Below are 143188 nucleotides of genomic sequence, written 5' to 3' on the forward strand. Positions count from 1 at the left end.
AACGGAAAAATAAACATTACTTACTTACAAACTTTCGTTTGGTGTTCCGCAATTGTTTTAATGATGGATGTGTTTCGTAGCTCAAAAAAGTTTAAAAGCACTGCCTGTTCTAATAGTTAGCAAATTTTGTAAAATTCTGTAATTTGAAAGCTCTGCGAACGAAAATCCTAAATCTGTTTGGCTAGAAAGCTTGTGGCGTACTTGGTTTAGGCACGCTTGGGCTGGGGCCTATCTTCAAACTGTTTTCTGCTATTTAGAATGGTACGCTGTTCACGCATTTGTTCTTGTTATAAAAGTTTTAAGACAAATCAAAGTTTTCCCAATAGAATTGCCTTCTTAAGGTGTTTACTGGTCACCATTAGCTGTACAATCTGCCAATATTTATTACACTATTGTTTATATTTTTGTTGTCTGTTTGATGTTTTTATTATTTTTAAGAATAGGCCTTCGACAGTTTAAGTTTGGAGTGAAATAAGTATTCCATATATTGGATCGTTCTCGCCTTGATTGATTTTTCTTCTCGTCAATGGATTACGTACATACATTCCAAATCCAATGACATTCTATTTTGATTGTTCTTTGCAATCCAAATTGGATTAAAGAATTTATATCGATTCATATAATTATCGATTGAATTGAAGATCTCGGGCATGCCGTATTTATATTTTCCTATAAATCCATCAAGACTATACTCACTGCATTTAAAAAAAATATGGTCAACACTAACTTTTGTCCGATTTTTGTTAACTGGTTTCCTCATACAGTTATTGTAGGCTTTTCAGAAACTGAACAAGTATTTGTCAAAAAGTCAATCCGAAAGTTAACAAACGATTTTAATTTTTTAAATAATCCAACCCTAACCTGTTAAACGTTATGTTCAAGTTATGTTGCGTTTTTGAAATGTTTGTTGGTCAATATGGTATAACCATAGTGCAGGATAGCTCACATCAGGGGTCGGCAACCCCTGGCACGCGTGCCAAAAGTGGCACGCGAGATGAATTTTCAGGGCACGCCAAATGATTTAACGCGCACGTTACACATTGAAAAATGCAGCCATTACACCACCACTATCGCAACACTAACACTTGCGCGAAATAAATGGTTGCACACAATTCCAGTTTGATCTGCAGCGTTCCTGTCACAATTTAGCGTCTTAACTGTTGTATTTAACTTATTCTGTGGGCGTTAAACTTGTTGTTAACGACTAACCGTTCGTATTACGTCACAATGCCCTAAAAATTGCGTGATGTTTACTGCGTTAAGCCAGGGCATTCTTAAAAGTAAGCACGTGTGTTTTTGTGCGACTAAGAAACCAAGCGAAAAGCGAAACTAACAGTTAACACCTCTAGGTATCGACTGAAAAGCATCGTAGTATATTCCAAAGTAGCGGGCACAGTTATGTGTTCGTGACAGTTCGTTTTATTTTCATCAGAGTTAGGGTATCTTTACAGAATTTAACTTCTGAAATTAGGTTTATTGGCGTCTCCTAAGATGCGTAAAATAGATGTCAGATTACAGCAGCGCTGAGGAGTCGGATGGGTCTCGAGCAGGGGCGCCCGCAGAAAATTTTCCAGGGGGGGGCATTCAGGGGCGTAAGAAAATCAAAAAGGGGGTCCTGAATTTTCAACTTAGGGAATTTCCCTAATTTTCGTCTGACGTTAATGAATAATGACGTCATAAAACAGTGACAGTATGACTTCATAGAATGGTGATTGCAAGACGTGATAAAAAAACTCAGAAAAAGTCAAATACGTCCTGCAAAAGCGAGCATGTGCGTCGTCGACAATCCTGCAAGGCGCCAGCTGCCAAACCACAGTGTGCAATCGTTAACTTCAGGCGAAAAAATAAACCAAGACCGTGAAATATGTGTGATTATTGTGGTAGAATCATACATAATTCGACTATCAGCAGCGCAGTTTTTCCATGAACGGAACTAGCGCTAAATTACAAGCACGCCTTTCACCACATGCAATACTAAACGAAGATCGTTTTTTTCCGGGTGTTATTATGCCACGATTAGCGCAACATCTGCGTCGAGCTGTGTGCCAAGTCAGCTGATTTACAAGCTGCGGTTGATGGGAAATAAATTGTGTCCATTGCACACTTAGCTTGTGGTCTTAGAGTATGCTTAAAAAGCCTAATTTTGCGTTAACTATCATTACTTAAAAATGGTAACTTTGAAACGTGCATGACAGTCACCATTATACCTCCTTTTAAGAATCTGCTTCAGTTAAACAAATGTCGATGTTACACCAACATCGGATATTAGCGCAGAGACCGAACAGCGAGGAACATACTGCGTATAACTCGTTTGACTTAGCGTTGTCAATTGTCGAATACACACTTGCTAATCAGTCAACCTAAACAAATGACGAAAGAGAAAAACTATTCAGCGTTTACGGTCGACACAACTGAAGGCGAAAAACAGCGTTTTGCGCTCGATTTTGATTTCGCATTAGCTTAAGACGCGTGGCCCAATTATTTAAAAAGCACGCCGCTTCCAACAGTTTGTTAAACCATGACAAAAACGAACAAAAAACGATAACATCACTTACAAAAAGGGGGTTAAGAACTCCCGCCCCCCCTCCTGGATACGCTACTGGGGGCAATGGATGGTGTATAAGTAATACATATTACACTTACAAATAATACTAATAATCGCATTTTGAAATTCCAGGGGGGCAAGTGCCCCCTTGCCCCTCCGTGGGGGCGCCCATGGGCTCGAGTAAGACTAGGTAAAACTACCCGAGTCCGACGTGTGCGCATGCGCAGTACTAAATTTCGAAACTAATAAGGCAGCAAACAGTTATAAATTTTGAAGGTGGAATAGCATGTGGTGGCATATTTTCTATGAACCTTATGAGTGGATTGCTGAAAATCCATCTTATTTAAGTTACGTAAATCGGTGAAATAAGGCTGTAGCCTAGAGTCTGATCCGGACTCGGGACTCAATGAAATTGCACATTTGGCCGGACCGACTCCGCCAGTGCAAAACTAAACATAGAAAAATGTTTGGCACGCGAGTTGTTAATATTTTGAAATTATTTCTAAATTGGCACACTGTATAGCAGCCTTTCTTAACCTGGGGTAAATTTACCCCTGAGGGTAAATTTCCTCGTTTTAGGGGGTAAATTAGCTATCAATCAAAATATCTATTTTATGCTGACGGGATATTAAAATTGTGCCAGTAGTAGGTAATGGTAGCCTACTTTCCTACTTCAGATTAACCGCTTATTCTAGCCTAGCCTAATAGCCTACTGATTCTTTATGTTATGCTTCGCTAATTTATACTTTATTGAAAGACCTGAATCTGTCGGAAATTTCGCTAATTGACAATTAATTGAAGACCTAAATCTGTAGGAATAAGGCCTAAATTAATCAGAATTAGGCCTTAATCGGAATTGGTCCTAAATTTATCGGAATAAGGCCTAGATTCATCGGAATAAGGCCTAGACTAGATTCATCGGAATACGTCCTAAATTCATCGGATTAAGTCCTAAATTCACCGAAAGAAGGCCTAAATGGCCAAAATAACACCCGGACCTGCGGGTTGAGGGTATCTGACGATCGGGGGCCAGGTCTGGGCATCGGCCTTTTTCGGTGACTACGTTTGGACACCCTAGTCTGACCGGCGCCGACAGGGCGCCGCTGTTTTGACACCGGATTTTGGGTTATTGATGGGTAATGGGTGGGGTTAGAAAATGGGTTAGTATTAACATTATTAGGGGAGTTAGTGATGTAGGCTACTTTGGGTAGGGATTTGGGGTTAGTTAAACTGTTGTTTAGGCCTGATTCTGACCTTTTAGGCCTTATTCCGACGGATTTAGGACTTATTCTGACTTAGACGGTAGTAATGCCATTAGGTATTAGTCCTATTCGGCCTTATTCCGAATTGTGTTTTATTCTGACGTTGGTGTTGTTCTTATCTCGGTCATAAGCTGCAGTCCAACAACTAGTTGCCAAAAAGCAATGGCAGCCGTCGCATTGATTACACTGGTTTACAAATTTTGGCTTGTTAAAAGCTCCACGCACCCTATTAGGCGTTTCCCCCTATTTCGAGGTCACTGATTCCGAAAATGGCAGTAGTTTTTCTCTATCACGTCAGGTTTTTTCTGTACAGAATTTCGAAATTTTATGAAAAAGCAGCAATTTATGTTTTTTTGATGTAAGTCTGCCATGTTTGTGACAACATATTTTAACATGTTACGACACTATTATGTAGTCTGAAAATGACTTAGTGAAATTCTAAAAAAATGGCTTGTTTAGAATCAGTATATTTTTGCAATGCGGTTAATACAGCCTGTCTTCCAGAATAGTTGGAAGCATATATAGTAGGGGGGGTCGCGAAATCACTTTTTTTTCAAATCCACCTGACTCGTATGGATTTTGATAGATAGACACCTAAAACCATTGTATACCAAATTTAAGCTCATTTGAACATGTATTGGTGTGAGGAAATAGAGTTGAATTTTTGCGGAAATTCGCAAAATCGGGTAAAAATGCGAAATTTTAGGTTATAATCCACCTATATTTTTGGAGTGAAATTCATCTGCTGTGACCTAATACTTGTTTTTTTAGACATTTATGGAATAACTGAAGCAAGTAAGATCTGCAGAGTTTGCAATTTTATAAAAAAGGCAAAATTTTGGATTTGCCTTTAATATGTACTTTTCAAGTTAAACATGACTTCAAATTAATGTATATGGAAGATAAAACTCACTACAAATAGGCAGTGTTGTAATGACTTGAGTCATTGACTTGACTTAAGTGCACTTAAGTCACTGTTTTCAAATGACTTGACTTGACTTAAGTCATTTGACCAAAATGACTTGGCTTGACTTAAGTCTTTTGGACAAATGACTTGACTTGGACTTAAGTCATTTTGTCAAATAACTTGGGAGTAAATTAAGTGTTTTTCATTTGAATTTATCTCAAGTTTTGCACATTAAATACTCTTATTGCTTTATATTGCCTTTGTGTGTTGTTTTAGTTAAATTGTTGCTTGTAATCGGACGAGTTTACCAATTTTAATAGTTTAACAATTTACTTTTATGTTAATGACATGACTTGAAATTGACTTGCTCTCATAATGACTGGACTGGGACTTGACTTGGGCAACCGATGACTTGGACTGGGACTTGACTTGTTATTTTTGCAAAAGACTTGACTTGGACTTAAGTTATTTTTCAAATGACTTGACTTGGACTTAAGTTATTTCAAAATGACTTGTTTACAACACTGCAAATAGGTATAGCGGCAGGAGACTGTGTTTTAATGCTAATTGGGCCAGTATTAAAAATTGAATTTCTGCCGAAAATGTCAAAACAATAAAATTTGTCCAGTGTTGCCTGTCACTGCAAATGACATAAAGTTCTGCTTTGATATAGAATTTTAGATGATGCATGGAGTTTTCTGGAGTTCAACTTGGAAAGAATAATTTCCTTTCTTATTTTAAATTTACAAACAATTTTACTTGTTGCTATTAGATTCTATTAGATCCTTCTATTGACTGGGAATGATGCGCAATTTTACTAAACATTGTTACAAGTTTTGGAGCACAATGGTTGGAGGTTGTAATCAGACGTAGTAAGAATATGAAAGCCCATACAGAAGTATAAGGTGGCATTTTAAACGTTTCGAATAACTCTTTATTCATTTTCATCATGTATTATATAACCTTTCTGATTTTTCCAACTGATGTGGGCCTCCTTTAGTAAACTGGTTCTGTTGGATATTTCCAGTGTGTCATTTCGTTATAATCCTCCGATTTAAATTTAGTGTTTTGGTATATTGAACTGTTTCACACTGTCATCTCCAAATTAATTTTGGCCATGTATCTTTTTTAGATTATGGACCGCTTTTCCTCGTAATATTGGATCATTGTCAGCCCCTTACCAATTGTTACAATTTTTTTTAGTTATTTTGGGGGGTTTATGCAAAACTCATGAAAATGCTTAGTTGATATTTTTGTCATTTAATCAAGACAAACAACTATACAAATGCCAAAGAAAAACAAGACGCTGTTTATATTTTAGAATGTTGTTTAAAGAGTTGAAATACAGCGTAAAAAAATTGACCTTGTTATCAGAAATAGGAAATGGAATAATTGCAAATCACAAGCAAAAAAGACAGCAAATACTATTCAATGCATTTGTCCAACTCTTAGATAAAAACTATATAATGCAAATACGAAGTTCCAGTTTAAACTAACGCGATGTTAGTGGTTTTAGTAGCTACCGTACTTTTACTGCAACTGAACAGAACTCCACAGAGACAAAAACACAAAAACGTAACTCAGAGCTAAACATTAACTGTCAAACGGTTCAACTCCCTTTTTATAGGTAATTTCTTAACTAACTTAAGCTAATAGAAACATCGTGATTTTGTCTATTTTCGCTCAGAAATGTGGTAAGCGGCTTTGTTTGAAAATTAAAAAAATATTTTGCGTTGCCAGGCAATGCGGTACGCCGTGATTTGTTGCCTTTTTCGTAGTCTTTCTCTCGGCGAATAAAAAGGAAAATAGTAAAGTAAAGCAACCGTCTCGTCGTCGCCATAAAGCTGCCAACGTCACCCGCGGCGTGTGAAAACGCTGATGGAGCAAAACAGTCATATTTGAAACTGCTATCTGCGCTGAGGCAATATGATATCTTCCATGATCAACAATCGTACGGAACACGCCGACTGGATTTGCCCATCGGATCGGCACCTGTCTCTACGGGCAAAACTCAAGTAAGCTTTGCATGCTGCGTAACTTTCGTGGAATCTGTGAGCATGTCGGTTTGGGATGAACGTAAAACGATGATAACAAACAACACGGTTTTCTGCTTTGCACTTGCACCAGAAATGTTGTTGTCCTGAGACAAAAACCACTTTCTGTTGTAATACTATAACATGTTACTTTGTATTACATTACAACTGGATACCGGTACATCTCTTTTTTTAAATGCACATATGTTTTCAAACCTAACGCGTTGTTAAGTTCCCCCAAAAAATTGTTTCCCTAAATATGCTGTTGCTACCAGGCATAGTATATTTAAAATAAGTTCATATTTCAGAAATACATGCCAGAAGAACTTATTTTAAATAAAAGTGTTTCCCTGTTTGTACCATTCAGGAAATAATTATACACTTATAGAGGAAATTATTAAAAGGTCAACAAAAATATGTGAATATTTTTTTTAAATTTCATCCTGCCACAAGTTTTTTTGCAAGGTTGCCTACAGTTAAAATCGGCTGGCCAGCCTTTGGTGCTAGCTAGCACTGGCTAGGCCAAGTCAAAAACATGGTTATTTATGTAGTCACAGATCACACAATTTAAAAAAAACTATGTTAATGTTTTGCTACTGTTATGCATATACCACCTAACTTATAAGTTAGTATATTGTTTTAAAGGCCACTTGTATTTTGAAAATAAACTCACTAGGATTATTTTTAGACATTATTTTACTAAAACTGTATTAGCCTTAATGTGTAAAATAATTTTCATTTATTTATCCAAATTACATTGCAATCAGAAATTAATTTTCTTAAAACCAGACATATAGGACATGATATATTTATGGTAATATAATTTACCAATATTCTTCTCTGTCTCACAGAACAGGCTGGTCAGTGCGGACATTAAAGCCAACTGGAAAATGCAAAAATGAACTTTTGACCAGAGATGAACTTGATCAAATTCGTAATGTTATAAAGCGGGCTGAAAGACTCGATATAGGGGAGCAAAAAAGAGTTGGGTATGCAATTTTTTTAATAATTTTGTTCTAAATAAGAGAAATAATGTATAGCTTGTCATGTAAAGTCAAATAATTTTAATTTTTTGTGTAAGCTTTCGTCAACTTAAATATATATGTTTGTAAAATGTTTAAAGATCCATTTTTGTTAATTTAGCCCTATATAGTTCTAATTCAGTTTTTACACTTCTTATACAGATATTACCATGTTTGTGTTTTTTACAGCCCTTATTTGATTTTTGAATATCCAAAATAAATGGAAAAATTTTTTTGCCCTGCCTGTAAACTTATTAATTATTAACGCACAACATATATTGTTTTTGGATTAAAGTTTTAAATTAACGCCAGTTTGTTTTTCCTTTATAGAAACATGGTTGACAGTTTGGAGAATATGAAGAATAAAGCAATGGGCGATGGCAGATCACGCTGCATTTTGTGTGCAGAACAATTTGGAAAAATCGTCGGGGCTTCACATGTTGTGTGTGCTGAATGCAAAAAGGTTTCCACCAGGGTTTTAGAGTTTGTAAAATTTTGGTCGGAAATGAATATATTTAACAAAAAAGTAATTTTATTGTATGCAAATGGGATGATTTCTCCTTCCATTGCCCAAACAGCAAAGACTGCCATTATTGTAATATAGTAACTTTTTTAATATTGTTTTGTTTCAAAATTCTGTTGATTTATTTCATCTGAGAGTCAAAATATTTAAAGAAAAATGTTTTTCAATTACGTCTAACTAAGCAGTCACACTGCATCCAGCAATAGGCACTTAAACAGCAGCCAGACGCTAACTGATTGCCTTGCTATTGCAGAGAGTGTGCAACAAATGCAGCGTGCCGCATGTCGCCCTGAACAACCGAGTCGGAATCACCAGACACCAACAGAAATCGCGGCAGAGGTGGATTTGCAAGATTTGCGACGAGAGCCGCGAACTCTGGAAGAAGTCGGGAGCGTGGTTTTTCCAAGCCATACCAAAGTGGGTCTTTAGTTTATCTTTAAGGGATGGGTTGCAAATAAAAGAGATACTGTACTTGCCGTTTCTACATTAAGGCATCTGTTTCTTGTATGTAAGAAATCAAAAACTGGAATAATAATCATCCAAACAATGTTCATCCAAACTTGTCGTCAATTCACTCAATGATGACATATGATTAAACGACAAAAAGTTTTACTAGTTATCTCAAGTTGATTACGTGAACCAGTTATCTCGGTGATATGAACATAACAGTCAATTTCACGGCTGGTAAATGAGAACCCAGTTTTTTTTTTGTCAAACAGGTTTAGGTTCGCGTCTGCGTTAGGCCACTTGACATATTTCTCAAATTTGCGGTTAACTGTTTGTGGAATATACTGCTTCTGTTTGTTATTGTGTAACACTGGGATTATCTATAACTGTGAAACTGGTCTCGTCACCTTGTCAGTCATGTTTATTGGAAGTGGTTGATTTTCGGATTATTTTCTCAAATACAGTACAAAGCGCAAAACATCTACTACACGCAAACCATCACTAACGAAGTCCTAAAAGAAGCTAATTTTGAAGCAGTTATGCAAATATCCGTAGCTTCGTGAATTGGCCTTGAGCAAAACGCCACTTGAGTTATCGTTCACGTGCCATGACACACAACGGCTCTTTTGTCCCGTTCCGACGAAATCACAGGTTTGACCAGCAAGGTTGTTGTATTAAGGAAAATCTCGTTGGTCTGAGGTTCTGCGTTAAAAACACACCTGTCGTTTGTTGTCGTTTTAAGTGTTATGTCACGAGATTGTCTTGCTAGCGAAAGTTAGAATAATTTGGGAAATATTTTGTCCTAAACACCAACTTCGTTTTAACTGCATGTATAGTATTTAGCTTAAATGATCTTTATGTGTCTTACTCTGGCCTGAAGGAACACGGTTATGCAAAAGCTCGTGAACAGTGAAAAATCAAATTGTTTACAGTGCCACTTTTTTAATTTTTGTAGGTATTATATAAATTCATTTTATTTAAGTTTGATTTAAATTGCATCACGTTTGTCCAACAAACTGTTTATGTTTTAGAATAACATGTAATTTATATAATTTTTGTAATCACTTAACAACTTTTTAGATTTTTTAAGCATTGTTATACTTATATGTGAATTTTAAATTTTTTTTTTAGATGCGCGGTACATTTTGTATTTAATTAGGCTTCATTCGATAAACTCCACATCTTTACGCATACAAGCTTGCTTAAGTTAAGTCTACAATGTAGTCTTCACAGGCTTTACAACAATTCCATAGTTAATTTCATGTGCTGGTCCTAACTTTCGCAGACGCCGTGACCCCATTTAAAGCCACCTATTCGTAACCTAAATATAGCACTTTCAGTTCACCAGTCAATAGCAAAAGTGTTCACCATTCCACCAATTTTGTTTCCATGTTTTGCTCTTTGTTGTATTGTGTGACCAGGAACGATCAAGTTTCTAGATGGTGTAAGCGGCTAAAGGCCATAGCCAGCTAGGTGTCAAATTTCCCGCCGAAAATCCACCCGGAATTAGTATTTTCGTGTTCGCCCTAACACCGATCAATAATGGATGCCCGCGTCTGTCGAATTAAAGGCAAGAGTGACGATACGACGTAACGGAATTAATATTTGATGTGCCCAGGGTAGGATTTCATGCGCGTTTTTGCCGCTTTGTCGTCCCTATTACCGGGTCGCGGTCGCATTAAAGTTTAATCCCAAGGCGACTGAAAGTTTTTTTTGCGTGCTTGCCGCCCAAAGTGGCTAGGCCTCGTGCCTTTTCTGTTAAAGCAGATATACTTGCCGTCAAACCGATGTCAATTTCGACATATATACATATATATGCGCACGAAAATATACTGGTCTTCTCTAAAATAACAATCAACGCGTCCAAATATTTAGAAATTATCGTAAACCTGTCTTGCCAGTTTACAACGCGTGCCATGACCCTTAAAATTTCAATCTTGTGCACACCGCAGCACCCCTTCTGAGTTATTAAATGAACCGTAACGCACGCAGAAATTTCCCTCAAATCTTTTGTGCCCTTTGTGGCTTATACCACGTCAATGGAAGGAATTACCCTGGGAGGTTTTGAGTTTCTATTGGCTTTTACTTTAATTTTGCATCGAGACAGAAAAAATACAAACCATTATAATCATACAGTCCCGAATTTTCAGCGGTGCGACAATATTTCGCTTACTATATACGTGATCCCTCGTTTTTAATTTTCCTTATTATCCAGGTGCGTGAAAGAAGAAAAAATCGACCCTTCGCTGTAAGTTTTATATCTTGTGTAGTGTTTTACAATAAGTCGTATTGCCATTAAACGACTCGACACGTCGAATAGAAAAAAAACGGACTGAAAGGTATTACAAAAAACTCCTAACTATGCTTTAGTTAGATGTTTAATTTGCACAAACGTCGTGTTGCATGATTTTTCTAATTTAGTGTCTTACGATTGTAGTAGTGGAGTACGTTTGCGTTTTTATCGAATATTTTAAAGCAAAAATGTGTCTTTAAAATGTTGTGGCGATATCGGAATGTTGTTTAAGATATTCACTGTTATGTGGTCTAGCCATATCAGCTTGTCATATATTGTCACTTGGCCCAAAAAAGGGTTCAACAATTTGTAAAGTGGTTTCCAGTGGTCAAGCAAGGAATTCCCCCTGTTTTCGGTCTGGCGCCAAAGACGAGAATGTTCTATCGTTTGCTTGTGCCTTACTCCAAAATGGACACTTATGGGAAAATTGAAGATGTTTGAGTTCTTCTTTGACAAGCGCTATACTAAATCGAAATCTGTAAACAACAAAATCGAAAACTGTAAATATTTTTACGAATTACGACTTAAAAGGGCATCTCCTGGCTCAATGCATTATGCAGCCGATTCGTAAACTCCGCCTGTTTGGGAAATACATCATGTCTTTTTGTGTAGATCACTCAATAAAATCTATACTTTTACTTGTCTAGTTACGCGGTAAACTAATAAGCGATACCTTTAGCCGTGGTCGATACACTAAACATTGTTGCTAATCCCCGTATCCACTCCTACAATAAAGTCTTTATTAGAATAAACTTCCTAATAAATATTGATTTTGTCCCGGTGACCTTGGAAATAGAATATGTCCGTGGGGTCGTAGGGTCATACAAAATATTGCCGCTGAAACAGAATCGGCTTTTTCGTGGCTTTATTTACCGGAATTATACGAACACGTAACCGACGGGGTAATTTCCAAACACACGAGGGTCTAAAGGTGTGTTAATGTATTGCCAATAATATAGCCACAATTTTGACAAACCTTTGTTTTACATTAAAACAAAGTTTCAGGCCAAAATACCGACAGGCTGAGCTCCGGTCACTCAATATACCGGTATCATTTGTACTAGATGTTTGCGTCTGGTTGACATTTCGAAGCCTACGCTTCTTGACGTTGGGCCAATCTATGTGATTTGGTGTGACCAAATTTTTGTTCCACATAACGAAAAACATTCCCAGTAAAATGAGCCTGCTTAAAATAAAATATTGTTAAACGTTCGCCGCGAAATAAACGTTTCGTGAATTTCACCCATGACGATGTCTTTTCCTCGATTAATTCTAAAGCGCCATTCTTTAAAACAGGGTCTCTTAATAACTGGCTGCAGGCCAAATGTGGCCCACAGGGTTAATTTGTTTTACCCGCTACTTATTTCCTAAATAAAGATCAAATACAGTTTAAATGGTTTCCGATGCAATTTACCACAATATTTAGACGCAGCATTAAACCGAACAACAATTTCATAACGTTGACTGTAATTTTTTGTTCATAACGTTGGCTGTAGTTTTTTGTTAACACTTATTTATTTTTTCTTCGTTTAACGAGAATCCAATTACTAAATTTCGACGTAAAAGTTTAAATCCGGCCCGCGATCGTCAGGCATTAACGTTATCCGGCCCTAAGTTTTTGGTGATCCCTGGTCTAAAACTTTACGATACTTACCCACAGGTTAAAAACCACCTGGCTAAAATCTATTCGTCCAGATACATCCTGCCTTCGTCGCCACCCCCCGTCGTTGCCCACTCGGTGCAGAGCGCCCGATTCCATTCTTCTCGACTCTCCAACAAGAAGCGCCTCTCTTCTCGATCATCGGACGTCTTCCCCTCCAACGTTGCCTACACCCATCGCTCTGTGTGTGAGTTTAGCCTGATTTTGGCCGAAAACTAGTTATTGCTTATCATATTATATCGAATCCGGTTAGAGTACATTTTTAAATGTTTCACCCATAGCTATGTGTGTGAGTTTAGTCTGATTGTGACCAAAAACTGTTTATATCTCCCCATCTTATCTCATCCAGTTAGAGTTCATTTTTAAATGTTTCACCCATAGCTATGTGTGTGAGTTTAGTCTGATTTTGGCCCAAAACTATTTATAGCTCTTCATTATATCGAATCCAGTTAGAGTAGATTTATAAATTTTGCCACATATCTTCGTGCTTGCACGTTGAACACCGTTCGGCCATGCACGCTTGTTTGGCCGCCCACCAAGCACTATATGATGTGGTCCATGGTTTGGTCATGCCCACAGCTACATGCAGTGTCAGGGTTTTATCTAGCCCCACTGCCCCCACTTATACATATTGGCCTTGAAGCGGCCAACACCAGTTCGTAGCCTTTTCGGAGTTTTCTACTGCTTAATTAAGTAGCCGAGGCTTGTAGTTTTTATAATTTCTTGACTTGATTGCAGTTCTCTGCCTTTACGTATTCAGGATGCAGTATTACGTGTTAAAACCCCACAATAATGCTACATTGCGCAGTCGGCAATAACAACCCAGACCAAAATATTACTGGCCTGGCAATCGACAATGGTAAGCAGCGTACCATTGTTGAAGGACTCGAAGCAAAGTAAAGCTGTCTTAAAAAAATCCGTGAGGGTGACAGAGAAACGCGTGAATAAAAGGTGGATTCCTTTGGCGTTAGATCGCCGCCACAATTAACACGTTAAGGGGACAGGTCCCTTACAATCCCCGGGGTTAAATCGATTTCGATCGCGATAGCTCGGCAAGTCGCCGATGTTCTCTGTCTTTTCTGGCACAAAATCGATTCTAATTGGCTCCGCCCGCGTTTCTAGTTTCGATGAACATTGATTCGATCCGCTACCAGGGCTTCCGGATTTTGTTGATTGCGCGGTGATTAAGATCTCACGTCCGGCTGTCCAATTTCAAGGCTACGCCTCGTCTACGAATACGGCAGCGCAGAAAATTGCAGTTGAAACGACCAGAGCATGCTATTTTTGCCAGGCTTCCGCTTGTTACGCCTGTTTTATTTGTTCCGACTAGTCTGGGCTTTAAGATTTTTATGTCTGCTTTCTAAATTTTTAGTATTTTTCTCCAGCAATTTTGAACAGCTATGTAACATGCTTTAGTGTTGGGCGGTAATGTCGGATGAGTTACTAGACTTTTAATGCTTTTTTTTATGAGTTGTGAGAATGACTTGAAAAATCTATCGTGGCCCCAATGGCCCGGCCATCAAAGCGGCAGCAAAAAGCGACTTGGACAACAAAGGCTTAATAATTATATTCCCTCGATCGACCCATAGAGGCTTCCGCAAAACTGACAGTGATCCAATACGCAATATATCACGCGTATTGTCGGACAACAGAAGCAGAACAGCCCGTATGTTGCCCGACACAGTTTTTGTGTAAATCCCGTGTAAAGGGGGCAAGCCCGCGCTCCATATGTCTCTGCTGTTTATAATAGAGCAATAGACAGCAAGGGCGTGATTATTTATTTACCTCGCTATATTTTGACGAACCGCAGCCATCCGCTTTGTAAGGGTGAGCCTCGGTTGGTTAGTGTAGTTGTCGAAGCTTTTGACGTAATCGGTCGTCCTTAGCTTAGATTTTTGCTTTTTCATAACGACCGATTGTGTGCAAAAGCACAAAAACGAGCAGAACCTAATTGAAAATCAATTGTCTAGTTTGGTTGTATTTTGGCGACACTTGACAGTATACAAGAAAAATTATTCACTCAAATCGTTGCCAACTCAGTCCATTTATGATCATTAAAACAAACTTTTGTTTAGTTTGAAAATTGCCTAGAAAGAAAACACGGCTTACATGCAAAGCATATCCTTATCAAATAGTTCGATAGCTTTTTGCATTCACTTTTTGCTGAACATAACAACCTCATAGATGTATTACGGGAAATTTTCGGAAAAATATTTGCCCCACGTTTTCCGAGGCTCTGTCAAATTACTCGATTTCGTGAACAACGCACAATTCCAACCACTTGAGTGGCTTTTTTAGGTCAAAACCGAAACGGTTCTGGTTTAAAAAACGTGATTTTCTGTCGCATCACGCCATTATCGCGCTATCTGGCGAAACTAAACGCGACCTCTTCATCGCGTTCATTCGGCCGTGAAAAGCGTTTGTTCTTGACAAATTCCTGGTATGAAGCCACTTCAATCGCTGAGATTCGCATTTATAAACCGTTTTAATGATGACCGAAATATCAGTGTTTTCACGGAGTGTTTATCTCCGGAAAACACCACTTAGCCTAAATTGTCATGGGAAATTGACGATTAAATAGCAAATGTCATTTGCGTGTTTTCAAGTCAGGACCACGGCAGTAAATATAACAAATACAAGGGGATCTCATTAGATTTTTTAAATAGTTAACTTGTATTTTTTTTCCTTTGCTTAACACTATAGTTCGCCAATGTAAACCGAGTTTTTAAACTTTGTTCTGATACGAAAGACTTTAAAAACAACCCTTTTGTTTGTCCAGATCGACGAAGGTCAAACAGCAGCCAATCATCGGACGATGACGTCACGATTCCGCCCCACCGACGCAGTAAGTTTGAAAACACATCGTTCTATTCGCCGTCCTGTTCTTTTTCGGTTATTCCTTACTTTTTTGGCTTCTTTAACTTATTTATTGGGAAAATTGTACGTTGATTTGAATAACATCACGATTACCACCAGGTTCGAAAACCCTTATTTATCGTTCCGGCCTTTTATGATTATTTTGCATTTTTTGTTTGCCTTGTTAAATATCGCAAACTTTCCGTTTTCTTTGCTTTTTAACCCGCCTTTTGATGACGTCACAACAGGGCGCGGTGACGTCAGCACGGTGTCAAGCGTGTCGAGTTCGTCGCGTCGGAAAGACAGCAGTCGCTCGTCGGTAACGACGCCCACGTCGGCGAAGAGCTACAGTGAAGAGTCGCCCGGTTAGTAAGCCTTAAAATGCCTTAACTCGCCATTCGCCTTACTTTAATATTTCCGCCTCGCCGTAGTTTTAGGCTCGTTGCCCTTAAGGCTGTCTGCTGTTTTAGGCCTTGTGCCGTTTTATTTCGCGAAATGTACGTTTGTTAAACTAATATAAATTTGGGTACACTATGCACGGATCTGTAATGTAGCTTGATAAGGAATTGTAAAGCCCAAAAGGTCGAACAGATCCACACCATCTTGATTAAGACGTTTCTTTACGCGGCCGTCCCACCTTTTTATAAGTGATGCTTTTATGTACTTCTCATTCACTTCAACTGAAGATGATAAGTTCGTATGGAAACGTTTCAATCAAAATGATGTCCATCTACACGACCGTTTGGCTTTGCAATTCGTTATCAAGCAAAATAAATTTGGTTTTAATTACTTGCCTGTCAAGTTTTGATAACCCTAACTATCCGATAATATCTGATCGGGGCCGACAGCCGACGCCAATTGTCCGTTACAAAGGTTGTAACGTATAGTGCCGATCCGATAGTGCATTTCATCCATGTTTTGCAGTCTAACTTGGATTTTTTTGCCTTGAAAAATATAACTTTAGAAAAATGGTAAAATGACAATCAAAGTCAAAGCCTCTTAACGCCAAAGAAAATTTAAACTTGCAAAATAATGCAGTACGTTTTGAAATTTTAATTCCATTGGTTTCGTTTATTCTTTATACAGTAATGACGTAATTTTGTGTAGTATTGTGCGGGCGTACCTTTTGTCCAAAATCAGGTCATAAGTATCAGTCTAAAACTTAAGGCAGGGACATCCATATTTACAATCAGGCACATTTTAAGAAACTGGCCCTGCTTTAACTATAAGCCACCAACCCGACAAAATACAGGAAACTAAGTCGAATATCTGCTGCCCAGCAAGAAGTGGAAAATCTGCCCGCCTTGTATTGCATTCTATCTTGTTGTTTGCTAAGTGGGTTTACAATGGTATAGTTCCGCTCACAAAACCAACATGGACATTTACGACCCAGTTCAACGTCGTTATTTGTTAGGTTTTGGATTTACAATGGCGCCGTTTACAGGTCCCCTAATTGCCTTCCAGCTTCTGTTTTTCCCGCCTTTTTTTTATGCGGCGGGTAAAAAATTTTTTTTTTAATACGGCGGGTAACTTACTAAATGAGTGTTCCAAATCAGGGATCCTAATACCGCGTGGGTGTGTCAAGAGGTTGCACGAGGGCCGCGGGTGCACTGGCAATTTACAGATTTTTTTGTAAATAATAGGCAAATTTTTAAAACGTAACTTTTGATAATTTTTTTTTTGTTTTAGTTAAACTTTAATATTATATTTGAAGTGTCCCAGTATTTGTAAATGTTGGCGTAGTTGGTAAGGATCAGTGTTAAAAAATTCAGGCCCTTACAACTGAAAATCTTTCGAAGGGGGTTCTGTGGCTATGAAAAACTGCTGAGAACCACTGTGCTAAATAATACAATTGTACGTTAAGATCCGTTATAAAAAACGTTGTTATTCGCATGTTTTCTGAAACGTTCCTTGACTACATTTAAATGTTTCACTTGCAGTAAAAAAATGTGGTAAATTAATGATAGAACAACGTGGTTGAACAATTTGTTCCTTGTAGTTTAAATATGTGTTTCAATGGGTTCGCTTAAAGTCTGACGTCTAATAAGCGCCTTTGTAAGTAACTGCCCGCTAATTTGAGGCTATATGGTTGTCTTCCGTAATCACGTGGACCACCCTAGTTCACCGTAGTTACAAAAAGTGTTTTTGCCTTGTTAGACTGATTACCAATTGTACACAACCTATAGAGAAATAAACCATTTAATTTTAATTTAACGCTTTCAAAACAAACAATTAACACAAATAGGGCATTTCACTTAAATTTAACTCTTTAACTTTGGTAAAAGTTTTTATCGATTGGACATTTACGCTTAAAGGCAATGTCGGTTTCGAATCGTAGGATTGCAGTTTTAACTGCGTTCGAAATGCAACGATTTTTTCTACTTGCTTTAACAAAACTTATATTTAACCTATTAAAAAGGTGAAGAATTCCACTTTTGTACTCGTCAACTTTCGACACAACATCAGGCTCGAATAGTACACTGTAAATCTGACCTTTAATTGAACACTCCGTTTTGATCTCGGTGTTTTAAAGCTGTAAGGTTAAATTTTTCTGCGATAATACCTTCTAATTATGCCTCCGACAACCCCAGACATCCCTAACCATTTCCCACATGTTGAAACAACCACTGGCTTATATTGAAGCGTCAACTTCAACGTGGCGTTGTTTCGTTACCAGCAGGGGCTCACCGCTCTGGCCCACGGGGCCGACTTGCCCTCACCCCCCGACGTTCTCCGTCCTCGGCTGGCAACACCTTGCCTAGCTGTAAGTCCATCATAGAAGGTGACGTCATTAACGGAATCGGTGACGTCACGCACCGGCATCGCCACCCATTGCCAGGTGACCACCCCAGGAGGTGTTCGATTGCTGCCTGCTCGCTAATACAGCGTAGAAAACGCCTTTCTTCTACTACTTTTTCGTTTTTTGGAGTATTTTTTTCGCTTCCAGTGTTTTTCCGAAAGAGCTTTTCGAAATGGGTGCGCAGAGATAGGTCAGTGTGTTGCACGAAGGTCTGTTGAAAAACAAGGCCTGGTGGTTCTAGGTGTGGCTGTCTAGTGTGCTTTGCTTTCATACTAATCGACCTTCATAACGTAAATTTAAACATTCCGGGTTCCGGGCGTAACATGCTTTTAAAGGAGTATTTTTTTCGTGCAGTAGATCAGTCCCCGCGCACAAAACTGGTTTCAATGTTGGTATTTTTTGTTCGGTAATTAAAAAGAAACATGTAGTAGTTTTCAATTATAATAAGTAGAATAATAGTACAGAAAACTTAAATCAGCGTATTTCCAATAAGGAATTTAAAAATAAAATTTAAAAGGCTTTTTTGGCCGAATCCTCAACAACTGAATATCGTGTGTCACTTACAACTGCGGCGAAAAACCATGCGTGTTATGTTGTTCAAACTCCGCTTTCTTCGGATCAGATTAAGATGCATTTCGCTGAACTCAAGAATATATGCAGGAGATAAACACACGGGCCGAATTTCTCGACCGCACCGCAGGCCGCAGCCTTTCCGGCCAAATTCCAGCGCCTGCGATGCTGCAATGAGTACGCAAAAATGAAATTGGTTGTTATCTGATATTATTTTCGCGCTGTTAAAGCTGGTACTCTATATCGGGTTATATTTAGTATCGTGCAACAAAGGCTATAGTTTACACAACTGTCTTTTTGTCCAAACTATTTCGCTTCCCAAGTGGGTAAAAACAAATGTCCGTAAAGAAGGACCCCTACTTTTTAAAGCAGCCTTTTAAATAAGCCCCGGGGTGGACAAAAATACTCGGCTTTATTTTCTATTCCACTATTCAAAGTAACTTGGTGAAGTTTTATGTTTGGCTGATTCTGCCTGTGCAATTCAGGAAAGACATTTTTAAATCGAATGTGCTAGTGAAGGAAAATGTTTATTTGTTTTGAACATTTATCCCAAATCACTGAGAGAAAAATGTTTTACCGTATAAAATCGGTCGCAGTATTTGATACGTTCTTTGTTTTGTGTATACATTATGCATAAAGAAGCCACAAAAGTGTTACTGCTGGTTTTTGATGTTACCTAAATTGAAAAACCCTCGAATACCTGCCTTAAAAAACTTTACATACGCCCTTGTTTAACATGACTTATTTCAAGATAAAATAGATCTTAAAAATGCATGGGTGTCGCTTATGGTAACTTTACTTGGAAAATCCTGTTTTGCTGATCGTTATTTCCGGCCACAGAATAAGATACGCATGTACTAACAATAACCGACCGATTTCAAAATAATTTCGACCTCTGTAATGATTTTGTGACGTTTGACTTTGCCATCGGATCATTGTATGCCAGGAGTTCGTGGATTGTGTTTAAAGCAGAAAAAATTGGCTAAGATTTTAGGTATTCAATAAGGTTTTTCGGACCCCCTAAAACTAGTCAACATACCCACAGATAAGTGCTTTATGCTTTTAATTTGTACAAAAACGCTCAATCGCAAGACCGTCGTGCGCCAAAGCCAATACGTTCACCCTTCATGCTCTAATGGGGCATTATTGATAATACACCCATCTAGCGTCCTTAGCCTCCACAACGGTATGTTAAAAAACTAAAGTGCCGAGCGCCTTTCGATCGCTGAAGCGAGGGCCATTAGAAATCCACTCGCGCTCGTGTTTGTTGTGTTTTGATCAATTTTTAATGTTGATGTGGCTCGCCTATCCGCCGTTTTGCCGCGCCGTCGTATCGACACCTGTCCGTCTGTTTGACAAGGGAGTCCGCGAAATGGATAATTGGATACGTAGCCCCTCGCTAGAAAAAAAAATACAGAAAAAATACTTTTTTTTGGTCATAGTGGAAAACAATATTATTTTTGGGTCGTAGATGGGCTTTGGTGCCCCTCGAACTAAGTAACATTTTTAACACAGCGAAAAAGCACTGATTGTATGCGTATATACTGCTAAGACAGACTGCAGAAAATATGAAACCAGCGAGAAATTCGTTATTTAAACCGGGGTAGTTAGTACGGCGATAATAATGAAGGTCGTCAAAAACAGATATGGCCAAACCACGTTACTCAGATGTTAAAATTAATAGTGGTATGCTGTGCATTTGTCTCGAGATTGTGAAGAACTGTTTTCTTCTAATAATAACCAACTCCAACCTTCACTTGTCGCAAATATCTGCATTATGCTCCATGGTTCTTTTTGGATTTTGATACCAAAAGATGGTAACTCAAGTCTAGACTTGACGTGTATTTGATTTACTTGTCCAAAAAAAGTCTATAACATTTAGTGTCTTATCGATGCATATTTACCTCTCAAGACAACATGCCAATTTTTTTACCAAAATTTTGTCTCTGAAAATAGTCCTGTTTGCCCGGCCACTTATTGCAATTAAAAATGTAAGCCTATCACTTCTCTAAAGTGTTCACTGGTTAGGCTTTGCCCCCAAAACACGAAACATGCCAATAAGGGACCGTGTTGCTCGTTACTACGTAAAAACAGCTTCGCCTGCGTTCCGACGAGTTTCTGTCCTCGTTGTTTCAGCCTCGCTGGTCCAAACCAGCCCGGACCTGAGCACTCTGCACTCGAGCGGCGTCAGCCAACTGCCGGAGGTGGTCGAGTCGCACAAAAGGGACGTCCCCGTCGTCGTTCCCGCCGATAGAAGCGGCGCTCAGCCGATCGTCGGTAAGTATTTACACATGGTAGGGTTTGGGGTAAAGAAAAAAACAAAACGTGAAGATCAAGTCGTTTATTTATGGCGACTTTTGAGGTTGAAATGTACAAGCAAGCGTCGAACAATTCTAACACAACGCCTTTTTTATAAGCCCGTATAGAATGTAGACTGAGATGAGTTCACCGATCGATCATATTGCAGATAAAAAGTTAAAACATCAAATAACTTACATGTTTCTTTTTATATAACATATATGAAAAAAGTGGCCACTTGCGCCAAAAAGTTTTGGTCGAACCGAGTTGCAGCACGTGATAAGAAACATTTTTAATTTTGTTGGATTTATGAAATAGATTTGCAATCGTTAGTGCTACTTTTTTTTATTTATTTGCATTATTTTTATTTAGATTGTTATTTAAAGTGTGTTTTTTTTAAAAGCTGGTATATCGAAACCACTACTTGTTGATTTTTTGCAAATAAAACCTTCTGTAGGTGCACGAATGCTTGAGGCTGCGGGTGACCATATTAGCGCATTTTGAACCGCATGTTGTGGGGTTATTTACAAATATTTTTTGCATAACAATATTATTGTTTTTTATCATTTTTTGGTGGACATTTGGTGTAAAAATGCAATTTTAAAAGTGCATTTTTGCAAGCCTTGCGAATTCTAACAACGTCAAGCATGCGAAGCATGTTTTCCTGGCTTTTTATACAACGTCACAATTCGCCAGCTGTGTGATTTTGGTTCATCTTAAGCAACATATACAATACTTTGTTGAAATACACGACTTTTCTTTCAAAGATGTATGTCGGAATTAAACTGACATGTTCTTTTTTAATATTTGTTTAGAGGTGAATATATTGTCATTACCACCTTGCAATATCTGAATCGTGAAATATTTTATTTTATAGTCACTTTTTGTGGCATATTTGTGAACCGATTAAGTTGAAACTACAAAAAAATTACTTTTACTTTAAAGAAATCGAAAAAAAGATTGAATTTATGTCGTCATGGGAAGTTGTAATTGGTATAAAACTTGGCTTAGGCAAATTACAAAAATAGTCTTTGTCGTAATCTGCAAGAATTCGACAAAGGGATTTCCGTTCCCGAATGTTTTAACGCCTAGATTCGCTATTTGCCGGTCGATGCGGTCTCTACATATGACCATAAGCCTATGCATCGGCATCTATAATGTACGAGCCGAGCCACCTGCAGTCAGCGCGGATATATGCGATATATTTTCGTTTGTTTTTCTCTTTTCAGCTCCTCTCGGTACAATCGAGTTCACTCTGCGCTACGAGCCGCAGAAGTTCGCCCTGCACATCAACATCGTCCGTGCCAGGGTAAGCCTCTTACGCGGGTGTGCGCGAATCTCACTTGGCCAGTTTCCACACGTACACCTACCTCAGTGGTTCTTATTCACTCTTCCACTGGCTTACAACACTTAGTGGCCCCCTTTACTTAAAAAAATGCTTCGCTTATCGCCACAAAAGAGCAGTGTTGTAAAGATTTAAGTTAATGACTAGAATCAAGTGCACTTAGGTCACTATTTTTGAATGACTTGACTTAACTTAAGTTATTTTACATATAGACATGACTGCGACTGGAGTCATTTCAAAATAGCTGTATACAACACTGCAAAAGAGGTCTACAAGTTCATATTGAAAACGACGAATTTTAGTTTAACACGCTAATAATAATTAAAAGAGCCGAGGGCCACGACTGAGAAACGCTGACCGGGCCAAGTTCGCCTTGCATATTTCGCAACTGGTCGCATTTGCACCGGAATCTCGTATTCGACACTGTGCAGGGTAGACGGCAGTGATAGTAAAACAAACCAAAAAATCCACAGAGAAATAGTTTAACATTTCTGCTTACAAAAGGCTTAGTGTGAATTTGGAATGGAATAAGCTATATTTTCCCAGACAACAAAGTAGTTTAAATCGATATATAATCACTAATGGATGTATGCTACCCGAGCGTGCCGGGCAAATACCCAATATACACGTGAAGCGCGAAAATTGATCAGGCCCTAATGTCCTTAGCTTAAGTCAGTGGTTTTCCACCCGTGGGTTGACAAGTATACGCACTTGTGCGGATGAAACAAATTGCAATGCGGATAAAAATGGTGCATATTATTATTATTTTTTATTATGTGTAATGCAGTAATCAAATAAGCTGGTGCGCCCAATTATGCGTTACAGGTACAGTAATTTAGTCTCTCGGTGGTTAATTGCAGCTTAAGCTATCTATTTTATATCGGTCAAGGCACACGATTTTAATACACAAACCCTTTCATTGTGATTTCACAAATAAAACTAAAGGTTGCAAACTTACTGTGCTTGTTTCGTGCGGATGGGAATTTTCCGAAATAAAAGAGTGCGGTTGAAAAAATTTTTTTTTAAGGTTGAAAAGCACTGGCTTAAGTTAAACTTTACGATGACGGAACGCCAACGTTAAGCGCTCCAAACAAAAATGACCGCAAAAATGTATTTATGATTTTACACTGAGTTGTCTTTCGGGATACCAATTATATAGAACAAATGATTTACATGCGATGCTGTGGTGCCAATAATTAATAGGGACAATCAGTATGCGTCTCGAACTAAACTTTCAGGTTAAATAAGTTCCCACTGTCATTTTCAATCAGATACATTATTCCATTGTTTAATGCACCCTATGAATCCCTTCTCCAACCTAGAATGATGCCTGTTTAAATTTTTTAATTTTGTACAATAAAGCTTGGAACCGTATTTGGCCCACGGTTTGAAAATTGGCGCAATTTTAACACAACGGCTATCAAGGCGTGGTACATCTATAACGCGGCAAAATAGGGCAGTTGCATAACGCAGCTATATGGGAATCTGATAAAGTGGATCTGGGTATTACGTAATGGCTGTCCTATGTGCAAAGAGCCACTCTCGCTGTTCTGCACGTCTGAAGAATAAATAGATATAGGAATGGGTTCCAATCTAATCTAAACAATTAAGGTAATCAATACAACGGAACGGAAATAAATAATTTATTCTTTTTGTGTGGCCCAGTAGCGGATGCCTCACAGTGTGGTAACAGGCCTCATTTGTTGGTGCAAAGCACTCACAAAAGTGCCTTAATTTTCAGGGTCTTCGTTCCATGGACGTAAACGGCTATTCCGATCCTTATGTCAAACTGCATATTTTCCCCGGCTCTCGCAAGGTAGGTTTAAAAACTTCACTAAAGCTTTAGCAAAAAGAAAGAAAAGATCATTTATTTGTACAGTTTGGTCAGTTAAATACACAGTGGATTAAATTTACCGCCAAACTTAATTAAAAATAAAAACGATCACATTTGTGTGTTCTTAAACTATATTTTGCTATGTGAAGTTTCCGCATTTTTACCTTCCGTTTCGGCATCTAAAGAAACTACGAATTGCCATATTGACGTTAACAAAATATTCTCTTTGCCTTCTTATTCACAGCTATGCTTAACAATAACAAAGTTTAATTTTCTCTTGCAAAACACAACACAGAACGGCTCGGAGGTAGGTCGCTTGCTTCGCCAATTCTCGTATTTTAGTTTGTTTTGTTTTGTTCACACTTCTTCAACCTACACCCTAACCACATTCGTTCATCACCTTCACCACATTTAAGTTTCGTTTGAACTTGAGTAACCCTCAATCGAACATTCATCGTACCGTTATTCATTACTAGTTATTTAATGTCCGCCTCAAGAGCTTCAAACGTGGAAATTTTTACCTTCTTAAAGTGTATAAAATTTTCTTCTTGTGACAGTTGGAAAAATGATTGTTGACGATAAATTTAAAGCGCCGTGCGCGTTTTAAATATTATACGACTGTTTTATGTTGATGAAACCATTAATTTGACAAGTAAAAATGGTAAATTACGCTGTCTTGCATGCGCCACCTATTTATTGATTTATGTCACCTGTGACACTAAATTCCTGCGTGACAGCGACTTGTCAATACCCCAGCGTTTCGCGCCTTGAGGTTCCTCTATTGTCGAATTTTCACATTTTGTTTGCATTTGTTTATTTTGCACTAACGACATAAACTGTCGAAAAACGACCTATGTTTAAATTTTCGTCATGCATGCAGTGCTACTATCTGTTTGTTTTGGTTGCCGTACTCCTTTAAAACAAGTTGTTTTTGTTTTCGGGGAGCACACCATATGGTACTAGAAAATGATTCCTCCAAAGGTAAACCTTTAAAGTTTAAACCTATTTGGGCTTTTGTCTCAAGCCTGTTTGTTTACCAAATGCATCAAGGATTAACGGAAATAGCCGTCTCAATTTTATGCATCTCATTGCTAATAAAGCCAAAGCGAGGGAAACCACTGGTATACCCTAAGACCAATTTTTCCGTATCGAAATTCGAAAACGACCACCAACTCACCTTAAGCGTTATCGCGGCCTGATATCCGACTAAAAAACGACGTCGAATTTTCAGGCCACCAAGATGCGCACAAAGACCAAAAAGCGAACGCTCAACCCTGATTTTAACGAAACGCTCACCTACTGGGGAATCACCGAAACCGATATCGAGCGCAAGCGCCTTCGCCTGTTGATGCAAGACGAAGACACGTGAGTTTTTGGGCCGATTGGTATCTTTTTTTTTCTATTGTAAGATGTAAGCTTCGCATTAATAGTGTTCAAACCAAATTCAAGGCAATATAAGGGACAAGGGTCCTGCGTGAATCGATAAATCAGGGTTTCTTAACCAGGCGTGCGAGAACTGTTCCAAGGGGGCGCGAGGATCTAATTAAGGGGGCGCGAGGATCTAATCAGACACAGGAAATGAATTACACTAATTTAATTCTTTGCCCAGTTAAATGTAAAACTAGCTCACATTTTGGCATTGTGTGTGTTACTGTTTTATCCGTTTATTGTACAAAAATAAAATTAAAATGGTTTTGTTATTTATGCAATTCTAGAAGGGAGTGCGAGAATTGGTTGATGATTTGAAAGGGATGCGAAAATTGGTTGGTGATATTAAAGGGGTGCAGAAAAAGGTTAAGAACTACTGGTTTAGATTAATGGAGTATAATCCCAATCCCAACAATATATACTTGACATGAATTTCCATTCAATATTTGCCTATTTTTCTCTTTTTTACCCTTTAGGTGGCTTATTCGTGGATCGATAGTTGCGGTGTATTCAATAATCCTAACCAGACTCTTCCTAATTTTCTTCGATTGTGTTAGAAAGCGATTGCGTTCAATTTTTCGTTATATTGTGGCTTTTTTATTGAATCGAAAAGGCGTGTTTGTTAACATTAATCCGCCGCATCCTTCCACGCGCGTGATTTTTACCTGGTTACGTTTCTTCATCGGAGACTCGACATGCATAATTATACACAATGAGGCGCGCGTAAATGTACTATTTTTGCAGTAAAAGAAATGTTATATAGGTGTTTAATTTAGAGCGGAACTTGTATTTGAGTTTAATTCTAGAGATTAGATCGAAGGCAATCCTAAATGGTGTATCTTCTAACCTTTGTTTGCCGTGCAATGCACTTTTTTACCATTCGTATAAAAAACGAGTGCGTAACTCGGTGTAAAATTATTTACGTGACTCTAATGCAATGATGTCAATATTAAATTAGATTCCCTTGTTCGAACTTTACCAAAGTAAACTGGTTAATAAATCCATTAGTTTTTAAATCATTCGGCATTGGCCTTGCAAACTAGAACACACAAGTTGCTGAGCTATATGCTTACAGAGTAACGTGACGGTTGTCAGGACAAGTCCAAAAAAACGTTTTGTGGTTTTCCAAAAATACATCGTAGGTTTGTACCACGCGGCTCATCAAAACGAGTGCTTAATCCTGAATTTAGATATTTCAGGCGTCGGATTGTCGCCCGATACTTAGCCACTAGCTGGTAATTTTCCGCATTAACGGCCTTAGCACTTTTGCCCACGCTTAAGAGATTGCAATTTTGCGATTATCGAGACTCGTGGTTAAGCGTTACTTTCTTTGGTAGGCTTTTTTTAATTCTGTCACCAAAACAGCCACAATTTGTGAAAAAAATTAGCTCGAAACCCAATGACTATAGTCGCTTTCTATCGCCGAGGCCCCAATGGCCTTGACGATCGCGAAAATCAATAAATATACCCGGCAAATCTGTTTATGTAAGCCTTTATTATAAATATTTCAGTTGATGATGGGACAAACGTTTGTCTGGCGCCTAACGATCGTCACATTTTTCCTTTATTGTCTTTCGAAATACATACAACCAGTTAACAGGCCGCTTCTAATGTCGCATATGATGTGCGAAAATACCAGGACAAGTTAAAAACTGACAGCGAAAATGTTGTTTAAGACTGTTTATAGCAAAATTGTCAAATCATAGGGAAAAAAATAATTATAAAGGGGTTCTTCTGACAAATATGTATTCAGCGCCGACGTTTCGATTACCTTCACGGTTAATCTTCCTAAATAAATTTGTCTTTTTTTTTGTCTTTTGACTCGTTACTAGTTTAATGCCCTGAAGAAGATTACCCGTACTATTCATTAATAGGAAAAAAATGTGCAGCAATGTTACAAGTACATTATGTTTTACTAGGTTCGGCCACAACGAGTTTCTTGGCGAGGTGCTGGTGCCGTTACGTCACGTGGAGCCTTATCAGACCAGGGTTTTCAACGTCCCTCTTGAGCAGCACCAACCGGTAGGTACTTCGCGAAACGATGTCCGCTTTTCGCGGTGCGGCACGCAAATTTCGGCTTTTGTCAGTTTATAAACTGCTCACTTTAAAACCATGCGCTTTTTACAACCAGCGTTTGTGCACGCTGTAAATCCACTAAGATCCGGGTAAGACCGTTGTACAAGGTCTGTTAGCGTCCGTGGATGTTAGAAAAGATCGAACCGTTAGGTCAATATGCCGTAGCAATAAATCTACTTATGTAATATTGTATGTAGCGTGTTTAATGATTCTCTTGTGACATCTTAAAGCATCTATTATTCTGTACTGTACTACCTGATATCAGCGAATGAATCGTTCGCATCAGTTAGAAAGTTGTTACATTATAAATAATGGTGACTGCAATACTGTACTACAAGAAGCATCGGTTAACTGACCCTTTACTTTTTATAGGGCCGCGAAATATCAAAATAATTGTTACGGGTCCACCAGGCAAGATTTTTAGAAAACTTGCTTAACCAATATCTGAAAAACAGATCGCGCCACTCGGCATTCTTCGCAGATCAAGGACGACGAAGACAACGAGCGAGGTCGGGTGCTGATCGCTCTCTGCTACGAACAGCGCAACTCCATCCTGGTGGTCACCATACAACGATGCTCCGGACTTTTCTTTGCCGCGCGAGGACATAACATCGATCCCATGATTAAGGCGTGAGTGAAACTCTTCGGACAATCGTGAATATCATGTTCATAGGAGGTGGTCGACCAGTCGGACAATAAGGCCCATATTTCTTATTTATTTGTAAATGTTACACCCCAGCAATAGGCTACTACGTAAACACCAATTGTTATTAACGCATTTGGATTAAAGGAAAACATTTAGTGCCTTCACACTACTAAAGCTTTAAATATATTATGAATGGGTTGCAGAAAATCAGTGATTTGAGCAAATTGGCGACTATTCTAAGATAAAGTCGACGCCGCATAAACTGGCTAATGCGCCGCATGCCACTTGGCCACCCTCGAGACATTTATGTTGTTCTACGACTTGGTGTTTTAAACCAAATTGTAATTATGTTGATCTTGGTTACGTTTATAACATATATATATATATAGTTTAAGGTAGAAAGTAACCTGTTAAACATAAAACCAAATAATTCTGAAACATTTTAAAAGTTCCCTGTCTAACCAACGTATGACGTAGACCTTTCAGCCGCTAAACGCACTACAGTGAAGTGGTCAACTTTTAGTATTCTCCTTAACCATTTTTATCAAACTGCTTTTTCGCCTTAGCTCTGATCAGGGCTTCTTAAACGTTTTACCCATTTTGATTTATGTTTCATTTCATGACTTTCGGACAGGTATTCTAGTCTTTTCTCTATGCGTTAGTTAGATACTGGGCAAATCAGTTGATGATTGTGTATTGTTAGTGACTTTATATACTAAATTGTGCTTTTTATATGTCGAAAGTCGGAACAGTACAATTTAAATAAATGTTCTAAGGTTGTAATTGCGTTAATGAGGGTTTTCGTCGCGCTTACAACCAACATCCTTAGTAGTAATGTTGTTAAATGAACGCACCGCTTTTTTTGGATTTTTTACATAGCAATCTAAATGGGTAAATAATTAATTATTATGAAAGCAAAGTAAAGCTGTGCTCAGTCACAAAGTTTAACCCAAACTTTTAAACATTTCAGTTTAATTTTCAGTTAAAAAAAATATTGCTATAAATGTGCACTCTCAGATGAAACATTCAAATGTTTTGCCAGCTGAAAGCCTTTTTTAAAGTTCCATGTTTAACCTTCTTTTATCATTTTTCCAAAACGTTTTACCCATTTTATATTATTTTTGGTGACTTTGGGGCAGGTATTCCAGTCTTTTCTCTATGCATTTGTTTTGTTAGTGTTTTTACTTTTGCTAAATTGTGTTTTCTACATGTCGAAAGAAGGAACAGTACAATTTAACTAAATGTTCTAAGATTGAAATTAATTTACAATCAAACGCCCTTAGTAGTATTTTTTTACATTACACCAAACGCCCTTAGTAGTAAGTTAGTTAAACGCTTACACCGCTTGTATTCGCCAGATGCCTGCAGGTGGATGGGGCGACACCTAACGAGTCGACGACGCGAAAATCCGACCGCAAGAAGGCGACGCGGAGTCCGAACCCGGTCTACAACGAGGAGATGCGCCTGCCGCTGCCCGGAGGAGTGCGCGAATTGGTCAAATGCCACCTGGACGTGAGCGTGTGGGACCGCGACTCCATGGGCCGGGATCACTTGATCGGTGGGTGCTGGTTGCTTTTTTTCGTTGTTATCTACCTGTCCGACCGATTTTTCGTTGCTGCAGAGCGCTCGTTAAAAAAAATCCCAATAGATTATGCTGGAGACCCTTAGATGTGGGCAGTTCGAGCCCTCTGGGCTACATGCTAAAGCAGTGCTACTTAATATTTTATAACACTTGCCTGTGTTATTTTCAAATTAATTGCTAATTAAGAATCATACGAAAAAAAGTCAATTAAGCATTTGTATGGAAAATGGAATCCTTAGCAAATAGTTTTATTTGATATATTAAAGTACACGATCAGAGTAGATTTAAAGATAATTGTTTTGGCGGGCTCTTTTAAAATTAAGAAAATGCATTACAAAGGTACGTTGTAACGTGGAGTTGTGAAAACAAAAAAAATTGTTAAAAACTACAGAAGTTTCACTTTCGTTAAAATTGCTACTCAACTTCCTTATGAGAACAAAACACTTGTCGAGCGTATCCGGGCTTTTCAAATAATCCAAATTTTTTATCTTAGTACACGATCATAGCGAATCTAAGGATAATTGTTTGGAACTATATAAAACTGAAAAATCGATTACAAAGATGCGTTGTTACGTAGAGTTGTGAAAACAAACATTTGTTAAAAAATGCCAAAATCTGATTTCGTTAAAATTACTATTTAATTTCCTTATGACACCAAAACACTTGTCGAGCGTCTCCACATCAGAGTTCGATTAATTGCAATTGTAATTGTAATTGATGTAATTAATTACAGCTTTTAATGCAATTGTAATGTAATTAAGGCATTTTCGTTCTGTGTAATTCTTAGTTTAATTGTGATTTGCTAAAGTTTTGGCTCAATACATTGATATTGAGAAAATTAAGTTTCAATCCCGTTGTAATTGTAATTCAGGGGTGGGTAACCTTTTTAACACAAGGGCCAGTTAGGAAATGTAATGTTTACAGGAGGGTCGCACATCAAACATACACTAATTCATATTTTCAGCTTTTACTAGAATAACACAAATACAAGCGGATATGAAATATCATAGCAAACACACATGTGCTTGTGAAACTTTTCCCACAATTCCTATTACGCCTTTCTCGTGTGAACTTTATGAATAAAGTTTGTTTTGTAATAGATGTTTCCCAATTGAGTTCATCTGCATTAGTGTGGCGGTGTAGCCTATGGGCTATACCGCACTTCAAACAGGAAACTGAAAGAGCAAAATTTCAAAATGGTGCACACTCAAATAGCCTTATTTAAGGAAAAATAGCTTGAAGAAGGTGAAGGGCCGCACAAAAAATGGAAAATGGAAAAGGGCGGGCCGCACATTGCCCACCCCTGTTGTAATCGATGTAATTAAAACATTTAAAGGAGTAATTGTAATTGTAACTTTAATGTTATTGATCCAACTCTGATGCACATAACCCAAAGATTTTAACTTCGGGCGTCGGGAGTCCACCCCCATATGAAGGGGCAGGGGGCTTCAAGCACGTAACCCATCTCGAGGGTGCAAAGGGGTGCGTAGGTGCACTGCCACTTAAACGGAAAGAGTAGCTGAAATGAATAAAAAGTTTTAGTTGGAGTTTTTAGTTTGGAGAGAAACAGAAATAAACTTTGGAACCCTATATAAGCAGTTATTTAATTAAACCCCAGTCTGATGTTCGATTTCGCAGGTTGCCTGATGTTCGGCATCAACAGCAAGGGCGACAAACTGCAGCACTGGTTCCACTGCGTCAAGAACCCGAGCAAGCAGCGTGAGATGTGGCACAGCCTGACCTACCCGGACGACCCCGGGCGCGTCTCGGCCCTCCTGGCCGCCGGCAAGCGACGCCGAACGCCGCGTCTTACTCGCAAGCTGATGATCAGCTGAAAAAAATGAACCCCGAGCTGGATAATTTCAATGCGATTGGCCGAGACAGGCCTGACAGGGTTGCCACAAAGTCTTTGAATGTCTTTGAATTGATTACGTATAGAAAAGTTTTTCAAAATCCCTATTTTTTCATAAAATTTTTGAATAGTTGAATTTATTTCATGTTTAGCTTAAGTCATGTTTTTTAGAGAATGCCAATAAAATACAATTAAATAACTATTTTTAATTGTGTTGACCGAGGCATTTATACTGTTTTGGTTTCGAATTATACTCAAAAAACGTCGAGCAGTCCAATTTCAGGTCTTTAAAAAGCAATAAATTTTATTTGAAAAGTCTTTGAATTATTTTAAAAGATTTGTGTGGCAACCCCGCCTGGACTTCTGGCAACTTTGAAGCGCCGCCATGTTTATCCTTCTGTTCGGGTTCGGTGTTGATTGTGAATTTTTTTTGCATCGATTATACTGCTTTTAAGCGGGCGCTTATTTAGAAACACCACAGTGTCACATTCTAAATAAAGGTAAATTATCCCTGGTGGCGTGATGTAGTTACTACTGACTTGTTGTTTACTCATCGCTTTTAAGAGCGCCTTTTTGGCAGTGTTCATGTGCAGTTTGCTATTCATGACCTCGCCAGTTTGCTTAGCCCGCCTGTGGTTCAAAACCCACACGATTGACGTTGCCCCAAAAACAAAGGCCCGGTCCTGTTTAAATTGAAAATGGTCACCGGCCTTTTTTAGAGTTTGGATTGTTTTAATCACAAGACTAAGTGCAAATTGGGATGAAACAGACTTGGGATGGTGTAATAATGCTAAACGGGTTGTTTTTTATTGGTTGGTGCTTCTATTGCGGTTGAATTTTGGTTATTTGCAATTGTTTCTTATATTTCCAAGTTCACGTTATGATTTACGCAAAAACTAAGTTTAAAAGAGCTGTTTCTGGCAATAACCGTGACAATATATTTTGTTATTTTAACATGTTTTATTCTCCTAATAAGGAGATTTGCTTAGCAATTAGTTGCGTCTGTTTGTTACTGGTAGATTGTGTTAAAAATCGTTAAACGACATAACTGCGTGTTAAGTGTTTACAAACTTTGTTGTTTAGCTGCAGTATTTCCGATCTCAAAAACGCTTGCTTTTATACTGTAGTATTTGCTCTATAGTTGTTGTTGTACGCCACGGAATATTGTCGGTGCTTTTTAGAAATACTTTTGTACTTTTGCGGCAGTATCTATCCTCTCATCCGAATACGTTCTATTTTGTTTTCTGTGTGTTATTTACTGAAAGTATTAATTGGTTTTGGTGGGATTAGTTCTCTTATGTGCAACCTTGTTTGCCAAATGACCAGATCGCCTCATCGGAAAAACTAGGAACCGACAGTCACTTTCGATGCCAGAATTGGTAAACCCTATTCTAAAAAAATGATAATCCTTACCAGTCCACACAATTAAGCAATAACAAAGTGAGCGACAATAACTGATTTCGTAAATTTGCAGGAAAACGTCGACAAATTTACTGCTTAATACGTTGTTGCACTGAATATGTAATAATGGAAATCACCTTGACCCTTGCAAGATAAATGTCGACCTTAATTCCTGGTCATTAACAGCAAAATACTCTAGCAAACTTGCAGTTCACGTTCGACACTGTTTAAAGATTTTAAAAAGATATTATATACGTATTTCGCCAGCAAGATTTCATTCGAATTAAGACCCTTTTCTGCCGAAATATGTATATCTCTTTTATGATCTTTTAATAGTGTCTGACCTGAATTGCCAGCTTTGCTAGAGTGTTCTGCTGTGATTAATACGTTGTTTTAATGTGCAAAAACATACCTGTCCGAGTGTTTGTGTCGCTGAACTTAAACTGACGCAAGTCACTTGTAACGTATTTTTGCTCAAAGGTCGCAGTTTGCACACCCCTGTCTCGGTACATCACTTGCATCTGTACCAGTATACCTTGGCACTGGTTTGTTTGTTTTAAATATGCGTTTCTAGTACAGATTGTTGAGTAGCACATAACCGTTGTGTAGGCTATACGTCAGTATATTTTAGTGTGTCAGTATATTTAAGTTGTTTTTTTACCGAGAGTTTGCGCTTGCCGTCCAACATGGTATTAGGTACGAAATGTGTATTGCTTTTTGCCAAGGGACCAGTGGTGAAGTGGGTTAACAATACCACTTTGAGTATTCCTTTGATTGCGATATCCGAAATCATTTCCGAGATTTAGTGAACTTTTAATAGCCTCACATTCACAACATGAAATAATTTACGCGACGCTCCTTTTAGGCCAGTAAACAAGTTGAAAACTAACAAAAAATTGCAACAATTATTTTGTAGTTAATTTGGTGAAAAAAGTGACAGAACCTACAAAAAAATCCCTGCAAAATACCCAGTGTAACATGTTACAACGATATTCCTTTATAGGCTACAAAACATGGTCCATATGAGCTACAAAAATCAAACACACCAATAGACATTCAATATAGCCTTCTATTAAAGAACACACCATATTAAAAAAGTTAATTGTACCAAGTCGATTAATTTAAGTTTAGGCGTCATCAACTCAAATTTGTTACAAATGACGTAAAGTTTGCAATTTTAGAATATACCTTTAAAAAAATATTATAGCTAGGAGTCCTACACAATTTTTTTTGTGAATGAGGATGCTCATATTCGCAATTCGTGGAAGACAACCAGGTTTTATTGAAAATTAACGCACTACATTCAAGCTAAACTCCTCTGCAAAACCAGAGACGTCTCACCTTATATGTTAACTGAATTTCTTGCGCTGTTTTTTTTTGGTGTTGGCAGTTACATTTTGTGATTTTTATACAAATAAGTGAATGAAAAATGAGTTTTTATTGCTGTGTGCGTCGCAATATTTGCAAACTTTTACAAGGGCTTTGCAAGGAGAAACGTTAACCACTAATTTATATAATTCAAATCTTTGACGTCATAGGGACCTTGTTTTATCGAGGAACAAGTTTACTGTTTTGTTCTTGTGGGCTTTAGCTTCCTTATTTGTCCAATCATAAGTGTTTACGTAAAATTGCAAAAATTGATGTCATAAATAGCACTTTTTGTTAACAATGCTTGATTCATGACCTTATCAATTCGTTTTATCGTTTTGATCAAGGCGACTTTTCTGTGCAAAAACAAGCTCTTTGTTCTCTTGAACTAAATATACTGAACATTTTATGGAGGCCGGTCTACTTTCAGTCTTAAATCAATGCGCAGTGCAAAATAAGTTGCCGACCTCTGTCAAAAATTACTAATACTTTCGCATTATAATTCCGAAAATATATTTTACAAAATTGGTCGAACAAAATAACGCTAGCCCAAAAGTGCCGTACCCTCTCCCCGTGATGTGTAATAACCCCAACCTATTACTTTCCAAAATATGTTTAATTTTTACACCACTTTTCAAATATACATCATTTAAAACTTGTCAACAATTTATATTTGTTTACAAATTATTGTGTTTGCAAATCGCAAAATATTGACAGGCTGGAAAGAATTTCATTAAACATCATCAATAACACTATTTGCCAAGAGCCCCTTGTATAGAAGAAAACATAAGGCGTTTGTATTGAAAAACACTTTACAACTATTTGCTAAATTTTATTTGCCGAACGGAGAAAAATATTGACATTTGTTTGTGTAGCAAACCTTACGTAACAAACAGTTTGATCTGTCAACCAGGTCGTATTTGCTAACACGCAAACCTCAAATATATTTGTTCAAATGCGTACGTAACTAAAGAAGGAGTAATGCGGATAGGGTGAAAACGCCAGTTCATGTTAAAAGTATACCTTGAAGTAGAAATTGCTGCAAATGGTGAAATGGCTGAAGGTGTCAACAGGTCATAAAACACTCCCGACAAGGAATATCCTGTACCCGGTAAATTGGCTTACGGCTTTCGTTCGTATTTCGTACGAACTAGTGCCGTTTTCGGCCTGCTGGTGCAATCGCGATAATCCAGACTGGTTATTTTATAGGGCATAAGCCGCAGCAGGCCGTTCACTCTGTGAACTACCCGTCTAGTTATCAGCGGTTGGCGACTTGTTTGTACAAAGCCGCGTCGCTTCGCCAAAGGTCGACTGAACTCAGTATGTCGATCACGCACTGGTGTTGGGTCGATATCCACCCCACTGCTAAAGTTCGTATACACGTAGTGTGGCGACGGGTGAGTTTGTTTTGGTGGATTTCCTTGAAACGAAACTGCTGCGTCTTTCATGATACGGCAAAACATGTTGTGGTGGCCTGTCAACGACAATAATGACCTACATTATTTGTGGCGCCACAAAAGACATTCGAAGGCGCGCACTTCCAACCGCGATTTTTTAAATGTCAGGTTTCAGAAAATTCTCTAACAAAAAGGGGATACATATTAGTTTATTGTAATGACCTAGAACCCACCCAGGGAATAACAACATCGCTTTACATTCACAAAAGGAAGGCCTACTCAGTTTGTTATTTACCAGCCAGTATATTGCTATAAACTGGCGTTTTACGACGAACTAGGTTATGTTTTTCTAAGACGGCATAGTTGTTTCCGTTTGGGTTTAGCTCAAGGTTGTATTGTTATATATTTTAAGCGCGCCCAAATGACGCACATTGTCAAACCAGAGCTGTGAATGTCACATTGAACTACTGTTTTATTCTCTCGACGCCCGACGGTCGCTTAGGCCTGTGGAATTTAGAGGAAAATCATTTTTACGCACACAACTGTCACCGATCTCTACAAGTGGACTGTATGACGTGTATAGTGATATTATCCCCTTTCATTCTTTCGCCACAAATATTTATAGGTTTCGGGACAGGATGATGCAATTCAGCGTTAGATGAAGTTCAGGAGCTTTAATGAACGCCTGAGGTGTTTTCAGGGAAAAGGTAGGGTAAATTATAAAGATAACCTACGCAATTTCTGTCGATAGTGTTTACTCAGCTCTGTTACGTTGGTCAGTTCCAAAATAAGTGATATTTCCCTAATTGTTTTGCACAGCGACTGAAAAAGTTTGAAGTAGAAGGGCAGCGTAGTTTACGAGATAGTAAAACCAGATATATTTTAAGCAGCAAAGTGAAAATATACATACCCAAATGTTTGGCAAACCATTTTCAAAGTTGAAGTGAAATATTTCATAGTCATTTTTAACCAAAAATTTATCTCGAAGATGCACGATTTCCGTATGTATTTAAACGAAATCGTCGGCCCGTGACCACGCTCCAATCAGCTGTGATGAGCGTGATTTCTTTGTTTTGCTCAAGCGCAGCAGAGCGTGGCGAAGGTTATATATGGTTAATGGCCAAAAGCGATAGGGCAGTTTTGCGTCACTTCAATCTCAATGCGTCAGTCGCTTCGGCAGTACATGTACTAAAATTGTACTTGTTACGTAATTCGGCAATTTTCCAAAATTGTTCCAGTGTCGCATGTTTTCTCCTGATAAGATGTAGGAATCGGTATGGTACGTAAGCATATGGGAAAGGAAATGTTTGGGCTTCCCTTATTGTCATTCGCAGCTGTCTTGTCTATCGTGACCGCTTTTCGACTAGTTTCCGTTTAGGCGTTTAGTGAGATCATAACTCGATCCACAGAGGGCCATCGATGTATGTAAGCTGTTACAAAAACATAGGGACATTCAGACGTCTAAACGCATTTAACCTTATTGAATAGTGTAACGTTGTTGTAGCCTACTATTATTTTTTGTTTGCCAATGACTGAGAGGAAAGTTAAGCATTACAAATAAAATAGATGGGAAACCATGCGACCTTATTATATTAGGTTTAACTTTAAACAGTACAAAAAAGTATAAATCATCTATAACCAATGTTATAAAACATCCTGTGCTCTTTTGGTACCGTAGTTATAAGTTGAACAATATAATCATGAAAAAATTATTTAAATATAGCAGTCTAGCAGTGTGGTTCACAGGCCTTACAAACTTTATAAGATCTATATAATTTAATTTTAGCAATTAAGTAACTAGCTTTTACTCAATTTTAAACCTAACACAAATACTAATTCTGATGGTATAACTATATATGTATAAGTGTATAATCTTCACACCAACCTTAATTTTAAGGTAAACTTATATATTTATATATACTTAAATACAATGCCTGGTATGCATTAGGCAAACTAAAATAAATGATAATTTGAGACTCAACACACCGCTGAAAAAGCTGAGTCCAGCTCACTGCTAAAAGGTCACAATGGAATCTGTTGGCGATTATGAGTTCAACAAGTCCGACCTTATCGGCCATGGTGCTTTTGCACTTGTCTACAAAGGCCGCCATAAAAAGGTAAGCATTTTTTTTTCTATTGGTGTTTATTTTAGTGTAATGTTTTTGTAAGACGTCTTTTATATGCTTTGATTTAAATCTTTTGTTAAAATTATTATAAATTAAGGTACTACAAATTTTTAACCATTTCCACTGTTCTTATCTGAATCTCTTGTTATGTAAAGATTTACTAATATATATATTAAGGTATGATTAATTAAGCGCTGGTCTAGAATCCTACCACATTTCCGTGAGGTTGTGGATGTCGCTAACATTATTTGGGTTATGGTGCGAGTTAGTGTCTTGGTGGGTCAAGTATTATTATTATTTTTTCCCATATTGATTTCTCCATTGCAATTTAAGATTTATTTTTTTTTGGTTTTGGTTACTATAAAAAAGGGTGAGAATTGTAGACCAACATTATGATTTATCAAATTGTTTTTTAGTTGATATTAAATATTTCTAAAAAGTAAATTTTACTTTGATGTTTTGCTTTGTAACAGAGAAAAGAAAAAGTGGTTGCTATAAAATGCATAAACAAGAAAAAAGTTGGAAGAGCCCAAACAGTTTTGGATAAGGAGATACAAATCTTAAAGGTTCATTTGAATGAGTCAGTTCATAAGCTACATTAATTTTATAAAGATAATTATAGACTGATCATACTATCATGTGGGACTATTAAAATATATATTTAAGTGTAATACATGAATATGTGATATTATAATTGTTGCATGTAAATTTAATATATCCCTTATAATTTTTTATCAGGAATTGTTTTATTTAAAAGTTCTGCATATTGGCGTTTTAAACAAGGATAGTATATTTTAATTTGGATTTTTTATAGAAGTTTATTTTGTATTGTCTACATGTATTTTTATTGTGTTTGACAATATTAATTTTGATTTATTCTATTTTAGGGTTTGCAACATGACAACATTGTCCAGCTATATGAGTGCAAGGTAATTAAATTGAGCATTATATATGTCACATTTTGCATTATATATTAAAAACTAACCTCTCTGTTAAATTTCCACATTTGTAAACTGAGTTTAAGACATTAGATTCCATTAATGAAACAATATATCACCGGAAGTGAAATTTAAGGGCATCAAGACAAAGTTATTTTAATCATTCATTTGCATTCATACACACAAATTTGCTGCCATAATATGTCACAAGTAATCATCTTCAGGCTCCATATATAGACATGTTTTAATTAGGGATGTTCAAAGTAGAATATCGAATCCAATTCTGCCGTTTATTTCGGGTAATTGGAACCGATATAATTTAATGTTTTACCGCCGATTGTTGCGCCTAATTGTACAAACGCGTGTGGTAAGTTGGCCTGTCGCTGCGGCTTGCTTTAAATGTAACCTGGTAGTGCAGTGTCAGCGTTTTTTTCGGGCGACCAATTACCGCGTCTCGCGATAACGTTCGTCTAATAATTAAGTGTCAATCAAGCATTATTGGGCGAGCGACTAACGTGTGATGTCTGGTGTGGAGTTCGCAATTGCCCTAAATGCGTTAAGTTGCAAAAGTAATATTACGTTGTAAAACGTGCTGGCCGTCTACAAAATGCGCTATAGGGTCACTTAAGGTCAACTTTAGGCTAATATTCAGCGAGGTTATGCAGTTATGAACAGCGTAATTGTCAAGAATTCGTTATGTCAATAGTAACTTTGTATTCTTTGCAGTACATTATTTGACTGCATAACATATCATGTTAGTCAAAAAAGAAGCACTAAAACCCAACAATGCTTTAAAAAACAGGACCGAATTGCTTAAGACTTCTGTGTGCAATGTTTCATTGTACTCACTATTGGCAAAAATATAAGTTTTGGCAACAACCTGGACAGTTGATATAATACAGTTTATAGAACTGCTTCAAATGACAGTTGTTAAGAATGTTAAACATATGGAAGATTTTTTTATTATAATGTACACATGTTAGCAAATTGTTTGGGCGATTTATTGCTGTGATTGTGGGCCCTGTGGGGTAGATTAAGATTAATCCCTTCCCCCAAACAAAACCAAGGTTAGATAATTCAATAAAAATATACTAGGATTCGATATTCTGGATTCGTTATTCTAGATTCGAAACCTATTATTCTAGAATACCTTGGGATTCTACTTTGAACATCCCTAGTTTTAATACAAATTTGGCATTACACTGTTATGAAACTTCATAGTCCCACATAAAGTTAGCATTTATTTATTTTTTATTGAGTTACTTCAGTTTGTAAGTACTTGTCCAACAACATTTATTCACATAGTGTTTTAATTAAATATATACATTCTGTGTTGTCTAAATTTTATTTTAATGTCTGTTACAGGAATCTTCTCTCATCGTTTACTTGGTTATGGAGGTTTGTAAATGCACCCTTTGATCCTCTGTTCACTTTTTTGACTTTGTCTAGAAAACAGTTGGTTATGTTCTCGTAATTTTCCGCTCAGTTGTTTTGCTTTGTGTCAATGAGGCCATCTGCTAAGCTTGTTGTTATTATTTATTGATAAAGCCAGCTTAATCACCGGTCTGAGCATATGCTCTGCTCTGACTTCTGTATTATGAACACTGTCAAATAAAATTAAATATTTATATTCATATTCATATCTGTATTTGTAAATACTATATCACCAATGCTTGAAAATTTTACAAAAAAAATAATAAATAGAAGTAACCAAAATCTACTGTTGACTTTTAGTTTGTACACTTTTTCATGTTTAGTTGTTTTTAACTGAGAACTGTTTTCTATTTTAAAAAAAATAATAAACCTTTTTTTGCAGTACTGCAATGGAGGCGATCTAGCTGACTACTTGCAAGGTAAAGTTCTGAACCATTTTAATTAAACCAAAAAATATTCACCTTAAGCCAAAGTGCCCTTGAACCTGTCTGACCTCTTCAGCAAAGTTTTATTGCTTTACAGCCAAAGGCACTTTGAGCGAAGATACAATCAGGATCTTTTTGCGCCAAATCATGGCGGCCATGGCTGCGCTGCAGTCCAAGGGAATTCTGCACCGCGACCTTAAACCACAGAACTTGTTGCTCAACTACAAAAACCCAAAGCCAGCACCACATGAAATCACAATCAAAATAGGTAAATCCTTGAAAAAAAGAAAACTTATGAAAATATATATTTTTCAGTTTATCTAAATTGTGTATATTTCAACATGGCAACCTTTTATTGCTATATATCAGAAGTTTATATCTTATAGCTTGAGTGTGAATCTATTAAAATAACTTTGTTAGTTTATGAATAAAATAAAGAATTGTTTATTTACTGATTACTTAAACCGTTTATAGTCAAGAAATAGCACAAAGGAATGTTTCGGAGTAATGGGTTACAGGATGTTGTTAGTTACTACGTTTGCCATAGTACAACAAACCCTAGTAGCCCATACAGCATGAATGTGGCGTGATTAGAAGCGATTTGTTTTGATCTGACATCATGCACACATATGACACATTGCTGAACGTAGGGCTTCAGTATTTCAAACATGCCATTTGGGTTTTGTCATTTTTGCTATGTCATCTGAAAATATATTTTGCTTGGTGTCTCGGCAGCTCAAAGTGCTTAAACCACTACCTGTTTTTGTAGTCTAGGTTATGCTCTCTTATTTTCAACTTAAATTTGACACGATTGCTTTATAAAATTCAGCTAAATACATTGTGACATGTGTTTATGTAAATTTTAGCTAAACAACTTTTTTTATTAAATCAAAGCTCTTTTTATTGTCTTTTAGCTGACTTTGGCTTTGCAAGATACCTTCAAAATAACATGATGGCAGCTACTTTATGTGGTTCACCAATGTACATGGTAGGAATTTATAATTCTACTTATTTTATTGTTACCCAATTTCTATTGATGCATTACTGTACACATAATTAGGTCACCAGCCAGTTTTGGATATTGCAAAAGATTAATTTTACTTTGGATATTGCATTAATGTAAATGTAGCTGTAAATGTAAGACACTTAATTTAATATTGTGTGATATTTTTAAAAAACATTTAAAGGCTTCTTTTGCCTAAAAAGGTAATTCACAAAGTGCCAATTTCTATATCAGCTGATCAAGTTATCTATCTTTGATTTGCTGACCTTTGGCTGACAATTTCTGTCAAATGTTTAAACATGTTCTTTAACATTGCCCCAGGCAAAACCTTAAACTTTTTCTATGGTGCAATCAAATTGTCTTTGCAGGCTTTGTTGCAGTATACCTGCAAAGTCATGCCACTGTTGCCAAAATAATAGCATAAATATTTGTTTTACCCATAAACAATACATTGCACATGCAGTCTTAATTGCAACTTGATACTTTATTGACAGATATTTTCGCCTGCATATAATTCAGTCATGAATCACTTTTAATTTAATTTAATATCAAAGCCATCTTTTAGAAGTCGAAATGCAAGTTTTAGGAATAAACAACAGATTAACACTCATCACAATTTGATTATAAAATTAATTTAAATAATTTTTTAAACAAGGGTGATTAATTTTGTTCTTCAATAGAGACATTTATATTTGGGGATTCTATTTTCATATTGTCACTCTCACAGATAAACACAAACATTTAGCTCTATAAGCCAACCTTTTATTTGCAATTAACTATTAGAAATCTAATTGGTTCTTCCAGATGATTTTAATATACTGTCACATACACTTTCTAAAAGCTAATCAAGCAACTAATACAACCTGGTACTAATATGATATATTTTGTTAGTTAAGGTTAGTTAAATGACATCATTATAGTATAGTTTAGTTAAATTAACACACCTTGGTTTCAGGCTCCTGAGGTTATTACTTCGCAACATTATGATGCCAAAGCAGACCTGTGGAGCATTGGCACGATTGTCTACCAGTGCCTTGTTGGTAGAGCCCCATTTCAGGTAACAAAACTCATCCATTATATCTGTGTGTTCACTATGTTAAGTGCTTGTGAGTTTAAGATAAACTTCCTTTTTTCTAAGACGATTTCTGTATTAGTAAAACTTGGTTAATTTGGTTTATCCAAGAGGTGCGGAAACTGCAACTCAGTTACAATATAGTACAAATTGACAGACAGTTTATATTTTTTTATTAGATCCATTCCATATAAACTTAATTGTGGCAAAATATTGTTTTTATGGCTTTAAGTCAACGTAATGCAGCTCTTAAATCACCCAACTTCAACTGCAGCTTGCATGCTCTTGGTTTATACCAGATATACTTTTAAACAGGAATAACTATTTCACTTTGTGTTTTACTTTAATGCTTATTTACCAAGTCATACCGATTACAGGCAAGCACTCCACAGGAACTTAGAAACATCTATGAAAGAAGTCAGCGAGTTGTTCCAAGGTAAACCATATATTCTGCATGTCTGTTTTACTTGTTTATTGCTGCATATTTACTGATGGCACTCATAATAATACTAAATCACTTTTCAATTATAAATTTCTTCACTCTGTTTGTTTTAACTTCCAAGCACTTATTAATCTTGTTGCCTGTAAATCTTTTATCTGCTCTTAAACCGCCAGCGTTTTGTAAGATTAGTTATGTCATAGTTATGACATGTGAGAATTATGTCCTGCTGTATTGAAAACACCCACATGGTAATGTAATTAGCCATTAGTAGTTAGGTAATGTTGCAATGTCAAACCAGTTACCGTTTTATTTTTCATGTCACAGGTTATATTAATTTCTATGTTCTATTCTGTGTGCCGATTTTTCAGCTGTATTTCAGTTTAGGATTTTTTTCATTTATCTTGAAAAATAATTTCTATTAACTTTAGATTGTTTGTATGACAGATATGCTAATAATTGTCTGTCATATGTTTACCACTGTATATGCTGGTTTTAAGGTGTTATTAACAGTATAAGTCCCAGCCAAACTTCCCCTTGCAGTGGTAGTTTCAGTTTTTTGTTTCGGGAAGTTTCTCATTTAACAAGCAATGCAATCAATTTAGAATGACTTTCAGAATTACACCATGTATGTTGCAACATTGTATGCATAAATAGGTGCAAGCCAACATTTTATGAGTAGTTGTTTAGTAAAACCTGTTTTAACTGAATAGAAAGGGTGTCTTAATTTATTGGTATATATTTATTGAAATTAAGTAAGGAAATATAAGTTAAATAGATATATTTATGAGGTTTAAGGTACCACCTAAAGGGTTTTAAGGAACCAAAAATAGTATTTTAGTTATTCTTTGTTCTACTGTGTTTCATAGTGCAGAATAGATTTTATATATCAATCAACCTGCAGAGATATTGATTTGTTTACCAACAGCCTTGTTTAAAACAGAATACCCCCTGGAACGTCACCCGAGCTAAAAGACCTCCTCTTAAAGTTACTGAGAAAAAATATCAAAGAGCGGATTGGGTTTCAAGAATTTTTCGACCACCCCTTTGTAGCTATGCAATCAAGCCAAAGCAAACAATGTGAGCTATTAATATCTATCATAAAGTGTAAACAAAGTGGATAATGTTATTGTTTAATTTAGTATAAAACTACAAAGGCTAATAAAGACTAATCCTAAAAAATATGTTTTGAATTTTTAAGAACATTAATTAACATTTAGATCTATTACTATTTCATTTGTTGAAACAAGACCTTTCTGTTAAATAAGTAATAATTGGATATTGTTTAATTGTAGCTTCTCCTGTGCCAGTCCCTGTACGATTTACAGCATCTGAATCAAGTCCCTTGTCAAGCAACAACTCTGACCCTCGATCAGTAATTCCTGTATCGCCTAAAGAAGTATGTGGATACCTTGAAAAAGATTTACGAAATTCTTTATTTTTTAAACACAAAATTCATCTACATTTTTCTCTCATAAATGGATTTTCAGTGCTTTTAAAATATCTATAGGCTGATAAATGGTTTTGTGTTATTTTTAGTGTTGACTGGTAGATAATAATTTTTGTTAGTGGAGGGATTAATAAATTATTTTATTTCCTTGTATATATATGGCTATATTCTACTTGAAATGCCATTACTCTTTGACCAGTTTCACTTTTGTTTTCACATTATAGTTTTTTTAGAATTGCTTAGATGATAAAGGTCTACCAATTGCAGTCTTAGTAATGACAGCTTTTTAAGATTACTTTTTGTTTTTATTTTATTTTATTCATTTTCTTTCAGTTGGAAATACCTGATGAGTCTGGTCTTACAATGTCTTTGATTAGCAACTCAAGTAAAGAGTCCGAGGACTTTGTTATCGTTTCACATCCTTTGGATGGTTCCTGTAAGTACCTAAAGATTCAAATGTTTAGTTTTGTGAAAACCCTTGTCCCTTATTTATAAAACAAATATATTAATTTAGAGGTTTTTTTATTTTTAGTTTAGCCTTTACTGAAAGATTCAGCCCGTGTCTTGCAAGCCAGATGTGGCTTTTTTAATCATGGTATCTGGTTTACGAATAAATCTAAGTTGATTTTTCGCAGCACAATTCTAACAAAATGGATACTCAAGTCATTTCTCCCACTCCCACCAAGCTATATACTTTTTTTTCCCATTTGAACTATGTTGGTCGAAAACATTTTAATTTTTTTCCAACCATACTTATTTTAGCCCGTTTGAAGGAAATCTTTGTTGCATAAAGGCTTGTTCGGTTTGTGTAACATGGCACTCCATATAACAATTTTTTTGTCTTGCCTCCTGCATATCTCTTCGTTTTTTCCAATATATACAGAACATTAAGAGTACTGCAGCTCAGTTCTTCATTTTTTGCCAACCTAACCTAGGTGTTAACAAATGTATAAGTGTATATGCCTTCCAAGAAAATACAGTTAAAAATATGTAGCTTCAATAGCTTTCTAAGTTCCCTCATATAAGGTATGAGACTTATTTTCTCTTAACCATATACTTTGGTAGACCTATAAAGGTTTTAATTATATGCCAATTAGGCAACTAAAGTGTTATTGATTTATTTTACTACTGCCATGTTCACTATAATTCATTTTTGGATGTTGTTATTGATTTACTGCCAAGGTTACAGCGTAATATAAGCCCTCGTAGCACATTGTTGTTCCTTTAAAAGCGGAACTGGATTTCTACATAAACTGAATTAGGCTTCACTCTAATGAGCCCCGTTTGCTTCATATTAGATGGTATTCTTCACTTTAATTGCATGTATAAAACAAATAAAGTCACACTTTACTGCTATCTTCTGCTCTTAAACTGGTTAGACTTATGAAAAAGAAACTTTTTTTTCTGTATTATACATTTAGAGTAGTGAGTGACTGGGTGGGGCAACATCTTGCAACAAGTTGGAGCTATAATATAAAAACAATTAAATCCTATGAAAAAAGTCTAGTTTAAAAAAACGTACAATTTTAGTCATTTTTAAAAATTCAATTTATCCCAACTTTAAACTCGTGCTTATTTTAGATCACTTGATAAATGTATGTTTTAAATGTCCCTGATCCCTTTGTTTACTCTGCGATTAACCAAACAGAGGAATTTCCTAGTGCTCTTGTCATCAGCTGTTGAGTATATTGCCACTACATCGAGTACTGTTCCCCTACATCACTTGGTACTTGAGATTTCTGTAGTTTTTGTTAAATTCCCATGTGAAGTGGATGTTTGTGTTTCTGTCTGAATCTTTTTCGGAGCTGTTAGTTTTAACAATGTTAGTTGCTGCAAATGTGCGACTTACTCCTTTGGAAATGTTGAATTAGTTTGATTTTCTTTATCACGATTATCCCTGTCAGATAGCTATTTTTAGTAATATTTAAATGTCTCATAACCTTCCTAATTTATTAAAAAAACATGCTCAAACATGCTTTATAATACCAAATTGCACTAACTCCTTTAAATGTAAACCAGTTAGGTTTGCAAACTGATTTAACCAATCTTCTACTTTTGTTTGTACAGCTGAAACCAACGAGCAGAACAACAACACCGCTAACAAGTCGCACAGAAGAAGGCCTCGCACTTCCAGCAACACCGGCAGAAACAGTCCGCTCTCCTATATATCCTCCTCTCCCAAGCTGTCCTACGGAGGCCGCAGAAGATCCCTGGCGACCCCGCCCCCTTCGACCCCGCCCACCTCTCGCAGGAGCAGCCAGGTGGCGCTCTTGAGCGCTCGAAAGGGCTCCCTTCCCTCCGTGCGTTACTCTTCGTCTCCGACGGAAGTAATTCGAAAATCGAGCAAGTCGGACTTGGTCCAGCATCCATCGCCCACTCCTATTCCTGTACCCACTCAGGTAAGTTTATATCGATTTTGGAGTACTTTAATAGGCACAAATGCACATAAGCGCGAATTTTTTTTTTTCAATTTTATTAACTTTGAGATATGGCTTTAACATACCACAATAAAAGAGCGTAAAATAAAGCGGCCAACGACTAAAATCGGTCGTAAACGAAGGCGATATAAATTAGTTGTAATCCCAGCCTTGCCCTTATTAAAAAATGTTTTTAATTTGCACTTTTTGTAGGAATGTGACATTTCGTTTAAATAAAAGAGGTCATACATTTTAAAATATTTTCAAGCATGCGCTCTACGTAAGAAATCGTTTCAAAATCTAAACAGTAACACTGTTTTACCAATCCGCTTTTACAGGTGGAAAACTTCGAGAAAATGGAGAGGCGCCACTCGCAGTCCTCCAGTATTGGCACCCCCTCACCCCGGGGGGTAACAGGTACCCCAGAGGCCCCTGTCGGTGGTAAACAGGCGTCGCCCGACGAGGGAAGCCAGAATGTGTTTTCCAGTAGGAGACAGAGGCTATCGGGAGTCAGCAAGCCTGGAGAGTGCTCGACCATAATGGAGAACCCAACCGACGGTGGGTATATTGTTTATTTGTTATCAAAGCGTAAATTAGAATTGTTTAAGAGTGTGTTGCCTGACGTTTCTACTGCACCCAGATCGTTTATTGCACCCAGGTCGTTTATGTTGTACACTTAAATATCTCAATTGCTTTTTGTGTTGATATTACGCATGGGGACGTAATCAGCGGTAAAAAAACTTTATAAACGGCGCGAATAGTGAAGATAAATAATAACCCCCGAAAACTATATAAAAATCTTCCGCAACTGAACAAATTTCCTGAAAAAGATTATTTCGTTTTTTTAAGTCAGATTTCCTGTGCCATCTTACGAAATTAAATTTCTACACGCTTTGCAAAAGTTTTGCTCAATTAAATGATTATCTGCCTTCTATTAAACAGAAATCTCGTTTTATTTTTGTAGAAAACAGCAACCCGACATCTTCGCCCGCCTCCCGCCGAAAGCACGACACTTCAGGAAATCACGCTACCATGAGCAAAGCGCAGACGGTTCCCGACCTAATACAGTACGGCAAGATGCAACAAGTCGGCCCTTTAATGAGGTAGGCCGCAATATTCCGCCGCGCTTCATGAATATTAGATACGTGCAATAACGCCATAAAGATTTGCGGCCGTGTCAAAGGCAGAGGGTGAACAATGAGTTGGTTTATATGTCAGACAGGTTTTGTTGCGTTTCTGATGTTTGAGGATGTTGTTGACACAAATTCTATGGGAACTACACAGTTGGGCCGCTCAATGCTCAATATGTTTCGTCTTTTTTAATCTGCCGATTGAGTAAATGTTCAAAAAGATGTATGAATTTAGTAAATGCAAAACATCCCCAAGGGATTTGAAATATTAACCTAACATTTATGTAATTACTGCTTTATTCAAAGTTAAACCTTATGTGTTTTTTTGCAAATTGACTAATCTCATTTAACCTACTTAGGTGCCACAGTTCGAACCGGTTGTCTGACCAAGTTATGCGAATGCTGTTCAACTCGAAACAAAACGTGCTGATGGCTGGCTCACCTAACGCCGTTTCCGCCGGGTAAGGTCTTAAAATTATTTAAATTAACCGAAGGCTAGCCTAGAGTTGTAAACACTTTTTCTATCCAATAGTTATATGTTTGTGCTCATTAGTATCAAATACTAATTTTAAACCGGAATAGACTTACCTGTGAAACATTTCACGGCGCTGGTCTAATATCCTTCCACAAATATTAAATCAACGCACAATATTTGGGTTAGGTTTGCGAGTTAGCGTTTGGGTGTGGGTGGGTCAAGTATTATTATATTCATTGTTTAATAATAATACTTGACCCACCCTAACCCAAAACGCTAACGCGCACCCCAACCCAAATAGTGTGCGTTGTGAGAGTTGTGTTAGGATTCTAGACCAGCGTCCATTTCACTCATTGGAAACAAAGAATAATTCAAACGGGGCTTCAAATCAAAAATAAATTCGTGCTGTTTTGTTTTTCCAGAATGGCGCTTGGTCTGTCGCGAAAGGAAATCGAAAAGTTACAAGCGAACGCAGGTAAGACGTTGTCAAATAGCGGTTTTTCTCTTAACTAAAAGTACTGTTGGTATATAATTAGGTACATGCGGAGTCAATTAAACCGAACAGAGTTTAAATCCCTAGTCCGATTATGGCCAAATGTGCCGATTTTGTTGAGTACCGAGTCCGGCTCCAACTCAAATCTGTGTTTAACCCATTTAAAGCCTGTGTTTAATCCACTTAGGTAACTAAAATAAGGTAGATGTTCAACCGCAGAATTTACTTAAAGGGATTAGGGGTGTCATATAATTCATCCACCTACAAATACGTGGTTGGCAAATATTCTACCAATGCCACTTTCACGATTTTCGGCCTTACACTTATGAGTTTGGTGCGCACGTCGGACTCGGGACTCGGGTAGTTTTACGTAAAATGGGCTAAAAAAAACAAAGTCCGCGATTAAAACCTATTCAAACGAATACTCACTTTTAGGCCGCAATCTCACGGCTAGCATTACCCCACCCAACTCACCCCCCGACGCCACCGCCCTGGCCAGGTACAACAACAAGATGAACATCTGGCCAGTGTGCGGGACACCCGGTGCCGCCAAGCTGTCCGACCAGGTCAAGCAGTTTATGCCGGCCTCTTCGCCAGGTACTTTGACCTATTTGCACCTGTTTAAGAATCTGCTTTAATGTTTGATACGTGTGGCCACCACTGCGCAAAGAAAAACAAAACACGTTGGTCCCTGAGTTGGAGCATTTGTGCTGACACTGTATTTTTTATTCACTTTTTTATTAATTTTACTTAGTTTATTATTGTGTTTTTTAGTTATTTTTTTTTAATTAAAATACCCTACTGACGTTTTTTACATAGTTGATAATACTGTTTTGGAATAAAATCTTGCAATTTTTTGCCGAGTTTCTCGCTGTTGCAGTCATCATTTTTTTCCTTTTTTCGGGGCTAATAAGTTAGCGACATTTTGCACTAATTATTTTGTACGATGCTGTAACGTTTTAAATTTGCCTTTCTAGTCGATGCAGTAGATTCTGCTGTCAGGCAAAAGGACCCCAACCGAAACTCGCAAAGTCCACCGGACCAGCAAGATATCCCAACTTCTGGCAACGTGAGTAAAATTTCCGGCGTTCGTTGTTTGCATTTAAAAACATATCCGCTCGAGTTGCACATAATTTTAGTCGGTTAGCTCTGTATAATTTAAAGGTTAGTCGTATATGCACAAACCTTAAATTAAAAAGTCCGTGACGACATGTAGAAAATTAATGTCTTATCGACCTTACGCGTCGTTTATCGGATATCCCGAGGATGTTTTCACGTTGCAGCTCAGTTTTGTTACCGAGTCGTGTGACCTAATTAGCGGCCTTCAGTTGCAAATCTCGAGGCCGCAATTGTTCTTTTTCGACTGTAAAGTTCTTTAAAAATGTGCAATCCAAAAGCATCAAAGTAAGCCTTCAATTTTATAGAAGGCGTTCAAAAAAGAAGTTGAACCAAAAGCTTGTGAAGATTTACCCTAAATTGTCAAGCCTTTTATTTTATTAAAGTATTGATTGTGTTCCCTTCGAAATAAAACATGAAAAAAGTCCCGCGTACTCTAAAACAAAAAATTGTGCGCGTAAACTCCGTACAGCCGCCGAGTCAAATTGACAAAAACGCCCAATTGTGCTTCCAACAGCAGCAGCGCTCGCACCTTACCGCCAGCCTTGTTTCGCCGCCGAACGAAGTCACCGAGTCGTCACTGCTCTTCTTCCGGCAGCTGGCCGAAGCAATCGAGGACGTGGCAGAACACCACGCGCTTCCCCTGGACAGCCAGCTCATCGCCGGCGGTTTCCTCAGCCGATCCACCGTCAAGCGACAGCACGAAGCCTTCACCGGTGACCAGCTGCACAGCGCCACGCAAGAACAGAGGTCAGTTCTGGTCGAGTTTGGTCGTTTTTACAGCATATACCGCGGCTTGAATGCCAAGAATGTGAAATGTCTATTAACTTACGTGCTATTTTTAAAATAGCTGAAGCTCTTTTTCCCGTTAGATTTTGCTTCTTCTTTTACGACTCACAACGTTTGACACCCTCATTTTGCCGTCTCCCAAAGTTAGTTTGAAGTTAATTGTTTTTGCCAATTTTCTCGCTTTTTTAAATTGTTCGTTTTTCAAGAAAGGTTGGAAAGTACCCAAGCCCTTTACTTTTATAATATTATTACTTCACGCTCGCCTAAAGGCCATGAAAGTGTCTTCCAACTTCCAACTAAACGTTTAAATTGAAAAAACACTCCATCCTAAGTTAGTAAACTGATTATTGTTACATAAAGATTGTCCATTTTCTTAAAATTAGGGATAGCGGTTGGCAAGATGCAAGTGAATTTCAAATTTTCGCTAACATTTATTACCAGTACCACCAAATTTCCTTTTGTTCAGGCAAGCGGAACAGGTCCTCCTCTACCTTCGTTCGCTTCAAGTGCTTGCCACCGCCCTGCACACCATACGTAACAAGGTCAAATCCGGTCAGCTTGTCCTGGACGCCAAGATGAAGCAGAGTGAGTTGTTTACGTTGCGATCAAACACTAGTACCGGTTCTACGTCGAAAGAGTGCTAAACGCTTGTGGCTTTTGTTATATTGTTCTTTTTGGTGAGATAAGAAGGTTTAAAATTAGTTGTTCGTGCTCCTTCACAATCTTCTTCAAACAAATTCTTAGTGTCACTTGACAATCGCTTTGTCTGTTTCTATACATATCGCATTTGAGCCAATATATAAAATAGGGTTTTTCGAAGTTTTAAAGCAAAGATGATTTACAGATTATGTTTCCTTTATTATTACAGCAAAAATAGAGTACATTTAATCACATTAAACTATCTTCCAAATAAATAAGCAACTTTTAAATCGGCAAGTACTCATTGTAGTTTTTTTGTCTGTTTTTCTCAGTTGCCATAGAAATCAACCAAAAGTACAAGTCAAGTTGCCGCAAGTGCCAAGAAGCGAAAGCCCGCTGCGACATTGGCGCACTCAAGCAGAAAAGCTTCAAGTCCGCCGACCGACTACTTTACCACTACGCAGTACACGACGTAAGTAACAAGTCTACTTTCAAATTTGGCATTTGCATCTTTTGCAAAAAACTTAATCTTGTTTTGGCCTGGGAATCTCATAGTTTAATCGAACCCTATTTTCCGCCTCCCTGATTTTCACGTGTGGTTGCTAACCCCGTGTTTTTTAGCCTAAATGAGCATACAAGCGTATGCGAATACCATCGTGCTATATTTCGTTCGCGGTTGGTACGATTGCTACCTGTATATTTTAATTTTATAAACTTTGACTTAATTTGCCTAAGTTTGTGAAACTGTTATGTTCTCTTCGTTTACCTACAGTTAGTTTAGAAACGTTCTAAATATAGTTTAAAACTAGTAACTTTATAATGATGTTACATTACAAGTCCAGCGCTTCTTAACCGCGGTGCGCCGCGCCGCCGGATAAAACATATATTTTGAGTTTCTTTTTAGGCTTAGCTCTTTAAACTCACAAGACTTGTAATGTAACATAAGGCTTATGTACACAAACTTGCAAGCAATTTAAAAGAAATATAAATATACCCGTAAAACTTGGGCTGGGTTTGCTCTCCATGTCAACAAGTGCGTCCTGACGTAAAAAAGTTTGCAAACCCTGCTTTAGTCAATCCCTTCCATATCATATCAACAATTTTCCTGCCCGCGACGTTTTTTTCAACCAAACTGTCTAATTTTGCGATTTCGTCCATTCTGTAAACGTTGTTATGTATTGTGGCTTTACAGTGCAGGACAGCTGCCCTGGACGAAATATTCGAAGGAAGCGCGCAGAAGTGTATGACCAAGTACAGACGCGCCCTCGTGCTTTTTAAGGGAATTTCCCTTGGTGCTACGGAAAACTACGACAAACAGAAGCTCGAGAAATGTAAGTTTTTTGCCTAATGTGTTAAACAATTTTGTCTCTGGTCAGTTTTGCGGAATTTAAATCAGTTACTGAATAAAGAGCAGATATTTTTTATGTGAAACCTTTAAAATAAAAACAAACCATATACTGCTGATCAATACTCTGAACAAGTTTTTTTTCAATTTTGTTCCATCTAAAACAAAAAAGTTTTACAATAGCGTTTTCTTGAAAATAGTCTATTAGATAAGTAGATAATATGATAATTTTATTGAAATTGAATAGGAACTAAAACATTTATACACAAGTGTGTACAACTGCTATCTAGCAATTTAGAATTCGTACTGACCTACTATAACGGAACACATTTAATAGAACTCCGGGAACCTTCGGAGGGGATACTCGAAATTATTTGATAAATTAAGAATCTCGTGCAAGCAAGGTCAGGGTAGAAAAACAGCTAGACTGCAGTGAGGTTCAAACTCATGTTTCTTCTTTCTCTCCTCTGAGCCTGTGCAGGGTGTAACTCAGTTGGTAAAGCATATATTTTTTTGTTAAATTTGTTTGTTTTCCCTTTTTAGACAAATCAAACGTCGAACATCGCTTGCGCCATCTTGATCGAATGTGGTCAACGCCAGTCCACTGACCCCTTGTAACCCCGCAGCACAGACACTAACCCAGAGTTACACCAAACAGTTTTGGAAAAAGAGATTTTTCTCCTCCAAGTATTTTCACGATTGTAAATTTAGTTATTTTGCTCGAATAACACAAAATGTGCTAGCACACGAAATTTACTGGTGCATATAATTTATTTAAGTTATTTCCTAACTTTTTTACAATTAGCTGAGAGATCCTTAATTTGGTAATTTTTACGAGCACGTTGCTGCGCAGTCGTTGTTGTTGTTTTGTGGTATTTTTTGCTTAACAGAGACCTACAGTGTACTATCCCTTCTAATTTTATCTTGCTTCTACGTTTAGCTCGAAAAATTACTCTCGAAAATTACTAAAAAAAAAGAAATTTCGAAAATTACTAAAAAATGCGTATTGTTGCTAAAGTAACGCTACGCAGCTTGCACTTGTAAACTGCTGCGTTGTATAAAGCTCGCATCAACCTTATTAAATACCACCACTAATTGTTTAAAACATCGACTAAACAAAAAAATAGTGTTCCATTTTATATCCAGAAAGCTGGTGTTTCTTCTTATGTCGTATACTGTGTTTCTGCGTGTGTAAGTAGTTTGTAAACCTCAATTAGATGTTGCGTTTTCTGTTTTACCATTTCCACGTTTCCGCACAGTTTTATTTGAAAGCTCCAGTGCCTGGCGTTTACCTTAAATACCTTTGTTTTTGTTTGCTCTTTCTGCTGAACTTCACACAATTTATGGGCATTTTTTGCAAAATTTTATCAGACAGCAAGCTGATCCGATGGTGTCAAATAGTATTTAGCGCAAATTGTGTTTTCTTCACTGCCATATTCACAGACAGAAAACAAACCTTTTCCTTTCCGACAACCGTTTTTGTTCGTTTGATTCGATTTTTTTGTTTACAAAACACGTTATACCTTGTTTTGTATTTTTATTGTGTCTTGTCTTGTCTCTGAAAATGTGCAATTTTAGTATGGCTTATAGGAATCCCGTTTCACCAGTGAACCTGGCCATCTTTATAACTGATCTTGATGTTTTGTTTCATGAAAATATAATTGCTATTCGACAGCCAAATTCCAACTTGTAGAAAAATCGCTTTGTGAATAATCTGTTTGTCTTGTCATCGACGTCATTTGTTGCCTTCTCTTTTAGTTTTCGCTGCACTTTGCCACAAACAAGCGTTACAAATAGAAAAGTATCTTAGACTTTCTTTTCTGCTAAAACGGTGGCTTGTTGGTAAAACTCCACGTTTTCTTTGACCGTAGTTTTTGCCGGTTTCTTCATATCAGAGCACTGTCGCTGTTGTATATTGTGTACTTTTGCGAATAATACAAATAAAACCACCCGAGATAAACAATTGCGGATGACTGCAAGCACGATTTATGGCGTTGGAATCTTGTGACAATATTCATACTAATTCTGTGTATCACATTTTATGTGAGATTTAGTTGTGCTATATTATCGAAGTGGCTGCAAAATATTATAAAAAAAACTTGAGAAAGACAGCTTGGGTGAGCGTTTGCTTGGCAAAAATAGGCTGTCTATTTTTACAGGCATGACGCACCTTTGTGTAACTTGCTTAAACGCCACTAATAACAACGTAAGTTTATAACGCTCGCTAAATCACTATTGTTTTTATACTTCTTATAGTCATAGAACAGTTTTTTGGAATTTTAGTTTTGCTCAAAAGCTCGTTTTTAGTATAGCTTATATACTTAGGCCTAACGACTGGTTATATATTGGCAAAACCTGAATAATCAACATTGGATATTTATTTTTGAGAGTTGAGTTAAGAATTGCAGCTTTCAGAACAACTAATAGATCCTTCTGTGGAGACATTAATTAAACCACTGGTAATGATTCGCTTCTCGAGGATCAACAAATAAACGATCTTGGATTGTAACACAGTAGGCAGCTTATCGCATATGGAGAGAAGGAAACTTACAACTTCTGATGGTCCGTAAAAACGTGGCACTTCTTGTTACTGTAAGACAATGTTGTTGCACATTAAAAAAAAATTATTAACTTAGGTTGTTTATTGCTTTAACGTCTGTTTTTCTGATTGATATAATTTTAACGTTTCGTTTTGTATATATCCATACGACAAGGAAGAAGCAGTTCTCAAACCATTTTGGCTTGCGTTACACCAACATACTCGATAAAATACTACTACAACTACAAAACAGTAATATCTTAACTTAACTATCACCCTTATTATAAGGCAAGGCAAAATGTGTTGCTTGAAATGCCTATTAGTAACATAAAACAATTATTTTACACGCAAAGTTTTCTGCCACCACAGAAACTGTTATTTGTCAAATCTTAAAAACCCTGTAAAAAACACTTTTTTGATTTATTAAGTAGCGTGATTCGTCATAGTTAATCTGCAGCAAATTATATCTCAATAAGGTCATGTATATATTGGGAAATCGTTTTGACAAAAATTGATATCCAAGCTCTTAAAATTATTTTTATTTTTGGTTGACATAAATATAAACCGTTGTAGATCATGTGTTCAAGTGAAACCCCAAATATGTAATTTTGGGAAACAATGCGCGATCTTATTTGGGAAAATATAATATTTATATGTCTGAAAAAGTAAATTGCAAAATTAGAACGGCTTGTATAAGAGCTGCACAAAGGTCGTGAAGGAGAAGTATAAGCAAAGGTAAAAATAGAATAATTTTCTTACCGAACGATGAGAAACTGTTTATAATTAAAAAAACAAATAACCTTAGGAATAGGATACTTACGGTTATTATTCGAAGTCGTGCAAAGAGTATTGAACTCAAATCTTAGTTTAAATACAGTAAAGAGATACCAGGATAGCCTGGTGAGAACGGAAAATTGCCTCGTAAAATAAAAACACTTTTTAACCGGTATGGCGTACCTGCGAAAATTATGTAACTGGAACGCTGTTCCGGACCGTTCAGGCTTTATTTTTGACTTACGATTAATGTCGCGCCAACTTATTTACTTTGTTGCTAGAAGAATATGAAAATCTAATCGTTTATACATATTTCAGGCGGCGTATTAATGTTTCGGTGGACGTTTGAGCCGAATCCTTGGAACACCTTCGTCGACCCTGGTTAAGAACCACTTGTCTGGGGTTTGCTAAATTCCAGGAATCGAAGATTCGGCTGCGACACTTAGGCTGATAAACATAACATTTCACGTTGTCTTTAATTCGTGTTTAAACACTTGCGTGAAGCATATATATAATTTAATCAGCGAACTGGAAAATTGAAAATGTTGATATAAAACTGCATCATACGCTATGGTTTTACTAATAGCATTACGGCAATTTATGCAAATAGTTTTAATCACTAAGATTGTGGAATGCCCAGAGCAGTTTTAATGCCCAAACAGGGTTTTTTAACCGGGGTGCTCGCATCCCCCAAGGGGTTCGAGAACTGTTCCAAGGGGGTGCTGGGATGCGGATTCAGACACAGAAAATGTATCACTGTAATTTATTTGTTTGCTTAGCTAAATCTAGCTCCATTTCGGTATTTTGTTACTGTGTTATCAAACAGTTATTCGTATAAAAATAAAATTACAATGATTTTGTTATTTAAGCAATACAAGAAGGGGTGCGAGAATCGGTTTGTGATTTGAAAGTGGCGCAGCAAGGAAAAAAGTTAAGAACCACTGCCTAGAGACAAATGTAGGGCACCTTTTCTAAAATAACGAACAACGATTAGCCTACTAAAAAAGGAAAAAGCAGCAGTCGGTCGGCAAAAATGTTTTTGTTGTAATTTTTCGACAGTTACACAAACACACGCAAATGCACACACGGGGGCGATCAAACCGCAAGCTAACACAAGGCAAAGATCCCACAAAAATAATAAATAACTCACAGATCACTAGCAGCAGCAGGTGTACCAGGCATTTTGAACCTTTGGCGGCAAGACTGATTAGCTTTTTACAGAATTAAGGCTTTTTCACAGGATTTGGCGAACTAGAACTGAATGCGAATTGGCGTTAAGGTAAAAAAAGCTGTTTATTTCATTGTTGTTCCAACTTTCTTTTTATTTACATGCCATCGGTTTTAGAGGACGAAATAATAATACATGTATCTTCTCCAAAAAAGAAAATGACGCAAAATGGCACAAGTGGGGAGAAAGTATTCACAGAAAAGCAAAATGTGGTTATTAGTTTACCATGCATAAAATGGAAAGAACGATACAACTGGTTGTTATCAGAAATCAACTTCTCGAGTTTATTCCCATTATCGAACCCTAAAATACATCACGCCGGAACTTCAAGCGAGTGCTGACAAGGCTTTGTTAAATGCATAATATATATATATATCGACTAAGGTGAAGCATAGGTGTGTTCGAAAGGACCTAGTTAAACGCGACAATACAAAACCGAATAAGTGTGACCAAGTCGCTAGTAATCACACGTACAATTCGTGTAGTTTAGCGTGGTCGACTTACGGAACTACCGACAAATAAGAAAAAAATCTAGTTTTTACCGCCAGGTTTATAATTCAAGCCGAAATTACGCGTGTGCAAAATTTAACAGCTAAAGCGTTGTATTAGTAGAGTGACGTAATGTGAACAATTTGCAACATAAACAGTAGGGTTGTTCAAAAAAACACTTTTTTGTCAAATTTCAGTGGGGACCCCCTGGAATTGTTAGGTTGCGTCTAAAAACCCCCTGTTTTGTACGAAAAATGGCTTTTTAGCACATTTTTTTGAACTTTAAATAAGTAATTGATATAATCGTGTGAAGACTAAATGCACTATTTTATTAATTTGATGTCATGTGTGCTGCATCTACTTTATTTAAAAATGTTAAACTCTTTTTACATACAAAACAGCCTATCAAATGTTGTTGAAATATGACATTTGTACCATGACTACCCACTTTTTTACTGCAAAACATGTTTATTTATATGGCTATTCAATTGCAAAGTAATGCAAAAAACGAAGAAAAAATTTTTTTTAGGGGGAGGACAAGTTTATTTTTTTCAAAAATTTTAGCCCAAATCTGAATTTTCAAATTGACGTAGCACGGTCAATACTGAACCAAACGTGCTCAGATTTGGTTTTTGGGGTTTTTAGACGCAACCTAACAATTCCAGGGGGTACCCACTGAAATTTGACAAAAAAGTGTTTTTTTGAACAACCCTAATAAACAGCTTTGCGGACTCTAAATGCAACCGACGTCAGAACAAATTTCTTCAAATAAAGGTTTCAACTTTTGGAGAACTTTTTCTGTTATAAATCAATTGAAAAATACTGGTTCACCAAATGTACAACGTAAAGAATTCCCGAACAGTATTTAGACTTAAGACTAGAGCAACCAATCTTCGAAAAGCAGTAGTTTTCACTTTTCGAAGTTTTCAATGTAGAAAATTTAGTAAAACAGTATTGTAGAGCAACCTTTTTAAGTGAGAAAAATGCAGTTGAAATTTAACACCAAAAATGTGGCACAACTTTCTTTAAATTTAAGATAGAAAAATTCAGGTTTAAGTACTCAAATTTCACAACGCAGACAGGTTTACTTCGACAATAATTTAAAGCAAACTATTTCTTTTTAAAAATAAGTTTAGAAAATGGTACCTTTGAAGCAATCGGATTTTGAAGCATACAAATAAATGTTCAGAAACCTATTTCCTCTGTGTGTCAAATACATACTGAAAAAAGCGCAACACATTTAGGGGGTCGGGAACTTTTTGAGATAGAATTTGCAGCCAAACACCCTGAACAAATATTTCTTTTACAGTGTCCTATAGTCAGAGACGGTTTCACAGTGCCTCAATCACGTTTATCGAATTCAAAGCGCTGGGGTTTTTTACGACTATCCCGATAGAATCTCCTGTTTTCTCTGTTTTAAAGTAAATGTAATGTACTTCGTTTTTAAGTAACGCTTTTTGATGTCGTGCTTTCTGCGTTGTAGTAAAATACGGGTAGAAGAACGCAAGAAAATTAGGAATACTTACCAGAGGAAATAGTGAACAACCGAATAAGCCAGGGTTAACGACTGGCCAAGGCTAAACAAAAAAAAAAACTACACTGCGAAGTTTTTGTTTCCTCAGTTTTTAACATGTGCAATTTTCGACGTAAAACAAGAACCAATGCTCAAAACTACGTATTCAAAGGACCCGGTCAATAATTCAGCCGTAAACAATTAACACTTTCAAAGAGATTTAAGAGATTTAACAACATGCTTGATGTAGCACGACAAGTCGTTCGCAAAATGATTATGTCAAAATCAAACAGTTAGATTTTCCTGGAAAACCGTCATTTTTTTCAACGCCTTCTCGTACCAACAAGCTACCAAACTACTCAACGTAATAAACACAAACAGGAAAATAAACGAGAAAAGAACTTGGTGAATGGCGATAGCCTGTTCGTTTTTCAGGTCAATTTAAATGGGTCCAAATCGCGTGTACCGCCCGTATGACTCCAATGGTAATTTTTAGTGCGGTGGTGAATAAACTGTAGGTAACTACCCCAAATGGTTAATTTGAATATTTTATGGGGTGTAATCACTAGGTAACTGCTATTTTTGCCGCTGAATGTCATAAAGTAATATTCAATCCTTAAACCTTAGAAAGCATAGTATTAGGTCGGTTAAGTTTGTTTATGTACATCAAAACCTTGTGAATTTTAAAAGGGGCAGTTGAAACGTGTATTTAATTATTTTATAGGTAACGATGCTAGTTGTTAAGAATCACTGATCTAGAGTTCTGCGCGTGGACCACGCGATGTGGACCGGAGATAGCGTGCGTCAAATCGACTCAAACAACAGGTGGTAGAAAAATCATACTGAAACTTTTCCTCCATAGATTGTCTTGTGTCTTTCCTGCAAAGCACCTTGCAGTTACGTATGATGTTTACGCTGCCAGTCCTTGTCGAGATTTCTAACTGCACACGAACGGTGCCGGCTCCATCCACGTCGCCAGACCCTTGGTGGCCATCTCCTTGTTTATGAGGATCACCTGGGAACCAAGGTTAAACAAATCGTTAAACAACTGTCGATTCGCCGCCATTGCAATGTACTGTACACGTTTGTACATGTTTGTGTTTTGTAGTGTCGGCTTGGGCCACACACGACACTTGTAAATGAGGTTTTTTTTAATTCAAAATATTAGCCGAACTATTCTTAACACTAAAGGTACCAGATAAAAACATTTAGTTGAAGAAGAAGAATCTAAAATGGTAACACCCATAAGAAAAGCAGTCATAAATTTATGCAAATAAGTTGTATAAATTGATTTTACAAAGGAAAAAAACATTTACGAAACTCAACGAAAAAGCGACTAACCACACCCTCCTCCTCAAAATGACTAAAATCCCTAAAAACATTGTCTAAAATAGGCAAGCATATTGTTCTTGAAACATCCTATTCAAATAGGCATGAGCAACAGAGCAACGCCAAATTGTTGCAATTCCAAAAACACAGTCCATTCGATAAAAAAGTCTCACTACCGGGTATTTTTAAATTATTTCAATCACGTTACGGTTACAAGACATGCCTCGTTCCTGTGACATTTGAACAGGTGAATTCTCGGGTGCCCGTCGGCCCGGTATCCGGTCACACGGGCCTGGAACCTTCCGTGCTGCAGCATCTCTTGCAGCTTGTTGACCGCGTCCTCACAAAACTTCTCGTCTGCAATAAAGTTCCTTTTGTTAGTGCATTTCGAATTTTCGACGGTTCTACAAACCATTAAAACACCACTTGTAATACGCTACCGTTGCTGGTTTGGAACTGTGTTGTTTAATTACAGGCCTTGGGGCATGTTTTTCAGTTTCAGGGCGAATTAACCCAATAATAGTTTAGTATGTTTTAATAATCCACCATTTTGAGAAACATAATATATATTTCAAAAGCATTGCATCTCCCGACCGAAAGGAATTCATTTAGACATCCCTGTGATTTAAAGAACACCTATCTTACCATTGTACTCGCGAATTGGTTAAGAAAGGCGATGTTTGTCTTTTGAAATCTCGCGCTTCCTTTATAATAATGCTAAGTGGCTTTACATTGGGGAGACAAGACAAGGCGGAATGTTATAACTCTTGCACAAGGTGGCAACAATATACATCACTGATATTTTAGGAAGTAGATTTACCAACAGGTGGAGCAATGCTGTCGATGTAACACTCGGTTGCTTGGAATGGAAGTGTCACAAAGTCGGCCCTGTTGACAGTAAAAATTATTTAAAAAATTTCGTATTTAAAAAGACAGTACAACATAAACATTGATCTAGATTACTGTTGCAAAAGCGAATGTGTAGTAATCAAAATACTATGTACAAAGTATATCTTTCAAGCTATAAAAACAATTTGTTTCACGAATTTGATAGATCAACTAAACTTAACTGTAAATCACCAATATTTCCAATACCTGATTTGTTTTAGCGATTTTTCTGGAACAGTCGCATATCCGCCATAGTCCATAAATTTAATGGTGACCTCTTCGGTCTCTTCAAAGAAGCGTACTATCTGGACCCGGTACCACAATCCTTGCTGGTGAACAGCACAAATCAGACCAACTGAAAAAGTAAACGTAATAGCTGCTTGGAGCATAATGGCTGGAGGTTGTAGCAAGACCTAGCGAGAAAATCCAAGCCCATACAGAAGTAGGTATCATTTTGAATGTTTTGAATACCTTTTATTATTTTCAACATCATGGTTAAAGAGTTGTTCAAAACGTTCAAAATGCTACCTAGTTCTGTATGGGCTTTAATATTCTTACTGCGTAATAGCTCTTGTTTGTAAAGAAAACATTACTAAAATCCATGCGGAGTAGTTTGCGCTAAAAAATAAACACAGTTAGCTTTATTGTTTTCAAGAAAAAAAAGGGTTTATGGTAATAAAATATTTAAATAGTTTCCACCATCAAAAGTTCACCACACAGATCATGTTGAGGTGATTAACAAACAAAGCCTTTGTTGAAGATCTGACGAGAATTTTGTGATGGTAATGACTAATGAATAATAATATATGCAAATTTTTAGACAACAGTAACCTTCATTGTGTTAGCCAGTATGAAGTATTTAAAAAAACAGAACAATGTGTGAGGTTTCCAACAAAATGACAGAATGGTTAACATAAAATTTTAAATGTGAGTGAAATTTATAGCAATACTAGAAAGGGATCGTTGCAACATAACCTGATGTTGGGCCAATAGTTTGAGTATAATGCCCAGTTTTGTTTATGCTAACATATATAAAAATACAGTTAGGGCAAATACCTTGAACAGGATGGGGTACATCAGGGGTTGAAGGTTCGGCATAACAAACTGACATTGCCCGTTCAAGATTGGCAAGAGCATGAAATGTTGGATGTGTGTACTGCTGAATGAACACGCAGTCAACGTTGGCGATTGCAGAGACAAACACCTCCACTGTGATGCCATCGGGAAGTCGAAGCTGTGTGTTGAAGAGCACAAATCTTGTTTAACTGAAGCAAACTTGTTCGCCCCAAACACACATTTAGGAAATTTATGAGGTTTAGAAGAAATCTATGAAGTGCAGCCAATTTTTTAACTTAATCAGGTAGTCCTTTAAAAGTGCATTTTACAATATTGCAAGCTTATATTTCATAAACTGGGAACATCAACATTTTGTTTGATTTTTTTTAGAGGTGATTTAACAGATAATGGTTATGTATTTATTATTCCTAAACATTGTTTTTTTTTCTTTTCGGCACATCCAAAAAAAAGTTTAGCTCTGTATTCAGCAAAAAATTACTTTGAGTTTATGCAAAGTGAAGTACAAAAATGCCACATGGCAGGCTTACTGGGATGAAGACAAATGTGCTAATAAGCAATCTATTGCTTACTTGACAAATTGAAACAAGAGAACAACAGGGCCACTACATACATGGGTTCCATCACAAGGGAATCATTAATCTAATCAAGGGGTAAGGGAAGTATCAGGATTGCATCCTGTGCTCAGCTAAAAAGCAGGTTGAAAACGGTAATAACTTGCAGTATTAGTGCATTGGGTCTAAAATTTAACTTTATTTCATAAAATATAAATATTTTGTCCATTTTTTAAATCATTGTGCCAATTTTTTATTGCTAATATTAATTCTAACATTTTTCTTTTTGGTGAAAAGCAGCTCCCTGTTTATACAGAATTTACAATTCACCAAGATCAATTATCTGTTTACCGGTTCTAAGTTGCATTTAGACGAAGTAAGATGTTTAATTAGCTAACACTGGATAATTGCTTCAATTAGAGGGGAGCTAAAATACTTTAAGATATTTTACTGTTGTAATACCAGCTATAAGAGTTTGTGATATTTCAAAACCTAAGACCTAAAGCCTTATTTCCAAGCACAATAAACAACAAATCTAAAAGACACACAACCGTCACTGTTTCAATTCAACTTTCTCAAAAGAAAAAAAAAACTTATTAGGTGGACAGGTTTATGATGTTTTTTGAAAATAAAAAAGGTTGATTATTGGAAAAAAATATTAACTCGGAAACACGCTCCTGCTTAACTTATTTTCATTTTTTATTCCAAGACATAATAATGGACCACAACTGGAATATTGCAAATTTAAATCATTTACCATGTATATATATATTTAGGATTTGGGTTTTACAATTACATTTTCAGACCATTAGCACAATTAGAAAAATAGAAAACCAAGATATCTTAACAAACCTGTGATATGTTGGTCACAGGGTATGCCGGAGGTGGGGTGTTCATTGGCGAAGACATAGAGTTGGGTGACGATACCGCCAAAGTGTCGCCGTCAAAGTGATTCAAGGAGATGTCATTAAACCTTCGCTTGATCCTGCTCACACAGCTTTCCACCTCTGTTTGTGTTCCTAAGAAAAGAGCAAACTTTTTTACCAAAAAATGCTTGTATTTTAAGAAAAAACACTGAGCTACCAACATGCGTAAAACTTGTGTATTTTAATTTGATTATTTGGTTTGATACCAAATGAAAAACCTAGGAATTACGGTCAACAGTTGAATACATATTTCATGTCTTTAAGCTTCTTACCACATATTTGCAGCACTTGAATATCTTCTCTCATTGGTGCCTCGTGGACGTAAACATCAGCGCCAGAATCCAGCTTCAGTTGCTTAATATTCCTACCTTGCTTTCCAATAAGCAAACCAACACGCTCCTGCAAGCAATTTAACACTTACATTGGTGCAGTGTTGTAAACAATTTTGAAATAACTAAATTTCCTGTCAAGTAAGTAAGTACAATAACTTAATTACAAGTTAAGTCCTATTGAATAAATAACATGTAAAGTACCAGTCAAGTCATTACTAGAGTCAAGTTCTTGCAATAAAAATTAAATCTTAAACTATTAAAATTGGGTAAACTTTGTACAAATCATTGACATAAGTCATTAGAACACTGCATTGGCTTAACAACAAGCAAAATGTAATTAAAAAGACAACTGTTAGAAAGAGAGATTTTGATGGTTTTTAATTAGCTTTAGATAAATACTATCTTTTCGCTATTTTTTTACCGATGGAAATTCGACGAAGACCTCTATATTTCCATTTATTTCAACACCGTTGGTTTCAAGGTTTGATAAAACATTTGGTCTTTGAAAGGTTCGCTTGCGTTTAGTGGTGATTTCCTCATTGGTGTCCTCACTGGACTCACACTGTAAAAATATATGCATTGCCATTTAACATTTGAATTTTATTTTTTTAAATGCTTTATTTTTAGATTTCCAGTTATGCAAGCTTTCACACCTTTAATGAAGCTTTTCATAGAAGCATACACTGACATTAGAGTATATCACATAAAAATAACTTTAACAACCTTTTCTCATAACAAACTATTAAATACTTTTTAAAAAAAAATGTTTTGGTTGAAAACTATATTGAACTAATCCAGTTTTACAATACAAATGAATCAAAATAGCCGATAAAGCTATCATGGGAAAACCTACGTTGTTACAACCATTGGTGCATAGTACTTTTTGATCTCCCTTGCAACATTCACATCCACTGTCTTCCGAGCCGTTGATGTCCATTTTCTCTACAACAGCCATCTCTAGCTTCTTTTTGTCAGCTTGCTGCAATCCAGGATCAATGTTGTTATTGTTGTTTGCGTTTACATCTATATCTTTTTCACAGGAACTGTCATCATCATCCAGACACAGGGTATTGTCAGTGGTTTGCGACTGATCTTCTGTACTCATTGGTGATTCTGAGCTTGTCAACTCATGCTGTTCACTGTGATTGAATGATCCATTGGTGAGAGAAGAATCAATTTCAGATGCCTGGTCATTTACTCTGCTGCTTTGGTCTTCCGCATTTGAAGTTATATCACACTTGGCCTTGTCAGACATGTTCACTGCATCTGAGATGTCTTCCTTTGAACAAGTTTTGTCATGTGTAGAGTCAGCATCCTGAGAAGTAGGGCAGCTGTTGCCTTCCACAGGTACCGTGAATCCATTGTTTGTCTCTGACACACATAGTTTTGTATTTGGCATTAGCGGCAGTTTGAGTGTTTGCTCGTCTAAGTGTCCCCTTATTAAAGTAGATTTTTTATCGCCAGTGCTTTTTTCTGTATCTGATGTGTTGCCATTTGTGATGACAAAATCTTCTGCAGATGTGAGGTTAAGTGATGTGTTTAATATATTATCGGATTGTTTTTCATTTTGCATTTCCGCAAGCAAAGCACTTTCAGGTAATACCTTGGCTTCACACAAATCTTCCAAAACAGATTTGGCTGAAAATTGTTCATCTTCATTTACATTAAAAATGTCATCAGATTTGTCTTCATTCCCAACAGGTGACTGAGGGGTGGCAGACCTCTTTGAAGATGATGCCTTTTTGTAGATCCACCAGCACACTAGCAGAGCCACCGGAAGAGTGGTTGCTGTGATGATGAGATGTGACTGTTGCCACTGTTTCATTCTTCAAAGCTTCTTCTCAAGTTTATATAGAAGCTTTATCATAAAAACTGGGGATCCTGCATACTCCCGGAAATTCAGAATTTTCAGCTATTTCTAGAAAGATTTTTTCACATGCAGTAATATCTGAAATGTTTTACAAACTTTTGAAATTAATTGAATTCAGTTGGTGTGTTTAAGTTTCATTAATTTGATTACTTTAACAATCAACAAGATCTTTTAATTGTGACACTCATTAATTATCAATGAACCAGTTTTAATCAGTATTTAAAAAAGTATTAATTCATAAAATTCATTTATTTGTTTTTTGTTCTGCAATTTATTGCTTTTATATCTGGGAATAACTGCAAAATAAATTATAAAAATAACTATAAATTTTTAGATATACACTAAAAAATCTCTTAACAAAATTAAAAACAAAAATATAAAAAATACTCAAAGCCATACTGTCCTCATTATTGAAAAAATATTGTAGAGCAAAATGTAACAACATATAAAAAAATATATTGGGATTTTCTCAAGCCAAAGAGAGTAGATTGACATTATCTTTGTTTCAATACAAACTTGTGTCCTCTTCGGTTAATGTGACTGAGAAGTAAAGCAAAACATCACTTATAAAAGATAGGATGTCGTTCTACTCAACCTTTTTGTCTTTAAAAATCATTATCAAGCTACATTACAGATCTGTGCATATAGTGTATATGTAAAGTATTTAAAAAAACCCTAAACATGAGCTCATGCAATTTGTTTTATTGATTCTACGGCAATTAATAACTGTACATTTCATGGCGATGGTCTAGAATCCTACCACATTTATTTTAACACTAACAAACGAGTTGTCAAAGTTAAAATTCTAATTACCGCATAAATATGTAAGAATACCCACCCAACCCCAAACTCACACCCTAAGCCAAATATTGTTAGCAATATAAACGAAAATGGGGTTTGATTTTTGACCAGCGCCCATTATTAAACATTATATACAATATAACATGCTTATCACAAGAAACCTAGTAAATTAAATACAATATTACATTTATTACAAGACTTACAACATTTGATAAAAAAGTATAAACACCTAAATGCCTACTTAAGAACCTAGTGGTTAAACAAGCAAGATGCCTTATTGCACTAAAACTACAAATCAAAATAACTGTTTAATTTAAATCAAATTAGTAAATTGTAATATAATGTTTAATTAGATTTTGAAAAACTGCAAACAATGCCTAAATTATAACAATAAATAAAAACATTACTAAACTATATATATACATTAATTGTGTTACAAGCACATGTCATCGATTTTTATTCAAAATTAACTAGCACTTAAAAACGACCGAAAAAAAGTCTTATTTTTCAGCGAAACTAATCATTTACGAATTTTACGCTTTACTGCGCTAAACGTAAGGTAGGCCTGGATATGGTAGTTAAATTTGTCACGTTCGCCGCATGTTTGGGTCGGCAAGGTCACACATATCGTACCATGTGCGTCCCTTGCAAACACGAAAAAATGGAGGCACCAGACCGAAACATCGTTGAGCAGGTTTCTTCGAAAAACGCGCACCATAGAAACAAACATGGCGAGACGAGATATTGGTTTCTATGGTTGTTTTCTTGGCAAGAAACTTTAAAATCAAAAAGCACTATTATGGACTACTGAATAATTTTTTTTGTTAGGTTAAATTTAAAGGTTTTGCTTAATCCGTTTACTACGTTAAAATAAAACGTATATTGTTCCACCAACGCCTATAGGATATTATTTATAGGCGTTGGTTCCACTACATATATCGATTTTTATATTAATTTTTGTACTTTGGTAAAATTCCATATCATTTTACCTTTATAATTATTTTATTTAGTGCTTTAATATTTGTAAACACAATAAAATAAAATCGTCAAATGATATAACGCAAAATATTCAACTGCTAACTGCATTGCTGATTTAAAGTAAATTGTTTTTAAACAATGCCAACCATTATGATCAAACAAATTCTGTTTGGTATCATTAAAAATACGTAAAATGTGACACTAAAAAAAACAATTTTACATATTTTCGAAAAATTTGACACGACTTAACAACAGAAACCACAGCAAAGAATCATGGAAGGGAAAGAAGATTTTAAGCAGCGTCTTTCCGAGAACGCCGAAAAGTTGGTGAGCGAGTTCTTTCCGCGCAAAATTACCGAGTTCGAACAAATGCTGTTAAAGGACGATTTCAACCTCGGCAACATATACAAGCTAAAGGAATCGACCGACAAATCTCTGCAAAACATTCACCCAGTTCCCGAATCGGGAGAAACCCCGTCGTCAAAGGCTGACTTCGATTGCAACGGCTATATTATAGGACTGGTCGAACAAATCAAGCCGGAGATTATCGGTCTCCTCGAAGCAGTTAACACAGTCAAAGTGTGGATCACCCTGCAAATCCCGAAAATCGAGGACGGCAACAATTTTGGCGTCGAGGTAAGTTGCCTCAATACATTTCTTACGTGTTAAAACCGCATTTTTTAAAATCAAATTTTTTCTCGCGAGACGTTCTGTGGGCTTTTTTTTCTGTGGGCTTAGTGTCATTCTATGATTTATTTTTGTAAAAAAATATAGTTTGACAATTAATTTGCATATTCATAAAGGTCGAGTAGGTCGTCACCATCTTGATTAAGACGTTTTGGTGTTAATTTTCTCGACCTTTTAGGCTTTTAAATTCAAAAATGTTGGTCTTGAAAGGTTTTATTAAAAAAACAAGTTTGCTGGTCGACTAAAAGTGAGCTAATACATAAGCTCGAAAACATGGTTTATATTTCTAAATAAAAGCGCGATATATCTTCCTAAAAACAAAAGCATATAGTGACAGTTGAAATGAAAGTCTATTTCTATTTATTAATGACAAACTGTAACTTAACGACCCTTGTTTCGTTGTTAGCTAAGTCGAATTTCCCATAATTGTTGTCTAAGTCCCTTGGCTCGATTGCATCTACATATGTGCTTACAGCTCGCATTGTTTTTTTAACTATCATACAGGTCCAAGAGGAGACGTTGGGCGAGCTGAAATCGGTTGAACAGGATCTGCTCTCGAATCAAGAGGAGATCGCTGGATACTTTCTGTCCCGCGCCAAGGTGGTGGTTCAGCTGCTGAAAAAGCCGGGAGTCAAGGACTACGCCCGGTTCGTAGAGGAAGAAGACGAAAAACAGTTCGTCAGCCTCCGATTGATGGTGGCCGAGCTTAGGAACTGCTGTTCGTCCATTTACGACCTGATCAGCAAAAATCTCGACAAGATCAAGGCGCCGCGGAGCTCGAACGCGATGTCGAGCATATATTAGAAAATAAAAAAATATGAAAACAATTGTTGCCTGTGGAAATTTGCAGATAGGCAATGGTTACTCTGTGCGCAGTAGCATTATTTGTATAACGTGGGAATTGTTGAAAGGCGAAGTGGAAAACGAAAAACGTGATTTAAAAATTTATTATTTTTTTCCTTGTAATTCAGCCACCAAAATAAAAAAATAATTTGTTCGGATTTATGGTCACATTGTAAACTTTTGTAAAATACATTTTTATAAGGTAGGGCCATTATTACGGAAAATGATGCTTTATTATGGCTAATAAAGCACGATATAACAAGGCTGAAATTTTTTATAAGCAAAAAAAAACAAAATCAGGCATTAAAATTATTTGAATTATTAGTTGAATAGATTTACGGCTACTGTAAAATTCATATAAGAAACATGATGTTATGTAAACCTAAACTCCATGCTTCGCGAATTAGATTTATTTTGCACGCCGGTTATATCAAGAATCTTCCTTTTACTATTCGAGAACCGTCGACAAAACCAATGTACTTTTACACGAATACGACTAAAATGAAAAAGGATTGCTGGCTTGTTCAGGATTGTATCACATATTACGATAAATCAGACCATCTAAGACACTGATAGGCTTGCACACAATTAATTCTGCTGTTTTATTCCGAATTTATTGAACATAGAGATTAAACAAGTTCATTTGAAGTATCCGCTAAAAGCCGCTGTGACGTCACACAAAACACAAAATAGTAATGGAGATCCGTAAATTGCGAGAGTCGATTACTGCTAAAACAGGCGCTGAACTAATTTAAATCGCAATTCGCAGCTGGTTTGATCGAAAGGGATATTATTTGTTTTCGTTACAAACCCCGGTACAAAACAAATATGATTATGGCGACACTACGGGTACAACAATATACGCAAAGTGACGTAACACTGGACGAGGGAAGAAGGCATTTCATTTGCCCCCAAAAAGAGGGCTTTGGCGGCAAGGCGAAACAGACCTGTGTTTTAATCTCAATAGCGAAGAATTCATGTCGAACAAATAGAATAGGAAAATTTTGGCATCGTACAAAAGGGTCATCAAATAAGGGAGAAAAGATAGTTTGTTCGTTTTTACCTGCAGCCAAGAGTACTACTATACGCGCCTTCTCGCAACTAGATTCCAGAAATTATCGATTTGTTTTACTTTTTTAAATAATTCATTGCAACAAAGCTAGGCGAAAGCTGCCAAAGGGATTCGTAAAAACGCGAGTTTTTTTACACACACATGCAAGCAAAGCAGTGACTTTTACAGACACAAAAATGGGAGGCGAAAAACCTGTCCAGCGAGTCCGCGAACAGCAACAGCGTAGATAAAACACGTTACGCACAGCAACTGGTATAATACAGGGGATTATGCGACGACGTAAGCTACGTAAGACGCGCAGATCACAAAAACACGATTGTAGAACGAACGGCCGATGACTGACCGCCGGCTGGTACCACACAACACGACATAAATACATACAAACAAACAAACAAACAAACAGCGACAGGCTTCTGCACAAAAAAAGTATCCTGTTTATTTACAAGCGCCCGCTGAATGAGCTGACCCCTTCAGGTTACGGGCGTAAACGGGGGTATTGAAACGAGGCGTCCAGGAAAAGACGACTCCCGTTCAGTTATGTACAACACAGCGACTTGCTACCCTTCTTCCTCGTCTTCGTCTTCTGTATCTGCCTCCTCCAGCCAGGTCAGCCAAGCGTTTACCTGTGACACGAAGGGTGTGGTGTGGTCATGGTAAAGTGTAATAAAGTGCCTAACCAGTGGAAATTGTGGGAGTCACATTACAAACAATTTTTTGAATATTTTAAAGACAAAAATAAAAAGAGCAGGCAACAGAACACATATTTGTTAAAAAAGCGCAAGTGGAGAAATTGGCTCTGGGATAGAATCCTAGAACTAAGTTTTTACAGTAACGAAACGAGTTGTCAAAATTGAAATTGCAAGAAAGAAATAAATGTGGGAGAATAAATATAATAATAATACTCAACACACCCGAACCCAAACGCCAAATCGCACCCTGACCCAAACAATGTTAGCAAATAACCCCCCTCCCAGGCTAAAAATCTGGTAGGATTCTATAACAGCCCCGAGAAACTAAATGAAAGAACGCTGCGTACCTGAAAGAGGGACTTTCCCTTGCCCGGAAAGTCGTCGTTGACGTCTTCCTTCCAACGGAGGAACACCTCCTCGTCAATCACGTCCTCGTGGTACAACAGATCGAACATGCGAAGCATCAGACCTGAAGTTAGACGCCCCGTTACTTTACTAAACATTGATATTTAAGGTTAAAGCTGAAGGTGCCATTTTTCGTTTTTTTAAGTTGACCGTTTCAACACAGGGTTATCCTAAACCGGAAATCATGCACAGAACAATGGCAGGTTAATATTTTTGGAGTTGGGATTCCAGAAGTAGACGATTGTTTTTAGCATAATCAGTAAATGAAAGGGTGAACAGATAATCAAGGACAATGTTATCCTATCCAATTTTGATAATAATTCGCGAAAAACGCCCAGAAAGAATTATGTTAACTTTATACCCTGGGTTTCGATTTATAGCTTTTATTAATACCTTTGTTTCCTTTCATTAATAGAAAAATATTGTTTAACTTGCCTTTTAGTAAATTTGCACAAATGTAATAATAATCACCAACATCGAAAAATCAACCAATTGTCTTACCCTTGGGGAACTTAACGCCGTGGCAAAAGACCTGGACTGCGTAGAGCGCGCGCAGCTGCAGGTCCGGCTTGTCGTGAACGAACTTCTGCAGCACGAGCTTGATTCCTTGCAGCAGCTGCTTCTCACGCTCTTGCGCCACCCCGGGGCCTGTAGTCTGAGCGTCGTCGGCCGCCGTAGGCGCCAGGGTGCTGTTCTTGGTGACGTGCTGGAGACAGCTGAACGGCAGGAAATAACCAAGTCACGGCTTGTTTTATGACGTAAAGAAAAGCTTTAACGATTTGGCAGCACGATAATCGTGTAGTTTGTCTTCACTGCGCATTTACATAAAATCAAATCACTATAAACGTTTGTTTTCAAATTAAAATTAAGGTTCATTTATTACAAAGTGTTTAACATGTTATTGATAGTTAAGAGCTCAAAGTTTTGACAGTCCCTTAATTTTTTTGAGTGACATATGGTAAAAAATGTTACGTGTCACCCATAACATGTTGCTAACTCTGACAAATATAACACGGCTTGATTAAGACATAATTCACATATAATAGTAACTTTAATATTTCTGTAAGCATCCATTTTAGCTAGAGTGACAAATAGAAAACAATACATTTGGCCAACTCACATGAATACACATATTATATTAGGCTTTTAATAGTAAAAAAATATTTTTATCATTTTATAAATCTTGCAACAATACTCACCGATTCTAAAAATTCTAAAAATCAACAAACAAGACACCTAAAAATGTGTGTTCAGAAACCAAAAGATCTACCTGGTGACAAGAACACCGATGAAGTCTGGGTCGGTGTACATCTCAAGCGTCACATTGTCCTTGATCCAGCGATAGACCACTTGCGGTGTCGGGTCTTTATCAAGTTGCACCCCGAGTTTTGCCTCCATGTTGAGCAGTGGGAAGAGAAAGGAAAGGTTCTTCGTTTCCAGGATCTCCAGCATGCTAGCTTTGTTTTGAGACACCTCTGAAAAATGGGGACGGAACAAGTTTAAAAAAATATGGTGAACTGTGGTTTATTTAACATAAAGCAACAATACAGAGAATTTCACATAAATATAAAATGTTAAGAATGTGTTTGGAATTTAAAAAGATATACTCTGCGATTCATACTAAATCCAATATGATAAAAGAACTGCCCGCCCACTGAATAAGCTATGCCAGGTCACATGTAGTTTTCCATGCTCAAATAGCATTTAGGGCAGGGATGGGCAACATTTTTCAAGTCGTGGGCCAAAACAAACTTTGGAAGGTCTTTGCTGGCCGTTAAATTTTTACTGTGTAGACTTGGTGCATTTTATAACAATCGCATTGACTGTTTTTGATGCTTTTCTTAGGAAGAAGTGTTTTAAAGAGCAGTATTTCTACAGGATATATAAGACAGCTGAATATTTGTATTTGGGCCACCACATAACCTGTCATTCATACTTAAAAACGACTTTTACTAGTTGTGCAAACCGAATATTTGAAAAAGAAGATATCTCCTCGCCCTAATGCACATTAGTGACGACAATGACTTCGAATGGTAGCAAAACAGTATAGACTTTCTTGTCTCAGTCAAAAACAGTCACTATAGGTGGGTTATTTTGTATTCGTTTTTTAGAGACTGATGATGCCGTGATTGGCGAAATATATTTCTCTTTTATAAACTAGAACCTATAGTGACTGATTTTGACTGAGACAAGAAAGTCTATACTGTTTTACTAGTTGTGTTGATACAAATTAGAGCTGTTACACAGTGTTGCAAAACAGAAAAAATGACAAAACAATCTACCAATCACTGAAATGTTATGCAGACCCAGAAACAAAATTACCATACCTGGCATCATCTCGATCATTTCCAACTTGCTTTCCTTAACAATCTTGGCCAGAAACTCCCGATCTCGAATCTTGGCGATTTGTTGCAATGTAAGCAAAAACAATGGAAAGTGATATCCTCCACGAAGCCTTGAAGCCACGTCGGACAGACTGACCAGATCAGCGACAACTATCCTTCCAAGCATAGAAGCCATCAGCGACTTGATCCTGGGCGTTTCTTCTTCCATGAACGAAAGCTTTTCAAAAACGGTGGAGAGTGCCTGATGTATAATAAAATCATCAAATAATTTGAATAAAAGCAACCTGATAAAACATTAATGACTCTTTTAGCAATATGGTACTTTTTTTCAATGAAAATATTAACTACATAACACAAATATTGAAATATTTGATACAATCATTGAAAAACTAGAGCACAAGTGGCCTGATAAAACATAAACGACTCTGACTTTGACTTTTAGTAAACAGATATATTTTGTAATGAAAATATGAAATGTATAACACAAATATTGGGGTGGTTGATTATGTTTGCTTTAAACCTAATATATATATATATTCTTTCAAGGGCTTATAAGTTTTTTAAATGTAACAGACAAACATTTTATTGGAAAAAAATGGCACATTAATAAATACCAAAAACATGGGACTTATGCTTTATGCTTTTATAAAACTAAACTAAAATAAAAAATAAATAAAGTGAGAAAAACAATTTAAATTAATGAACCTCTTGTCGATGTTCTTTGGAAATGATTTTTTCTGTACTTAGGTATAGCACGACACTGCACACTTTGTCACGGTCAGCATCTGATCCATTTAGGGAATGCTCATAAAACATAGCGCATATCAATCCTCCATGCCTATAACAAGTTAAAATTTTAGACATAAGCTCTAGTAACAGCATGTAATTTTCCACTGTGAATCAGAGTTAAATTTGAATATATATATATATCATTACATAGCACTGAGTTTAACCGTTTTCATCAAAAACAGGCTAAATGTCTCATACAATATATCCAAGAGAAACATGTAAACTTAATATTTAGCATTCATGACACTTGCTGAGCCAAAACCTACCTTGGGGGAATTTTTGCGTCTTTTATTTTTATTCCCCAACTGTCAACATTTTCTTTGACAGTTTGGTTGATCAGATCAAGCACTTCTTTGTCTGACAAGACGGCTTTTTTCACTTTTGACTTTTCAAAATTTGGGTTAGAGCTGGATTTGCGTAATGGTTGAGTCTACATAGCAATTTAAAATAAGTTGTTTGCAAAGTACATGTAAAAGTTTTAACTTTTTTTTTTGATCAAAAACTCAGAAATTAAAACAAATATAAAGATCATTGAGGGGTACCTCTCACTTTATTATTTCATCATTGTTTTTAGGAAAACCTTATTTAAAGTTTGATAACTTTTAGAAAAAAAAATTATTGTTTGTGGGGGGTACAGTGAGTCAGTGACAAAACACTCTATTAAAACTAAAATTTTATGAAAAGCAAGAAATGTTTATCTTTCGCCCACATGAAAGTTTTTTTTACTTAACATTTTTTAAGTTCAGGTTACAATTAAGTTTTCAAAAGTACTTTTACTTGCTTTTAGAAAACATTTCAACATTGACAATACACAGAAGGTTAAGGATATAACTTACTTGCGCTTTGTCGATAACATGTTGATATGGGGGTTGAAATGTGTCTGCAGTCGCTGAAATCATGGGGGTTGGTTTTACAGCAGGGGGCGATCCCCGGAAAGTTGTCTTGGGTGAGAAGCGACTGGGGCTGTTGTCCTGTATAGCAGCTGAAGTGGAAGGACTGTAGAGAGGCTTGAAAACTGGCCGATCAGGCTTTTCTGTTTTGAGGGTGAGATTTTGAACCACTGTAGGTTGGCCTGCAAAACATCAAGAAGAAAGCATAATATTTGGCAACCAATGCGAATCATATTCTTAATAATAAACAAAAATAAATGTTAATGTGTTTTTATAGCGTTTCACATTTTGTATAAACTGGTGATTTTTTTGTAATTTCAATAAAATTTAATCGATAAAAAATAGAAAAAACTGTTGTACTTTAAAATGTAAACTAAAGAAATGTAACATATTTGTTGTTAACTGTTTGTTGTGTAACTGCTAATTTTATTCAGATATATGCGGTGGTTAATTGAAGTGTTTCTCAAGCTATGTGTCGCGACCTAAAATTGGGCCGTCGCTTATTATTGTAAGGACGCCGACTATAGCAGTTCACCTGATTAGATTTATAACAAAAATTCTTAAAAAAATTAGAAAACTAGGGAAGTAATACAAAAACATGTCTTATATTAATAAATTTCTAATTCATTTATTCTAACTGTCTTATATTGAAAAGTTGAGTGAATAGGGCTGGATAGCGTGACCAAGATTTACTGTTATAGTTATGCTTAGTATGCTGGTCATGGTGGAAGAGAATAAGGGAAACATCGGTTTATTGTATAATTAAAATAAATTTTACCAATATTTGGGTTTGGAGGTGCCTGTTGTTCTGCATTTCTGCTCATTTTGTGCTTCTGAAAACGAGGAGGCAGTTCCCGGCTGGGTTCTAAAATAGGAAAAGTTATTTCAAATTAAAAAGGTTTTTAAATTTAAATCGCCTCATTTACATGCATTTTTAGGCAATACAAATAATCACATTTCACAAACAGCATAATTAAACAACACATTTTAAAATCAACAAGGTAAAAGTATTGTAGTAAAATCAAACCAAACTTACTTGTTTTAACTGCTTTAACTTCACTTTGCGGGGTTGCAGGAGAATTTTGACTATTTGCTGAGTTGTTCATTTGCATGGCCTTGGCAGAAGGGACAGCAGGTTGGGCAAAATTTTGATTGTAGCTAACTGAATAATAAGGGGGAGCCATAAACCCGTTGGAGTTAGGGTTGTACTGAACAGTAGGGGGCAAATGCTGCTGTCCATTGGCATAATTCATGTAGGGTGGTACAAACTGAGCGACTGGGTTTGGCACAGTGCTGGGAACAGGTTTAGCTCCTGGAGAAAGAAAAAAATGATTAGGAGATAGTGATCCAGTAGTTATTGATTTTGCATGTCAAACCTTTAAGTGGGCCTTCATGATTTATACATGAATCTAATAGAATAAAGTGCCAAGGGAGAGTAAAGTGATACCATTATGGATTTGTAAAAGATTTTGTTGCAAAGAATGATCAACATTAACAAAGATTAGGTTTAAGTTGAAAAGTAGAAGGTGAGGTGATAGCCTAATAATACACAATAACAGATTAAAATGTTAAGACTCATATGGACACTGTGAAGGGAACAGCAGCTACTAAAAAACAACAACTTGAAATTAAAATAAAGGTTAAATTTCATAAAATAGTTTCACTTTGCCATATTTTCATCCTATGTTTAGTAGTTGAATAAGGTAATTAAATACGAACGTCATTTTAAATGTTTTTTCTTAAAAAAGTAAGAGTAAGCCCATAATAGGAGAATCTTAAATTTAACTATTCATAATATTGCAGAATTAAACATACCGTTGGTTTTAGGTGGTATTGGACTGAAGAAATCAAACCCTTGGCCTGGACTTACAGGCTCCCCATTGCTCAAGGGTGCAAATGGCGGTGACAATGGGCCGGAGAAGCCATCTAAAAATTAGGACAGTGGAACATATCATACAGATTACACAGATCACGGCAAAAGTTAACAACAGATATTTGCATGAAAACAGGAGTCGTGGTGTTTAAGGTATTGCACATTATACATGCCAAAAACGCTTTGTAAAATCCTTAAAACAGTCAAAGAGGAGAATAATCACGTACCATAATGCTGTTTCTTAGACATAGGAAAAAATCCTAGGCCTGCAGCATTCTGATGAGCTCTTGTGGATCTCGGCTGGTGGTTTTGTCTGCTCGGCTGTGTGTCAAACAATAAGCTTGGGTGTTCTTCGCCTACTTCTGATCGAATCTGGCCCAGAGTCTTGGGGCCTTGACTAACGTGCACACTCCGTGGGACCCACTGCAAAAAAAGTCGGATGTTAAACTTTTATCAATTATATTACAGGTTGAAAAAGTGCTTCTCAAACTTTTTAGTTTTGTTCACCCCTAGCATATGTGCAGATGTTATTCATCCTTGTGTCATGATATGTAAAAACTATCTCATCTATAAATAACAGTACAAAATGACTTCGGTTGTTTCGCAAGCTATCCATTTCTGACAATTCACCCTTATTCACCCCTTTTGGTTGGTTCACTCCTGCAAAAATTTTGATCACCCTGGGGTAAACCATTCCCTTGATTAAGACACTTGGTTAAAACACAGACACCTAAACTACTGGATGGTGTTACCAAATAAACACAAAACAGTTTTGTAATTTTGTTATTGATGTGTAGCACCTACTACCTATCTTAATGTAAATATTTGTTAATTTATTAACCTTATTGTGCTCGGGAGCATAATGCTTTAAAGTTGATAAAAAATACTGGTCCTTTGTTTCAACTAACTTGTACTTTCTTTGTATGAACATTTTGTTTATATTAAAACCAACTATGGGCAATCAGCACCTTATTCACATCAAATATAAAAAACATGAATGATGTAATAGTTTAATTGCAATGTTGATAGATATGGCTACCACATACTTCTGAAGATCTCAACTCGATGACGTCTTGCAACATAAATCGAACCCTGGAAGGCAACTCTGAAGTTCTCTTCTGCAGTTTTGCCATTCGCTCAAAATACTGGTCCATTAAAGACTGGAGAAAGCAGAAACAAAAGATTGGCTACAAATCACTATGTAATAGAAAAAAGTAATCGTTTGTCTTTCAAAGTTACTATATGGACTATTATTGCATTAACTGAAGACAAAAACAATGTTATGTTTTGCGACCTTTTAAGTCAAGAAAAAAGGGGATAAGAGCTGTGTGGAAAGTAATGACTTTAAGCCATTAATCTAGAGATTCTAGAACGCAAAACAAAACGAAGGTATTTCAGAACACAATGTTCATGCCTAAGTGTTGTTATTTCAGCTTTACTCCGAGAAAGATGAGCATGAGTAAGATAAAGTCACCTTGGCTTTGCTGTGGTCAAGCCTCCGTCCACAGGTAGTCATTATCTGACAGAGACATTCAAGGTCCTCGGCAAGGTCATCCACCGACCCTTTCTTTTTCTTATTAATAAGCTGTTTGATGCACTGGTGTACAATGCTCTCATGCAGCAGGTTGAGTCGGTAGAGCTCGCCTGAAGGCAAAAACGCAAGTTTGGTCACTAATTGGACTGAAAATATGCCACCTCTTTGACCACCGAGAGAAAAAGCCTTGTTTTGACACATGCGATTAATATATGTATATAAAAGTTCTGCTTGGTCCAGCCATCTTCAATGCAAAAATATTTGTTGTAGGTTGTTCGGATCTCTATATGAATGGCATCACTTTAGATACAACAAGTTTAGGTTAAAGTGTTCCCTAGGTGTGTGATTTTCATTGAAAAGGTGCGATTGTTAATTCACTTTGACATGCTTTTGAATTTAATTTAAAAAAAAACACAATAACAAATAGTTTAACAAATACACTTGGTAATTTTTTACAGAGCGACTGCATGTAAAATAGACAATAATTGGTCCAAAAACGGGTCATAAATATACATAATATAATTTTTCAATAATAAACAAATGTTTTTTCAAAATTTTAGTAAAATCTTAAACTGAATAATAATTTTGAAAAACCCATTACAGATTTTTTGTTACTTTTGTAATGTTCATTTTGTAAATGAATTAGACCTAAAAAATTATGACTTAATGTGTAAATTTTTACAGAGTCAAAACAATTTTGCCTTAGATATAATTATTTAAACAAAAAAACACGCTTCATTTTAGTTTTGTGATTTACTGAGTTGTAAAGTGAACATTTCCAGTAAAAAATAAGCTAAGAAAATTTACAACAAACCAATTAGCGAAATTTCCAGAATGGGTGCTATATTCTATTTGTGTTTTATGTAGGATGCCACAAACAGAAGAGGTTTGTAACCGAAAATCCAGAATATGAAGTATTTCAAAAAAAAATACTGTTGCCATCAATAATGTAGGCAATTTACAAATTAAGCACACAACAGGTTGCTTACAGATGAATTTAATATTTCCAAGCATATGTTGTTTGGCTCTGCTTCTTTGGTCTTCCTCCTCTGCTGACAACAAATCCTCTTTCGAGTCAAATGATTCAAGCTTTTTGTTTCGATTTTCAAATTCATCTTGAAGCTTGGCAATTAGAAAACGACGAAATGTCTACAACACAAGATTAAGACTGATTGTCACTCTAGTCTAAAGCATACCATTTATCAAAAATAACATTCCTGAACTCTATAAATCCTAGAAAACAGTAGAATTAACTCTTTGACAGGAGCTTGAACTTTACTAACGACATGCTATGTTAATTTAAAATATATAAGCATATTACTTTTAAATAAAGCCAACCTAAAAACATTAATAAGTGGATGTAAAAGTAAATTTACATTAGGTTTTAAATTTGAAGGAGGCCTTCCTTGTGAAGCATTTGTTTGAAGGTCAAAGTTTGGTGCTTCATGGTACAGACGGCGACAGAGATTTGCATAAAGCGAACTGAATCGCAGCTCATCAATTGCTTTTTCATAAATCTGAGCAGAAGGAACAAATTTATATTGAACAATTTTTGTTGATCAGGATTTGTATACAAACAAGCACAACTTACCAAAATTACAATTCCTTTTAAAACAACTTTTGAGTCAATTCCGATGTTTAAAATTTCTTGGCAAAGTTTGTCAAATTTTTCTGGGGTCAATTTGTTTAAAATACTAAACAAAATAAATATATTAAACAACTTGGAAATAGAACTTGGAAATTTAAAATGCAAATAACCTTCTTGTTTTTCTGAATATGGTTTCGTTTCTATCAATGCACAAGACATGTCGCCGGGAATTTGGGGGAACCCATCGCTGCTGTTTCAGGGAGAGGTGTCCAAGTGAAGGACTAAAAGCAAGTAGTAAAATACATGACAATTTGTAATGCGTAATATTTATGTGAAATATAATTGATTGCAAGTTATGCAAAAAATTACTGCATGGACTCCAATGCTGTCACCCAATAAATACACAAAAGTTTGGGTTAAGATAAGCATTTTATTAATGTTGAAAATGAATAGAGTTATTCGAAACGTTCAAGATGATACCTACTTCTGGATGGGCTTTGATATTTTTATTAACGTCTTAAGACAGGTTTTAGTGTAATTCCGTGTTCCACTTTTAAATTTAGTGTTAAGTTTCAAGAGTTTAAGGAGTAGCACTCAAATACCAGTAAATTAAACAAAAGTTTATCAGAATATAAGACAACTTGAAGTAAATGTACGGTAGGGCGATGAAAGAATCTACTAAAAATGTACCTCAAATTTTCAGCAGGCGATTGTGTTTTTTGTCTCCCCTCACGTTGAGTCAGACCCTCGTTTTGTTCTTCCACTTTGTTTCCTTTTGTTTTACACTTTGAAGAAAATCTTTGTTGCGGAATGGTGAACGAAAAAAATTCTAAATAAAACAAATCACATAAATATACAAAACCAGTGATTCTAAACGAAGACTATAAATTAAATGAAGCAAAAGTACAAGATAAAACAGAACAAAAATTCCAAAGAGTGCCCAGCGCAGTGGTCTCCAAAACCTGTGGGTCATGACCCAAAGTGGGGTTTGTAAAATTTTTCTGGGGATGCCAAAGCTCGCCATATTTATTCTGTTTTAGTACGATTTTTGTATTTTGTTTTCTTTACGATAACGCCACACTAATAAATGTGACCATGTACATGGCAAAGATAGGCTTTTATTTCTTCTACAGAGAATAGGTGTTTTTAGCCTTAAGAATATTGAGTTACAATGATTTCAGCAAATAAATATTTAATATTGGACTTCGATGCACTTAACTTAACCACTCTGTCGAATTTTGTTAACCACTTGATCCGTTTTAAACCAAATGGCTTTGTTTACCGAAATTCAGCGCAATGAGCATAATAAAAACGAAACATTGTAAATTGCTTATGCTAAAAAGTAGAACATCAGGGTTATGCTTATAATGCAAAGTGAATAAATGCTGATACAAGGTTGAAAAACTAACACTATGCAGACACAACCAGCACACTAAACGCAATTTAGTGTTGAAAAACAATTGAAAATTTGTGTTCGTTCTTGTGCTAAATTCAAATTTATATATAAACTTCCAAAAAAAAATCATTTTGATGCAAATATATCAAAATAATATGTAGCCACAGTTCTGTGGAAATGTGTATAATTTACACATATTTGTTCGAACTAGTTAATCTGAAAACAAAATGGGGTCGCTATGTCACAATATAAAATTAGATTTTACATATTTAAAATCGGATTTGCTTATTAAAAAGGTTGGAGACATTGTCCTAGTGTAAAGTTAGCTACATTAAAAGTGACAATTAATATTAATGGTTATACTCACACTCTGGCCGCAAAAAAACTTCAGCGTATTTAGTTTCGCAACAAAATCAAAAACAAAAGTTGAACTGCAAGGTTAACGTTTGTTGAACAATTACAGAACAAAAGAAAACTTTCGTCGATTCTGACCAATAGTACGTCAAGTTTACACGAACAATGTTACAGGTATAAATTCTCCTAAAAGTTATTTTTTTGATTTTTTTGGTAACCGTTTTACTGCTTTACATCGTTTTATTAGTTTAAGCGGTTTTAAAGGAGACAATTAGACGTGCTGCATATTACTAGAGTTCAACTGCAAATCTAATTAGGCTTGGCTACCGTCTTTCTAGACGTTAGATGCTAAACTCGCCTTGTAAAAAAAATGCAGTCTATAGAAATCATCAAAGTCAAGATTTCTATAGAGACTTTGGAAATCATAATTTGTAAACCGTTTTCATTTTGTGTGTTTTTGCGTTACTTTTTATAATTCAAACCTTCACCATTGTTTCATACATGCTCTATACTTCTTTAAAACTTGTAATGTGGAAATGTGACGTCAGCGCCAAACCAAACTTCGTTCTAACACTAAGCCAGCCAGTGGTTCTAGGTGTGACCACTGTAGCGGATTAAACTCATCCGCTACAGTCTCTGTATACTTGTTCTTTTTTTTGGACTACTTCTATAATTATTTTTGGTACAACATTCATTAAAATTCGTTGCAAGTCATAAAATATTCATAATAGGACTATTGTACACAATGTTTTGGAATTATAATATAACGATCAAAACCAGGGAGTCGAACCGATTGACTTTTCCGGGTCAGTTTCAGTTCGGGTTGAATGTTTTTTTCGGATTCTGGTTCAGTTCCGGTTTCAAGCAATTTAAAAGATATTGTTATTTTAAAACCATTTCATAAAGTTCCGGTTTGAATACAATAGAGTTGGGTTAAATCTAAAAATGTGGGTCAATAAATGTAGAAAACAATCTTTGAATTGTAAGTCATTTAATCTAAGTTCCGCGACATATTAAAAAAAACCGAATTATTCAAAATATCTGAAAAATAAAAAAAATCCACGTTTTATTTAATCAATACCATTATTCATATTTTTTTAATAAAATTTGGAACATGGCGTAAGTTGACTGTGTAAAGACGTCATGCTAGAATCAACCGCTTTTGTTGACAGGTTCGGTTAAGGGTAAAAAAAATAATGCCGTGATTTGGTTTCGGATTGGAACGCGATGGCCTACTTTTACTTACAATTAAATTATCGTGTTTCGAAATCAAATACCGAGTATCAGACATTACAATACTAGCCTAGCTAGCCGGTATATCGGCGTTGCAAGCATATCGCACGACAATATCAGTCGAACTGTATTTATATTATTACAGTTTATTGCTCGCCAAAATAGCATATTGTGCAGTTTGTAATGCAATTTCTGTTGAATTAGACCAAGGGTAACCTAACTTTTTTATAAAGGACCGAATGAATGTAAGAACAGACAAGTTCACATAATTTCGCTTCTTTCTACTATAGTAGCCACTTCGTCATATTGTGTTTACACAGAGAATTTTTGTTTTTAATCGATGTGTCGTAACGGAAAATTTTCAGTAAAAATCTATGGCCTAAATTCTTTGCAATCCTTTAAATGTTTGCGTTACTCCTTGCAGCCAATGTGCAAACGATAAGCGGAAAGTTTTCGGTAAAATTCCGTTACGTAGATTTCTTGCAACCACATGCTAATGTTTGCGATATCCTTGCAGCGAATTGCAAAAATTCAAATTGCTGACACCAATTTTTATGCGTCAAGGTATTTACATCCGTTTTTTGTATATGTTTCAAAACACCGCGGTCTGAACATTAGTCGGTTTCCCCGGTCGTGCGATTTTCAAACTGTTGACATTTAACTGGAGTCAGAAGCTGTTTCGCAATCGCATTTTGACGTAAAATTTGTATGTTTCGCGTCAGAAATAAGTGTGAAAAAGGTTTAGACCACGCCTTGTTATCATGTGATATTTTGTTAAGTATTATAAGAATTAATGACGTAAATCTTTCTTTGTTCGCAGAAATTTTCTTAACTGATTCTCGTCTATAAATAGCGTGTTCAATCAATATAAAATGAAGAGGCTTTTAAAGCTTTTACTAAGACAGCAAAATTGACTGTTCATGTATCTGAACTAAAGGAAGAATTGGACCTGAATGGCCTCACGAAGACAGGCCATCTCAAATCTTGTAGGAGTGTGGTCGATTCATCTTGGCAATTATATAAATGAAGACTCAGTAATCAGACCCATACCCCCACACTACTTACGAAATTGGTTTAATGTTCTACTACAACATTATGATTTTCGTAAAGCACTTTGTTCAGCAAGAACTTTAAAACAATGTTATAATTCCTGAATATATTAATTGATATTTGTTTAACGACTTTTTACTAGACTACTTTCTTTAACAGTTATCTTTAATAGCTTTTGCATTCCTTTAAACAAAAATCTAGCGCTACGTAAATAACTTAAACCGATGCTTTACAGGACACATAAACTTTTAAATGTTTCCATCTTGACTGAGAAACTTAACTTATAGCATAATAAGTCGAAACACTTCACAATAGAAGTGATCTCCCGCTGACAATCAAATGTGAAAGATTTTTGCTTTTGAAACAGTGAACATTGAGACTGTTTAAAAAAACAGGTATAAAACATGAACCATAATTCATTTCCCAAAATTATACAGAAATTTCCGATTTCCGAATTCGACTTAAACAGAATTAGCTATAAACAGTGATTTGAGTTAATTTAACCTTAACAAAAACCTTAAGAGCTTCGAAAATTAACTGAACCAATGTATTGAAAGACGGAGTTTTAATAATAATACCAGATATAAAGGAGTCTTCTTTATTTTTCACATTTCTTAAAAAATAATTATTAACAAATTGACTTTCGTCTCTTCAGCAGTTATACTTTCAGCAGTTATTCTACACTGTTATGTTTGTGTTTTTTCAAACCTTTATTGCTGCTTTAAAGTAAATTGAACAGACAAAGGCAGAAACCTTAGACTTACAAAATAACCATAATTTAAAAGACAGGTATAAAACAAAATATTTTCTTAAAATATAACCAAAAATGTATTTTCTAATTGTTTTAAAAATGGTTTTGTTAAAGAATTTAGTTTACATTATCGGATCAATGGCATAAATAAATTAATTATTAAATATTATTTACTTGTGGATAATTTAATTTTAATTTAAATTTGAAGCAATAAATTCAACAAGGATTTAGGAACATGAAACCAAATCAAATGTATGCAGCAAGTGATGAAACTGAACAATCCAGAAACCAATGTGACAGCAATGAGTGAAATGTGGAAAATTCGAGATTCTATCAACGGAAAAACTGGACTCTTTCCTCCTGCAACAATAAAATAGTGTAAATAGATTTCAAATTGTGTCGGGGCTGACGGTAAAGTGCTTTGCAGATTGTAAGCTATTAACACAAGTTGAAACAAAATTGTTCTCACGGGTAAGTTGAGTTCCTGTTGTTTCGACTTGAGGATGTTTTTGACTTTGTCAGAAATGTTCCTCCACCATCCACCAATCCACAACAACTCGATATTGTGCAAGCAGTGAGCGAGTGAAGTGGCGATTGTTTCATCGACTTCATTCCATCGCAGATTCAGCAGCTTCATCTAGATACCAAAAAAATTAATTTTTAAATCAGCGAAAATCTGTGTCTCTGTGTTCTGTATGTTCGTCGCAACAGAAACGCGTAGGCTGCCTGGCGTGGCGAACTATTGCTGCTCTTTGTGGGATGAGACGGGGCATAAACGCGTCGCTATACGTTATTGTACCTTAATGAGAAAACACAGATACTAAGTCGAAGGTAATAATCGTGTGGAACAAAGGACGTCGAGCTACGGGCATCGCGATCCTTGCAAATTAAAACCGGACAAATCAAATTTGGAGAAGACGATAGAAAACACAAATATCAGCCTGTTTAGTTTAACGTAAAGCAATAAGTACGTTGTAAAAGTAAACAAAATATTGGTAAAAGACGTAAAATGTTTAGAGAATTTTATTCTAAGAAGTGTTTCTCAAAATTTTTTTTCTTTCGTGGCCCATTAATGCGAAAAAATTCTGTGGCCCAATAGTTTTATGAAAGAAAAAACAGTTAAATGGTTTAGAACAAAACACAGCAGAACATATTCAAAATAGAATATTTATTCAACCGTACATTAGTGAGATACTTGCGGCTGAACAATAAATTTACATTCCTTTTAAATTTCCTCCCCAAGTCATTATTCCTGTAAAATTAAATATAGTGACACAAATGAAACTAAATCTAGCTTTTGTAAATTGGTCTGTGTCCCACCTCAAATGTTCTTTAGCCCACCAGTGAGCCATGGCCCACTGGTTGAGAACCGCTGTTCTAAAGCGACTAAAATATTCGCAAATTAGCTTTTTTTACCAGGAATAGACCCCAGTATTTTAAGGAGTAAAAAGGAAAAATGTGCACAAGGAAGCGTCACAAACCGGTTGTTTAAGTTCCTTGATCGACTCGGCCAACGTTTGCATCGCAGCTTTTAAAAGCTTACAATCATAAAGTTCCAGCTCCGCAATATTGTGAACAGCAGCAGATATTACATGAGCACTCTCGTCATCAACTTTGTTGCGGCTAAGATCGAGTGATGCGATCTGTTGGTGAGATGGTTGAGAAAACTTTGGTTTTAATAAACATTTTATCACAGCGAAATTAACTTACATTTAGTAAAAGGACGGCCCCTGGAGTTTTGCTAAATAAAACACTTCTTTGTATGGCGTAATTACTCGACTAGATAAGTAGATATATTGCAACACAAGTCGAGAAGGTAGTCGGTGCCTGATTTTAAGTGTAGGAGTGCACCATGCTTCAGGCAACACGTCGAAACTTGTTGTGCCCAGGCAAACTTTTACTACTAAGGTTAAGGTTGCAGGGTGGCTGAATCGAGAGATATTTTGTATCTTTAGTTGCTAATTTTAGCATATTGTTAATCTTCTTCATACAAATGTATGTATACGATTGGAATGCAATAACCATCAATTGACTGTTATTAGGCAACAATTACAAATAATCGGCAGGGCAAAATGTAGTTGCCCCTTGTTTTCAAACGCTTTCAGGAATAGACGCAAGTGTTTGAAGTAAATATAAAAAAATATGCTTAAAAGAAAATGTGACACAAACCGGTTGATTTAGTTCCTTGATTGACTTGGCCAACGTTTGCATGGCAGCATTTGAAAGCTTACAATTATAAAGTCTCAGCTTTTCAATATTGCGGATGGCATCAGATATTGCACGAGCACTCTCATCATCAACTTTGTTGTTTTTAAGATCGAGTGATTTAATCTGTGGGTGAGATGAAACTTTGAATTTAATAAACATTTTTACAAAGAAGGTCAGGTTTACGCCACGGTAAGGATGCTCAAAGCACTATACCGGGGTATTATAGGTAAGTAGGTTTTCTAAAATTTTCGGAGACAAAAATGTTTTGAAAACCGCCAGTGGTTTTACAATTCAGCGTTAAAACAAATCCGATGAACACATTTTACAATCTCGTGGCAAACTATGGACGACTCGGTAAAATTCAAATATAAAATGTTGACGCCAATTGGTTTGATAAGAAATAAATTCATTGACAATCCCGTAACAACTAATAAATAGCACGAAATTGCAAAAACAAAATGCTTACACGATTTGCAGCACTATAAATAATAAGCCACATATTGCGCACATAAGAGCCAGTATTCTTTACGTTATTGGCATGGACGAGTCCTTACCGCTTTGCTTTCTTGCGTATTACTTTATGCGGGGATCGTATATAATAGGTATGACGTAATAACAGACAGGGCCAAATATTGTTCCCTCTTGTTTTTAAACTCAGGGGGCGTGACCCTTCGTTCCCCAGGAATAGACCAAAGTGTTTTGAACTAAATATTAAATATACGGTTCAAGGAAATGTCACAAACCGGTTGTTTTAGTTCCTTGATTGACTTTGCCAATGTTTGCAAGGCAGCATTTGAAAGCTCACATCCATCAAGTTCCAGCTTCTTGATATTGTGGATCGCAGCAGATATTGCACGAGCACTTTCATCATCAACTTTGTTGTAGCCAAGATCAAGTGATTTCATCTGTGGGCGAAATGAGAAACTTTGGATTTAATCAGTATTTTTACCAAAAAGGTCAGGGTTGGGATAAGAATATTCATACTACAATACCTAGATATTATAGGTTAGTAGGTCTCCAAGCTAAAATACCAAATCCAAGTATATTTTATTGTTTATTTGTTTAATTTTATTTTATATGGAAAATGATTATAACGTATCCTTTTGTGATATAATCATTTATTCGCAAAAGAGTTCTCTAACGCATTTATATTGTAAAAGTCAAAATCATTGGATGTTTGCAGCAATTTTGCGAAAATTGTAATGGTAAAAATATAAAATATATAGGTACAAAGGAATGTCACAAACCGGTTGTTTTAGTTCCGTGATTAACTTTATCAACGTTTGCATCGCAGTAGTTGAAAACTCGCACTTAAAAAGTTTCAGCTCTTCAATATTGTGGATGGCAGCAGATATTGCACGAGCACTCTCATCATTAACTTTGTTGTAGCCAAGATCGAGTGATTTGATCTGTGGGTGAGATGAAACTTTACATTTAATAAACATTTTAAATATTCACCAGCGCCCACTGGTGGTGGATATACCCCTAACAAATAAAGCAAGAGATTCTTTTTAATGTCGCGCCTATTTTGGGGCTCCCCCGACACACACAGCTATAAACACCATAAAGTGCCAGAAGAGCAAATTGTTACAGTATTTTTTGAAAAACTTCAACCTGGTTTATGGAAAACTTTAACATTCCTGTTCAGGTTCGTATTATATTGCAACTTAAATACGCCAGCGGCTTACCAGGCTACATGTAACTTCACTGTCAATCTCTTTTCAGTTAATCAATAGCACGAAATTGCAAAATATCTGTACGATTTTGCAGCACTATCTATATATTCTTATCACTTTGCATCCTATATGTATTTATTGATTTATGCGCGGAAGTGTATAACACTTGACGTAATAATACCCAGGGTCAAATTGTTGACCCTTGTTTTCAAACGCAGGGGCGCGACTCATTGTTCCCTAGGAATAGATGCCAGCGTTTTAAGGTGAAAATAAAATTTATGGCTAAGGAAATGGAACAAACCGGCTCTTTTAGTTCCTTGATTGACTTGGCCAACGTTTGCTTTGCAGCATTTGAAAGCTTACAATCATAAAGTGTTAGCCTTTTAATATTGTGGATGGCAGCAGATATTGCACGAGCACTCTCATCATCAACTTCATTGTAGGTAAGATCGAGTAATTCCATCTGTGGGTTAGATGAAACTTTGGATGTAATAAACACTTTGACCACAAAAGTCAGCTTTGGATAAGGATGTGCACAGTACAATAACTGGGTGTTATAGGTTAGTAATTTTCCAATCAAAATAACAAATACACGAAGGCCTATATTTTTTTATTTGTTTTTTTTTATTTTACAGAGGAACCTTTATTGATACAAAGAACATATTCTTAAAACACTTTCTAACATACTTGGTTAATGTAAAATATTGTTTTTTGGGTTGGTATTACGTGATCAGATAAACAGTCAAATAGGTTGAAAAAATGAAACATTGCTTTTTCAGTAGAGCGTAATAATTGCATTTCAATTACGCTGGGTGTAACCTTGCTGGATATTAGTTAGGAACCCTATAGCGTATTTTTTCGAGGTGTGGATTAGATATTCTACTTTGAGCACCGCTAGTTGGGCTTGGTGCTTGCTACGGGCTCCATATAGCAACTATTTACAATATACCACAGGTTTTACACCTTTGCGCCAATTTGACAATAACATTTGCGCAAATGAAAAGTATGGGAGCCGATCTACTTGTGACAGGTACCCACAAAGTCGCCATGAGAAGGCGACGGGACTCTGGCTACGGATTTTGGCTTGCCGTTTCTAATGCTTAAGGGTATCGAAAAGATATATTTTGTATTTAAAAAAAGTAAACATAAAATATATGGTTACAAGGAAATGTCACAAACCGGGTTTTTTAGTTCCTTGATTGACTTGGCCAATGTTTGCATCGCAGCTTTAGAAAGCTTACAATTCCAAAGACCAAGTTCCTTAATATTGTGGATGGCAGCAGATATTGCACGAGCACTCTCATCATCAACTCTGTTGTTGTTAAGATCGAGTGATTTGAGCTGTGTGTTAGATAAAACTTTAGATTTATTAAACAATTTAAACAATAATCATTGCCCACTGGTGGCGGGTATCCCCTATTATAAATTAAGCAAGTGATTGTTTAACATGTCCTGCCAATGTCCCTTACGTAAATAAAATAGGACACACTATGGCTACTAACCAGTATAAGAAAATTTTAAGGCATTTCCCAGAAAGAACTAACAAAATCAAGTTTTTTAGTAACATCATTGCCTTACTGGTTTATGAAGTAGAGAAATGGCGTAAGCAAGTTCTTGTAAATCATCACTTGTATTTTTGAATCGACGCAGATCTACTTGATCAAAATGTTGCAAGCAAAGAGACAGGCATGCCGCAACATCAGATGTTGGTAGCTTTGGTTCCAACACAACAAATTTATTAATGTTGAAAGTCCTCGACTAAAACCAAATATAAAATGTTTCAATATACAACTGTAACTCTAGAAATATAGTTGGCATGGTTTGTAACCTGTACTTAAACATAATAGCCTCGGTATTCCGAATAGTAAACGAGTTTTTGATTTCGATTTGGGGGCAAGTATGTGTGTGACAGGCTTCACCAAGTGTAGCGCGGTATAGCGAGTATTTATTGGATCTATTTCATACAACATTAAACATTGCTTTTTGGTTATCCGAACATTTTGGATTATACCTTGCAAACAAAACAGAGAGCTTAAAATTGTTTTAAAAAGTTGACAAAAACAGCGTCAAAAAGCCTTTTGTTGTACAAATAATAACAACTCAGTCATTCAGATAACTGCGATCCTTTTTAAAAAATATTTACGCTGTTGTTACCCAAGACATTTTATATAATTATATTGGCCATTAATCTATTTGTTTGGTTTGAAATGTTTCAGACAGATTTATGTCCGAAGCGTTATAAAAAATAATACATCGTAGAACTTTTTCGGACGTGACGTACAAAAAATTTTCCGACACGACGTCCGAAGAATTTAGGAATTATTCTTTTAGGTCTGGGTCTAATTCAGATGATTTAGATCAGAGATGTCCAACCTGCGGCCCGCTAGTCATTTTCACTCCCAAGTAGATTTTCAAACATTCAATATTAGCCTAATCAAAATGTACCAGTCAGCTTTTAGGGGCGCACTAATAGCATAGTATGGGTAAAAATTTTATATATATAACTCTAAAGGCCCGCTATAACTCTAAAGAGCAATACTTAATCTTGAAACTTAATACGTTCTGCAGCCCATTAAATTATTTCAAGTGTCAATGCGGCCCACTATAATAAAATGTTGGACATCCCTGATTTAGATCTTATTCTGACTGGTTCTTACTTTGTATGGCTTTTTATGTCAGTAGTCTTAATACCATGGTAATATAAACCATACTTATTTACAGTAATCTGCAGGTTAAGTCCGCAAACTGAATCTTACAGGCTTGTGCGGACTTACCCGGTAGGTGCGGACTTAAAGTTTTTAGTTATTTTTTCGGGTACACACAGTACAGTGGATAGCACAAAGAAATTAGGCTACTTCTCAGCACAATAAACTCTTGTTAGTCATAATCATTAGTGCCTGTTTGTACGTCTTAAAATTATAATTCACATTGTTCTAATGGTCATTTTAACACGTCATAGAGATTTATGTCAAACTTAACATTAATTAACTATTTAACTGTGTGATACGTAACGCTGCTTATATGCATACTAAAAAGGCGAGAAAAAGATTAATTACCAAGCGCCATATCACAAAAGCATGGTCCAAACCAAGGCAAAGTATGTGTGCCAAAAATTAAACATTTTTTTTCAACCTTGTTGCTCAGTTAATGTGCTGTTACAATCTCGCTTATTGTAACGTTACAGGTAATCACTCAAAAATACGAGCAAGGCTGTTGAGAACTATAATTTCTGTAGGGTGCCTCAATCCAAAAGGTTGCGAAACACTGGAATCAAAAAAATATAAGTGACCAACGAACAGCAAGCATGTTCAAATTGTTTGGTTATGATTACATTTTACGGCTACACCAAATAAACCACTTTACTAACGCTCATCAAGTTCGGATCCAGGGGGTGGCAAGAAAGACTAATTTTGGTATAGAGAAATCAGGTGGCACTGTATAAAGACAAATTGTATTTGATTCTCGACAAGCTTTCGCACAACCGTGCTTCATCAGGTCAAAGTATAAATGAAAACAATTGAAATGCACGTAAAAGCACAGGCGCAAGTAAAAGGCGATAAGAATGGTGACGTCTAACATATCCACAGGCACACGCTCGCAAAAGCGTGTTACTGACGCAAAAACAATTATGCTACGATGCCTGCGCTTCAAGGTACGATGGGTGTAGTACAGCCTGCTATGAGGTGTAGTGTGACATAAAGCCCAAATCCCGATTGAGCCCCACATTAATGGCATCGAACTTTTTAATTATGTTTTGTTTGACTGTGAGCCTCGCTTGGGTGCCGTTACTTACTTTTTTGATCACCGAAACTCTAAGGTCTTTTACACTGTGTGATCCTTGGTTAAAATGTTCGCCGACCTGCAGCCAATACTGGATAACAATCCTAAAACCGCTTCGATATTTCCTTTAAAGCCACTTATAAGTTATCGGCAACCGCGCAACATGTGCAACATAGTCATCTCCAGCAAATTTAAAGACGAAAAGCAAAACTTTGGTACCATGCCCTGCGGGAAAAGTCGTTGTGAACTGTGCTCACATATCAATAGAAGTCACATCATTGAAGGACCGAACGGCAGCAGCGTTGAAGTCGGCGGCAATTACAACTGCGATACCACCAATGCGGTTTACGCAATCACATGCGTAAAATGTCCCCGAACCATATACATTGGAGAAACTGGACAAACAATCAGAAAGCGCATGAATGGACATAAAAGTGACATAAGGCATGGACATATGGAGAAACCGGTCGGCGAACATTTTAACCAAGGATCACACAGTGTAAAAGACCTTAGAGTTTCGGTGATCAAAAAAGTAAGTAACGGCACCCAAGCGAGGCTCACAGTCGAACAAAACATAATTAAAAAGTTCGATGCCATTAATGTGGGGCTCAATCGGGATTTGGGCTTTATGTCACACTACACCTCATAGCAGGCTGTACTACACCCATCGTACCTTGAAGCGCAGGCATCGTAGCATAATTGTTTTTGCGTCAGTAACACGCTTTTGCGAGCATGTGCCTGTGGATATGTTAGACGTCACCATTCTTATCGCCTTTTACTTGCGCCTGTGCTTTTACGTGCATTTTAATTGTTTTCATTTATACTTTGACCTGATGAAGCACGGTTGTGCGAAAGCTTGTCGAGAATCAAATACAATTTGTCTTTATACAGTGCCACCTGATTTCTCTATTTAGAATTAGGACAAATACGGCCATATACAAAGATTAATTTTGGTATGTGTTAGGCCGATATAAAAGTCGCAGTACGTCCTTTAACATAACTTTTTAAAATGTTTTTTTTGCGAAATTGTAAGTTATATTTGCATTTCGTTTTCCGTGTTTTTAATATGAACATAACATATAAAGTACGACCCTACATAAATGACAATTTTTGCAAATTAAAAGTAATAAATGATAAAATATATCGCGCTTCTGGAAAGTACTGTTTTTTTACAGGATTTCACTGTGACTAAAGACTAACCCCCTTCTCTGATGGAATTTCAGAAAAATTAATCTAGTTAAAAAACATTTCACGCTTATAAACACCTGCGTTTAATTGCGCAAAAGTTCGGCGAGAGCAGCAAGTTTATGCAGCTTAAATGTTTTTCGACAATGCCTTGTGATGTTATCTTTAAACATTTGACCAAACGAAAATCAATTATCCCCACCTAGCACACATGTAGCACTATATGTGTGCCGCGATGCTTTCAAAATTGGAACACCCTGGCTTAAAATAGGCAACAATTAAAACTGTAGTTATTGATTTAGGTTATTTGAAACTTTTGAAGCGAACAGGCGGCAAATTTGTAATAAATTAAAATCAGAGTTGCCCCATTAAATCGTATAACGCGTGATGTTAAGGCCCTACGCTAGTAAATTTAGTGACCCAGGTCATCCTATAGTAAGCGAAGTCTTGCAAATTACGATGTAGATGAAAAATCTATCCAGGATGTTGGGAAAATAGAGAAGCTATTTGAAAACGATCTGCGAAAGCAAACAACTTCGAGAATCTATTGTTTGATTTTCTGAGCTAACACATATGCTGTGTATCTTTGAGTTAATCACATGCGCCAACCCAGTCTTTCGGTTCCATCTTTATTGACGGTTTTAAAAGAAAAGCAAATCGCTGAACAGCTCTCCATATTAGATAATTACTGTACAAAAATTGAAAAAAAATATTTTTGATAAACTTAAATCCCGATTTTTGGAGAATTTTTTGCGGACTTAACTGGGATGCGGACCTAAACGGGTGCGGACTTAAGCGGGAGATTACTGTATATATTGTCATTGTTTAGCACTTATTGTGTTTTTGCGATAAAGTGTTTCATTTTGTTTAACAACATAACTTCAAGTAAATTTTGTCAATTTATCGCGCTTATTGCAGCAGTAGTTACTTAACATCGCTGGTACTTAAAACACTAAACGAACAAAACTCTGTTTACCTGGAGAACTCAGGTATTTCATAATTGTTACCTTAATTTTATTTACAACAAGTTTTTCCATCAGATGGGTTTCATTATTTCCGATCCAGACATCACCATGCTTGAATATTTTGCCCTCATGGATAGCATATGAAGTCAAGACAAGCTCATTAATGTTGCACTTGGACAAAGCGTCTATTCCTGACTTGCCGATAATGTTTCCAGTAAGATTAAGTGTAGAAAACTATAACATAAGAACAAATAAGATGCAGATTTTTAATAAAGTATTTAAATTTCACTGAAACTTATTTGAAATGGTTACAATGTAAAAAATCAGTACAAAAATATTATTGTTAACCCTTTTGTTAAATGTTAAATAAATAAGCACCGGTCGTTTGTCAGATGCCTACAATAAATAAAGATTAGTATAAATAGCTCTCAAATAGACAAATAAAACACTTTTTTATTAGAATATTTATTAATGTCAAACCTTGGTGTTTGATAATCGCTCGGCAATGGACTTGGCTCCCTTTGCAGTTATTCCACAGCTGGATAATTTAAGACTGCCAATATTTGGCAAAACTTCAGCAACTATCGAAGTACCTTTATCTCCAATATTATTATTGGAAAGATCAAGTGTTGAAATCTATAATTTAGATCATGATAATAGGAAATATCAGTGCAAAACCATATTAAACAGCATAACATTAAATTTGCAGCAATATACATGAATAGTTTTAAAGTGACACTGGATACAATTCAACCTTGGTACTTTCCAGTCGAAGTGATTCCATGAAAAAGGAAAATCCTTTTCCTTGAAAGCAATTTATTCCAAAGTTTATTGAATCACTTTCGAATTCTTGTTCTAATAAAAAAAAATGTAAAATTGATAAAAATTTTCAAGTGTGAATGATATTCACAACCATGTAATCTTTATCTGATATGCTAAATTTAAAATTATAATTTCAAATTTAAAACTGCAATGTTACGTTAAAAAATAGAACTATTTTACTAAAATCAACTTAAAAAAAAGTATAAGGGAAAAATAGCAAGAATACCTTGCAATAAATAAAAATATAATTTACTATGACATATAAATCAAGCAGGAAACTGCTAAAACAGATTTAATCTTCACAAGCTTAATTTAGGATGTTATTATCACAACCACAATTGTGGTGTAAGTGCGTTTAAATATTGTTTGAACTCATAACAAAACTTTGGAGTAAACATTTGCCTATTGCTGTTGTAATACATTTATAGTACTTGCGTTAAATGTGGTCTCATTTAAACATTCACTTTTCTGGTGACCAATTACTTAATTGCTATGAACTTAGCCTTATTTATGTCAATTAAAAGTTATTGGGCAAGCGGCCAATATGTAATACCAGATGAAAATTTTTCCCAACTCACTTAAACGCTCTAATTTTCAAAGTAGCATCCCATCATACGCATTGGCCTCTCTCTAAGTGTGCTAAAAGGTGATTTAATATCAAACACAGCTTTACTTTAAATCATGTATTAAAACAGTAGTTGCATTCATTATGTTAACATATGCATATTACCGACTGACAAACAGACCATTGTTGTGACCAAGTTCAACTACATTACAATAATGTTTTTAAAAAATTCAAAGTATGGAAATATTTGCTTTGGGTTCATTTTGTTGTATTCCTCTCATTATATTTTGTGTAGTTATAATATGCATTACAATTCCCAATGGTTTCAGACATCATTGCTTTAAATTTTAGTTATTGAGTAAATATTTTGTAATTTTTACTTTGCAATTCATTGTTGTTTTGTGATAATAGGTGCTGAAGTTTCAATAATCCAGGTTGTTTTCACAAGAACAAAATGCGTGCGAATCACCAAAACGTGAACAGCTTTTAAAAATACACATAAGATTTTGCATATTATCATTGAAAAACTGTGTTGTGTCTTTTGTAATTTTGTCAAACTGTTTTTGACATTTTCGGCAAAAAATCAATTTTTATTACTGGCGCAATTAGTACAGTGTCCGGCGGCTATATTCATCTGCAGTGAGTCAGTATCTTCCATAAACACTAATTTAAAGTCAGGTTTGACTTTAAAATTACAGATTGAAGGCTATACGAAATTTTGCCGTTTTATAAAATTTGGAATTTTCAGCAAAAATTCAATTTTTAATACTACTGCAAATCAATATTAAAATGCAATCTCTAACTTGCTTTAGTTATTCGATAACTGTCTAATAAACAAGTATAAGGTCACCGCAAATGAATTTCACTTAAAAAACATAGATTAAACATAACCTAAAATTTCTCATTTTCACCCGATTTGCGATTTTCGTGGAAAATTCAACTCAATTTCCTCACACCAATACATGTTCAAATGAGTTTAAATTTTGTATATAGCGGTTATAGGTGTCTATCTATCAAAATTGATATGAGGCAGGTGGATTTGAAAAAAAGTGTTTTGGCGACCCGCCCTAATATATATACCTAGTTATTCTTTTCGTATAATAGCATTTTCTTTTATATAATGCAAAAGTAATTGCAGATTTAAAATCCTACTGTAAATCTGCGTCAAACCTATAGGTGCTTGTTATTAGCCTACAATATTTGTGGCTCCTGTATCATTAAACACTCAGGTTATATACCCATGTAGTTTAAAATAGCAAAACAATTAAACAAAATCAAACCTACTGTCACTAAATGCCAAGCTAACCGAAAAAGGAAACAACCTAAAGTTTACATTCTCGCAAAAAGCTTTGCTGTGATGTCAAAAAACAAAAGATAGTGGAGTCAAACCCATTTTAGCATAATTACCTTTGTTTCTGCTAATATCAAGTGATACAGTTTTGATTGAGAGTAGATAGACAAGACTGGGGACATCAGAAGGTAAGACACGTCCTTGAAACTTGATTTGACTCGGCAGGTACTCAGCAATTTTTTTATTTAGTTCTGGATCTCTCAGCTCATTCAACCAGCCACCGATGATTATAAGATTTTTTGTGTCGGTTGAACTAATTTGCTGCATAAACTGAACGGCAAATTCAACCAATTTGGATCTTTTGGCCTCACATATCTGATGGTTGGGCTCGCAACTGCATGCGGTGAGAAATGAGCTAACCGTTGAGCTCAGTTCAATGTTGAAATATCCAAACATGAATCTTGACACAACTTCCCACTGACTTTCAGGTAATCTAGGAAGAATGTCAGTAAATTCATCCAAAGTAGAATAAAACACCAAGTGAAGAGCTGAGAAGTTTTTCTGCAGTAACAAATGTGTAAAGCTTGCTTGTTTGAAGTCTTGCAGTATTTTTAAGCTAGCTTTATACCTGGCATCAGCGTAGTGAATAAGAAAGACATCTGCATCACTTTGATCCATGCCTACATGACTAAAGTTCTGGGCTGTAGACGTAAGATCGCCTTTTTTAAATCCATTCCATGCCAAAAGAGCAATTTTGCTTAAGTGGGCATGTTTTTCTCTGATGTGTTCACTTTCACAAAAATATTCCAGCCATGTGAGGGATTCTATTTCCATCTCTTTACCTTCTGCGAAAAGTTTGTTCGTTACAAACATGATGATTATGCAAAGAAAAGGAACGTAACACAAAACAGCAACATCTCTATTTCTTTGCAAATAGGCCATTACTAATGTAACCTGTTCGGGTATTTCACAGATTTGTTCACAAATATTTTTTTGTGAAGTAGCTGAAATACCTTCAAGGTTAAAGACTGATGCTGTTTGAATAAATTTAGTCATGTTATGAAATTGACCAGGTTTACAAGTAAAAACTTTTGTGGATTTTTTCCAAACTTTAGCTTTAAACAGCCTATTTAGATGAACATCAGCTGTTACTATTTCATCTAATGGCAATGGTTCATCTGTGAAGAAAGCATTAGTATTTGCTTTATCTAAATTTAAACCATCACACACCAATAGAACATTTTCACCGTCCCCAATGGCTTCCATTAAAGCCTTTTCTGTAGTTAGCTTGTGTCGAAATTTGATTTCTGTTCCATTTAAACACATTTGTAGAAGTGTAGTTTTGGTTTCGAAGTTAATTTCCTGACAAAAAACAAAGAAAATGTACTTGCATTTTGAAAATAACTTTTTCTCTAGAACCATTTCCACAATCATGTGAGTAAGAGTGGTTTTGCCAATACCATCTTGTCCGATAAACATAATGTTGTTGCTGTTGCGGTCAATGTAGTCCTGCCTGGCTTCTTCAGAGGCATGTTGTCCTGCATCTGACTCTGCTTGTTTAAAAGCCTGCTCTATCGCTTCACTGATTCCGAGGCTTTCTGTTTCAAGTGATAAAAGTTGGTGGAAATCTTCTGGTTTGCTGTAATGTCCTTCTTTATTGAGTTGTTCGACAGATTTTGGTTCATTTTTAGTTAATGTAATAGGCACCAGCTGAATTGGGTGCTCACGATCAAGTTTGAATGGTACATTTCTTATACCTGATATTAATTGCACATGTTTACGCAATTTCCTTCTTTGCCTTAGTTGCCATACTAAAAATGCATTTCAAAAATTATGTGTTAGCATAGACAAAAGTGTATTGGAGATACTGATAATAATCATCATAACTTACATTTGTCCGGAAGAAACTGCAAAGCTCTAGTTAATAAAGAAGGTCTTGATTGATAGGCCAACGTATGTCGATTTGCATCTGGTTGTTCGTGACTTGTATCTGAAAAAAAAAAAAAAAAGTAAGGAATTTTAGCTTGACTTCATTCATTACAGACACAATAAAAATCAGCGTATTTGTTATAGTTTTCAAAAACAACAAGGTGGGGATCAGGGGCGTATTTAGAAAATCAAAATGGGGGGGGGTTCCCAAAATTTAAACTTAGGAAATTCCCCTATTTTGCGTCTATCGTTATTAAATAATGACTGTATAAACTAGTGATAGGTATGACAAAAATGCTTGAGGGCCATAAGTTTCTGACAACTTCAGGCAAAGATAATTTTTTAGTTTGACAACATTACAATTTTTTTTAGTTTTTTAAGATTAAATTTAGAAAAAAATATTTTTAGGTTTATAAGTTGCATGCAAAATTACCTTTTTTCTTTCTGTTTTCCTTCTTTGCTCTGGTAACCTTTGCTAGTTTCTTAAAACTTGATCTTGAGCGTTTGTTTAATGGGGAATCCCCCTTTATCCTGCTCCTGGCATCCGAATGTTGACTGGTTAAGGGATTATCATCGGGGCCACAAGAGGAAATATCCTGATCAAAGCTTGATTCTAAACAGCAGTACAAAAGTTTTTAAAAAATATCTGAATTTATTGATTAAATCGACTCAAACTACTTTGTACATTTGAACACATTAGAAATTACCTTGGTTAGAAGTCCCTGCTCCAGGTTGTTCTGCAGATTCATGCTAAATACATACATTGAAATCAAGATTATAAAGAGCTAGGCACATCTTAAGTGCAAAACAATCAAAATGTTTTGTTTGCATTGTTGCATTATGAATCAATAAAAATTTTGTACTAAATTTAATAGTTGATCGTTAATCATATAATATACCCAACAAAAAAATATTAAAATATTATAATTATTCAGTGGTGGGATTCAGCCGGTTTTATTCAGTGGTGGGATTCAGCCGGTTCGCACCGGTTCCATAGAACCATCTCAAGAAATTTTATGAGATAAGCGAACCGGTTAACATGAGACCCCACAATAAGAGCTAAAAAGCAACAGTACCTAAAGCAGAAAAATGTATGAAATCAAAGTATTTAGACCAGACCTGGACAACATACGGAACGCCATGCAATTTAATCCCGCCTATGGCTAATTTTGTTAAAATACATATAGGCTAAACGAAAACAATGGCGAGTTTCTACATGTTTGTTTATATCCGGAGCTGGAGCTAAGCATTTTCTCTTGAGCCAGAGCCAGAGCCAGAGCCGGAGCCATTTTTATAATTTTTGTGGAGCTGGAGCCGGACCTATTTTCATTATTGTTGTGGAGCTGGAGTTGGAGCTGGAGCTGGAGCCGGAGCCATTTTTGTTATTTTTGTTGAGCTGGAGCCATTTTGCAATTTGTGGTGCTAAAGCTATGAAATTATATTTTGCTCCATCTCCAATGTTAGTTAGCCAAAAGCAATTTTTAAACTGGCCATTGGATAAGTGAATGGTGGCAACGGAGCTGAAGCCGGGGTCATTGGGTCTGTGTTTGATGGCTCCGGAGCCATTGGGTTCGTGTTTGATGGCTCCGGAGCTGGAGCCAAAGGATATGAGTTTACGACTCCTGAGCTGAAGCCGGAGCCATTGGATAAGTGCCTGATGGCTCCGGAGCTGGAGCTAATGCTATTTTACGGTGGCTCCCCAGCACTGGTTGTAACATAAATAAACACTCTTTCCAGGACGGATCTATAACCCCGCCGAATATCATGTTAGCCTGTTTTATAGACTGAAAAGAAAATTGGTTTCGCGTTTCCCGCAAATCTATTTTGTTTTTCTCTAAGTTACACGCGTTTTTTGGCGTCTTTTTAGACAAAAGTCGCCCTTTGTACTGTGACTCTTTCAAACGAAAGTTTGTTAAACTTAGCCTAATATTCTGTCTGAAAAATCTATAAACGAAATTAGTACAATGGGCGTTTTCCAACCTCTGAAACATAGCCTACTTGTCAACCAAATGTGGTTAATGCCATGTTTTTCTTTTTTTCCGATTTATACCATTGTGGCAACATGTCAAATTGTTTAGCAAACACTTGGGCAACGTAAACCTCAAGAAGCAACAAAGGCATTTTTCGTTAGTCTGTGCAAAATTTTCTTGTATTTTACCTTTGGGCTGCTGCATACGTTAACGCACCTGTCCACTTGGTTAATGCCTTCAACAAATGTACATATATTTTATCTGTGATTAATGTGTGACGTCCCCCTCTAAATCTAAAACATTTTGAACCAAATAGCCGCGATTTTTTTGCGCTTTGTGTGATGTCTTGTCGCCTTCAAATTGTCTACAGTTACATTTGCGCACAATTCCCTAAGTAATAACATGGTATTTAGCATGGTTTATAGCGTCAAGTATGACGTCATATTACGTAAGTTTGAGATCCTATTTTAGACCTGGTCCTCCTCAACATTTGGTTTCGCATGATGCTAGCGGCAAAAATATTTGTCCACCCCTGCCGGAGATTGACCGACGCCTTTAGATTGCCGCTGTCAATATTTTGGAGATATTGCCCAAACCAATCCAGCGCGCCTACTTCGCCCAGGTGCTGATTTGGCACCAGATTTTAGGCTCTATTTAGGCACGTAGGGTTATTGGTGGGGTAAGAAAATGGTTAAAGTGAAAATTGTTAGGTGAGTTAGTGATTAGGTAAAGTGTTGTTTAGGCCTAATGCTGACCATTTAGATCTTGTTCCAAACGATTTAGGATATATTCCGATTTTATTAGATATTACTTCTAGTATGGTTTTATTCCGAACTGTATTTATTCCGACGTTGATGTTGTTCTTATTTCGGTTATGGCCTAGGTCGGTTAGCATTACTTGTTACTGTCAATGGATTTTTGCATCTTATCCGCCACACCGTTTTTTCAGTCTTTTATTTTAATATGCAATAGTCAAGTTTACACGTAACAGTTATACATTGTGTTAATTTTTATAATTGTAGTTAGTCTAAAAAGTCATCAGACGACTACTGAAAAATATGACTTTAACCCTTTACAAAATTAAGAATTGTTGCCTCTTTTGCGCCACCTTTTCTAACTAACCATTGTGGTGTTTTTTTACTGTGGTGTTTTGTTTGCGACTATTTTGAAACGCTAGATATTGCTAATTTAGCGTTCATCCTTAAACCTCAGTTTTTGACATAATGGAGCCGGAGCAGTGGCATTAATAAACTCCAGAACTGGAGCTAACCATGATAAAAGAGAGCTCCGGAGCTGCTTGCTTCGAATTCCCGAACAGAACCGGCTAAATAATATGACTTTTGTGATAGAACCGGCGGATAAAATATTTGAATCCCACCACTGTATATAATATATATATATATATTAAGAAATAAGTAACTGTCAACAAACAACTTGATTAAGGTTGTGACCAACTGTGTCTTCAAAGCAACATTTTATTTCTTGAAAACCACTTGAAATTTGAATAACAGGATGCAGACTTACCTCAAAATGTATGTTTCTTGTTTGTTCTTTAGACATTTTTACAGTTTAAACAAATTTGTAAAATTAACACATGTTTACAAACCCTCAGAATCTATTAAAAATTTTCACATATCTGCATCTAAAAGACATATTACATTTAAAAAAGATTTACTATGAATAAAGCATGAATGTAAAAAAAAATTCTACAAGATACATAATTTATTAAGCACCTCAATTTATTCGCTTAACTCTCGTTCGCACAATGTTTGGCTAAGCTTGCATGTTAGCGCTTTGGTATTGGTGGGTCAAGTAATATTATATTTATATTTACGGGTCAACCCAAACGCTACCAGCAGCCCAACCCAAATATAATATACATTATTGATTCAATACCTTAAATGCTTTGGAAGGATTTTAAACCAATGCTCTGTTTGCTACCTAAAAAAAGGGGTAACACTAATTTACGGAATGATGAATGGTCGGAACGCTCACATTATTATTATTAAATATAATAACAATTGACCCACCTTCACCCAAACGCTAACCCCCACCCTAACTCAAATATTGTGCGTTGGTTTAATAATTGTTTTAACGGGGTAACACTTAACACCCCATCCGTCAGAAATCAGTGCAGTTCTAAGCAAAAAGGTCTACGACAATCAGTGCATTCAAAGGATCAAAAAGTCCGACTTTTAGACTTTGAGGTCTTGGACAATACACCAATTTGCATTAAGAAATGTGCATAAGAATATTAAGTTTAACAATACTTGACCCAACCAAACCCAAACGCTAACCAGCGCCCTAACCAAATAATGTGCGATAATTTAATAATTATAACGCTTCAGGCCCCAATACATCAATTTGTGACGTAATAATCTTAAATACAATGGACGAGAAACCATCCGAGTTTGGGCTTTTTTCCCCAGCATTTAAAGAATTATTAAAATAACGCACATTATTTGGGTTAGGATTCGGGTTAGCGTTAGGGTTTATGTGGGTCAAGTGTTATTAACCCTATCTCATATTTTTTGTTATCTTTTCTGAACTTTTAATGAATATTTTTAATTTATCTTCGCCGGGAGTTTACCTAAAGGTCCAAATCAGTGCATTGCCAGGACCTCAAGGTATAAAAGTCTAGACTTTTCTGCCATTGGATGCCCTGATTGTCGTAGACCTTTTTGCTTAGAAATGCACTGATTTCTAACGGATCGGGTGCACTTAAATTAGTGAGCGTTCCGACCATTCCGACCATTCATTATTCCGTAAATTAGTATTACCCAAAAAAAAGTTTTTAGTGTTTATTTCTAGAATAAGGTTTTTCAATTAGTGTCTCGCGACTATAAACAACCTTAAAATATTAATTAGCGCCAAATCGTTTTCGCTGTAGCGATGTGTTCTACGGGAATTTATTTCTATCCTTCTTTGGTTCTCGTCAAAGAGATCATAACCTATAATCTCTGGTAGATACTTAAACGTCCATAGTAGGATTCTAAATCCAAGCGTTTTCAGAACGCTTCCTATTGGCTGAAATTTTATGACGTCACAGATGAAATTTTAAGACGTAACAGACGATCAGCTGAACGGCCTACTAGATAATTTAGTATAGAAGAAAAATACCAAACGGGTATTTTGAACATATTTTTAACTCTGTTAATAGGACACGTCGAGCCGCTGCAATGCTGTCGTACCACATTTTCGTCCGGGGGCTTATATTGCTAACATTATTCGTGTTAGCGTTTGGGCTTACGTGGGTCAAGTATTATTATATTTATTAATAATGTTTAACCAACCCAACCCAAAACTTAAACCAGTCCCTAACCAAAATAATATGCATTGTGGTGGGATTTTTAATAAGGCCCTTTTAATTTATGCCTACATGTTGAAGCACATTTTGTTACTTGGTTAACCACAAAGAGCCACACCTTACACACATGAAACAAAAAGAATAGCCTATACCTAGTATTTTTTTTATTTAATTTGTTTGCGTTTATCTTGTTTCAAAAGTATTGTTAAAGATACGTTGGCCTTAAGGCAAACAGACTAACTCGGAACCGGCAATAGTCCACACCATAAAGTTGACCAAACGAAATCGAAACATTCTAAAAAATCATATTTGCAACATGAACGGAAGAGCCGTACACAACTGGGTAAAGAGCCGCATGTGGCCACCCCTGATATATATATTCTAGAAACAACTGTTTTCATAAAAAATGTATTTGTTTTTAGATGTGCACATAGCTAACATGCATTGACCATGCTTTCTTTATTACACCAAAAATTGACAACACTAGATAAGGAGACTTAGGTATTAAAAAAACAGAAAAAATCACAAAAAACACTTCACAGATTAAATAAAAATGACTTTAAACTTTGCATACACATTCTCCGGCTTATGTGAATTTGCAATTAATATGATTAAAATTAAACTGTAATATTTGAAATAATTCATTTAAAATCAGTTTCAGTAATTCAGGCTGTGATGCAAGCAACATCTAGCCATGACATGAGGCTTGCATCCAAGATCTTGGCTCAACAGGGACAGTCACTTTTTCACCTGAGCTACATAGGGCTCCATGGGAACGGGTTAAGGAACAACCATACCACATTGCCTGCTCCCTTCTGTTACATTTACAACTCCATTAAAGATGAGCTAAAAGACTATTCATAGCATGTTAAACCTAGTTAGTTATAAATAGAAATGCCTATCAAATTAAGAAAGTTGAAATAAAATGCATTAGAACACAAAATAAATATTATGTATGCAACAACATCATAGTTTAGTTTTCACCCTTTTAGGTCGTAACCAAACGGTAATGTAAGTGCATTCTTACAATTTGAATCCTAATTGCTTTAATGTCATTCATGTTATGGACCAACAAATCAATATTTGCAATTAAAAACCTTAGAACATTCTGGATTTGAAACTACCATTTAATAATACCTCTGGTATTCTACTTTGAACATCCCATTCCTATCAATCAGGCATTTTTTTTAAATGAGATTTACTGTTTAGGACTTTAGGATCTTAAATATATAATTTAGATTTTAGATGTTTCTTTAGATTATTATAAAAAAATGTTGTGTAATCTAAAATTGTGGCAGATTTAATGTCAAGGATAATCTTTTTTTGTAATTTCTTTAAGTTTAAATTTTTTGCTAATTGAAAAACAATTAATTAGTGAGTTAATAAATCAAGATTTCCATAACTGGTCCATATTCAGTAAAATGTTTTTTAAAACAGCAAATCTAAAGCTAAAGGCAAAACCCGCTATGTCCAAGCGTATTAAATATTTTCAAAAATAGTTTTTAGATTTCTTTATAATAAATCTAGATGTTTTTGATTTAATTTATTATCGTTAGAAAAAATGGTAACTATGATTGAAACAGTTCACACCAACTGAACACAAGCAGAAAATCCTTCTTAATTTGTTGCACTTTAATCATACTCAAAAATTGCTAATTGAGATCTTAGTGAAAATCAGAAAATGAAACAAAAATTGTAAGTGTTTTAGATATGGCACCAAAGTGCCAACTTAAAATACAATCAAGTCAATCAGTCTTATATAGCTAATCATAAGGTGTGTTTAACAATCACTAATGGTGGGTAAAATTGACTTTTTACACTAATATAGTTCCAACTCATTTAAAGTTGTGTGCTTCATTTAGCCTACTTAGACCACCACAACAGATTAGAGTTCATAATTAACTAATTCTAACCTAAAGGAAAGTGGCACACCGCCTGGTAAATAATACAAAGTTTGTCACACAATTGCAGATTTGATCATCATTACTTTTACAGTAAAGGTTGAAGTTTTCAATCCTATTTATTCAAGTTGTATGATATTTGCAATCAGGAAACTGCAGGCTATTGTTACTAAAATGGCAGCTAGAAATGAGTAAAAGGCAGCCAAAAAAAATTGCCAATTAAGTTGGTTGTTCAAACGCACATGACAAAAAATATTTATATTTTAATAAATAATAAACAAAACGAAGTTATTAAGTTTAGTACGTATACCCAGCATAGTTGCGTACGGTCATTTAAGCAGACTGTACGCAATTTTTTTGTAATGGCCTGTTTTGGCTTACCTGAATTCACACACAACTCGTTTTGGCTAGGGGTATTATTGGTCAAGTTTAAACACACTTGAACTAATTTTTGAGACATATACTGCTAACGCTTGTTTTTTAACAAAACAGTGGTGTGGTTATTTTGCGCTTCTTTTACGGCGTAAAATTCAAAACGGTGTCAAAGGACAATAAACGATGTTTTGACTTTTTATTTTTCAAGTACTCCAGTACATTTGCGCTTAAAAAGAATCTATTACGTCATAAAATTTCAGCCAATAGGAAGCGTTCTGAAAACGCTTGGATTTGGAATCCTACTATGGACGTTTAAGTATCTACCATAATCTCTTTGGTTCTCGCTAAAGCGACAGCAGTTGTTCATTTAACGCTTAATACCCAAATCTGCTCCAAACCTTGAGGTCTCAAAGTCTTAGGATGCCCTAATTGTCACAGACCTTTTTGCTTAGAAATGCATGAATCTTGACCGATCTGGTGCAATACAGGGCTGCGGAGTCGGAGTTGGATTCAGGACTCGAGAAGTCGGTTTGTTTTGCTGGAGTCGGACTCGGGACTCGGGTGAGACCACGTAAAACTGTCCCGAGTCCGGCATGTGCAGTACCAAATTTTAAAACTGATACGTAGCCTACGCCAACTTTAAATTGTAAAGGTGGAATATTTTCCAACCATGTATTGTGGGTGTTATACGACACCCTCATAATTGGATGGCTGAATATTCACGTTATTTAGTTACCAATTTGGCGTAATACAGGCTTTATACTCAGGGCCGGACTCGGACTCGACGAAATCGCACATTTGACGGGAGTCGGACTCGGGTTTATTCTTAACCGACTCCGCAGCCCTAGTGTTATACTTAACCGGACTTTATTTTTTTACTTTTTTTCCACCAAAAACTACATTAAATATTCAACTAAATATTTGCATTATTAAACTAGCTTGTACACACGTGTTGTTACTAGACTACAAAAATATTTAAAACACTCTCTTAAGACCTAAAGTAAACATGGTTTGCTATTGTTGTATAAAGTTGTATTATGTACACAGGCGATAATACGGCAGCTGATGTCACCAATAAAAACACATAGCACCGTTAATTTTGGTGATAACAACGCTAATATAAATTGCGCAGCATATCATTTAGGTAGATTTTCAACTAGTTAAGGGCATATTTTGTTGTGCATGTCAATACAGATTTTGTTACACTTCGTGGAACGAGTAATACTGCAATGGTAAACATATGGGCTGTTAGAGGCTTAACAAAGCAAAAAGAAACTTAATGACTGTATAAAGAAAAACAAACAATTTGTCTAGGTCTAAAACGGGATGCCATTTAAAGTTAAAATTCGTCATGATTTACCATGAGATGTCTGCCATAATCAGTGGCATCGCTCTCCACCCAAATATCATGATTGTCAAGAATTTCTTTGAGTGATAGTTTTCCATCATTAGATGTATCACAATCTTCCATCAGGTGATCAGCTTCATCATGAGCCTCTTCATCATTTGATGGGTCCACCCAGTTGACAATCTCTTCGTCTGCTAGAGAGCCATCTTTATCTTTGTCGAGATCTTCACTAAATTTTTCCTCCACTTCATCATTGTGCTCTGCTCCATCTTCCTCGCCCCCAAATAGTTTTTCATCTTTCATATATTCTTCAAAGCTGATCGAACCATCTTTGTCTAGGTCGGCATGTTCTAGCTTATCGGCAATGATAACTTGTCGCGTTTTCAAATCTCTTCGCGGTTGTTTAAAAATAAAATACTCATTAGTGTCAAGAAAGTTATCCCCATCTGCGTCAGCGGCTTCGAAGAGTTTTTTTTCTTTCACAAAATTTCTTGCCTGTTCCACTGCTTCTGGGTTGGATTCATCTGGGTTTAGAAGTCTTGGGTCATTATCTTCAAAGCCCTCGCCGAAAGAATCATCAAAGTGCTCCTTCCATGAAATTAGTTTGTCTTTATTAAGGTCAATCAGATCAAAATCCTCTTTTGCATCATCCTTTTCAAACTTGTCAAATGCCTTGATGCACCACTTCTGTAGCTCTGATTGATCCACAAAACTACAAAACATAGTTGATTGGTTTATATAAGTCTCTTTAATGATGTACAAAGCATCAAAGCATTAGGAATTTTCTTTCAAGGGAGATTGCTTAAAATACGAAATAGTTTTAATTGTCTAGATTAGTAATAAAATTGTACGATTGGATTACATTCATGGCCGCCGAACGTGGGTGTGCAGAGCGTTTTTAGACGCCCTGGATTTCTGTCAGGGCGTTGAAATGCCCTAGAATTTGACCAAGTCGAACTTAAAATTAGTGTGCAATTTCCACTTATAATGAAGTTACGCCATACCAGTTGCACAGTATAGGTTCATAAAGTTAAATTTTTTTTAAATGATGTGGGAATTTACAGCGTGGGACAGTTTTCGTTCGCACATATATAAAGTACTTTACCTTGCAAAATTATACGACCAGACGTATATTTTTTTAGTTATTTTAAATACATGAAAGCATTTTTTGGGCTTTGCGCCACCTTTATTTTCAAAGGTCAGTTGAAATTTAATACGGGTCTGCCGAGACATTTTAGGCTTGCATTGACACGAGTCGCGCATATAAAACACAGAAGCGCTAAATTGGTTTCCAAAGTACTGTTATATTTTGGTGGTGATTACTGACAAGTTAGCATTTTGTCTTAATTTAAAAAAAAACGCCCTGGATTTTTCAAAGTTCGGCGCCTATGATGTTTGTTAATATTACACAGCACATATTTTTAGTTTTGTGGTGGTTTAATTTTTATATTTGGATGGGGATATATCCTTTATGCTACATAGCACTTTAGCACCCATCATTAATTATAATGTTTCAGGAAATCTAAGAGCTGTGTAAAGACTAATTACTTCTATTTTTATGACAAATCTGCATAACTTTGAATAAGTTATTTTGTGTCGCAACAAGTGATTCCATTAAGGCAGTGCTCTTTAACCTTTTTTGGTTTGGTGAACCCTTAAAGTTGTTGCATTGAACTCATGCACCCTGTTTACTTAAAAGGTAAACTAAAGTTAAAAGCGATATGAAAAATCATTATGCATATTAATATGATCATGTCAATTAAATCGAGCAGCGCTGCCAAAGTTTTACATACTGTCGGTGAGAGTTTATGGCTGCAGGCTGCTTGCAAGTAATATCGCATGTCATAAAACAGCATTAAAAAAACTTGAGAAAATTACAAGGACAATATTCAATGACTGTTTTGTCATTAAAACGTCAAATATTAATGATTCATTAAAAGTTTGTGATCCACCCTTGTATACCTTTTTGTGCACCCCATGCAACACTGGTTGAAGAGCGTTGCATTAACAGGCTGTTTAGGTAAATGAGATGTGTTTCGAGGCATCTATTTCAAATAAGTAAACTAAGTTTATTTATTTAAATAAATTAAGCTTGATTAATACTTTCAGTACTTTGGGGTGGGTGCATACTTTCTAGACTAGTTGCTTATATGCTACTTCAGCTAGGTTAATATTGTACTTGTGCCTCAAGGAGTCTTACTAAACGATGGATATATCACAAGATCAACTCAAAATAACTTTTCTTAATAACCAAATCTGTATACCTATTACATTACACTAGTGGGGTGAAATTTTAATCTTTGATGTACTTAGTCACCCAGATTTTTCTCAAAATTCTTTCTTAATCTAGATCAGCTCTACAAGTCTGTAAAATATGGCACAACAAGATATGGAAAGTGCATGGCTGGGAAAAATGGGTTGACAGGGTTCATCTAAGTCTAAGACTTTGGATGACTAAACAACCAAATGTTCACCCCAATCCAGTCCGCATTTCATGGCACTTTAAGCCAAAATATTGGGTATTCAGTGCTAAATTCTGTATGTGTGCCTGTAAGGATTTGATTTTATGCACACCTAAAGTTTAGGGAAACCTAGCACAATTACCTATTTTTTTAGTGTTTTGCAAGTGTGCCAATTGTTTTTGCGCTGGTCTAGATTACTACCATAATGCACATTATTATTCAGGTTAGCATTAGGGTTTGGTAATTTAAGCATTATTATTGAATAATAAATATAATATAACTTGACTCAACAACACCCAAACGCTAACCAACGTAACCCAAATATTGTTTGTTGATTTAATAATGATTTTAAGGCTGTGATAGGATTCTAGAGCAGCACCTAAATTTGTTTTGAAAAAATTTAGGATGTGCACCTGCCGCAGTATGCAGACTTGAATCTGATTGTGTAACATATAGGAAACTTAAGAGTGCATATTTAATTGTTTGGGGTTCAGGTTGTGTCAACATGGTTGCATTTGCAACATTTTGGCCAGGTAGTATCCCCATTAGGGTTCCTCTACGGAAATGTTTCGATTGGAAATTCCCGGATTTACCGCGAATTAACGATCCCGAATCCCGGGAATTTTTTTTTATAATCCCGGATATTCGGCAACATAGCAAAACTTTAAAAAAGAAGGTCGTTTTTGAGTAATATAAAGAAAAAAATAGCACCAACCATGTTAAAGTCATTGCTTGAGTTGCTTTATTCGCGCTTAACAGCGGAAAAACTTAATTAAATTTATTCTACCAATAAAAGTGCATGCGCTTTTATTAAATATAACCAAATAAGGGTCCTGACTTTAATACGAGAAGGTCTTGTAAATTGCAGAAGCAATACTACAGAACATAAATGGGTGCTTCTTCAGTTATGAACGTATTAATTAATAAACAAACGGCCTTCAAATACCACAAGGCATATTATTTGGGTTAGGGTGCGGGTTTGCGTTTGGGTGAGGGTTCGTCAAGTATTATTATTAATAATAAACATAATAATACTTGACCAACCCTCGCCCAAACACTAACCCAAACAATATCCGTTGTGGTATGCGGATTTTTTTGTTTTGTTTTTTGCATAACTTTCCACGTAGATAAGTGAAAGAACACCCATAAATGAGCTTAATTAAATGTTTCGAGCTAAAATAAAAAAATTTCAAACGTCATAATGACGTAATTTTATGTATAATTGTTTTGTCCGGATCCGGGGATTCCAGGAAGGTTTTATTTTTCAATCCCGTTTCCCGGGAGTGAAAATTCCGGGAAAAAGAGGAACCCTAATACCCATCCCCCGAAAAGGGTTGAGCATGACTTTTTATTCATCAATGAATGACTTCCATCTTTGCCTGAATCATTAACAGCCCCAAGGATTTAGGTTGCAGCACTTTAAACAAATCAACTAAAATTATGAATTATTTTCAAATACCCATCAGAATTGGCGTCAATTTTCCTATTCACGAGTTTCTCCAGTCTTTCTTTCCTCTCTTCAAGGGACAAATCTAAAACGTCCTCTTCGTAATCTTCGTCATCCAGCAAAACCTCCTGGTCGACTGTTGCTTTGTCCTTATTTTTGTTTTTTAGTACCGACTTTCCGTCGCCAAAAAACAAACACAACAACACAATAAACAACAATGTAAATATCCTACACGTCCACATTTTTCTAAATATAAAAGTTTTTTTCAGTGTTATATATTTATTTTTAACAATCATAATACATCAACATTGTAGTAGCGGTTTACGAAAATTGACAACATGCTTGACTAACTTTGGTCTTGCTCCAGACCACTACACCACTTTCATTTTTCTGGTTAAAAATATTCTTCGCCGACGCCTTAAACACACAAAACACCGTTTCAACCTAATGGTTTCCGAAAATCTTGTTGAAATTGGGCAACCCTAGTAGATTTTCATTATCGTACGGTAAGGTTACAAAACCTACTTGTCGTTGTCTAAGCTTGTCGACTAATACCACGTTAGGCACTCCAGTCCGGTGCGATGAGCAATCAACCAATTAAGATAATCGCGACGTGGCGTCTGTTCTCTGGACCAATTTAGGAAATGAATTAAATGTTTAGCTACCTTTTTTACCAGTCATGCTTTTCATGACAACCAGTTACGCATAATAATTAATAGAAGTGTTGTGTGGTCTATGGATACGGTAACCGGGTAGTCATGTATTGCACGCATTAAATTGAAGCATGCGTGTTGATTACAAGTCTCATTAAACTAATTTGCCTCGATCAATCAACCTCGCTATTGCTTCAATAAGTATTGCTGTAGTCTGATTATAAATCCACACAGTTTTTGTTGGCGATTATGGGCAAGCCGGCAAATGCCGGCAAGCACAACCACTCACTGTATTGACTAGACAAGACTGGTTATATATATTGATATAAGTTTCGCATATACAAGTTGAAAGTTTGCATGAAAGAGAGAAGGCGACACGAGAAAGCGAAAATGATTTATAATATGTGAAATATGTGTCACAATATAACATTATTCATTTGTGAAACAGCCGAATGCTTTGTTCTCAGAATGACAGCGAGTGTTTGGTAAAAGCGTGAAAAAGTGACAAATCATAAATCGTAACATATTGATAAATACACAATACAATAAATTCCAAATTATCCACTAATTATTACTTATAACGCTACGAAATAGAACGGCCTGTTGCAAAATTTAAGCCCGTGTTATCGTCGTTAAAAAATTGCGTATTTGACAAAACAGAATACTGCATTTATAAGCGTAGAATTTTTTTTAACTAGATATATTTGGCTAGAATTGCACGATGGAAAGGTCCTGGGCGTTAACCTTTACTCACAGTGAAATCATGTAAAACCATACTTTCCAGAAGCTCTATATATTTTATCGTTCATTTACCTTAAAATGGCAAAAATAGTCATTTATATAGGCCTAGGGTCGTACGGTACTTTTTATGTTATGTTTACTGGTCCATTAAAAAGACGTAAAACAAAAGGCAATTGAAACCTACAAGTTCGCAAAACAGCCATTTTGAAAAGTTCCATAAAGGACGTACTGCGACTTTCACCGGTCAATTTATTTAATAATGTAACTAGGCCTATAATCAAACAATTGCAATATGCTTGCCGATGATCGTTGGTCAGTTATATTTCTTTGATTAAACCCCAAGTTTACGTATTACAATAATTCAACAGTGCTTCGCGGGCCACAAAAAATGATGTCACATGTGGCCCGCGGGCCTGGGTTTGGACCACCCTGGTTTAGTTTATGACTTGACTTAGGTTTATGTGTTGCTAACGATATAATGAGTTAGATCAACTTGTCTTGAATGACTTTGATCGGGATTTCACCTGGGCGACTGAAGACTTGACTTGGAGCTTAGGTTGTTCACAAATCATTTGTCCGTCCATTCAGTCCAATAAAAAAATAAATTGGTACCGGTACCAACTACAATGTTTGGGTAAAAACATTTTTTTTGTTATCGCGGAAGCCCTGTGTGACGTTGTCAGTATTATTGCATCAATCCAAACTTTTTATTAGTAAGCAATTCTGGATATATCACTTTATACTTATTTGACATAAACTACGCTAAGGTAAACATCTGCTGTTTTTGCTGTGCCAGTTTTAGGTGTGCCTTTTCAGAAAAGCAACTTGATATCTGACTTTTGCGACAAACGTCTTGCAATCACTATTTTACGTTAGACGGAAATAAGGGGAATTCCCTAAGTTAAAAATTTTAGACCCCCTATTTGAGTTTCTGGATACGCCCCTATTGCCCCCACCCTGGAGATTTTTCTGCGGGCACCTTTGGGCCTAGCCTAATTATTTTTAGGGTATAGGCCGAAATTTGCTTTTGCGTTAGGTTGCCTAACTATTAGGCCTATCTTTAATTTCATTCTAATGTTTTTATGGAAATTTGCATGTTGGAGGTAGAAATCTTTAGGTTGGGTCACAAAATATGACTGTTATATACTGAGTAATAGTATCGAATTGACACCGACACAACCTTAGAATCAGTCAAGTACCAATACTCTCATGGCATCGGGTATCGGCTCAGATATTATCCTATATAGGAAGTATATCAAACACCTTCGTCTTTTGCGGTAATTAATAACACTTACAAGGGTTTTTAGCACTGCCATAAAGCTTCCACAGGTGCAACCGTACAAAATCCCAACAATTAAATTTCTGTAAATTTTTTTTATATTAAACAAAGCCGTTTTAAAGGTGAGTCTTTTGGAATGGCAACTGTTCCCAGAACTTGGAATTACTTCGGGACCTTAACATAATCACTCATTTTTGACTGTATAAAACATTTGAGTAATTTTTTTGCGAAAAAGTGTTACCATCCTTTGACTGTACAAAATGCACACAATTGGACAGGAATCGTTTTAAAACGTTCAAAAAAAGTTTCCCAACGCTTTTGTCTGCAGTGCGTATAACTGTTTACCAAACTTCGCATTTTATCATACAACAGTTTGAATTATAAATCCAATAAATCAGTGGTTCTCAACCGGAGGTCCGCACAAAGGTTTTCAGGGGTCCGCAAAATCTTCTAAATATACCTTTATTAAAATAATTAGCTGTTGAAAAACCGTTTTTAGTAAGATTTTAAGGAAACGAAACGGAAATGAACCAAAAATATTGACAGTAGCTGAACCTTAACCGAACCCGAAACTGTCAAAAAAGCGTTTTACTCCAACATGACGTCACAAGTTGTATTTTTGCGGAGTCCGAAACTTTATGAACCGGTTTTGAAATAACAATGGTCGAACCGGAGCTGAACCGGAACTTTTGATTTGCTCCGTAACCGGAACTAAACAGGACCCAAAAATTCTTGAACTCGAAACCGAACCTGAAAAGTCAAACGGTTCGACTCCCTATGCTTGACAACATCCTAATCACAACCTTGGGCTTGGTACGTGACAAATCGCATGGTAACATTTTGTAAATCGCATTGAGTGTGTCGTGGAACACTTCCAATATGATGTAAAACAAATAGATAGGAAAATAGAACGCAGCATTAAAACAACTCACACATAATGGATTTTAGTTTACGCTATCGTTCGCAAAGATGACATGCGTCTAGCTGCTAGCATTATTTATACACAACCACGCATTTCAAGACGTGCTTCAGAGATGCAGCAGCAGAAATCACATTGAAATGAACCTGTCATAAATTAATTTGGTGTTTGTCTGTTTTACTCAACATAAGGTGCACTGACCAGATATACTAAATATATAATTAAAAAGAACTAAACCCAGTAATTACACCAGAAAAATATAAGGGGTCCGCAAATATTTGAATAAAAAAAGAATTAAAAAGTGGCCCACGGGTACTAAACCGTTGAGAACCACTGAAATAAATGATGGAAAAGTCAAATATCTGTTTAAATAAATAAAAATTTAAGTGACCATTATTCGTCAAAGTTTTCACAAATATAGCCTAATACGCCTGATTGGTCATGAAAAATTGATATGTACAATAATCATTAGGCTTACGATAACCCCTTTAAGCGAAAATTGCCTTCGGTGGTCAAATCGATTTGTCAACGATCTCTTATCATACAAAACTTTGTAAAAGAAATGAACACAGGACTGGTAGTTCGACTTCAAGCGTAAATTTAAACACTTTTAATACGACCTTATAGTTTTATTGTTTTAATCGCGTTTATACTCGCTTATTATATTTAATCGCGTTTGTTATATTTAATCGCGTTTGTTATATTTAATCGCGTTTGTTATATGTCGCTAAACGCAGGACGCAATGCAGTTTGTCTGTAAAATAGCCTCCGTTTTGGGTTGTGCAATCTATTACTAGAATTATAGAGGCATTTTATTTTCGACTCTAAAACCCAGGAAAAATTGCCGTTAAAAACTTTCTGTGTAGAGGTATTAGATTGACTCAGGCCATATTTTAGAGCCCTTAATTCGTAATTCGCCTTTCTTACGTACGGTATTGTGAAGAGGTAACTTTAATAGCAGCGGAGTATATTAACGCTTTCCACGTGTATCATATTATTTAAAAGTAAAGTCAAAACAGCTTTCTTTGCAGGGATCAAGTCGGCTTAAAAAAGGGCTTGAAAGAGCAGGCTGACCCTTTATAGGTGATGTAACGTAACCACTACATGGTGTGTATGGACCGTTTATATAAAATGAAGTTTATTCTGCTCCTTTCGTCTTCAAAAGGTGGCTCGAGGTTATTTCGGCAGCTATGCTCTGTTTTAAACCTCATCATATCCCGCAAATTAAATTCAGGCGTATGTGCAGTGTGCACGTTTTGCAGCAGTTTAGCCAGGAAATCAAATTAAATTATAATATTGGTATCGAGTTTCATTGCGTATAGCATAGCACTATGAGTATTGGTAACAGCAGAAAACAGTTAAATGCGTTCGTTAGAGATATTTAGATATGTATTTGGTAGTTTAATAATTAATGAGTATGAATAAAGCTTTTCACATACGGGACTAAATATATTGAGGTTTACGTCACAAGTGGTTGAAAAGGTTGACTTTCGTAAGGCAAACAAACGGGCGGTTACAAGCGTTGAAAACAAATCAATCGGATGAACGAAAAGTCACTGGTGTGTGGGCATGGCCTAAGTGGGATGCTGGCCGTGAAAGCTATGCTATTGTAACCGTAAACAATTTTTTCGACGATTTCTTTCCTTGTTTTATGTTTTCATAAAGTAGTCCAACCAGTCAGTCTGACGGTGTTTCGATAGGGCAAAATCGGCAAAATTGGATAAAACAGTGTAGGTTGTTGGTTTTATCAGTCTTATGTAAAACGAAAAGCGTAAGTTGAAAATTACAGGGAAAAACTGTATAAATCAGATAACAGCAATAGCTTGCGTAGCCAGGTTTGTAAAGTTGTCACATGTCTTGTCGAAACCAGCACTGCTTTATGATTTTGTAAAAAAACAAGAAAGCCAACGGACAAACTGGTATTATAGGTTATATGTTGTTTTTTACGCCATTAAGTTGAACTTAATTTATAAACGAACGCTATGCGCAAAATGTACACACAGCTAAACTAATAAAATATAATACACGGAATACAAGCAGCTTAAAGCAGAACTATAACGCCAGGAGAAATTTGTTTGTTTTTTTCAATTTTTTAATTTATGTTTAAACAGTGCTAAAAAATTAAAACATTTACATTAGGCCCAAACTTATTTATAAAATTATAAAAAATATAAAACAGTCAAGGTATTTGCGGAGCACAAAGGTTCGTGTGCTTTGCAAAGAGTCCGAAGCGTTTTTATTTGCGCCGCGATTCCGTGTTTGCAATCGCGTGCAATCAGCGTTGTAACCGGATTATGCACGCCTCGATAAGTGACGTCTTTCGCCGGACGTGCGCGTCCCAATTGCGGCAACTTGGCGCGGCGCCCATAGATCAATTTGCGGGCCTTGAAAAAACAGTTGTCGGGCATCTTACCTGTCCACTTCAAAAGCAGTGGCCTTCCTTTTACCGGCGCCTCGCCTTTGCTGAAATATTACGTTGGTGGAAATAGGGTGTTACCTCTGTTTTACTGAATATGTAGAGAAACAACCACTTTGGGTAAAATGCGCACAAAGTCGTGCTATACGTATCCATGTATTTAAAGGATGAACACCGAACTTTAAGTGTGGGCACGTTGCCTATGAACACATTTTTACCCGGATTTTGTCAAAAGCAAGAAATCCTATCTTTAGAATCAAACATTTCGGCGCTCAGTTCGACATTCGGGGGTATTTATGAGATCATGCATAGATGCTCCGAGAATGACTCTTGTCGCCAGAGGCTCTTTATGTACACTATCCCTCGTTGGACTTGACATATTTTGGCAGCTTAATGGGAGTGAAACCATCGGCTGATATCGCTATGATGGGTTGTTGATCAGTAGGACAGTTGGGAGAAGTGAAGTGCCAAAGTTACTTTGAACATTAAAAAAACGTTTTCGTGCTTTGGACTTCCGCGTTTATAGGCCGAGTATCTATCTGGCTGAGCGAAGCACGGCTGTCGACTGGTAACGCGGAAACGTGTTTTAAAGTACTGATACCCTGCTACGTTTTCTCCGAAATAATCCAGCACAACGCAATACGTTAAGCGAGTCGACGAGTCGACGAGTTCAGCCAAATTTATCTTTGCTATAAGGTTAACATTTTGAGGCAGAGAGATGTTCCTTAGGTTGTCGTAGTCAAACGCTTTTCCCTTTATGGTACAAACGTGAAGAGAGAGATGCATCCAGAAACTATTTCGCAGAAAAGATGCCAATATTTCTGCGAGAATTTAGTTGAATTAAAATGATTGCTAGTGTTGAATTACCTCAAGTTTGTACTAAGATAAGAATCTCATGTATAAAGAGCCACAGCAATTGCAACTAACAGAACGCGCGTCGTTAATTTTCCACGACGTGCATCCGAGCCTTCGTCCGTAGCCAATGAGAACAGTTAATTTAAGGCCTATGTTTTTTTAAACTTACTACAAAAGGCGAGGTAACCGCTGGCCCCGCGGGCTGCGATTTCGCGGGCAATTTCCGTTAATAAGAGGCATCGGTCTTGACGTGGGTAATTGCGGGCCTTTCGCAAATTTCCCGGAAAACACTGAAGAGCGCTTTTGCGGAGATAACTTGAACCGTGCGGCGGCGAATAAACAGTTCGTTCTTAAACAACAATTACGTCTTAGTAAATAAAATAAGTTACCCAGTGTGCCGAAACGGGATTTGACACTTACCTCGTGGCAGTTTAAAGCCCTTTTTTAGTGAAATTGAACTACAATCGATGGGTTGTTTCTAACCGTATGAAAGCGCTTCACCTTTGAAGGGGCCCAGGTAAAATTTACTAATTAAACTATCACCTATATCCAAATATTTATCTATCTGGAAGAGCATCTGTGCGTCAGTTATTGAATGAATCAGGCGAGTTTAACGTTTAAACAAAAAAATGTAACTATAGCATCACGTATTTACCCCGTAATTGCACATTGTAGTACGGCATTTAAACAGTAAAAAAGGAAGTTTTTTTTTATACTTGAGGCAAAATATTTGAGGTTTTATTAGGCAGTTGCATTCTAGGATGATGACTTTGTAACTGTTCCTAGAAGGGAAATGTATTGTTGCAGATAATATCAAAGCGCTTTGTTCTATATTTAGTTTTATCACAACACACCGCTCAACTTAATGAGTTGTTGTTGTTGCCGCATCGTGTCACTAGTGTATATGCAGAGCTAGAAATGTTAAGGTTTCCACGTCTTGCGATATGTGGTAAATATGAAGTTCCTGAAAGGGATAAACCAAAATATATAATTATGGCGTCTGTGCAGGTTTTGACATATCAAGTTTTGGCATATCAGGTTTTGACATATTGAATTGATAAAAATGACCTTTAAAAGTTTTATTGAATTTATTTAGCTAGTTAGAGCATAGAAATTACGTCATTTAGTATCGGATTAGATCGCGATACTTTTTGTCCAAAGTAGCAGGTGTCGGTATCGGAATAAAATTCCAAGTATTGGACATGCCTAATCATAACTTTTAAGCATCATTTCGAACCTTGCGTCCTGGTTGGATATGTCATACGTGAAGGCAAAAGTCATCAGTAATCATCAATATGCCAATATGCCATTTTTTTTGTTTATTTTCTTTCTCACAGCAATTTGTTGTTTATTATTTAAGCACCGCTCGCTCAATACATGGTGTGGCTAGAAAAGTGAACCCCTGCTAAGGCTATGGTATGACTTTATCTCCTCAAGCAAGACGCCTATTGTATAGTATATTCACTACCTATGTATGCAGGAAGGCAGAAATACACACGAAAAGTCCAAGCAGAGAGTGCCAATTTGTCTCTACAACGAAAACCGCTATAGTTTCGCTCTACATAAGTAATGCCGAAGTTCTACATATGAGATTTTTAATCAGTTTTGAGCAAGATTATTCCAAGGTTATAAAAAATCACGGCAGCAATGAGAAAATATGACTCTTTTATTTAAATTCGAATTATAAGTGCTATTGACACTGTCTTTCATTTTGTTCCCTTAGCTTTCAAAAGTGTAAATGACATACTTAATTATACTTGAGCTTGGTGTTTGGCTCTTCGCGAAAAAATGTTGAGAAACACAAGGGGAAGGCATCAAATAAAAATTACAAGTGATATAAGGGTAAACTGGATAGACTTGTACGATTTTAAAATTCAAACTAACTATAGAACAGTGGTTCCCAACCTGCATGGGGTTCGCACGAAGTTGTTGTGAGGATCGCTGTGTACTAAACGAAAATTGACTAAAAACACAAACAATATAAACTAAAAAACTTAGCGGTATAAAAGGAACAAGCTTCAGCTGTGTTTATATATCACGTTTATTTAATACTTCAGTAAACTAGTGGCGTGTGAAACCCTTGTTACGTCATACAAGCTACATGTTTTTGTTCTTTTTGATAGAAGTCGTTATGACGCAATAAACATTAACGTGTTACTTTAGTAATTGTTGCGTATTTCTGGGGTAAATCCGAACATTCTTGCCAAATTTTTATATAGTTTGTCTTCAAATGCAAACCTTTTGCCTAATTGAAAAATTGAAAATGGGTCGCTACGAGAAAACGGTTGGGAACCACTGACGTAGAGTTTTTAGTTGTCGTGCAGCGAAGAATCGTTTCGATAAAAATGTCATTCTCACGACAAACCAATATGCCATCGTTTTGACCACGCTTACTAAATTTGTAACATTGGCCAAGGTGTGCTAGCTAAGCTAAGTGGCATGGAGCCACAGATTGCGAAACATTTAGGTCGTTATGTTTTTGTGGTGGTGTTCTTTTTGTAAATTGGCGTGATGACATCACAAAAGTTCGTTCGACGGGCTTAGACCATTTTTTCCTTTATTCACGTTCTGAGTGTATTTCAGGTGACCGCTCAATTAGAAAAATATGCTGCCCTATTAGAGGTTGCTTTGGAATTCTAACTTTCCGACATTTTACTCGATGTCGGCTTTCTTTTGGATTACGATATTTGGGGTTCTTTGTGGTGTGACTAACGGACAGTATGCAGTCGGTGAGTGACTTGTAATTTTTATTGGCTTTTAAAACGTTACATGTTCGTTTCAACTTAGATGACTTTAGATAACCTTTTTTGGTGTTATGTAAGCTTGAAAGAAATGTATGATATGATCGTTTTTTGGTAAACGATCACGATCCCTTAAAGCGCAAGTGATTCTATCAGCACTCGCCCCTTATTTAGGGCTTATCAGTGCCGATCTTTGTGAAGAATTGCACATCATAAAATTTGCAGGACTATGATACACCTTTTACAAAGCTTATGGGAAATTTATAGTGTTGTTTTCTTAGTCGACATATTGGGAATTTGGGATGGTTCGTGACATAGGCTTATTTTTCTTTTACATACATGTACACCCACATGGCAGGCATACTTATACAATCGTATACGACTATACGTATACACAAATTCACTCAACCACAGTGCCACAAACCAATAACCACTGTAATATTAAAACATAAATTGGTTGTTCTTTCCAACAAATGTATTTCACCACCGTCAAACTGTTTTAAGTCTGGAATATACTTTTCCCAATGGCATGAAACATGCTAGAACTTGTCAAGTTAACAACGTGACCGTGTGTAAAAGATATATAGGAGTCCTCACATTTCGCAGAATGGGCGAGCACCATAATTGCACGGTACTTCGAAAGTAAAGTGATGTCATACAATGCCGCGGATTTAGAACAATTGAGCACGCGGGGGGTTGGAATCAGAAACTCAAAATCAAGTCCATTACACGCGTCGTGATATTTCGGCATCGATTTAGTCGCGGTGCTTTTGTTCTCGAGCTTTTATATTTGTTTTCGTTATATTTAGATGACCACCGCGTGGGTCCACGCCCTGAGAATCCTATGTAATTGGTGATAAACGGCGTATTTTGGATTGGAATACGAACGCCTTGTCTGGCACCGGTTTAACGCTAATTGCCAAACTTTGTAGTAAATTGTCCAGTGAACGTGTCGTTTGTTAGCTAATGGCCATAGGTGCTCTGCAAAAGCAAAATGTGCAGCGTCATTGGTGCCATTCATGCGCGTTCAAATTCAGATTTTTTACTGACGTGATGTTTAATTTATACGCGTAGAACGCTGTGGCGTCAATTACTGCCGGCTCATTGAAGGGTTTTGTACCCGTATTTGTTTGTGCTAAACATTAATATTCAGGGGCTTCACATTTCCTATAATCTTCGTGCAGTTTATTGAAGTCCATAATTATGAGGTTGAGGTATGGTAATGCTGCTACTCACCCTTAAAATTAAAAGAAGTGTGTCTATCATATGGTCTTTCGCTGTCTACTGGTAATGCCAAATATTTACAAACATTTTAATTTCGTCGATATTTTTTTTATGTTCAAAATAAAATCATATCCTATTCTATCCTATCTAATATATTTACGCATGTTACAAGGTATAGCTATTTAATCACATTAAAAATAAAGCTTTTTGTACCTCCTGTGTAGCAAACCCTTATTCGTATAGGGCAGGGGTTCTGAAACTGGGGCCCATGGAACCCTTGGGCGTCCGTGAACTAGTTTTAGGGGGTCCACGAAGGCCTAATGGAAATATTAGGGTATATTTGGTAGTAATCAATTGTATTTTAAGTAGTAATCAAAAATAATTTAATTAAAAATAAAACGATTTTTCACTGAATGTAGACTCCATTAAACTTCGCATTTTTTGGACTGAAATTTATGACGTCATATCTGTAAATTGCTTGCCAACCGTGGTCCACGCTAAGCCAAAAAAAGTGAAGGGGTCTGCGGTAAAAAGCTCAAAAAACTGTTATAGGGTACCAAATGTTAAATAACGTTTATCCCTACAAATGGGCGCAAAAGGTTTCAGGGCAGTTTGCGCCTATTAATTAGATTTTGCCACAGCTCGGCAGTGTGATCAAAATATAACGAGAGGAAGTTCGAAATCATTTCGTAGGCTTTATCGTTTTTAGGTTCGAGTTTCAAATATATTACGCCCGTGAGGAAATTTCAAAGCCGAATCGGGTATTACGTCTATTTTAATGTGCTGAACATCATTTACTAATAAAAAAGGGACGAGTTTAATCAACGAATAACTAGTCACACTAAAGTATTGCTGATGAGGTGGCCAATTATTGCTTATTTGCACCTGACATAAACTAGTCAATAATAGATGTGAACGTACGCACGGTTAGTTGAGAGTAATTGCTTCCTTCGGCCATAGGTAAGACCTCTTTATAAACCTAGCAAAACAGAGCAAAGAACGAGGTGTTAACCATTTGTTAATGATCCACGAAACGCTGTTCCGCCATTTTACGGTTTTTGATGATTATTTTATAAATCGTAAACACTTTAAATAATCATTGCCATCGTCTATAAAGTTTATACCCATATTCGTTGCAAATCGCAATCTTCCAACAAAAATTCCATAAATTAAAGACACATGCTTGTATAGTCATCATACCACGCTTCGGGCCATCCTTATTAAGGGAACGATTAAATAGGCAAAACTATTAAGGGACTAACGATTAAATAGGCAAATGCCAACATTTTCACCAATTCAAATAATAATTTCTTGAGCATTGGTATAACTATTGTGCGTAAGGTGTTTTGTGTAGAAAAAACGTTTGTAAATCACTACACAACCGTATAAGTGTGATTATTTGGTGTTACTACAAAAGTATTACACTAGCCTAGAATAAACGTTAGAAGTTAACAGCTAGTTATATGTGTTTAGGCGTATTGTAAGTGGATTATATAGTTGTTGTTCTCCTATTTTACTATGTCTAGACAAGCAGGTTGATTATGATATTACCCCATGATAAAGTATTGATACTTATTTTTTATCGTTTTTATAAGTTACAAACTGTAAAATAAAATGTGTTGAAATTATGGATACGTAACGCGATTAAAATGATTTTATAAGGGGAAATAAAATTATTTAAAATGTTTCTACTTGACTTGTTGTACTGTTTTAGCTTTTCTTCCTGGCAAAATGTTTTTTATATCTGCTAAACACAACCACATAAAGTGGAAATTAACTTATAATAAAGGTATAGATGCAAGGATGGGCAAACTTTTCGTCAGCTCGCAAGCCACACTGAAATTTCAGTTCGCGAGCCGCAATTCAGCCGTTAAATGAGAAATCACATATGGTGGAAACATGTGGTGATTGTTTGCAACGCCAAAGTACGCGGGATTAATCTGTAGCGGGGCAGTAAACAGAGAGTATTTGAAAAGGTCGAAAATACTTATGTGGAACATCGAGTTTTAATAAGCGGTGTTCTTTAAACTAAATGTAAAAGACAAGTAATGTCTCGAGTAGCTATTTGAAGCAGTGCATTGCCATGTAATATCACGGTTGGTAAACGCGGTTATTACGGAGCTATGAAATCACCTGTATATAAATTTAGATGATGGTTTTAGCTAAATGAGCCACAAAAACATTTGCCACCGTAGCTTCAAAAATGAGTTGTTTAACAAAGTCAAAAGAGTTAAAGTGGCATTTTGCCATAAAACCTTTCGCGAAGCCTTGTGAATTATTATCTGTCAGGATTCTGTTACTGCAATCATATCAATTTTTAGACACATTAGATATTACTGTATAAATAATATGAACTGACAACTTCTACAATAATAATTTTTAGAAACTATGCCAATATTCACCTATATATCAGTTATAAACTATATGTCAATTATCGCATCACCGGTCATTTAACAGCGAGTAAAAAACTTGGCCACCAACGACTCACGGCACGCGTCCGATTCAGCTTGTCTATAGTTATAAGATTTTCCTGTTCATAATCATAAATCAAACTCAAACGCAAAGCGTACCAAAACCTAAACGTTAACCTATTGCGCAGGTGAGCCTATGGCGGAACCGGAGACGGTTCTCACTTCTCAACCAAACTCGACGGCGATGGACATCTTCGATCTTCTCGAGAGAGGCGGTTTCGTCCAATCGTCAACCGGCAGCCTAAACCTGACGTCACTCGCTTCTTGCGTCACGTTGACGAACGTCACGTATCCGTTCGACGGCGTGGGCTCCGTGTATCTGGTGGACGTGAAGGCGCAGCGCTTGACGCCGTCTAGCGATGGCGAGTTTTTGACTATTAAGAATCGTGTCGAGGTTGTGATTCACTCTACGTCTTCGTCGCTAGAAGCAAACTCAAGCAGGATGATCGCCATGTCTGAGTTCCACTCAACAACACCGGCGATGTTCGGTGCCGTTCGCACCAGGGATGAGGCTTCGCAGAGCGCGGTTAACTGCGCCGAGGAGCGTAACGATTGCAGCTGGACGAATATGATTCCAGACGACGTTGCGGCCATTTCGCTTCACATCGTCGAAGAGGCAAAAAACAACCGATCAGTCATTGCTCGAAGCAGCAGCCACGCGGTTCGTCCATTTTCCGGCTCCGTACGGTACAACGTGGACTTAAAGGGTCGATATGCACCCATATTCAAGGCGGTTACGGCTCTGCCAGGCCGTGTGACTAACTGGAATTTCGGCTGCGCCTGGTGGGATCGACGTCACCGCTCCTGGGACCTTGGTGGGTGCGTGCTAATACCAAGTCCACTAAACGATTCAACGCAGACCTGCAAATGCGCGCGCAACGAAACCAGTACCTACACGCTGCTGTTCGCCGTCGAAAAGCAAACCAAGGTGTCCAGCCTCGTGCTAGCGATGTGCATGGCATTCGAGTCGGTGTCGGTCATAAGCCTGCTGATCGCCCTGATAACGCTTTTGTGTCTGCGACGATCTCTCAAAGCCGCTTCCGAGGAGAGCATGAGACCACGAAGCGACACAGTGAACCACATCAACCTGTGCGCCGCCCTTGTGCTACTCCACGCATCTGTGCTGCTGCGGCCGCTCGCCATACTGACCGACTGGTCGTGCATGCTGATCGCCGCTCTCACCCACTACTTCCTGCTGGTTTCGGGCGCCTGGATGCTGGCCGAAGGCGTCTTTCTCTACAGGCGAACTTGCAGCTCCGCGCTTTTTGTGCGCGAGGCGACCGACTGGCGCTGGATTTTCACTATGGTTGTGCTCCCCTGGCTCTGTCCGGCGCTTTGGGTTGGATTCTGCTTTGGCTACTACATGCCGATCGGCGGCTATATGGCGCGCTCGGTCGAGTATGACCTGATGATGCGGCTGCGAATGATAACCAGGCCGAGCCGGGGTGAACTTGCCCTAACGCCCGAGTACCCAAAGTATTCGCTGTGCTGGCTCAACCCGACCATGACCTACGCCGCGGCTGTTCCCATCGCAATCATGATCTTCCCTAACATCGTGATCGCCATCCTGGTAGCGACGCGAGTCTGGCGCATTAAGAAGCTGGACAGCAGTAGAAGGCGCCCTCAGCGTAGCGAGCGAGGCTCGATGCGCAATCGCCCGCTCACAGCGATGCCATCCACAGCAGCGACCAAACAAATTCGCTCGCAACCGATGGTAGCTTCCTTCCGAGCATTTGTCATCCTACTGCCCGTGCTCGGCGTGCCCTGGATCGGGACGTTCGTTGGTGTGGTTCCTGGCGCCGAGTCGTACATCACCGCCCTGCATCTGCTTGCTAGCAGCCTGCAGGGCCTGCTAGTGGCCTGTGTCGTGTGCCTGGTCAACCGTGATGTGCGCAAAGCGCTGTTGCGCAAGCTACGGCCAAAGTGCGCTTGCTTTTTTAATGGCAAGGTCGGCGCCGACCCTCGCCTCGAATTGGCCTGAAGCTTCATAATTGCGTTATCACGTGCCGCGAGCTTCAATTTTTTGTTTTTACTTTTTTCCAGTTCAAAATTTATATTTTAAACACGCCACGTTCTGCCAAGAGAATTTTTGCTAACAAACGTAACATTTGTGTAGAAGTTAACTTACCCATTGTTCTTTTTTAATACATAATTTTCTTTTATTAAACGATGAACGTGTCAGGTGCCAAAGTTTGTTTATTTTGAATACAATTAACACATATAAGCTAGATCAGAGAATCAAAGACGTTAAAAGATTATTGTTTCTCAAAGACGACATATACCAGACAGTATTAAATTGTGCCAAGCTTTTTACGGACACACATTGACCCGAATGCCAAAATTTTGCTCTTGACATACACTAGCGGTTAGCGCATGATTGTCATGGTGACATTATATGTTATATTTCGTATAACTTTATGGGTAATGGGTTTTGTTAAAATTGTAAGAAAACTTATGTAAATGTAAAAAAATATTTGAATACAAAGCATTAAAGCATATGTCTATAATTGTTAGATTATATTAGGTAATATATTTGGAAAGTAGTAGATCGAAACAAGTCAACAAAATTATATGATTTTACAAGTTATAAAGTGCAGCCTAAACCAGTTACATTCCTGTTAAAAACTAGACTAAATTAATAATAAGTGTTGTCTTTCACGTCGATGGTAGTAACATAAACTAATCTAAAATGGCGCGACCACAAAGATTTCCACCCCATGGAATGGAAGGTTATGATCTTGGGGCGCTGTCCGATGAACAGCAGGCTGCATTGAGCAGCTTTAAGGTAAAATTACTCATTAAAACCCACGAAAACATCTTTAGTGGTTTAAAAATACAAAATTCTAGATAAAAACCAGAATGCGCAATGAAGATTACCTACGAACACATCCAGAAGTAGAAGTTTTAATTGGAGGATTTTTACGGTAAGCAAATGATATATATCATTCTGTAATTAGGTAGGTATATACAGATATACAGTTGTATAGATAAGTACCAGGATGACAACTAATATTCTGTCTATAATGCTCAGTTACAGTTACTAAGATTGCCTTAAGTACAAAATAATGTAAAAAGGAAGTAAGAAATTGATTTAAAATTTCAGAGTTCCTCAAAACCATAATATCAAGACTAATCACACATTAATGTCAGAAATAAGACCTAAACTGTAGGAGAGTATGGAAAGATTTGGCCATATGTCTGGCATTTGCAGTTTTGGTGTGCTAGTTTGAACAGGGCTACTGTGTGGGTTTAGAATTTTGCCTATGGTTAATCTATTAGGGGAGTAAGTGATGAAGTTTGGCAAAATGTTTTTTAGACCTTCTCCTGGTTATTAGGGCTCATTCCAAGCTAGACCTTACTTTTACTATTCAGGTCTTATTCCGACCTTGATTAATTTTGGTTTACTACTAGTAATTAAGAGTCCTTTTCCTTGCACAGTTGTTATCTCTTTTACTGTTTTTAATATGTGGTATATTTAGAGATTTACAGCAAAAGTATTATATGAAGTCTAATAAAGGCTTGAAACCACCCTAATTTTTGAAAAAAAGGTTTCATATTTTTTTAAAGATTTTCAAAAAGTTACTGCTTTACAGAAGCATGATTGACTACCTTGAATTGGAGAAAATAATATATTTTATTGTTTATTCAGTGAGCTTCTCCTTCGCCGCCCTAACAATGTTCGGGAATTTTCTGCCAGCTACTTCACCCACCCAGATCTTGCTGGAGCAGTTCAACAAAAAGTAGCAGAAAAACAAAAAACATGAAAACTTTACTTTTTATTCTTGAATAGAACACTGTGGTATTCCACTTTTCACCAGAAAATTTGGAATTAGAAGAAATGTATTTAACAACATTTATTCTTTACAAGCCGTTAATATGTTTTATGATTGTGCTGCCATTTTTACACTATATTCTTTTTATTTGTGAATTAAGCTCTACCTTTGCAAAGGTTCCTCAGACACAAATTAAACAATAAGTTTTAGCAGCTTCGGCGACATCATTAAAATATAAAACATCCTTTGCATGTTCACTTATTATTGTCTACAAACTTTCATTGATGACTTTTCCAAATTCGTTGCAGCTTTAAATCAGATGGTCGTAAACCATGTTTGTCTTTAACGTCACTAGAAGCTCCAAGTTTAATCAGCAGTGACACTGCATCAGAATTGCCTTCCTTGAAAGCCAGGTGCAAAGCTGTTTGCCCCTCTGAAATGTCACTACATGAAATTACAAGGTTAGGGTTTATGCCCAGCTTTGTGATCAGATAGCAAATTGATGTTGTGGCTCCAGCTTCTGAAGCAACATGTAAACAGTTTCGTCCGATTTTGTCTGTGTCATGCACAGACTGAGGCGCCATTTCAGCAAGCAACTTAATCGTCTCCAGGTGCCCACTTCTGACTGCGTCCATTATTGGAAGGCTACCGCAGGCATCTCGAATGTTCGGACTGCAATAAAACTTTATGTTGAAATTTGTTTTAATCGAAAATTTCTAATTTGCATAACTGTTTGCAATATATATAGGCAGGTGTTCTTAAACTTGGGACCAGGGACCCTTTGGGGGTCCGTGAACTAGTTTTAGGGGGTCCATGAAGGCGAAAAAGAGTTAAATTAAAGAGAACGTTTTGCACTAAATGTATTTTGACTTTATTTCACTTTCACATTTTTGGACCGAAATCTGCAGATTTCTGAGTATATTTCTATTTTGTGGCAATTGATGACGTCATCTCTAAACAATTTTGCCAGCCGTGGTTCACACTATGCCCCAAAAAAATTAGGGGTCCACGGTAAAAAAAGTTTAAGAACCACTGACATAGGGTAATATTACACCACTGTTTTTCTGTAAGTACTCCAAACAATAACTACAGAGCAAATAAAAACTATATATACTTTATAGATTGATATTCTTAATACAGCTATTATTATATTTTTTATGCTAATTTCACTGCAAACAAGCTACCTTATCTTACAGCTAGATAGGAGATAAACCACCACATCATATTGGCCATGCAGTGCAGCAGTGTGTAACGGTGTTCTCTGGTTGTTGCTCGTTACTTGACTCAGCTTCAAGTTTTTATTATGTAGATATTTCACAACATCCATATCTCCAGCACGACAAGCTATATGAAAGCAAGTCCAACCATCCTGAAAAAAGCACAACATAGGCTTTTCACATGTTGATCCACACAAGATAATAGCTAATGCATTGCACATGTGTAAAGTACTTAGTTGAAAAGCTTTTTTGAGACTTAGTGACAGACCTTGTTGGTAAGATTTAAGTTTGCACCGGCATCAGTAAGCAAAGAAATCACATCGAGATTTCCTTGTTTAGTACAAGCCATCATAAGCGGTGACCACCCTGCATGCTTAAGTGGGTCCACTTTTACATTGTTCAACAATAAGTATTGCACAACACTTGAATGTCCAGCAGCTGCTGCCTCATGCAAAGGAGTCTTTTTGTCTAGATTAACGTGCTCCAGTGAAACACTGTACTCATGTGCCAATTGAAGCATATCCAAGATCCCATGTCTAGCCATTAGGTGGACAGCAGAGTCCCCAGATCTTCTGTGAGATATGTTTAAAATGTGGTGTTTTTCATCTTCACTGAAGAGTTTTAGGTGTTCCTTTAATTTGTCAAGTGATTTATTTTGTATAATCTTCCACAGCCTTGCTTGTTCCATGACCTGTTGACAATAATGTCTCATGCAGACTTCAAAATGTGTTAGAGCAGTTAATGCATAACCACTCTGCTAAAACACCATGCAAGTTATACAGCAAAATAAAACCTTAAAAATCCAACATAAGGTACTTTATAGGGGCAAAAATTAAAATCAAGTTATTTTTAGATTACCCTTCTATTTAATTTCCTTGCATGCTCCTTGAAAATCTTGCAATGCCTTTTCAAGTGCCTTTAAGTCAGCTTTGTGCCACATCAAAAACTTTCCCTCAAAGTGAAAGACTGGAATGTCAAACTTATATTTTTCCCACCACTTTAAATTGGACTGTTTACTGATGTCAACAATTTCCAATTGAAACTAGACATACAATTGTTTACTATCCCACTTATAAGGTGAATTTAACCAAGTAAACTAACGTTAACTGTGTCACATAACTCCTTTAAAAATATTTACATAATTTTAAGTTTTTAACAAAATTTACAACACTAAAACCAAACAACGAAAAAAACAATACTATTCCTGTCTACCTGGTGTGAGTAGGGTGTAATTTCTTCTTTGGCAATATCACAAAGCTGGCAAGGATATTTAGTGTACAAAGTTAGTACAGGTAGTTTCCTGAAGGAATTGCTTTGCTGTGAAAAGTTTCTGTTTAACTTGCACAAACTAATTAACTGTTTAGTCCATTTAAACATGCCTTTAATAGTTAAGTACACAAGTGCATAATTTCCTGTTTTTTAGTGAAAAAGCAGTATACAGATTAAGCTTTTATTGAAAGTTTCAATGCAAAGCACATTTATTTTGATGTTTTAAACACAACACAATGTCAAAAGCTTTCTATAAATAGTGCATATTATATTTTGAACCAAAAAAGGTTGTACCAAGTTTTGCATAGCACACATTTTTTTAAATATTTGGTACTAGAACTGCATCATTCAATTTTTTATTGTGGCAAAAATCTGTCTAGATTACAAAAAGTAACTCTTTTGGACGGGGCAATGATTAATTATCCAAATGAGGTAAAATATAATAATAACATTGTACGGTACCCTTATTTAAATTTAAAAATACAAACGAATAAAAATTTAATTGTAAACACGTTTTAAAATACACAATTTTTGTAAGGTTACATGTATTTTTGACAGGTTGTTTCAATGATGACTGACTACAGCATTTTAGCCAGTTTTATGAAGTAAATGATACAAAGAAAATTTATGAATTAAACATAGCTTCTTAGAATTTGCGTAGGAAAGTTACATATGTATCAGCTTATCTGTGTTGTCCGTTTTCTTCACCAGTCATCTCTTTTTTATTTTGTGTAAACATTTATTTCATATCAGAATTGAAACATAACACTTGGTGAATCAATACATTAGAACCAATTTATACGAAATGTTGTATACTAATCAACCATAATCTTGGTGATACCTTAAAGTGTTGGCAAGCCCTATTGCATTCCCTATTTTTTTACCGCCGAAGACCGTGCCAAAATCTTACTCCAAAAATTCTCCATAAATATGCTAAAAAGGGTGTTTTTATTATATATTCACTATAATGGTGGTACTTCAGGCTAACTAGCGGGTTTTGGGCGAGGAAAGGATTCGGAATGCAATCGGTTAGTAATGACAAAGTACAACATTTATTATGACTACATTTGAGGTTTACACTTTTATGAATGAACCTTTTTTGGTCAGTAACAATACCAGAATTAAAATAAATCATATTAATTAGTATTGAGTGGAATATTTGAGTTGCCTTGATTTATCCCTGTAGTTCTTGTACTTTTGCTACATATTTCGCTTTAGCATCATCCTTGCTCATTCCTTTTTTGGCGTCCCATGCATCCCATTTAGCTTTGCCCTTCAGATCGAACATTCCAGGACGAGTGGTGTCACAGTCGCCTACAGTTGCCTGCTTATACAAGCCATAAAGTTCCAAAAGATCTGAATCGGCTGGCTTAGTCGGAAGTTGTTTTGCATCCTCAGCAGCTTTCTCAAATGCATCAGACATTTTGAGTTTCAGCAGAATAAACTAGAGTGATTAATACCTGATACCAGATGTGACCTTCGAAGTAAAATCAGTGCTTATAAGTTTTTAATTTTTTTTTTTTTGAACAGTTTGTTGCTGTACAAGCTGTACTGTTGTGGAATATTAACATAGTGGCTATACTATACCATCACTTTTTTACATTGAATTAGTTAATATGTCCGCTGTTTGACTAATATTGTGCAAAAGTCTTTCTTCTAATTTCAATAACTTTTGTTATTATTCAACTTAGGCGCTGGTCAAAATCCTATCACCATTTTACAGTAATGAAACGAGTTGTCATAGTTAAATTGAAAGGCAGTAATATGGGCCAATAACTATATTGATAATATTTGACCCACCCAAACTCAAAATCTAAGTTGCACCCTAACCCAAATAACGTTAGCAATATAAACCCTAGGACAAAAGTGTGGTAAAATTTTACGGCCACCGCCCTAAAATGCATAGTCTTTTGCTTGCCATGCGAGGCCAAAAAGGTCATCTCATGATGCGTCACGATGCTGCTAACGAAATTACTCTTTCGTGAAATTACTAATTAGCCAAATTAAGCCGGGTTCTGTTCTATACTTGTCATAAATTCGAAGGAAAAAAACAAAGTTTGTTTGTTGTCAAATCGATGTACCGTATTTCCAAAAGCAAAGTAAATGTTGACCATGCAACAATATTTGAGCTATAAATATTTCACTTCGTCGCTTGTCTGTTGTATAATAAAAAAATTACCCGTTCTGTTCGTCGTAGAATCTAGCTACAGTGATAGTTACTTGGCCGTATAACAAGGTATAACAATAACATACACTTGGCTTAAGCCAAAAGGACGAAAAAAAGCTCCACGTGCAACGTAGGCTACCTTTGGACTTCAGTGTTTGTTTTGCGGGAAAGGTGCCTCGACTACAAATATTGTATGCGGAGCTTGTCTGAACGTTTGAGGCAAACTGTTCTAACTTGAAATGGCGTAAATAAAACCCCAGCTGTTGTGTGCACACTGTGCAGTAAAAGTAGCAGTACACACACAATTTTACAAGTTGGACAATTTTTTATAAGCTTGACTCAACTTTATCGGAATAAATGACGTTTTTTTTTTCGTTGTACAAAACATGGACACTGCTGCTACTGTACTGTAGGCTACACTGGGCTGCCACTCTGATTTTCGATTTATCCCAAGGTTTCTTGTCATAAAATCCCAAGAATTGGAAAAAAACTCCCAAGATTAAAAAAGATGAAATATAAGAGGCTGTGGCGGACTTGTGGTGCGCACCTATGTGTAATGAAGCTCTAACACAGGTGTCGGCAACCTTTTTCTAGTCGCGGGCCAACACTAAACTGAGAAAGGTCTCTACGGGCCGCATAAAATGTTAGAGAAAAACTCTAAATCAGGCGGACCCCGGATTTTTTGCACTATTACATTTAACCCAGGAGCTAGCAGAGATTCAAATAGCATGTCGAGTAAAAAATATTTGACTATTTAGAGCAGGGATGTCCAACCTGCGGCCCGCTAGTCATTTTCACTCCCAAGTAGTAATAAATCTAAAGGCCAATACCCGTTATAACTCTAAAGGCCAGTACTTAATGTTGAAACTTAATAGGTTCTGCGCCCCATTAAATTATTTCAAGTGTCAATGCGGCCCACTGTAATAAGATGTTGGACATCCCTGATTTAGAGCATATAAGGGCCCCACATGGACCCCCAAAAGACCGGTCTTAAGTTATGAATTTGGTGCGTTTAGAAAGGGGGGCTGTTGAAAAAAAAACAAAATTTCGGTTTAAATATCATGTCGAGTACATCGATCAAACCTATCTTAAATGCTGCTCCACATATCAGTGGTCAATAAATGGCCGATCTTAAGTACGGGAAATGGTGCAAAACCCATTTAAGATCACCCTTAAGGGGGTCACCATGTCACGTTTAAATATCATTTCGAGTACATTAATGAAACTGGGTGAAAAGAAACTTTATATCCCCCTGTAACAGGAATGGAAGTCTTAAGTTGATGTTTTGGTGCAAAATACATTTAAGACCGGGTCAAATGTAGCACATGTACCTTCTCATAAATGCCGATAGAGGGCGCTATGTTTATCTTTGTATTAATTCAGATTTCCCCATAAACTGCAATGTTGTTGTTTTTTGCCGGTCTTTTGATGAAAAAAAAATGTTTTAAGAACGATTATACATACATAACTTTATTGTCATGGTAAAGAAAGAGGAATGAAATGCCAATGAAGGAGGTTGTCGAATCTTAACAAATACAAAAAGAAGAAATCTGTCTGATCAAAATGCCATGATATAACATAATTTTATTTAACATTACATAGATTCGTTTGACTGGCAACCTGTTTGAAATCTTAATTTTGAATGTTAATGTCAATATTGTTCATGTTATCTCTTCGTAAATTAATTTGTTCGTCAATGTAGCATTCAACGTCGCTTAGTCCCTTCAATAAAAGAGCGCATAGCGCGAACGAAAGTCGCTTCCGAGTTAACCACCCCGAATGGCATTTTGAGAAATTCGTACGCAGGCCTACCGTAGTGCGCAACGAAAGCTGTCTTGTGAATGTCTTTAGCAACGGGTATCTGCCAGTACCCCTTGGTAAGATCCAGTTTAGTGAAGTATTTGCTGGTAGACGGTCTTTGGAAAACCTCTTCGGCTGTTGTCATCGGTTCCGGATCGAACAGGGATATCTTGTTCAACTTTCTATAGTCGATACATAACCGATTAGAACCGTTTTTTTTTTCTTCACGACAACCACAGGCGATGCGAATGCTGAGCGGGATCGTCGTATTATTCCCATTGGTAACATCTCGTCGATCTCGCGCTTTAATTCGTCCCTCATGTGGTAAGGAACGGTATATGGTTTTGACCGCACCAGCCGATCATCCTTGAGCTGAATACGATGTTCAAGAAAACCAACATTTCCCAGTTAATCGCTAAAAATGTCCACGTAAGCATTTGTAGCCGCCAACGCCTCCCCCTTCTGTTTTGCCGTCAACTCTTCGCCAAACTGGAAAGACTGAAGTGACGTCATCATGGTCGTGTTATCTTCACTCACAGCCGTACAACCCTGGTGGACCAATGATACATCTTGGTTGACGGTGGTAGGCATTCTCGAGAAATACTTTTTAAGCATGTTTGCATGGAAAACACGATTTTTTTCATTCACATTTAGAACATAATCACACTGTCCTCGTTTCTGCACAACTGTGGATGGGCCATTCCACTGGAGAAGCAACTTGTTCAGCAGCAGTAGAGCTTTATTGCCGACTTCCATCTATCGTGGTTTGGCCTTTTTGTTATAACACCTCTTGTATCTCTCTCTTGAGCTCTTCTTTGGCCAGTGATAGAGTCGTCTCAATCTTTTTTCTTAGATCGATAACATACTGGTAGCTTGACCTCCCTTTCGTATCCATGTCTGGGTTAGTCCACATTTCCTTTAGTACGGTCATTGGACCGCGAACCGTCCTCCCGTAAAGTAGTTAAATGGGCGAAAATCCCGTTGATTCTTGAGAAACTTCGCGATATGCAAACAACACAGCACCTATAAATCTATTCCATTGTTTTGGCTGAGCACAACACAGCCTTTTGAGCATTTTCTTTAGAGTCCCGTTAAATTGTTGTACAACCCATTACACATAGGGTGATAGGAACCTGTCGTCAGATGCTTAATATTAGAAGGCGGTTCACTTCTTGCACACACTTCTAAACAAATTGAGTCCCTAAGTCGCTCAACACTTCGTCAGGAATTCCCAATCGACTATACATGTCGACCAGTGCCTCTGCCACGGTTTCAGCCGTTTATATTCCTTAGCGCTTTCGCCTCCGGGTATCGTGTCGCATAATCCACCAACGTAAGTATGTATCTATGTCCCTCTTCACTGGGAGGATGCATAGGGCCAATGAGATCTACAGCAACTCGTCGTATGCAGAGAGACCCTCATCACACTGCCTTTTCCGCCGTCCTCTGACAAATGTAGCACGATCGACAATATCGCTTTACGTCGTCACGCATGCCAGACCAAAACAAGTTCCTCCAGATCCTGTCGAGTGTTTTTTTGATACCTATATGCCCGGTCATAATTGAATCATGGGCAACCTTAATAACGCTTTCTTTTAGATTATACTTGGCGCAACAAGTTTTTTTATCCATTCTCCTCTGCTGTGTTTCGGGTATTGAAATATTCGTATAGCAGTCCGTCTTCGTCTACAAATTTGGTTGTTTGTTCCCTATTAACCACTACGTCCGCTGTCTCCTTTAGTTTAACAATTGACGTGTCTTCTCTCTGTGCTCTTTCGAATTCGGCCTCGTCCGTCACAGGCCATTCATCACATTTTGGCACCACTAGCGGTTTCTCTTTATCTTTCTTAGGTCTCTATTAAAAACGCGTTTGGACAGCATTCGCTTCTTCCCACAATGGATCGGGGTCTTCCGCTCCTCTAGCGCCCTAAATGTTTCCGATGCACAGATTATGCAAAGGATCGGGTAGACATAGGGCTTCCAACTCGCCTATCCAAAATAGTGTATTGACCTTTATCTTTGTCACCTCGGCAGACACGACAGAGCTGTTGGCCAGCTTGATGAGGCATGGCCTGTCAATAATTTGGTCATCTCGAACAAATTAGTCATCACGAACAAAGGTCATCTCGAACAAAAAGTTTCTATCAATTAGAATACCTGTTCAACCGCGTCTCTTGATACAGTCACCGTTTTATCGCAAACTAAACCTTTCGACAGAAGCAAGTTATATCCGTGATCCGACTGTGCAACATTACTCGGTGAGCATGCGGTCGAGTTTAAGATTCTCGTCGGCCTCGGCGGTATTGCGCTCGAATTGCAATCCTTGGCTAGATACCCTATCTTATCGCATATAAAGCACCTTCTCGTGGGTCTGTTGTCAGTATTATACCTTTGACAATTTTCACACTGACACTCGTCCAGGGCCAACTCACGGTTGTGTGCCGCCTGGAACTGCTCAGCAACACTGGGTATAGAGACTCCAAGGACTTCGGTGCCTGTTCCTTTCGGTAAGTCGACAACTCTTTAAGACACGACTTTAGAAATTTCTCTTTGACGAATAGCTCACTCACATCACCCGAGTCAAAAATTGATTCCGATAACTTTACCCACTTCTGCAGGTAATTCTGCAGACGCACCAACTCTCACCCTTTTCGGGTTTTGAACTGCGAAACTTACTATACGGTTACTTCTTCGTTCAAATCGCAACAGTTCAGTAAAGCTTGCTTGAGCTGATCGTAGTCCACAGCGTCAGCGTCTGGAATTCTTGAGTATACAACCAATGCTCGACCTTGCAGAAGAGCGCTTAGCGTAGTCGCCCACTCTAACTCATCCCACTTGCAGGTTACAGCAAAGCGCTCGAAGCGTAGCAGATAGCTACCCAACTCGTCCTGTTATTCCCTATCTCGCGCCTCGGGCCGCTTCGTCCTCGGCATTTCGCCGCCTTTCTTCAGCTTCAGCCTCAGCATTTTTCCGCCGTTCTTTGGCTTCAGACTCGGCAACTCTTTGCTGGGCTTCAGCTTCCCTAGGTATAGGCGTCGCTTTTCCTTCTCGAACGCCTGCTGTTCCTTAATGAACTTCGCCAAATTGGCTCCAGTCAAACACAGTTGCTTGCCAACTTCAGCAATATAAAACTAGGTCAACACCCAACGCAGTTCAATAGAATAGATCCCGGACGAGCCCCCAATCGTAACAAACTTTTAGGTCAGATATCCTAAAGTTTCTTTTCTGTGATGACAAACCTAAAACTGGTTCAGCAGAAACCGTAGATGTTTTCCTTAGCGTAGTTTATGTAGAATCCAACGCCACGCCTTGCCACAAATTCACGTCAAAACAACAGGTTACTACAGATCAGTTGGTCGCACCATAAGATATTGCAATAGGAATATCACATCACAATGGTCAATGACAGATGGCAGAGTAACGTAGTGTTTGGGATTGTAAAGTAGTTTTTTTCAGGTATAACGCAATTTGTGACAATAACTATGCGGTTATTGATAACTTCAGATAAACTTGCAGTGATCGGAATGTAGGCCTACATGATATTTATCTGACTGTTTCTTTGGTCTCTTTTTTTTTGAGAAGGTACATGTGCTACATTTGACCCGGTCTTAAATTTATTTTGCACCAAAACATCAACTTAAGACTTACCATTTCTTTTACAGGGGGATATAAAGTTTCTTTCACCCAGTTTCATTAATGTACTCGAAATGATATTTAAACGTGACATGGTGACCCCATTAAGGATGATCTTAAATGGGTTTTGCATCATTTCCCGTACTTAAGATCGGCCATTTATTGACCACTGATATATGGAGCAACATTAAAGATAGGTTTGATCGATGTACTCGACATGATATTTAAACCAAATTTTGGTTTTTTTTCAGCAGCCCCCCTTTCTAAACGCACCAAATTCTTAACTTAAGACCAGCCTTTTGGGGGTCCATGTGGGGCCCTTATATGCTCTAAATAGTCAAACCTTTTGTACTCGACATGCTATTTAAATCGCTGCTAGCTCCCGGACTAATTTAAGGAGAAAGTAAATTGTTTTTTCGAGTCCACACCTTGTCATCCATCTAATATATATTTTTAATATTTTAAAAATTCGTTTTCCGTTTGTCCGCGGCGCACTTGTCAGCCTTGCCCGCCACAACGGTAAAAAAGCGCTGTTCTACAAGAGAGCATCAAAGCGTAAACAAATCGAATGTACAAAGATGATTCGCGCGAAGCGCAACACTTTTTCGCCCTTACGTATGGGTAAGTAGTCAAAAAGTATGTAAAATTGACTAATGTCTATCGTTTGTCAAATAGGCGGGCCGGATGAACTGCCGTAGGTTTGCCTCATTATTATCACCGATTGGGTCTGTAGCATTTATAGGCCAGGGGTCGGCAACCTACGGCCCGCCGATGTAATTCATCCGGCCCGCCGCCACTTTGACAAACTAGACACTAGTCCATATTACATACTTTTTGACTATTTTAACTACGTAATTGCGAAAAATGATCATTCTGCGTCCGGTTTGTTTACGTTTTCATGCACCGTGGAAGCTATAAAGTGCGTCGCAAAAAAACGAAAAGCGTATTCGAAAATATTGGACATATTTTTTTCAACATTTTTTATATTTATTTTTGGCAATGTGATAAAAACTTGCAAGAAATTTACAAAAAAATACCGGTATACCAAAAAAAATCCGAGGCCCGCCTAATTCACAGTTGTTCTAACATTTCAATAACACAATTCTTAGTTATCATTTTGTGCCGCCCTCAGATACCTTTCTGAGTATGGTTTGGGCCCGCGACTAGAAAAAGGTTTCCGACCCCTGATTTAGGCCGTCACACAAGCTAGTAAATGAACTGTTTCGTCATCCAAGCAAATAAATAGCATTGTTACGTCACATAAGTAAACAGAAAGCAAAAAAGCAAAAGCAAACCAAGTTTCTCGCTCTAACTAACACAATAGATAATCACTAATGAGTGGATGCGTACCAGCACGAGCCAGGCAAATAGCCACTTCCTTATTCTTTTCAGGAAACAGGTCCTTAAATATAGGTAAAAATAATATTTGTAATTTTAACCCAGATCCCAAAGGTCTAGGCTGAAATCGCAAGATCTTGGGATAAATCCCAAGGAATGGCAGCCCTAAAGGCTGGTTCACACTAGACGCGTTAACGTCTAGCGTTAGCGTCTGGCGTCTAACGGCTAACGTCGTCCAGTTCACGCATAACGCGTTGCCAGCGTTAACGGTAAATTTTCTCGCTTCTAACCGAAAGCGTCAAGGTTGAAATATTTCAACTTTTCCCCAACCGAAAGCGTTTTTTAAAAACGTTTTACGTTAACGCTAGACGCGTCTAGTGTGAACCAGCCTCAAGGCTGCATATGTTTTGTGTCGCTTGCGGTCGGGAAAGGGTTGTAGGCTCATGTTCGCAGCGCCGGCCAGTATTAATTATTTGAACACCAGCACAGCCGTTTTAAAACTACAAAATAAGACGGATTCTATAATCTATGTAGGCTAACTTTTATTATTTAACCGCTTTTTGATAGTAGGCGGCTTTAAAATGCTAAACCAGAATAGTCAAGATCAGTGATTCTCAACCTTTTTTAGAGCAAAAGCCGCATTTTAAACCTAAGGTTTGCAAGGAGCCGCATAAAAAACAACGTAGGCATATAATTAAAAAACATTAAGAAACCAACTAGAAAACAACAAATATACATTACGCTAGCCTAGGCTAACTAATTAACAGTGTTTGCCATATAGCTTGTCGATCAGGACTAAATATATTGTTACGTAACAAACCACAAAATTATTTTAAAGAGCCGGATGGAAGTACCCGGTAACATTAGTACTTCGTACTCGGGATCCTTGCTGATGCAATTCATTAATTCTTGATTTCTCTTACTTACTTAGTTGCAATTCTGCTACTTCTAACTAATTTTTCACTCGATTAGAGAGCCGCAAAATGTACAGTTGAGAGCCGCATGCGGCTCTGAGAGCCGCGGTTGAGAATCACTGGTCAAGATGAATGTATAGCCCAATGGGTTCAGCCAAACTTAATTTCGTTCATCATTAACATGGTTAACAAAGCAATTTTAAAAAAATAACAATTTGGTAGCCACGGAGCTCCACAAATTCGGAAATACCGAAGCCACATATCGCGTTTTCTTTACCAGCAAGCCAGCATACAATGGGATTGTCTAAGCCTGATAC

The 143188-nt window shown here is 36.7% G+C and overlaps 11 protein-coding genes and 1 pseudogene across 13 annotated transcripts; 5 read left to right on the plus strand and 7 right to left on the minus strand.

Moving 5' to 3' along the window:
* The first annotated feature begins 6571 nt into the window (after window positions 1-6571).
* On the plus strand, window positions 6572-34067 carry LOC146169303 (rabphilin-3A-like). Of its 2 annotated transcripts, XM_083388861.1 has the most exons (16): window positions 6572-6729; window positions 7599-7736; window positions 8100-8232; window positions 8546-8709; window positions 12728-12879; window positions 15472-15537; window positions 15797-15913; window positions 21055-21195; window positions 22446-22525; window positions 24303-24377; window positions 24691-24702; window positions 25627-25760; window positions 27743-27845; window positions 28381-28529; window positions 29904-30103; window positions 31766-34067. In XM_083388861.1, the coding sequence occupies exons 1-16, from the start codon at window positions 6641-6643 to the stop codon at window positions 31960-31962; spliced, it is 1950 nt and encodes a 649-aa protein (XP_083244987.1). In that variant the 5' UTR covers window positions 6572-6640; the 3' UTR covers window positions 31963-34067. The 2 variants fall into 2 exon arrangements, with proteins under 2 accessions (XP_083244987.1, XP_083244988.1); XM_083388862.1 differs by lacking the exon at window positions 24691-24702.
* Window positions 34068-38026: 3959 nt separating this feature from the next.
* On the plus strand, window positions 38027-55393 carry LOC146169304 (serine/threonine-protein kinase ULK1-like). 2 transcript variants are annotated; one of them, XM_083381420.1, is made up of 24 exons: window positions 38027-38262; window positions 38745-38837; window positions 39159-39200; window positions 40575-40607; window positions 41026-41062; window positions 41166-41336; window positions 41983-42056; window positions 43027-43128; window positions 43521-43579; window positions 44526-44662; window positions 44878-44981; window positions 45366-45468; window positions 47100-47431; window positions 47788-48007; window positions 48414-48552; window positions 48939-49040; window positions 49477-49529; window positions 49983-50144; window positions 50525-50616; window positions 51181-51413; window positions 51919-52037; window positions 52424-52563; window positions 53284-53422; window positions 53980-55393. In XM_083381420.1, exons 1-24 carry the CDS (start codon window positions 38173-38175, stop codon window positions 54042-54044), a joined length of 2841 nt encoding a protein of 946 aa, XP_083237546.1. In that variant the 5' UTR covers window positions 38027-38172; the 3' UTR covers window positions 54045-55393. The 2 variants fall into 2 exon arrangements, with proteins under 2 accessions (XP_083237546.1, XP_083237555.1); XM_083381429.1 differs by having other exon boundaries at window positions 51184-51413.
* A 2337-nt stretch (window positions 55394-57730) lies between these two features.
* Window positions 57731-67026, minus strand: LOC146169305 (uncharacterized). Its single transcript, XM_083383272.1, has 9 exons — window positions 65936-67026; window positions 65504-65644; window positions 65023-65149; window positions 64677-64843; window positions 63253-63430; window positions 62404-62551; window positions 62129-62196; window positions 61532-61665; window positions 57731-60994 (listed from the first exon to the last, which is right to left on the minus strand). Exons 1-9 carry the CDS (start codon window positions 66905-66907, stop codon window positions 60917-60919), a joined length of 2013 nt encoding a protein of 670 aa, XP_083239398.1. The 5' UTR covers window positions 66908-67026; the 3' UTR covers window positions 57731-60916.
* A 1978-nt stretch (window positions 67027-69004) lies between these two features.
* LOC146169306 (proteasome activator complex subunit 3-like) lies at window positions 69005-70222 on the plus strand. The gene is made up of 2 exons (XM_083390870.1): window positions 69005-69367; window positions 69923-70222. Exons 1-2 carry the CDS (start codon window positions 69005-69007, stop codon window positions 70220-70222), a joined length of 663 nt encoding a protein of 220 aa, XP_083246996.1.
* A 634-nt stretch (window positions 70223-70856) lies between these two features.
* Window positions 70857-82269, minus strand: LOC146169307 (eukaryotic translation initiation factor 4 gamma 2-like). The gene is made up of 19 exons (XM_083394927.1): window positions 82137-82269; window positions 81617-81727; window positions 81450-81552; window positions 81235-81375; window positions 80848-81007; window positions 79799-79968; window positions 79371-79484; window positions 78552-78747; window positions 78267-78377; window positions 77488-77763; window positions 77230-77316; window positions 76398-76633; window positions 75828-75991; window positions 75478-75610; window positions 74755-75013; window positions 73698-73902; window positions 72929-73143; window positions 72370-72491; window positions 70857-71956 (listed from the first exon to the last, which is right to left on the minus strand). Exons 5-19 carry the CDS (start codon window positions 80870-80872, stop codon window positions 71891-71893), a joined length of 2379 nt encoding a protein of 792 aa, XP_083251053.1. The 5' UTR covers window positions 80873-81007; window positions 81235-81375; window positions 81450-81552; window positions 81617-81727; window positions 82137-82269; the 3' UTR covers window positions 70857-71890.
* Window positions 82270-86132: 3863 nt separating this feature from the next.
* LOC146169308 (NACHT, LRR and PYD domains-containing protein 3-like) lies at window positions 86133-104262 on the minus strand. Its single transcript, XM_083389014.1, has 17 exons — window positions 104146-104262; window positions 101359-101401; window positions 101085-101264; window positions 100614-100712; window positions 98839-100533; window positions 96799-96899; window positions 96525-96680; window positions 96087-96278; window positions 91693-91872; window positions 91294-91455; window positions 90416-90577; window positions 89686-89847; window positions 89182-89343; window positions 88400-88561; window positions 87712-87873; window positions 86700-86867; window positions 86133-86590 (listed from the first exon to the last, which is right to left on the minus strand). Exons 1-17 carry the CDS (start codon window positions 104179-104181, stop codon window positions 86564-86566), a joined length of 3849 nt encoding a protein of 1282 aa, XP_083245140.1. The 5' UTR covers window positions 104182-104262; the 3' UTR covers window positions 86133-86563.
* Window positions 104263-109227: 4965 nt separating this feature from the next.
* LOC146169309 (reticulocalbin-2-like) lies at window positions 109228-113703 on the minus strand. Its single transcript, XM_083389177.1, has 2 exons — window positions 113474-113703; window positions 109228-110264 (listed from the first exon to the last, which is right to left on the minus strand). Exons 1-2 carry the CDS (start codon window positions 113701-113703, stop codon window positions 109544-109546), a joined length of 951 nt encoding a protein of 316 aa, XP_083245303.1. The 3' UTR covers window positions 109228-109543.
* Window positions 113704-122983: 9280 nt separating this feature from the next.
* LOC146169310 (adhesion G protein-coupled receptor E3-like) lies at window positions 122984-128741 on the plus strand. The gene is made up of 2 exons (XM_083386556.1): window positions 122984-123053; window positions 126889-128741. Exons 1-2 carry the CDS (start codon window positions 122984-122986, stop codon window positions 128739-128741), a joined length of 1923 nt encoding a protein of 640 aa, XP_083242682.1.
* Window positions 128742-129357: 616 nt separating this feature from the next.
* On the plus strand, window positions 129358-130790 carry LOC146169311 (RIIa domain-containing protein 1-like). Its single transcript, XM_083391017.1, has 3 exons — window positions 129358-129545; window positions 129608-129684; window positions 130410-130790. Exons 1-3 carry the CDS (start codon window positions 129450-129452, stop codon window positions 130522-130524), a joined length of 288 nt encoding a protein of 95 aa, XP_083247143.1. The 5' UTR covers window positions 129358-129449; the 3' UTR covers window positions 130525-130790.
* On the minus strand, window positions 130561-132869 carry LOC146169312 (ankyrin repeat domain-containing protein 16-like). The gene is made up of 4 exons (XM_083391015.1): window positions 132609-132869; window positions 132019-132441; window positions 131718-131902; window positions 130561-131205 (listed from the first exon to the last, which is right to left on the minus strand). Exons 2-4 carry the CDS (start codon window positions 132436-132438, stop codon window positions 130812-130814), a joined length of 999 nt encoding a protein of 332 aa, XP_083247141.1. The 5' UTR covers window positions 132439-132441; window positions 132609-132869; the 3' UTR covers window positions 130561-130811.
* A 285-nt stretch (window positions 132870-133154) lies between these two features.
* Window positions 133155-134493, minus strand: LOC146169313 (acyl-CoA-binding protein-like). The gene has a single exon (XM_083391018.1). It carries the CDS (start codon window positions 134440-134442, stop codon window positions 134194-134196), a length of 249 nt encoding a protein of 82 aa, XP_083247144.1. The 5' UTR covers window positions 134443-134493; the 3' UTR covers window positions 133155-134193.
* A 4117-nt stretch (window positions 134494-138610) lies between these two features.
* Window positions 138611-141059, minus strand: LOC146169314 (uncharacterized; annotated as a pseudogene).
* Between the last annotated feature and the right edge of the window lie 2129 nt (window positions 141060-143188).

The sequence above is a fragment of the Ascidiella aspersa genome, chromosome 1 (assembly GCF_963924565.1).
Source record: "Ascidiella aspersa chromosome 1, kaAscAspe10.2, whole genome shotgun sequence".
Lineage (NCBI taxonomy): Eukaryota > Metazoa > Chordata > Ascidiacea > Phlebobranchia > Ascidiidae > Ascidiella > Ascidiella aspersa.

Coding starts and splice junctions, on each gene's coding strand:
- LOC146169303 (XM_083388861.1), top strand. CDS start 6,641: ATGATATCTTCCATGATCAACAATCGTACGGAACACGCCGACTGGATT. Junction 25,761..27,742: donor TTGATGCAAGACGAAGACAC/GTGAGTTTTTGG, acceptor ATGTTTTACTAG/GTTCGGCCACAACGAGTTTC. Junction 28,530..29,903: donor ATCGATCCCATGATTAAGGC/GTGAGTGAAACT, acceptor TGTATTCGCCAG/ATGCCTGCAGGTGGATGGGG.
- LOC146169304 (XM_083381420.1), top strand. CDS start 38,173: ATGGAATCTGTTGGCGATTATGAGTTCAACAAGTCCGACCTTATCGGC. Junction 43,580..44,525: donor AGTCAGCGAGTTGTTCCAAG/GTAAACCATATA, acceptor TGTTTAAAACAG/AATACCCCCTGGAACGTCAC. Junction 52,038..52,423: donor GGACGCCAAGATGAAGCAGA/GTGAGTTGTTTA, acceptor TGTTTTTCTCAG/TTGCCATAGAAATCAACCAA.
- LOC146169305 (XM_083383272.1), bottom strand. CDS start 66,907: ATGAAACAGTGGCAACAGTCACATCTCATCATCACAGCAACCACTCTT. Junction 65,645..65,935: donor GCACCAATGGTTGTAACAAC/GTAGGTTTTCCC, acceptor ATATTTTTACAG/TGTGAGTCCAGTGAGGACAC. Junction 62,197..62,403: donor AAATCGCTAAAACAAATCAG/GTATTGGAAATA, acceptor TACTGTCAACAG/GGCCGACTTTGTGACACTTC.
- LOC146169306 (XM_083390870.1), top strand. CDS start 69,005: ATGGAAGGGAAAGAAGATTTTAAGCAGCGTCTTTCCGAGAACGCCGAA. Junction 69,368..69,922: donor GCAACAATTTTGGCGTCGAG/GTAAGTTGCCTC, acceptor ACTATCATACAG/GTCCAAGAGGAGACGTTGGG.
- LOC146169307 (XM_083394927.1), bottom strand. CDS start 80,872: ATGCTTGGAAATATTAAATTCATCT. Junction 75,992..76,397: donor ATGTTATCGACAAAGCGCAA/GTAAGTTATATC, acceptor ATTGCTATGTAG/ACTCAACCATTACGCAAATC. Junction 73,144..73,697: donor ATCGGTGTTCTTGTCACCAG/GTAGATCTTTTG, acceptor CCTGCCGTTCAG/CTGTCTCCAGCACGTCACCA.
- LOC146169308 (XM_083389014.1), bottom strand. CDS start 104,181: ATGTCTAAAGAACAAACAAGAAACATACATTTTGAG. Junction 100,534..100,613: donor GCAGTTTCTTCCGGACAAAT/GTAAGTTATGAT, acceptor ATGCATTTTTAG/TATGGCAACTAAGGCAAAGA. Junction 90,578..91,293: donor TCAAGGAACTAAAAAACCCG/GTTTGTGACATT, acceptor TCTAACCCACAG/ATGGAATTACTCGATCTTAC.
- LOC146169309 (XM_083389177.1), bottom strand. CDS start 113,703: ATGTGGACGTGTAGGATATTTACATTGTTGTTTATTGTGTTGTTGTGT. Junction 110,265..113,473: donor ATTGACGCCAATTCTGATGG/GTATTTGAAAAT, acceptor TATGTTTTGTAG/TTTTGTGGATCAATCAGAGC.
- LOC146169310 (XM_083386556.1), top strand. CDS start 122,984: ATGTCGGCTTTCTTTTGGATTACGATATTTGGGGTTCTTTGTGGTGTG. Junction 123,054..126,888: donor TAACGGACAGTATGCAGTCG/GTGAGTGACTTG, acceptor CCTATTGCGCAG/GTGAGCCTATGGCGGAACCG.
- LOC146169311 (XM_083391017.1), top strand. CDS start 129,450: ATGGCGCGACCACAAAGATTTCCACCCCATGGAATGGAAGGTTATGAT. Junction 129,546..129,607: donor CTGCATTGAGCAGCTTTAAG/GTAAAATTACTC, acceptor ACAAAATTCTAG/ATAAAAACCAGAATGCGCAA. Junction 129,685..130,409: donor TTAATTGGAGGATTTTTACG/GTAAGCAAATGA, acceptor TTGTTTATTCAG/TGAGCTTCTCCTTCGCCGCC.
- LOC146169312 (XM_083391015.1), bottom strand. CDS start 132,438: ATGGAACAAGCAAGGCTGTGGAAGATTATACAAAATAAATCACTTGAC. Junction 131,903..132,018: donor ACTTAAATCTTACCAACAAG/GTCTGTCACTAA, acceptor TGCTTTTTTCAG/GATGGTTGGACTTGCTTTCA. Junction 131,206..131,717: donor CTATCTAGCTGTAAGATAAG/GTAGCTTGTTTG, acceptor GTTTTATTGCAG/TCCGAACATTCGAGATGCCT.
- LOC146169313 (XM_083391018.1), bottom strand. CDS start 134,442: ATGTCTGATGCATTTGAGAAAGCTGCTGAGGATGCAAAACAACTTCCG.